General features: G+C 33.7%; 4 protein-coding genes, 1 long non-coding RNA gene and 2 pseudogenes across 5 annotated transcripts; 3 read left to right on the top strand and 4 right to left on the bottom strand.

Annotated features, from left to right (window-relative positions):
- Positions 1–16,124: 16,124 nt before the first annotated feature.
- Positions 16,125–18,443, bottom strand: LOC120195619 (annotated as a pseudogene).
- A 4,971-nt stretch (positions 18,444–23,414) lies between these two features.
- On the bottom strand, positions 23,415–25,048 carry LOC120195492 (OPA3-like protein). Its single transcript, XM_039197499.1, has 3 exons — positions 24,736–25,048; positions 23,808–23,894; positions 23,415–23,549 (listed from the first exon to the last, which is right to left on the bottom strand). The coding sequence occupies exons 1-3, from the start codon at positions 24,817–24,819 to the stop codon at positions 23,487–23,489; spliced, it is 234 nt and encodes a 77-aa protein (XP_039053430.1). The 5' UTR covers positions 24,820–25,048; the 3' UTR covers positions 23,415–23,486.
- A 10,221-nt stretch (positions 25,049–35,269) lies between these two features.
- On the bottom strand, positions 35,270–35,670 carry LOC120195618 (histone H3.2-like). Its single transcript, XM_039197587.1, has 2 exons — positions 35,341–35,670; positions 35,270–35,281 (listed from the first exon to the last, which is right to left on the bottom strand). Exons 1-2 carry the CDS (start codon positions 35,668–35,670, stop codon positions 35,270–35,272), a joined length of 342 nt encoding a protein of 113 aa, XP_039053518.1.
- A 32,511-nt stretch (positions 35,671–68,181) lies between these two features.
- On the top strand, positions 68,182–69,685 carry LOC120195473 (phloretin 4'-O-glucosyltransferase-like). Its single transcript, XM_039197490.1, has one exon. It carries the CDS (start codon positions 68,219–68,221, stop codon positions 69,542–69,544), a length of 1,326 nt encoding a protein of 441 aa, XP_039053421.1. The 5' UTR covers positions 68,182–68,218; the 3' UTR covers positions 69,545–69,685.
- Positions 69,686–74,673: 4,988 nt separating this feature from the next.
- Positions 74,674–75,781, top strand: LOC120195474. The gene is made up of 3 exons (XR_005523058.1): positions 74,674–74,897; positions 75,524–75,698; positions 75,750–75,781. It is a non-coding gene; the product is annotated as an uncharacterized LOC120195474 (long non-coding RNA).
- Positions 75,782–104,191: 28,410 nt separating this feature from the next.
- On the top strand, positions 104,192–104,649 carry LOC120195617. The gene is made up of 2 exons (XM_039197586.1): positions 104,192–104,329; positions 104,413–104,649. The coding sequence occupies exons 1-2, from the start codon at positions 104,192–104,194 to the stop codon at positions 104,647–104,649; spliced, it is 375 nt and encodes a 124-aa protein (XP_039053517.1).
- A 1,554-nt stretch (positions 104,650–106,203) lies between these two features.
- Positions 106,204–134,465, bottom strand: LOC120195616 (annotated as a pseudogene).
- Between the last annotated feature and the right edge of the window lie 9,714 nt (positions 134,466–144,179).

The raw sequence follows: 144,179 nt of genomic DNA, 5'->3' as shown, positions 1-144,179 counted from the left end.
TGTTGGATCAACCTGACAGACCTTACTTTACCAGGATCAACCTAAGCCTTAAATCAGTCAATAATTTTGACACTTTCCATAGGACTATGTTTTTTTTATTTCAAAGTGTAGTTGATTTATTTGATATTCATTAAACTCATGTTTATGATTTAATTCTATTGTGAACCTATGATAGGCAACATTTTACAAAATTCTGTCATTCTTTAATAAAGAAAGAAGAAAAACATTTTCAAACAGGACAGTCTCAAATAAGGAAGATACTTGAAGCAAGTGGTTGTTTATTCTACCTCTATTGTAGAAAAAAAAACAATGCCAGAATGATGAAACATTTCACTTTCTTGAAAGCAAGTGGTCCAAGAAGCCAGAAAGTCTGGAGAATTGAACTTGTAATGCCCTCTCTTGTGACACTATCAGCAACTCATCAAGAGTGTTACCTTGTTCTAAAGGGGCATACTGAAAGCCCATTTCAACTAAACCTTTTCATGGTTCAAGAATAGTGGGATATGGAGGTGTCTATCTTGAAGCAACAGAAGAGCCAGTCACTGTAGTAGTCATTGTAAGAAAATGCACCAACAAAAATCTTCTAGTTCATCCCGATGATGTTAATTTCTTCTGGTAAGGTTGTTACACTGGATGCCACCAACAACAAGGTCGAATTTGCAAAATCTACTCATTAATTGCTCCAACCGATTACCATTTAGTTCTTACGCATCTGTTTTCAAAGGTATGCCAAGACAGTAGAAGGCAACCCCTGCATCACTGATCCCAGAAAAAAAAAAGATAGGACATTGATACCATCGGGGAACATGTCTCTAACAGATCCTCCTCCTCGTGTATGGTTTTTGGGGAAACCTAGAAGCATTTCCACCTCATCAGGTTTAAATGGAATAACTTTATTCCTTCAAACCCATACCAGATTCCATTTTCGGCACTCATCAAGAACATACTTCTGGATACTCGAAGGTGGCTCATCGTCATAAGCTTCAAGAGCCTTACGGATCCTTTCTGTTAATTTGGCACTTCCTGTACATATTTGTAAATAGTTCAATTTTGTTTCTTAGATCCCAAGAAGGCCACAATTTTTTGTCAATGGAAGAGCATCATGTATGGTGCGTAGAGGAAGCGGAATAAGAGGAAATATGTTCTCAATTGGCAGATTATGAACATAGCCCCTTTTTCGTAAAGCAGCACAAAAATACTTGGAATCTATAAATTCTGGCTCTACATCGTATAAGTACAGTGACATTTTAGTCCAAACACCAACTGGAGCGAATACCATATTCTTATAGTAGAAATAAGAAGGCCCAATAACATCTTCTGGAAGTGTTTTTTAAGTTATCTGATATGGTTCGGTAGGAACCCCAAAACCAATCATTAGATTTGGAAGATGAACTGCATGATTGTCTTCATTAAGAAGCTTCTTTTCAAGCTTCCTCTGCTTCTTCCTTTTTCCAAAAATCATAGCCTGAGTTTTGTCTTTTCTTGTAATTGGGGTCATTGCATAATGGCTTACTATCTTCTACTCGAAGAAGTGCGTCAGCAGCCTTAGCCATTTGAGCAGCACATATAAAATCTGTCAACTCTATAATTGATGAATCCGGACCACGTCTCTCCATGGCTATTGAAGCCTCAGCCTCTGAGTACCCCATTTTCGTCAAGTATAACAGCTTATTCTCCTCATCAGAATCAGAATTCAGAATTTCCTCGGTATCAAAAGAACTATCAATATCTGTGAAATTATCCTGAAGGATTGCTTCATAATCAGATGAGTAGTTATCACAATCAACATGTTGCATGGGTGCGGATTTTTCAAGAGCCTGTACCACTGTATATGTAGTATTGTTATTGCATCAGATTACTGTTCACATAAATTGGTTTCTCTCCCACAGAAAAGTATATTCCAAAAATAGCCTTCACTGAAAACAAGGTTCACTTTGTCAGCCTGGAATGAATTACCAAGCGATTTATACCACTCTGTCTTACTAGATCCCTCTAGACCTAAAAAAATGGGCACCTCATTCAGAAAAGGCACATATCTCAGACATTTCTGTCAGAATGATTGATTACTTCTTAAGTCTGTGACAACATGAAGAGAATTTCTCAAAATTACTTGACAACATTGTTGTTTTGTAACACCAGAATGAGAGTATTCAATATAAATAGATTTGAGGCATGAATAAAGCCACAAGTACCCACAATAGTGCATTGTCAAAATTGGACCTCGTGGGGATCATGATATTCAAGTTAAACAGACGTTGAGAGTGAACCGGAAATAGAATATTAGGGCATCTCAAAAGCCCATTTCAGACAGAAATGATCTATGTGGGGCATTTTGAAGGCCCACGTCAGTATGAATATTTGGGCATTAAGAAAACTCGCATCAACAAGAAGCAAATGCTGGAGCATGTTGAAAACCCATTTCAATCAGAAGTTGGAATATTAATGCATTTTGAACGTTTGTATCAGCAAATACTGGGGCATGCTGAAAGCCCATTTCAATCAGAATCAAGAATATTGACTCATTTTGAACATTTGTATCAGCAAATAATGGGGCATGCTGAAAGCCCTTTTAATCAGAATCAGGAATGTCGGTGCATTTTGAACGTCTGTATCAGCAAATGTTAGGGCATGTTGAAGACCCATATCATCTTAGGGAAAGATCATTGACTTGAGCAAATATTTCCAATGAGACAGAAAGATATGAAGAATGAAAATGGTGAAAAAGTGACAGTCAAGCTGACTATACATAATTGCTTTGTTAATCAGGCAGTTACATTATGATCATGTTGTTGAACAAATATCTACTCAGTAAGTATGATTTTAAATACCCAATCTTCTTAACCATGTGTCACATGATAGCGTGTTCTTTGTTAAGCTACATCACGGTTGCATGGATAAAGATGGTCCCCAGGCAGACTAGATCCAGGGTTCAGTTCCTCAAAATCTCAGCCTTGAATTTTGTGTTCTGTGTGTCGGTGATGATTGGAAATATTTCTTTGAGATTCCTGGCAATTAGTTTAAATCATGCTGTTGAGGCTACAAAATCATTTTTCACAACAGTTTTGCTTACTTGATGACATTGAAGAGGGAGGCTTGACTTATATATATTACCCTTATTCCCGTTGTTACTGGGGTTATCATTTTCCAGTCAGGGTGAACTGAGTTTTCATCTGTTTGGTTTATCAGCAAGAATTCCATGAACTCCCTTCTATACATGGCTCCTATAGCTGATGTGTTTCTACTTCCTACAACACTCATTATGGAATAAAACGTGATCGATATCACACTTGTCCTTACCAGAGATGATATCAAAAGCAGTTGGTATCTCTTATTCAATTTGGCACTAGCATATCTCGTGAATTTGACCAACTTTTTGGTCATACCAACATCTCATTTGTATTCCCACTGAGTTTTGTTCTCAAGTGGTCTTGTGACATCATACAAAAGCTTTGAACAAATATGCAAAGAGCTTTATTGATGAGAAATCTGTGCAGAAGTCATAGGAAAGGATGAATGTTTGTCAAATACTTTACAAACATCTTAGCAGAAACCACATGAAATGATGAATGTGTTGTCAGATGTTTTATGAACCAGTGATTATGGTGTTGTACCAATGTTGCAATCATATGGTATTTCCATTTATGGATGCAAGATATAGCTTGTCTTCTTCAACCCCAAGGTCAGAAGTGAGATATGATGAAGATTTCTTTCCACAGAAGGGAAGCTGAAATTTTAACAACAAGAAACTAGTGGAGCCAACTAAGATTGAACAATAAGTTGTTATTAAACATCTTGACATGATATGGTCCAAGTTGCCTTGTTCGAGATCTGATTAGATGTGGAGACATGAAAGGAATTAGGATAAATATTCCTTGTGATGTGTTTCAAGAGTTAAATCAGAACAGACGCTACTCTCTTAATTAATCTCTGCTGAGTTTAGCATATCTACATTCCTCAAAGATGAAGGATTCTCTTTTCAAAGATGAAAACTTTATTGGATTTCTATACAAGTTCGAACGAAGAAAGTCAATGTTATCAAAGACAAAAATGGGGCATCAAGGTCATAGTTCTAACTACGACAAGTGTTCCATAAATGAAACATTTTTTCTGAGACTTTCATGAAACAAAGAAGACATAAAGATTGCTCTTCCAAATCAGAAATGCCAGCTTGAAATGACATTTTGACCAACTGAAGGAAAACCAAGTTTTCCATTTTGAAGTAAAAAATACACTCAACATTCATGCATTCATAAGAACATCATTTGCACAATAGACAATGCATTGCCTTAATACATTTGATTGCATTCAAACATAAGGTTTTTTCAGATCTCAATATGAAAAAGAATATTCATGATGAAAAATACCTTACAAGAAGAAGGTAGAATTCAAAACCTCAAATGCAGGAATCACACAAACATATGAAGAATAGATGGACGCAATCCACAGAGAAGCATTATTTTAAAATGGGGCATGTTACCCAATCAAAAAGTTATTTTGAAAAATGAGAAAACGATTTCCAAAGTTTCTCATTCAATCTTTTCTGAAAATGAAATTGTTGAATAGTAAGAAAACGATTTCCAAAGTTTCTTACTTAGTAAACTATTTCCCAAATTTATAAGTCCTACGGGCCATCCATATGACCTTCAGTGCAGGATGTTTTCAAATAGTAATTTATCTCACTTGAGATTGTTTTTCTTAAAACAAACTGTGTCTCACTCGATACAGTTTCACTCGAAACAACAATTTATCTCACTTGAGATTGTTTTTCTTAAAACAAGATTCGTCTCACTTGAGACGGTTTCACTAGAAACAAAAATTTCCATCACTCGATGGATCAACATTTCCAGAGAAAGTTCATAATGAGAAGAACTCATCTTAAGAGGAAGAAGAAGTTCATAATGAAAAGAACTTGTTCAACCTTTTGCATGACTCTATCGCAGAAGGAGATAGATCAGCACCAATATTTCCAGAGAAAGTTCATAATGAGAAGAACTCATCTGAAAAGGAAGAAGAAGTTCATAATGAGAAGAACTTGTTCAACCTTTTGCATGACTCTATCGTAGAAGGAGATAGATCAGCACCAACATTTCCAAAGAAAGTTCATAATAAGAAGAACCCATCTGAAGAGGAAGAAAAAGTTCATAATGAGAATAACTTGTTCAACCTTTTGCATGAGTCTATCCCAGAAGGAGATAGATCAGCACTAACATTTCCAGAGAAAGTTCATAATGAGAAGAACTCATCTGAAGAGGAAGAAGAAGTTCATAATGAGAAGAAATTGTTCAACCTTTTGCTTGACACTATCGCAGAAAGAGATAGATCAACATCAACATTTCCAGTTAGAGTTCATAATGAGAAGAACTCATCTGATGAGGAAAAAGAATTTCATAATGAGAAGAACTTATTCAACCTTGCCTTAATTCATCACATATGAAGTTGACTCAACAACACCTCTTTTGAGGATCAGCATTTCCATGAAGAGTTTATAATGAGAAAAAATCATTTGAAGATGAAGAAGAAGTTCATAATGAGAAGAACTTGTTTAACTTGTTGATATATTACACCACAGAAAGAAAGGGATTGTCATTCCCAGTGGAAGAATTCATATTACAGGCCTAAACCCAGAAGTCCAAACCAAAAATCGGCCTAAATATGTAACCCTAAACCAAATTAAGGTTTCATCATATCAGCCCCAGCTGCCAATGATCTTAGCCGTTGGATCTGAGAGATCCAACGGTCCACAGAAGGTCCAGCATGAAACCCTAGGGTTTCATAACCCTAGGTTATCATCCCAGCCGCCGCCTCCAAGCTTCCAGCCGCCTCTGTCGATGCTCCTTTTCCAGATGCCTTGTTCAGCCGCTGTCAACATTCCATACTGCCACGATGCCTCAACTAAAGTCTCCAGAAGGTCTACGTCGGCCGACCACGTCGCTACTACATTGTGAGTCACCACTATAGTTTGGTGAGTCACCGAAGCCTCCTCCATTGCCTAGTCCGAGAGCATTATCATGGTGGCCTATAAAGGACACCGATCCTGCAGAGAAGAAAAAAACAGAGTAAGAACGGGTGCAAAAAGAAACAACCACAGTAACCCACAAAGCAAAGAAGAACGACACAGACATCAAACCATAGCAAAGAACGAGAGACACCTACAGCAACCAACAACCGAGGGAGAATGGAGAGCAACCAATAAACAAAAGGAAAAGAAGAGATCGAGAATACTTACCCTCATCGGAGCCTCCATACACCGCCGTAGAATCGAAAGTTCGAAGGTAAAAAAAATTAGATCTACGTCGATCTAAAGAGATTTAGGGAAAAAGGAGACTGGAACAGTCAATAAGGCGTTCAGATCTCTCTTTGGGGGGTTTTCTAATTTTCCGGTCACCATCAACGATGGCTAGCGGAGGCGATCGATGCCAGAAACGGTGGCCGATTTTCTCCTCCGGCGAGAGAAAACGAGCTTCTCTCTCTTTAGAGAGAGAAGCAAAACCAGAAAAATGAAACAATGGCCCCTTAGGATGGTTTAAAAGGATTTATATACCATCTCCCAAACGACGCCGTTTTGGAGATGGTGTTTCTGTAATTTCTCTTATGGGCAAACCCTTTCCGTAGCCCCTCTAATTTTGTATCTTTGCAATTTAGTGACTGGATATCAATTTATGCCATTTTAATTTTGTCTTCACATTTTACATATTTTTATTTTAGTCCTTTATAGTATATTTAATAAATATTTAGGGTAAATATCTAATTTAGCCCCTATAATTTTAATAGTTTATATTTTAATCACCGTTTAATAATTATGGTTAAAATACACTATTAGTATTTATATTTTATGATAAATTTCAATTATGTCCCTAAATTTTGATATTTTGCATTTTGTTTCTGTTATTTTTAATTTTATTTATTTTAGTCACTATTTAATTGCAATTTAATTTTTTATTATCTTTTTGCTTTCGATATATTTAAATTATTACTTTAATTATTATTTTATATAAATATATATATAAATATATTTGTTTAAATAATAATATTTATTTATTTATTAATATTAAAGAAATGGGCTGTCTTAAAGCACCTAGAAGTCCTTTTATGATATTCTTAAATAAATAAATATCCTATTTTTATAAATTATATATTAATTTATTTTAATTATTTTTAGAGAAATGATTATTAATATTTATTTATTTATATTAAAGAAAGGGGCAGTCTTAAAGCACCTAGAAGTCTTTTTCTGATATTTCTAAGTAAATAAATATCTTATTTATAAAAATTAAAAAAATATATATAGATATTAATATATTTTCTTAAAATTATATTAATAAATTTGAAATAACATGATTATGAATTAAATATATTTTTGAATTTTTAAATTTCCAATAATAGAGACAATTTATAATTAATGAGTACCAATTTTGGGCGTTATAAGGGTGTTAATCCTTCCCTAAACGTAATAGACCACGAATCCCTTTTTTACTAAAATTTTTTGTTATACGCAGATCAGTTTATCTTTAAAATTATATTTTCTTAAAAACTATTTTAAAATATTGTTTTTAGGTATTTGACCTACCTAACCCAAAAAGGTCAATGGCGACTCCCAAAACACTTCAATAAAAACCATTCATTTATTCACATTATTTTTCCCACCAAGAAAATTTCGTGCCCGGGCAAAAATCGGTTACAACAGACATAAATTTAAAAATGGTGGTCATTTCATGACCCGACCCTCAGTTATGTGGTCATTTATGTAGTTTATCCTAAATTATTTTGGGTAAACTACTTCAAATACCACTCATCTTTAAGGTCTGGATCGAAAATGTCACTAACGTTTCAATTTTGCCAATTTTAGCACAGACGTTTATGTTTCACTGCAATTTTGCCACTCCGCCATAATCCATTAACGACACGATGACATGGCGTGCCAATGCTGTGACGGCGATGACATGGATGACTTTTTTAAAGTTATTTAGTCCACGTAGCATCTGTATTACCTCAGAAAAGTTGGAGATTCTGAAGACACTAAATTTTGTCCAATATTATTTTATATAATATAGTTACATTATTATATTACATAATATATATTTTCATTTTCTTTGTACTACATGTTACAGGCCCATATTTTCTACAAGAGCTACCACCCAAAATTAAACAATATCCAGCAGCCCAGGTGGCCCAACAATGATCAACTACGTAGCAACGCCGTTCTCCTCTTCAGCCGCACGTCTCTCATCTCCATTCCCGGATTTCTCGAAAACGTTCATCACCAACAACAAACTTAGTGTTTTATTAGGATTTAAACACCCAAAAATAGGGTTATGTAAACCCTATAAATTACATATAATCGAACACATAAACACACACGATATCAAACGATTACTAGACAAAAAAAGCTCAAAAGAAATCACACGAAAATCTCAGAGAAAATAGCAATAAACATTTGTATTTTTTGGAGAAGGGGGATTATCAGCAATTAGTAATAAAAAGATCCGAAAATTGTTTCAAAAAGGAGGTACTTTCTTATTTTTTATATCTCGGTTTAGTCGATTAAATCTTTGGAATGCAAATAAGAAATATGATATATTTTATGTTTTAGTTCTTCGTTGTTCATTGTATGCTAATTCGATGTTTTAAAAAATAATAATAATAAACAAAATAGAAACTTAGGGATTTAAAGTTTACCTTTGCCTACTGTTGTTGGGTGTCGAGTAGGCCGGTTAAGAAGAAGGAGAGATTGAAAGAAAATAGAGAGAAAATGAAGAGGGGAGACATTTTTTCAGCTTTGCACGTGTACTGGAGTGATAAGGTTGGGTTTGTTTATTTTAGTTTTTGGGTAAACCACATGTTAACTCCTTATTTCACAGCTTTTTGTGTTTTGGTCGGTAATTTTGGTCTAATCCTATTTAGATCCCATTTCTTTCCCATGTGTTATGTTTAAGCCATTAAATTTAGGGTCAAATCACCCCTAAGTCCTCCTAGTCTAACTGAGTTTTCACCTTATGGTCACTAGTTGCACTTGTTTTTATTTCGGCCCTCTATTTTACTTTTATTTTAATTTAGTTATTTATGTTTTATTTTTTTTCTTTCACGGTTTTAGTTTGAATATTTTTTTATTTTATTTATTATTTTATTCTTATTTTATTTTTTTAAAACTAACCATTTTGTTTTTTTATTTTATTCATTTGACTTCTTTTATTATTTTAATTTTTTAATTTTTTTATTGTTTTTGTTTATTTTCTTTTTTTTCTAACATTTAATTTTCTCTCTTACCTATTTTATCTTAGAATTTTTTCCCTCGTATTTATTTTTATTTTATCATCTACATTTTTGGCATTTTCAATGATATTTTCAATCGATCAAAGGTAAGTAATCCGAATCGATTTTTAAATTTTAATTTAAACTTCTAATATTTTCGCAATTAAAGATAACCGACAAATTAATTAGTACCGAAAGGGCGGTTCAAGGGTGCTAATCCTTCCTTGACCGTAACCGACTCCCGAACCCGACACGTTTCTAGTAAAATGTAGATTAGGTAAGATGGTGTCCGACCCACCTAAATTCGTTTTAAAATGGTAGGTGGTGACTCTAACCCAATTATTCAAGTGAAAGCCCAATTCCGGGCCCAACCGAAATACGGTTCCGATAGCTTGGCGACTACGCTGGGGATAGGTAAATAAGTCAGGCCAGAATTAATTTTCGGTTGTCTTTTTATGCGAAAATAGTAAATTTAAATTCTAATTTATTTATTTGATTTCAATTATTTACCTTTGATTATTTTTCAAATAAATACTTGTACTGACATTTTTTCAATGATTTCAGATTTTTGAAAAGTTTCTATCTCTGGCTCTATACCTGAGCTCCGAACCCTTTTAAGTGAGGGTGAAAGCGACGCCTTCGTGAGAATTTATTCTCTGCACAAGCCTAGCAAGTAACCTTCGGGATTCATATACCTTATGTCTTCGTGTGAATTTATTCACCGTGCGGGCAGAAGGGAATGTTTCCTCTCGAGTTTAACTTAGTCCACATAAGCTTGTAATGGGCTTAGGACTAAGGGTCTGGCAAGACCAAGGGGGAAACAACAAGGAGAACTCGGGTACCTTTTTTTAGAACCTAAATTGGTAGATTACAGGGAATTAGAGCCCACCGCAAAACCTCATTCCAAACCCTATGTTGCTTTATTTCTTGTTTTAATTTCTGTTCAAAGCATGCGAACTAGACAAATATGCGGTTACGATTTGTTTGAAATTAGCATGCGGGATAGAGATCATGTCCGGGTAAGAATAATAAGCATGTGGGATAGAGATCATGTCCGGGTAAGAATAATAAGCATGTGGGGTAGATATCATGTGCGTTAGGACTTTTATCTTCATGATTGTTTTTCTCAGCTTACTATCTTTTTTCCATTTTTTCTCTTTTATTTTATTTTCATTTTTTGCATCATTAATTCAAAAGAGGTGTTGATCCACCAAAAACGTGTTTGTTAAATGTATATAATCTATATTAATGGACAAAGGGGTTATAATACAAAGAGATGAAAAGCTCAGAAGTCCAGCTATGGTTAAAGAATACTCAGGGGGAAAGGTTGCAGGGGAAAGACAGGAAAAATGTTACTGACCATAGAGTCATTTTGAAGATTACGAGAACAAGATGGCAAAACCCTAGCTATGTTGGAGACCATTATTGACGAATTCAAGAAACAAGCAGATAAACCTCGGATAGAGGGCTCCAATGGCGCTTTCGTTAAGAACAAGCTCAGCAGAGAATGAAAGCCGGAGATACAGTCCTTCGAGATTTTTTGGGGCAAGTAGCTCGTCACTTGCACAGCTTAGCCAGAGGAGCCGAAACAGCCCGACAGGGTATTCAACTGGTGTCAGAAAAAATGGAATAACCTGTCAGAAGCTGTTCAGGGGTCTATAGTTTTAAAATGTTTTTGTCTCCTAAGACGTAACACTTTTGTCCCCAATCAAGATTATTTATAATAACAGACACATTTTTTGGATCAATCCCTTTGACATTTCATACATCATGCATTTAGACATATTTTGCATTTTTGTTACTTTTATTCCTTTGTATTCGTATGAACTAACGAAATAATGTCTCATCAAAAGGAACAAATACTGGACACACCCCATCCGCATAACACCCGCTTGAAAAAGAAGAAAATGGAGGCCAGAATCATTTAAATCGAAGAGAATATGGCAAAATTACAGAAAGAGCTGGAGGATAAGATGGCTCAGAACAGTCAAAGTACCCTAGAGTCTATCAAGAAGAACCAGGAGTCCTTGGTTGATCAAAGTATGGCCAAGTTTTAGTGTCTCCAACAAGCCAATATACCAGGGACAGGTTCATCTGAAAGGGTTACTATAACACCAACCCCACAAGTGTTTGTCTCACCCGGGATCTTACCCGGATTATAAGAGGACTCATCTGCCATCAAGGGGAAAGCCATATCTGGTGCAAATATACAAGCTTCTGCAACCAACACTGACAATCATATCCTGAATTTTGACGAGGAGAATAAGGCAAAGAAAATGGAAGAAAATATCAGGATGTTAGAAGACCAGATGAAGATGGTCAAAGGGGACCAAGACTATTATGGAGTAAATGCAATGGAGCTGAGTCTGTTTCCATATTTGGTACTTCCACGAAAGTTCAAGGTCCCTGAGTTCGAGAAGTTCGACGAGAACAGTTGCCCCTCATCCCACATCATTATGTTCTGTCGGAAAATGACAGGGTATGTGGGAAATGACCAACTCCTGATCCACTGCTTCAAGGAGAGCCTGTCTGATTCAGCTATCCAGTGGTACAACCAGCTAAGCCGATCATATATCAAGACCTGGAAAGACCTGGCCAAGTCATTTATGGAATAATACAAACACGTCAACGATATGAGACCAAACCGGGTTATACTACAAAGCCTGTAGAAAAAACACGATGAAAGTTTTTGACACGCACAACGATGGAGGGATCTGGTTGTACAAGTTCATCCACCCTTGGATGAAAAGGAAATTAGGAAGTTGTATGTACAAACCCTGAAGGCACCTTACTTCGGGCACCTGGTGGAAATCACATCGGGAAGTTTCTCAGATCTAGTTATGATTGGTGAGATGATAGAGTTGGCCATAAACCAAGGAAATATTAAGGGAGATGACTCCAGTAAGAAGCCTTCCATGAAGCACAAAGAGATAGAGATCAACAATGTCAACACCTACAATGCCAACAAGGATGTTACAATCTCAAGTTCAAAAACCACTGCGTTGTACCATCTGGTACTTCTAAACGAACTCAGAGAGAACCAAGGAATGAAAGGGAATCTTACCTGACTAATCTGGGGACTAGACCTCATAATGTCTTCCGTGAAAAGGTTCGCATCAGTCCAATCTCAATGACATATGAGGAGTTGCTCCCAATGCTAGTTAAGAAGAATCTTGTGACTCTGGTTCAATCCAAACCTAGAGAGGCCCCATATCCTGAAGGCCATGATATTAATGCCATATGCATCTATCATATTGGGAGCTCAGGGAACACCTCTAAGAACTATGGGGCTTTGAAACGTAAGGTCCAAGATATGATCGATTCAGGGGGATTGACTTTCATTGTGTAATGGGGCATTCTGATCGAGAGTCGGATGGGGCATCCATCAGGAATTTTGTTGCATTCTCAAGCATATCATCTTTCTTTAACTTGTTTTTTCTTTCGTACTTCTTATGTGTGAATGTTTTTAAGTCACTTGACGTTCAAAAATTTTAGATAAAATGTTTCTTTCTAAGGAAATGAGTAAATTTTAATCTTGAATTCCTTGAATATAACCTTAATTAAAAACTTTTTAATAATTGAGGTTGTAAATCTTTGACAAATGAAAAGATTGAACCCTACAAAACAAGGACCATTTTTGATCCAGAACATACATTGGAATACATACCCTTCTCTTACAGGAACCAAGCTAGCCCTCTCCTCGCATGTATAGCCAATCAAAGGTTTGGTATTCAGGTATGTATTAGGAGCGAACAAAATGGGGCAACTAGCACATGAGATTCCAAAACTAATTGGTTTATACTTTTGTTTAATACGTTCAGTGATGATAATGATCTTCACCGATGGAATAGTTGAGTAAGCAAATCTAGTTTAGGTCAGTTGTTTGGAAATTGAACTCTAAAGATGAGATTCATTGACCTTCAAAAACACCTAGCCTGTAACATGTTCTTCTTAACAAACTTAAGAAATTGAATCCGTATCCCCACATTATAATTATATATATATACAATAAAGCTTGAGTTGTCTCTCTATAGCAATTGGTTAAACGCCCCGGCTTTATGGATAAGTTTCAGCTAGCCTGATAAAGGTGATTATAATATACAATAAAGTTTGAGTTGTCTCTCTAAAGCAATTGGTTAAACGCCCCGGCTTTATGGATAAGTTTCAGCTAGCCTGATAAAGGTGATTATAATATACAATAAAGCTTGAGTTGTCTCTCTAAAGCAATTGGTTAAACGCCCTGGCTTTATGGATAATATTCAGCTAACCTTATAAAGTTGATTATAATATTTATACAATGATATTAAGCTATCCCTCTAGAGAAATTGGTTAAACGCCCGGCTTTATGGATTCAGCTAGCCAGATAATGGAAAATTTAAATAAGGAGTTTCGATAAAAATGGACTAAGAGAGTTAAGGAACACCTGTTATAGTCAAATTCACACGAGCACTCAAGAATTTCATTTTTAGACCGATATTTCTGCACTGCCTTTGTTAGAGGAGCCTACAAAGCTTGAACAAACGGAAGATTTCAGAGAACTGAAACAGAAGTGTTCTTAAGAGTCTAGCCATTGACTATGCTAGTTGTGTCATTTTTTCGCCTCTGATTAAAATATCAAACCAAGAAAGAGGGGCGAGCCATGACCGAATTGAGGAAACAAACCTTAGGATTATGGTAGCCCACCTCTAAACCAACTTTTTGATCTTGATATTTGTCAAAGATTTTCACCTATCAAAGCTTAAAAGAGAATTTGATTCTTTCGATATCCAATGAACTCTTGTTTTATGATTTGCTTCAATTATGAAACCTAGAATGAGGTAATATTTTTCAAAATTCATTTTGATATTTTTTTCAAAATTTTGAAAATTCAAAGGAAGAAAAGCATTTTTCAAAAAAGATAAATTCTTTGGAAGCATATCTTGGAATTCAAAAAATATCTCTCTGAATCTCAAGATTGAAGCTGAGGCAAAGGAAGCCATTTTTTGGACATATTTAATAAGGGAAGGAAAACAAATTGTCTTAGGTTGAGGTTTGCAAGAGTACACCCTGGTGGAAATGAAGACAAACTGAGTCAGGGATAGATTGAAGACTGCTCACGCCGCAATTATTCCCTTCACATATCAACATTTTGTACATCATATTTAAGCATGTTGAAGAATCCAAGATCGAGAATCAGAAATTCAAGATTCCATAATCAAGAGTCATCGAGACTAATAACCAGAAATTGAGATTTCTCTCTAAACCCTAAAATAACATATTTTGCATATACATTTTAGGCATATATAAGAGCATGGCATCGCATATGTGCATAATTTTGCAGATTCATGCTAGAGTCAATTTCAACTTCACAGCAAAAGATATTGAGCTCGAAAGAGATGCAATTTACAAGTGTAGATTTTAACTTCACAACGAAGGACATCTAATTAAAAGCTCAATTTCACAACGAATGAGCCATCCACGATTTCAACTTCACAAAGAATGATACCGTGCCCGATTAAGTGATTTAATGTCACAACAAACATTTCATCCACAGATTTGACTTCCTTAAGTTAACGGTTAGAGCTTCTGAAAGGATTTCTTTAACATGCAGGAACAAGCAGATTATCGATTGCCTTTGAGATTGTTTCTCTCGAAACAAATTTTATCCCCTTGAGACGGTTTCTTTTTTGAAACAAATTTTGTCTCCCTTGAGATAGTTTCTCTTGAAACAAATTTTGTCTATCTTGAGACAGTTTCCCTTGAAATAAATTTTGTCTCTCTTGATACAATTTCCCTTGAAACAAATTTTGTCTCTCTTGAGACAGTTTCCCTTGAAACAAAATCTTTGAATATGTTTTCCTTGAAACAAATTTTGTCTCCCTTGAGACAGTTTCTTTTAGAACTAAGTTTTGTCTCTCTTGAGATAGTTTCTCTTGAAACAAATTTTGTCTCCCTTGAAATGAAATTTTGTCTCTCTTGAGACAGTTTCTCTTGAAACAAAATTCTGCCTCCCTGGAGACAATTTTCTCTTGAAACACAAAAAAAAAACCTTTGAAATTGTTTCTCTTGAAACACAAAAAAAAACCTTTGAAAATGTTTCTCTTGAAACACACAGATCCTCGAGTTCGATTACACTCAGCTTTGAGGGCAAATCATTTACAGAATAGCTCAAGGAAAGAAGGGTTATATGTCAACAAAATTGTCGAGTTCGATTTCGTTCAGCTCAATGACACATCAATCACACAACTGTCCGGTTGCAGTCGAGGTTTTGCAAGTTGAGAAGAAGACCAGGGTTCGCCGTGCCTTAGTGATAATAAATCATTTTTCCAACAACATAGTTTAAGTCGAGAAAAGCTATCTGTCAACGAAGACCTTCCGAGTTCGATTTCATTCAGCTCGAGGGCCTATCACCACATGGTGGAGTCAAAAAACTACTTTCCATTCAAATTTTTAACCAAGGTCTTTAAATCGAGAAGAAGACCGAAGTGGACTATAATTTGGCAATAAGAATCCACATTCTGATTCAAGCTCCAAACTGAGGCTTTAATTCTATATCATTTCAAGATAGACTCAACTTCGCGATGGAAGAGTCATATACAACTCAATTCGATAGGGAGTTATTTTTAATTGAAATCAATTGTCAACTCCACCAAACGAAAATTTGTGTCTTTTTGTCTTTGTCCTATTTTTCGTTCCAAGAAAAAGGACAAAGAGGGGCAGCTGAAGACACTAAATTTTGTCCAATATTATTTCATATAATATAATTACATTATTATATTACATAATATATATTTTCATTTATTTTGTACTACGTGTTACAGGCTCAGATTTGCTACAAGAGCTACTACCCAAAAATAAACAATATCCAGCAGCCCTGGTGGCCCAACAGTGATCAACTACTCAACAACGTCGTTCTCCCCTTCAGTCGCACATCTCTCATCTCCATTCCTGGATTTCTCGGCAACGTTCATCAGCAACAACAAACTTAGTGTTTTATTAGGATTTATACACCCAAAAATAGGGTTTTGTAAACCCAATAAATTACATGTAATCGAACACATAAACACACATGATATCAGAGGATTACCAAAAAAAAAAACTCAAAAGAAATCATACGAAAATCTCAAAGAAAATAGAAAGAAACATTTGTATTTTTTTGAGAAGGGGGATTATCAGCAATTAGCAATAAAAAGATCTGAAAATTATTTCAAAAATGAGGTACTTTCTCATTTTTATTTATCGGTTTAGTCGATTAAATCTTTGGAATGCAAATAAGAAATATAATATATTTTATGTTTTAGTTCTTAATTGTTCATTGTATGCTAATTCAATATTTAAAAAATAATAATAAATAAAACAAAAACTTAGGGATTTAGAGTTTACCTTTGTCTACTGCTGTTGGGTGTGGAGTCGGTCGGTTAAGAAGGAGAGATTGAAATAAAAATAGAGAGAAAAGGAAGAGGGGAGACCTTTTTTTCAGCTTTGCACCTGTACTGGAGTGATAAGTTTGGGTTTGTTTATTTTAGGTTTTGGGTAAACCACATGTTAACTCCTTATTTCACAGCTTTTTGTGTTTTGGTTGCTAATTTTGATTTAATCCTATTTAGATCCCCTTTCTTTACCATGTGTTACGTTTAAGCCATTAAATTTAGGGTCAAATCACCCCTAAGTCCTCCTAGTCTAGCTGAGTTTTCACCTTATAGTCACTAGTTGCACTTGTTTTTATTTCGGCCCTCTATTTTACTTTTATTTTAATTTAGTCATTTCTGTTTTTTTTTCTTTCACGGTTTTAGCTTGAATATTTTTTTATTTATTATTTTATTCTTATTTTTATTTTTTTTGAAACTAACCATTTTGTTTTTTTCATTTTATTCATTTGACTTTCTTTTATTTTTTTATTTTTTTTTAATTTTTTTATTGTTTTTGTTTATTTTTTTTTACTAACTTTTAATTTTCTCTGTTACCTATTTTATCTTAAAATTTTTCCCTCGTATTTATTTTTATTTTATCATCTAACATTTTTGGCATTTTCAGTGATATTTTCAATCGATCAAAGGTAAGTAATCTGAATCGGTTTTTAAATTTTAATTTTAATTTCTGATTTTTTTCGTAATTAAAGATAACCGACAAATTAATTGGTACCGAAAGGGCGGTTCAGGGGTACTAATCCTTCCTTAACCGTAATCGACTCCCGAACCCGACACGTTTCTGGTAAAACGCAGATCATGTAAGATGGTGTCCAACCCACCTAAATTCATTTTAAAATGGTCGGTGGTGACTCTAACCCAATTATTCAAGTCGAAGCCCAATTTCGGGCCCAACCGAAATTCAGTTCCGACATATTCGCCACCACAAAACTCTAATTTCTTCACCACCACAAAACCCTCCCTCACTCTGTCGTCCACCATGTACGGTGTCATCCGTTGCAAGAAGCTCGACAACCTCGCTGGCGATTTGCTCTCCGATGACAAAAGTCTTATAGCGTACCTTCTTGTCTTCTTAATTTTCTTTGGTTTCTTCTTGCTTTGCCTCGTAGGCTTTGTTTCCAGTATAATTTTTAAGTTGGTGTTGACATCTCTTAGGGGGAATCAATGGAGAAGCTCCTCGAAGATGAAACAAGGGTTTTCGTTTCTCTGTCATTAATACCATAGTCTTCAAAGCTTTCGCTGGTAAAGAATACGCTCTCGGCCGACGAGGTGCTCATATGGTTTTTCGGCGTCGCTTTCCTTTTTCTGCATCGTCATTTTTCTTTACCGTGTTGGGAGGAACTGGAGGTGGAGTTAAATCGTCATCGTTTTCAAAGGTATTGTAGAATTTGCGACGAGGGCATTTGTTATCGTCGTAAACTTTCGCTATAACGTGACATATGTCTTCTTTTTCCTAGTGGAACTCCAATGTCGACGGCGGTGATGATTCAATACAGCCAGCTTTAGACAAGTACTTTGCAGAGGATCTTGACCCGAGGCCGCAGTCGATCAACGAAAACACGGAGGAAACGTATCGTTTGAGGGAAGAGTAATGAGATAACTTTGACGATTTTGGTTGCGGCTGTGGTGGTGGCGGTCATAAATATCGAGCGATAGGGTTTCGTCTGACTGAAGAAAGTCTGCATAATGAAGGGACAGGATTTAATGGGAGATTAGAAGGGTCTTTTGAATGGCAAGATTGGAACCAAGTGGAGACTTGGATATCTCAAGCTTGAAACGTTTCGCCATTTTCATGTTTGTGTATTATGTTCAGTGAACTCTATGTATTACCTGAGAAAAGTTAGGCGTATATATAGAGGAACAATGAAGACGTGATTTCTCTTTCATTAAAAAAAGCCAACAACGATCCTACGTAGACTAAATAACTTTAAAAAGGCCGTCCATGTTATCGTCGTCACGGCATTGACACACCTTGTCATCGTGTCGTTAACGCCAGAGTGGCAAAATTGCATTGAAACATAAACGCCCGTGCTAAAATTGGCAAAATTGAAACGTAAGTGGCATTTTCGAGCCTGAGCTTAAAGATTAGTGGTATTTGACGTAGTTTACCCATTATTTTATACAAAACCCTCGTAGTTCGCTCCCCCTCCCAGAAATTAAACACGTCTACACGGCTAAGTAAAATTATTATAAATAAATTATTTTATACAACCTACATTAAGATTTGTATCATTTTCGACATGTAATATGATCACATGTATGGATATGACAAAAAAAACCATAATATAAAATATGATATAATAATAAAATATATAAATCTCAAATAGTGGCGGATCCGTAAATTTATAAATGGGGTCCAAAATTTTAATTTTCTTTTCTTAAAAATAATGGGGTGCAAAATTTTTTATTTTTTTTCATTTTTCTTTAACATATTATACTAAATTTCACTTTTTTTCTTAAATAATGGGGATACACTTGACTCCTAGGGGTATTAGTGTATCCGCCCCTGATCTCAAATATAATATATTAGGTATAATTCAATTATATAATATAATACTTTTCTAGTGTTATATAAATTCGAACCATCAACAGAGACATAATTATAATTCTAGTTTAAGAAGACAAAACATAATTAAGAATATAAATAAGTGACAGAATCAAAATAAAATAATATTTGAATGTTTAAATAAATATTTATTCTTATATATTTTTTTAATAATAAAAAATGAACCCCTAATTTTATATATAGCTTTGTATCTGATCATCAAATTAATATAATTCGATGATTAAGGTTAAAAATTGAAAATGAAAAAAAATTACACCACATTATAAATAATCTCACTATTACTTAACCTTCATTCAATTATTTTATTATAAAATATAAATTTCTTTTAATTTTACGGTGTAAATAAATTCTACTCTAATGTTCGCTCTCCTCCACGTGAACGTTGTCCTGTGTTTTCTTTCATAAGTCTGATAATTTATTATATTTATATAATAACTATAGTGTTTATTTATATACATGATCAATTAGGGACATTTATGGTTTAGTTCTATTCAAATTTTTAATCTTTTTATAACTCATTATTTTCTAGTCGGATTATTTTCTTTACTGTTTTCATATTAACTTCGAGTGCTTAGATTTATTTTACTGTTGATAAAATAGTTTTATTTTATAGATTATAAATATTATGTGATAGAGTTTTAGAGTCTTGTTTCATGAATATTTCTTTAAAAAAATCAAATAAATAACAAATAATTAATATTTTTACACAGTATTTATTGTGTTATTTCACTCATTTTTTAACATATAATACTTATTTTTATATTATAAAATAATTAAAATTAATTATAAATTAAATAAAAATCAAATCTGGTTCAATTTAAATCATAATAGTTTTTTAAATTTATAGATCATAAACCGTCCAAATATTATTGACTCTACCCAATTTCCAAATTAATCGATTTTTGTTACTCTCAGTGCTTACTCCCTATTAATTAATCAAGTTCTTAAGAAACAAATACGGCTAAAGTTTAATTGCACAAAAGTAGTTGAAGAATATAATTAGATGTTTTAATTACACTTAATTTAATGGATCAACCAATGACAATGATTATAATTAAAAAAGAATATTACACTGAAAAATATTTACGGGTGATTTCTTAAAAACACCAAACATATTAAATGACTATTAATTTTATATAATATCCATTTATATCGTTTACATCTGATTGCTTTGTAATCTATTTGAATGATTTTTAATGAGTTAGAATGATTTAGTTCTCTTAATAATTCGAATTTAAATAATAATATTTTTAAAAGATTAGATGAAGTTTGGATAATTTTAAAAAAATAAATAAAGCATACAAATGATTTGTCGACTACATGATATAATTTTATTGAGACTCTTTTTGACGTGAATTTTTCAACGCGTTTTTAGTTATAAAAGACTATTTTAACAGTAAAATCAATGTAAAAAGTGTAAAAATTAAATAAAAATGAGGTGGAAACGGTGATTTCAAACTAACCGGTAAAGTTAAGATTTGTAACTTTTTCATTTTTAACTTTACGTTTAAGAGCAAATTATAATTTTACCATTATTAATGCATGAGCTCCACTCAATTATCATTTTATTTTAATAATTAATATTAACATCTTTAAAAAATAATTTATTAATTAATAATTTATTTTAATTATTTAAAAGGAAATAAAATTCATTGTTTATATATTGGAATATTAATAGTGAGTTATTATAAAATATATTTTTATTATAATTAATGAGTTATCTTAAAATATATTTTTATTATAGTTTAAGTGATATATTTTATATATCATAGTATTAATAAGTGTAAATATAATTTAAATTCTATATTTTTAATTTACAACATAATATCTATAATGAACATTTTATCTTTTCAAACTCACTTTTTAACAACAATGTCAAACATTTAAATTTTAAATTGTACTTCTAAACAACACTTTTAAAAGTTCTTTTCTAATGCACTTTTAAAAGTCACTTTCCAAAAGCCCAGTTAAACTGGCACTAAGTCTTTCAACTATTAAAAATTAAAAAATTATTTTCCGACTATAGGATGTTACTTTGTTGAGTCATTCGACTATTAAAAGTTATAAAATGATCGCCCGACTATTCATTATGTTACAAATTCGTCATTTTTCGTTTAAAATTGACGGCGGTTAGAGCTGGATGTTAATTTGTTGTGTGAGATATGATAGTTGTTTGAGATTTTAGATTAGATTTTATCATATCTTAGGCAACATATTAACATTTAGCCCATACCGTCGTTAAATTTTTAACGAAAAATAATAAATTTAGAATATAATGAATAGTTGGACAACAGTTTTGTAATTTTTAATATGACTCAACAAAACTACCTCATATAGTCGGGGGAGCATTTTGTAATTTTCAACAGTCAGATGACTCAACAAAACAACATCCTATGGTCGGGTGTACTTTACCCTAAAAAATTATGATTTCTTTGTTTGGGATTGGAAAAGAAATTGTGGAAGAAAAATGGTTTCCCAAATTATAGCCCATTGCACATTCTATTAATTTAACCCGGACCAAGTTTATCACTTCATTTCAGAAAAGACCCACCCAAGTTTTAGAATCTGATGTAAATAACTGGTTTCATAGATTTATAAAGTTTAGATCAACTTATGAGCTTAACTCACTATAATTTGGCCCGTCTACTATTATTAATATTACGTGTTAATCCAAAATCATTAAGAAGGTAAAAAAAAGAAATTCTATTAGTAGGTTGATGTGTATATTGTCTTTTGAACATAACGAAAAATATTCTTGTTAGTAATGTTTAAGAAAGAGTACAAGTATGTAATCCTACATTGAGAAGAAAAATGTTTTAGATGGGTTTATAAGAGGCACTTCATTGAACAACAATTATAGATTTGAAAATGTTTGAATTTACGACTTGTAAAATAATACAATATACAGAACTGAGCGACCAATGATTAAAAAGTATGAAAATGTGCAAAATGTCAGCATAAACAATAGTAATCCGTAAATTCTAAATCTTTAAACATGAAGAATTTCAAAGTCCATGGAAACAGACAAAAAATGAAGAACAAAAATTGCAAACAAACAAATTTATACCTATCAATAATGCAATGTGTTGTCAAAAAAAAGGGCCTGGGGTCCGACTCTGCCTGCTTTTCTTTGTAGTATACAGAGATAATAATGTTACATTTCTGTAATATTTTTCCTTATTGTTATCACTACAAGACATATATTTTTATATAATTGCAAAAATGAAAATCTGCATCGAATATTTTTGTACTTAATATTATGATTGCGTCGTTGTTTTTCATTATAATAGTGTTGCTTTTTAGCCACTTTGAAACTATCATCAAAAGGGTACTCGTTACAGAGTGAGTGCACTTACTAATGTCTTTTTTCGCTTTAGGGTACGTTTGTTTCATTGAAAACAGTTTCCGGAAAATGTAATCTAAAAAATAAATTACATTTTTGGAAAATATTTTCCGGTGTTTAAATAGTACATTGTAAAATATTTTACACTGTTTGGTTAATTTTTCTGAAAACAGTTTTCAGAATCTATTTTTAATAAAAAAGCCTACATGTTCAATATGTTTTTATTATTTACCTTAGTTTTAAAGGTTCATTTTATTTTTTATATAATTATATTTTATAAAAAATATGTATTTTTATTAGTACATCAAACTAAACTTTTAGATAATATTAATAATTTATGCTGATTGTGTTATAAATACATTATTTTAGGTTTAAAATCTTCGTGATGTTTATTCATTCGTATTTTTAGAAATGAATTTTATGTATAATTAATATTATGTAGGTTTATTTGAATTAATATTAATAATTGATTAAAAATATATTATAAAAGTTTATACATATTATGTAGGTTTAATTAATAGTACACCACATTAAAACAACAATAGTACATAACATTGTAGTAATAATAATAGTGTCAAAATATATAATTAAAGGGTTTATCACATTAAAACAACAATAATAACCAATCGTAATATAAAGTGATATATGCATCAAATTAAATCCCTAAATCATAAGATATTATAGTGTGCTCAAACTCACAACAGAGTATATTTTTTAATAGAGAAAAACTTGGAGGTTAAATAATGAACATTTGCACTGCATTTGCAATAAAAGCAGCATATTTAGAATTCCTTCTCACTAAAATTACACGATTTATTTATATTTGAACTATTTTAACATGAATTACTATATATCTAAATCAATGGTGAAAAAACATTTGAACTATCTATTAGAATTCCTTTGGTCGCTTGATTCCTGCTCTTCAATTTTTTTGTTTAAGCAGCTCAACTTCTCGTGCTAGATCTTCATCTTTTTGTTTCATTGCCTAAACAGTAGGCAATGGAAAAACGATGAGTTATAATAAACCAAGCAATGGTGACAACAAGCATCATTGCACAAACGCACCACGAATAAAAAATTAATCACTTCAAAGTGCATCATCGCAAGATTGAACCCATCGGTGTTCAGTACTAAAAGCTAATCACCTTGAAAGTCAACAAGATTATGGAGAGATTTACTCGATCAAACAATAAAACAGATGAGTGAATGAGAGAGAAGGATCCATTAGCGTAGTAACATCTACCTCCAATTCTTGTTTGCGCTGCTCCTCTTTTCTTGCTTCAGATCTGGAGCTTCTTTGTACCTCAAAAATAACAGCAGCTCCTGCAACCTATAGAGAGACAAAGTTTAAGTACGGAAAGTTTTGGATCAATAAGCCATGCAAGAATTAGAGGTGGGAAAGTGTATCAGTAAAAGATGCTTCACCCTTAAGCTAAGTATGAGAGTAAAATTCATCAACCAAAAACAGTGAAGTGATTCTCCGTGTCCCAGTGTTTCTATTCACCCTAAAAGCTATTAGCATCTTTCCAAGCTGTCTAATGTGAAAGGCAATTTTCTTAGAAGTTTGCTTGTGGTGGGAACTCACTGTTAACAATAAGAGGATTCAATGTGAGAGCATCCTCTCGTTCATATGCCCTTTTCGACTATACTCGATCTTATGGCCATAGTAGGGCTTGTGGATCATTAAGAGTAAAGAGAGTATTGTTTCCTACTAGAGCTGGATGATCATAGAACCTAAAAGTCATCGGTATGTGTTTATGTGTTCCTAGGTCAATTTGAAGCAAATAAATGCTTTAGTTTCGACACAACACCATGAAATACTTGGGAATAAATTTTCATCTTCGATCTTCATAAAGCCATGGCAACTAGACTAATGAAGCTGAATATTCAGACCATTCATCAATAGGGTTCATGTACCAAACCAACCAGCCTTTTCAATTTGTCCATTCATTTGCTACATCAGAACTTTAGGCAAACAGAACCTAAATCAGTGAAAAATAAAGAACAACAGCCTTTTTAAAAAAAATAGTAAAGATGCTCTGTTTTTTTAGCACTCGTTTTTTCAGTGAAAGAAATGACCCCAAACTCTAGATGGGAGGAGTTGTAATTACAGACCCTAGTGGTAAGTTTGAACAAGATGCCAGAATAGTAAAATTAAACAGTGAAAGTACCGTGAACACGAAGAGTTCCCCCAGAAGATCAGCAGCAGCCTTGACAGCTTTCTCCTCATCCAAAGAGGAGTAATTGATTACCATCCAACGGAACACTGCAACTAATGTATCTTGCTCCTACATCCCATTATCACATGAGGTTTGGATTTGGCCAGTGAAGTTAACCAAGAAGTGTATCGCAATCACAAATTTTATTACTAAACAAAAGACTCCAACAAGAGTGATCCACCTACTTGCAAATATCAAGATAATTTGCACAAATCAGAACCCAGCACATCAAGCAGTCAACAAATACTACTACGTAACTTTCATCGGCTAGCAAGATTTGTAAAACTTAAAACATCCACTAAATCTATTAATCTCCTTAGATATGTGCAATATCAGTCGAATTCATTAGAAATGATTAAATTTATTTGTGCAAGATTATACCCTTTGATGTTAGCACAATTCCAACACAAAAAATCATATCATATTATCATGGTTTTTACAGGAAACCTTAAAAAAAGTGTTGATTCATCTGTGAGCTACAGTTTTCACAGGAAATAAAGTTAAAAGGGAAATTTATCATACTATATTTCATTAACAGTTGAACAATACAGAAAAATAAGCATCATAAAACTTGATTAGAGCTGAAATAATAGACATTAATCTAATTCAAATACCGGATTAAGAATTAATCGATTTTTTTCCAGTTAATCAAACTTCCAACAATTCATTCCTATTCAAAACCACATAAAAATTATTTTTAAAAAAGAATACGTGAAGGACTCTCACATGTGTTTTATTACCGTTTAAAAAATCGAAGAGAAATCAATCAAATTTTAGGAAAAACATATCCGATTGGTAAAACGAACGCTTCGGTTGAACCTATTATGAGCAATCTGCAAACTGCAATGACAACAAAAAACGAAACACGGGGAGAATTTTAGCTCGCTCAATCCAGAGGAAAGAATGCGAACACGAAATCAACAGGGGGAGAACCCAGACATGATAAATTGATAATAATCAAAAAGGGAAAGAGATATAGAAAAGAGAGAGAACATGGCAATATTGATGATGAATTGGCGGATTCTGGGATGTAAACTAGCCTCTTTCTTGAGACGACTAGCAATGGGTTTGCAAGCGTTTTTAAAGCGAGAGTCCCGAGCTTTACTACAGGTAGTATCATCTCCGGTGAGAAGATGACCGTCCGCCTCGCCGGTGAGAAGGAGCCACTGGATCGCGAGAATTTTCGGTGTGGAGAGTGGAAAGGGTAAATGAAGGACCATTCTTCAAACGGTTAGTCATTTTACGGTAAAACTAAATCTATTGACTTTTTTATTTTAGGGAAATCAAATATGGAAAAATGAAGAAAATATTTTTTTGTAAAATATTATTCTCCAATCAAACCAACCCTTAGTTTATATATAAATTACTTTTAGGTGCACTTTTATTGATTTTTTTCACAAACAAGTTTAATGTGAAGTTGGAGTTGGAGTTATTTAATTTTAAATATATATTAAATTATTAAAAGATAAAAAACATTCTTGTAATAATTTTTCATTTCTAATATTTTGTCCCTCTAAATTAGTCTAGTGATACAGTTAAATATTATTATGCAGTTTTACCTAATAAACCCATATTTAGGCTGTAAAAGCTTAACGTCACTGATATAATAGTTGGGCTAAAAGTTTCCGAAATCCGAACGCTATTCTCCAAGTGGGCTATGAGTTATCATACAAGCCCAAATTGTAGATCAAACTTATCCATAGCAACTTGGATGAGTAAACGTTACAAAATTTCATTATAATTCTTTAGATGATTAGAAGATGGTATTTATTAAAAAAAATTAATTGTTAGTAATGGAAACACACTTCACAAACATAATAGCTCGAATTCAAAATTTTTAAGAAAAATAATATTCTTTTCTATCATTGAAATTGTCAAATAGATTTAATTTCATTAAATATTTTTATTTTCAATTTAGAGTAAGAAAATAATTATTATTTTTAAATTTATGTGGTAAGATAGTGCTCTGTTCAGTGTTTGAGTTTTTTAAATTATTACTACATTCGTCCCACGAAATATTGTCTTTTATTGAATTTTTTTAAAAGACAAAATTATTAAATTTTGACCATGATTATTTTAAATATTTTAAAAAATTAAATTTTATTAAATATATATTTCAAAACTATATTATTAAAATATTTAAAATATTTTTTTATATTTTTATCGAAATTAAATTTTAAATAATAAGAAGGAAAGTTGAAAAAAATAATTAAAAATCAATAAAAAAAACAATTCAAGTGAGAGGGAGTATAATGGAAAACAACACGATACTTTTGCTGCTGTATCAATAACATGATCCACACCATATATTATTTTTTAAAAGATCCACATTATATATTCTTAAAATCATAATAATATGTATGATAATGCGAATTGTTAAATTTACCAAAGAAAAATAATGCGAATTGTTAAATTTATCTATTAATTTTGAATTAAATTTATAATGTACTGATAAATAACATCACTTCAATCTTAATTAACATTAAATTTCGGTTTAATCTTAAACAACCCTTAATCCTTCTTTCTTATCTAAAAGAAAAAGATCTATGTGACCACATGGCCGGTTTAAAGGTCGGTCCAATCTTGGATTTTCCTCCAACTAGATAGTTATTGATTATTAATGCATAAGACAAACAAGTTTGCATTTTGTTTTCATCACAAACTTGAACTTCCTAATCAGAAAATGTTACGATAGACATTCATGAATCATGACAAGCTCTAAACAGCATTTTAATTATAAAGTATTTTTTTGTTAATATAAGATAATTATAAAGTAACATTTGTTTAAATATTCTCTTTCATTTGAAAATAAAATCTACAAACTGTATTTTTAAATAGACAATTTAACCATAAAATTTAATTAAACATTTAATGAAATAAATAGTTTATATATTTCCGTGATCATCTAGCAATATCAATATAAAAAAAAACAAAGAGAGAGAGGACTGCATCCACCTACAACCATTACCCCTTCTAAAACATTTTCGAAATAAATTTAAATGGGTTTTATGAATAATAAATAGAATTATATGAATGAAAGATATTAAAAGAAATTTATTAATTGATTAAACGATAAAAATGTTTATATTATCTCATCTTATATTAATTCGAGTTTGATATTTATCTTGACAATATAAACAGCTTTTTACTTGGCTAAAAAAAAAAGATACTAGAAGAAAATGTTAAGGTAAGAGTTGGAATCGTTTGAGTTGTTAGAGTCATGGAAATGATGAGGAGGCGAATGAGAGTACCTCCCTTCGTAGCTTGTAATCACCATTCTCGGATCCTCTGCTAATCTCTCCACTCGTTTCTTTACTCGACAATTATCTTGCATACATCGATAGTAGCTCCTGCGTTCAGTTCAATTCAATTTTTCATCATAGAAAGAGCTTGAAATGGAGAATATAAAATATAAAACTAAGAATTCTTGTTGTAAGAATATGAAGGCTTGAATGTGAACTAAATAATGATGAAGTTAATTGAAGTATGACAATAGTTGGTTAAGGTTATTACCAATTTGAAAAAGTAGGTTTCCTCTTTCACAGAGGTCAGGACTTAGGGGCCCTACTTTCTCCATCCTAATTATTTCGTTTGGAAAAAATCACTCTCTCATAAATATCATACTATTCATTATTCAACCCACACTTTGTTTCATTAATTCGTTTGAATAACTAGCAAATTTACTACCTAAATGGTCACTTCAAAGCCCATAATTTTTTTATAAAAAAATAAATGATACTCAACCCTAAAATTATACATATGTGTAGGTGCATAATGATGTAATCTGTATTCAGAGTTAAAATCATTGCCTTGCATTTTCTACTTTGAAAGCCAAATCTAGCTAGGTGATTTTCTACATAGTGACAAATCAAAACGTGAAATCCCTAGCTAACGTCCACAATATATATATATATATATATATATATAAACCACTCAAGAACAAAACTCCTACTGCCTTTACTTTACAGTGCATATAAATCTATGCATACTATTAGTTAGCTAGGCAGGTCCTTAGCATGATATGATCACTGCGCACTATATGGAAATCTATTCACTCTATCAATAACCTGATATATCACAAAGAATGTCTTTTTCTATTGATTCGTTCGGATTAGTTCTTGAATGAATATCTAACTCAAGGATGAAAAAAAATCTATATGCATGGGTTCTACCTCCTATTTTTATGAAAACATGTAAACTTTTTATCGAAAGATCAGAAAAAAAAAATGGGTCCAACCTCTTGTGGGAATAATTTGGAAGATTCATACCGATCAAGTAATTTCAGTGGTTAAAGGGTTAGTTATTATTCTTAGAAGTCCGAGGTTCAAGCACGCCACCCACAAGAGTCTTTGAACATTTATTGTCAAATAATTAAAAAAAATTTAAACAAATATTACCATATAATCACCTCATTCTAATAAAATATAATTCTAAAGATTGAAAACCAGAAATAATAGTATTTGCTAACAGCAACATAATCGAGGCAGTCAATTAAGAGAGTGATTCAAAATCTGTATAGTATAACACCTATGAAATAACTGACATTTATAGAATTTAAAAGAGTAGTCGAAAGAAATGATTTGATATTATTTTAATTTCTCAGATCCAAAGATATGTGTATATGAATCGTAATATATATATATAAACGATCCAATGGGAATAAGAATTTTTCAAGAATATTTAGAACATTCCGTTTTTCAGCGAAAGAAATGTTTTCAAATAATGTCCAATCGATTACGTATTAGATAATATTCCATGATTGATCTAAGGTTATGGACAAAAAAATGTGTAAGTAACTAATGTATAATATTTGAAACGTTTTTCTAGTTGTTTCACCAATATTTTAGATAAATCTTTTAAAGAATTAAAAGATAAAGTATTCTATAATATATGATTAATTGAAATTCTTATTCTGCATATTACAATAAGAAATTATCATCCATTCAATCGAATCGGGATGCACTAAACCTGACATTGTGTGCCTTGAAAAGAGTAACATGAAGCTCAAAACTATGGGCGTTTTCAGTACTCCCCAATAGAAAAAAGAAAAGAAAAGAAAAAAGAGAGGCATTTGATCTATGATCGAGTGGTCATTGTTCAATGATGAAGCAGTAGACTCACTGTTAACTTTCACTATTGCAATATAGAATATAGATCTTCTTAATTGATTATAAGATTTTCCTACATATTATGTTTAACTTTTGTTACCGTTATGATGGTAGCTACTTAATTTTCAAATGATTTATGCATGGAACAGTGAACATCTATTTAATTCAATATAATATTTCAATATAGTTTCATTATGGCATTGCCAATTCGCTACGTATATCTCTAACTTTTAGAATTGTTAAAGATCTTCCAGGCCTTATAATTTATCAATTATTCTATAATTTTCCCCTTTTTATTGTGATTTCGTGTAGTTCTTTTAGGCTTTAAAATTTATCTATCTGTGATTTCATGATTAAAATCTCCATCAATTTCACATCTCATGCAATACGAGTACCGTAAAGCCTAGTAGTCATGATAACCAAAGTATACTAACATGACAGGGAAACATGGCATGTCTATGAGGTATTACCAAAGCCATAGCAAAAACTTGATGGAATGTGTGCATGATTATACCTCGAGAGAAATTTAATATCTAAAATAAATTAGAATTTAAAATTATTAGGATGCGGCCGGTCGGCACTCCTACACCCTCCGTTAGTAATTGAGATTTAAATGTTAAAAAGAAAAAAGAAAAAAATATTTGAGTGTGAACCTGGGATGGTGGGTGTTCTTGATCACTTTCTGGCGGTATTTTCTCCACTTGTATCCATCATCAAGGACGTCCACATTGCTCATGGTCTTGAAGCAAAACCTAGGTTCCCTTACCTTTCTTCTTGCTTTTATCCTCTTCATTTTTATTGCTGAAACCCCTAGGTGATCTTCTACGCCAATTTTCTTGCTTCCCAAACAATCGCTTCCCCATTCCCTACGATCACGTCAAACAACCCCCCCCCCAAAAAAAAAATATCATTTACGCTTAGAAGAGATATCTGCATGAAAACCAATGATTGTAATATTTTTAATGGACTACTGAAAACCATTTCATTTCCATGCAGGGAAGAAAAGCAAGGAAGAATGTTTGGACCTGAAATTTGCAGTAGATGTGTGCAAAGAAAGGAGTTGGGCTTGAGAATGAGTTAGATGAGGCAGTGCATGAATATCAAAGGGTTTGAGATATGGAAATGGAGGATAAGATGAAGTCAGGTTTAGTGGAAAAGTAAAGAAACCCATTTGAGAAATAGCAGCAAGCTTCTCTTTTTCATCGAACAAGCCCCGGGCTTGATGGGAGCTCCATGACATCTTCTATCTTTCTCTATACCTATGCACGAGTCTTGTGGAGGATAAAGGATTTAATGTAGGTTTTGCTTTTGAAGATATCATGAAAGAGACCCTATTTGACTTTTGCTCCCCAAAAAGCTTCTTCACTTTTTGTATATACCTCTCCTTAAAAACCAAAATGAAACCCCACCATTTCTCAATTTTCAAACCCACCTCCATTATATTGTTATCATCTTCTCTTCAATATTCAACATAATAATTACACTTTTTTTTAAAAAAAGAATGTCTTCTTTTTCTTTCCCTGCTTAATTGCCCTCCCAAGCCGAGAATCACTTCATATCTAATAGGGCTAATTCCTTTACTACCTAAACATACTTCCAATTATCTGAATCCCAAGGCTTTTCCCCAGTCCCAGAGTTTTCATCGCTTCACCATTCGATGCCAACCATCTATGTCTAAGGTCTGAATCTGACAATGATCTTCCTGATAACTTCGAAAGTTCCAAGTCTTGTATCTTTAATTTGTGTTTTTTGAGTGCTCTATCCCTTGTTCTTCTATTTGCTAACGATAGAACTTGATCCTGTAAATCCAAGAGCGACCCGTATCTTTTGGTTTTCTTGTTTTTTCTCTTCTGAACTAGTTCTGGAAATAGACCTAATACTCACTCCACCTTTTCATCCTTAGTTAACCCTGCTTTCTTTGTGTTTAAAGCATTCTCCAAATTAGCTTCCATATTTAACATAACGTCAAGTTCGAGGCCCACTCTTCATTATCTTGATACAGCCCATTAGACAGAGCTAATACATCGATCATCCAAGGCCCATATCCTTAATGTCCTGACGAGCCCTCAAGCTAAGCTTATTAAGATTTTCAATTTCCTTCAATCTAATATTCATAATATTTTCCTTAAGCCCATACAAATTATTTAATCCAACAAATTATCCAGGGGCCTAATTTAATGACTCTCATCCACTCTCCTTATTTGAATCTTGCACGTGATTAATTCCATCAAGTGTTGTAAACTTGACTGTTCCCATTTCAACCATAATCCTGCCGCCACTACCTGCAAGTTTTGAACACTTATGTTCCTTGTACTTTCCCGACAAACTTTTCATTGAATGATTCATCCCCCGAGGAGAGGATCCTGGATCTCCACCTTTCTCCGACGACATCTTCGCTGGAGTCTTCTCGGATGACTCTCCAGATACTTCTTGATCGGATTTATCTTCTTCCATTTTCTCCTCCACGACCAATTTCTTATTCGACCTTTCATCACCTTTCTTCTGAGCTTTTGAGTCATCGCACAGGCCTTTTCCACCACCTTGATTCCATATTTCATATTTCTGACCACTAAGTTTACCACTTCCTCAATACGTGATTTTTGCTTTGTCGTCACCACTATTGTGACTTTTTTCACAGCCCATCTGGTGCCTTAAGTGTTCACCACATGCTTTAAGATTCCCTCATAATCCTGCTATTCTCGACAATGTCGTGCCATTCCAACAATGTATGGGTACCACATATAGCTCCAACCAGATCGCTCACTCCACTACCTTTATCTCTTCTGATCATAATTTGACTTCGACAAAAATTTCTTTAAGATACGACTATTGAAGATCCTCCAATAAGATGAATATGTCTTCGTCCTCATATTGGTAAGTAGGAACAACTTTCCTCCTAGCCTTTGCACTTTAATTTCCCCCAGCCCCCACTCGTTGCGTCTTCCTTCAATACTACTTACGCTACATATTATGGACATTTCACCGATTAAGCATCTTCTAACCTTCCACAAGTCTGCATCTTCTACATAACCTATCACCTTCTTTCTCTTATCTAACGTGATGTTCTCAACTTTCTCCTCCTCGGATTGAAATTTCTCCTCCGTAGATTTAAAATTTTTCGTTTCCTCCTTCTTAGGTCTCCACTCCTGCTTTCGAGGCTACGATTTTCTCAGCATCGATGTTCTATTAGTATTAGCAAACGTTACCGACACTACAGCAAAATAGGTTTTTAGCGGCGTTTTTAGCCATATAGCGGCATTTTTAAGCGTCACTAAAAACCTTTGTGGTTCAAAAACAAACATTGATGAGCTGCTGAACAAACGCCGCAAAAGATAGCGTCGTTTTTTTTACAAAAGCTGTTAAAGGTTATGTTTTTAGCGGTTTTTTTACAAAAGGCGCTAAAGGTAATGATATGTGACGGTATTTTTTTTTACAAATGCCGCTAAATGTTATGTCATATAGTGGCATTTGTGAATGTAAAACGCCACTATAGACTACACTATTGTGGTGTTTTCCTTATAAACGCCGCAAAAGATCTAAAACTTTAGTGGCGTTTTTCAAAAATATCGGTATTGTATTTAGTGGCGTTTTTTATACAAACGCCGTTAATTAAAACTAATTTTTAAAAGTTATTTTCTACTATTTTGTTACCCTAAATTAAAATTTTAACCTATAACAGTATCCAATAAACTTGACATCCATAACAAGAAATTTGAAATCCATAACAAGAAACTTGAAATCCATAATAATAAATCAAAGTTTACATTAACGTAAAATATAATGTAGTTCAACACTATTAACTAGAATAACAATAATAACACCTAAGATGGTGGACTCTGGGGTTGATTTTGTCGTATCATTTGCATCATAGCTTGAAGTTGATTTTGAAAGTCTTCACATTTTTTCTGATGTGTTGCTTTTCTCTCAGCTTCCCTTGCTTCAGTTTTGACTCCATTTCTATATTCGTCACTCCATTTCTATATTCGTCGCTTACCCTTGACAAATCCATCCAACTCTTATCCATTTCGTATTTCTGGATTATTAATTTCAAATGTTAATTTCTAATATTATAGAGAAAGTAAGCAACTAAACATAAGCATTACCTTTAATTTCAAAATTGAGAACATATCACAACAAACTAAAACTGACAACCAATATATCAAATAATTATCAAATAAATTATGACAAAAAGTAATTCTTTGTCTTTGCTTAAAACTAAAAAAGCTCCAAAATCACAACGTTTTGGTGCTGGAGTTAGACACTTAACGATAAAGTGATCAAAATGAGAGAAATTTGAAAGTTTAGTGATGAAATTATTGTTTTTAAATTGAATGACCAAAACAGAAACACATACAACATTGAATTATCAAAATAGAAACATATGTAAAGTTGAGTGACTTAAAAAGTAGTTCACCGTTACTTTATTTGTCATGCATCCAACACCGGAGTATTAAACCATAAACTAGCAAAGGAATAGGAACAAATGGAAATGAGTTAGAATATACAGGACTACAGCATGCAACATTTAGAAAATTAAAAAACTCACCCCAGGCAAGTAGAAGGACTTTCTCGTAGAAAACTGTCGATAATTCAGAGTGTGCCAAACTGTAATATATTAGAACCAGACATTAACTTGACATTTATTTATGAAACAGTGGAAAACATTCAAACTGAGAAAACCATAGGGTATACCATAAAGCCCAAAGCCGAAGATATGATGTAGTGTTCGAGACAGCACCAAGAACAAACTCAATGGAATTAATGTATCATTTGGTGCACAAAAACCTCAGTAAAGTTGAACTCCTCATGATGTTCTCATGCAGAATCAGGTTCGGCATCAGGACTAAACTCAGAGGAGATAAGCATGCCATAGTTGCGACCTTGAAATCTCTAAAACATATTTAAGGAAATATATCACATAATTAACAAGATATTCATGTGATCTCCTCTAAATTTATTCTAGGGTAAACTACGTATTTAGTCACCCACCTATTCCCGCGGTTCCGTTTTGGTCACCATATTGTTTTTTTTTCTTTCAAAATCATACCTAATTTTACAATTTGATAATTTCATTCGCGAAAAGATCCAACAAAATTTAATAACTATTGGTTATGTAAAAATTAAAAAAAAATAACTATGGAGATATTTTCACAAAGAAGGAATATTACAGAATTATAGGATAAATATTAGGGTTGATATACATTGTATTTAATGTAAGAGATTGCATATTGTATATATACCAATTTTGATGATAAAATACAAGAAAATATTCTCTTCATACTATTTATATAGAAAGAAAGGAAAATCAGCAACATGGTACCTCAGAATGAAGCTTCTTCAAAATAAAAGGTTTATGAAAAGCATCCACGGAACTGTAACTAATGCCAAAACTAGCAGCGCAATCTACACAAGTTAGGCAACAATATGCCACTGTGAATAGTTGAAAAACATCAACATGGAAAATAACAGTATCAACCAGATAGGCCTCCACAACTTCTTGAAGAGCCGCTACGATGCTGCTTTGGAACCTCAGATCCGTCTTGAAATCTTGAGCGATCTCCCTCACCAGTCTCTGGAACGGAAGCTTACGAATCAACAACTTTGTACTCTTCTGGTACTTCCTGATCTCCCTTAACGCTATCGTCCCGGGCCTGAAACGGTGTGGCTTCTTTACTCCTCCAGTGGCCGGAGCAGACTTCGTGGCAGCTTTGGTTGCCAGCTGCTTACGTGGCACCTTCCCTCCTGGTGATTTCCTGGCTGTTTGCTTTGTACGAGCCATCGGATAACTGAAAATGATCGGAAGACTATATTTGGTTGCAATAAAAACCAACGGAATTTGGTGATTGGATTTATGATCGATGCTAAGGGAAAATGGTTTTGGTAGTATATATTAATAAATTTCAACATATTTAAAAAAATTCAAAGCGCGCGGGGGAAAATTTTCAATGGCAAAATGTTATTAAAGTACGAGTCTTTAGCCGTTTGTAAATACAAGAGCCACTAATGTACTAATAAATTGTGGCGTTTGTATAAAAATACCACTAAAGTACTAGTATTTAGCGGCGATTGTGCTTAAAACGACACTAAAATACAATATTTAGTCATGTTTATACAAAAACGCCACTAAAGTACGAGTCATTAGTGGTGTTTGTACAAAAACACCACTAAAGTACAGTATTTAGCGGCGTTTATATAAAAACACTGTTAAAGTATGAGTATTTACCAGCATTTATTCAAAAATACCGCTAAAACCCATTATTTAGCGATGTTCTACTACCATAAACCTCCAATCCCTTTAATCTCTTTATCATTCTCCACACCTCGAGCCTACTCTTCACCCTTATGAAAGCAAATCTAGTTCCTCCTCTATTCTTCTAGTTAGCGATGTACACGTTCCTCACTTCACCTTGTCTACCAATGATCTACCATTGACCCTTCTAGTGCAATTCTAATGGTAGGTTGTCCACAAACAAAGTAACCAAATCTTCCATGATTGAACCTTTGGAGAAGCTTATCCAGACACGAGCTTTTCAAAGCTCAACTGAATGGGTTCGAGAGGTTATTTTTGTGAGCCATTTCTAAATTACTTTCATGAAGTTTTGTATTATTATCCTTGACCAAATCTCAAGAGAGATAGTCCCACCTTCTATCCCTTAAGAAATTCAATGTATATTCCCAATATTCGATAATCATGTAACCACATAGATGAACTTCAATGTATATTCCAAATATTTGATAATCATGTAACCACATAGAAGAGGGGGAGGATGATATACTTAATAGGTTGAGACCAAATTGTTATATAACCATTTTACTAATAATTATATCTTTCAAGTAAGGCTTAATAGATTATCTAAATCATTAAATTATTAAAACACTAGAAAATAATTTTAAGATATAATTTTGGAACTATTTGTCATTAAATGCTCTATGAGAGAAACTATTTCAAATCAGTTGAGGGCACGACAATATTCATTATCTTCGAATCACATTTTCTTTTCTTTCACCATATTTAAGTTTTATTGATTTATTTTCTCTAACATTGTCCCATTTTAATTTTTTTAATAGTTGGGGTGCTTAAAAGATAATATTCGTTCAAAATCTTTCTTTATCATTGATAGCGCACAAATTTTACAGACGCAGTTACTCGAATCCGAGACTTAAAGGGAGAACAACAATCTCTTTGACCACTAAAATCAATTGATGAATTCACCTTATTTTAACTCTTAAACAGATAAACCGATTAGTTAACATACTTGTATATAGTATAATTTTGCAGCTGAAGCTGGCGTGGAACAACGTAGCCATGACGTCAAAATCGTACGTTTAATGGGAATAATTGTGATGCATAATTTGCACTTTGCAGTGACCAATTCTGGGTTCTTTTCAAAAGAGAGATTTAAAACCTGAAGTTCAAATAGTAATATTAGTTTATGATATGGGCCCTAATTGGGGAAGATAAGGGGATTGGCACTGGCAACCGCCAATCTCTATTTCATTTTGTCTCTGTTTATAACTTACAACCGATTATTATGTCACTTACATTTCTTCTATTGCCTTACTAGTTTTAGCCTATAGTATTTGGCAAACCGGGATTCCAGGTTTATGATGAATCATCTCTGGACTATTATTCCATGGAGTCATTACACCACGCTCTCAGATATTGTTTTCTATCTCAGCTACTTTCAAACGATAAATAGGACCATATATGACTAAATAATAAACAAAATTATAAATATCGGAACGGTCTTTACGTTTAACAAATTTTTAAAAATGATGTAAAGATAAGAGTCACTGTCAATATTTTTTTATGTGAAACTGGACTACTTAAATTCATATTATTTTAATAAAACATTTAATTTTACTAAAAAATAATAAGATTTTAGCGTGCGGAATGAAAAATTGAATTCAAAAAGCGATTATATGTAAAAAAAAAGATTTACATCCTCATGACGCTTAAAATTAGTACATAGACGAGTAATTATTATTTTAATTTAAAATTTATGAGTTCGTGTTTTTATTTAACTTATAACCTATTACGATATAATTTTTTTTAGAAAATATTGATTTATTTCGAAAATTAACAATGGTTATCTCTGACAAAAAAGAAAATTATATCCGTACCCAATAATAAATAAATATTACCTTAATAATTTTAGGGTAAAGTATAATAATGGTCATTGAACTTTTCTGAAGCTTGCATTTAGGTCTCCCAACTTTTAAAACTTTCAATACAGTCCTCCAACATTTAGTCCGTTTGCAATATGATCCCGAGGTAACCGGCCGTTTGACGTCGTTACAATGCCGTTAGAAGTTAGTCCGTTTGCAATATGGTCATTGAACTTTTTAGGCGCTTGCATTTAGGTCCCCCAACTTTTAAAACTTGCAACACAGTCTTCAATTTCATTCTAAATCCCAAATTCCAAAATAATTCAATTACATTTTAAACCCCAAATTCTAAAATATTTCAATTTAGGGTTTAGAATATAATTGAAGTATTTTTGAATTTGGGGTTTAGAATGTAATTGAAGTATTTTGGAATTTTGAACATGAATTTGCTATTTGACAGTGTTTACTTTAATAAAATTTTGAGGTTTGTTGCATGCAAATCCAACGACTGCCGCACTTTAAACATGAAAAGTGCACCTATCACGTTTATTGCATAAACCGTTGAAGTAAAAGTAACAAGACCAATTTGTCTTGTTCGTAGCAGCCGCACTTTGGTATGACAATCCAATAGGTTTGGATGGAACTTGAGCATGCACATCCAACGGTTGCGAAAATAGTAAATAATTTTAGTTCATAGGATTACAACATACAATTAAGCAATAACTAAAATAAACCAAGAATATCAATTAATAACTCATTCAAAAGGATGACTTAATAAATAAAGGGAAAGAGGTTCGGTCATAGTCACTCCAAAAGCTAAGGCATCAAATGGGTTGTTTAAAATATACATTAGATGCCAAATACAACATTACCAGTTGCAAATGCATTAATGACCTACCCTTTTAACATATAATTGCTTCTAATGCTCCATGTTTAATATTCCTCAATAGCCAAACATGATGAGAATCTAAAGTAGATAGCGGAACTAAAATCATAGGACCCTATAATTCTTGTAAATTCATGGCATGTCAGCAATAAAAGACATTGTAAAACATAAAGGACACTGCAACAAACATATATATGCCAGAAAGGAAGGTGCAAATGTGCAATGACCGGGCAACATATCAAGTAATTGCTCCAAATATACTACCCTGTCATGATGTCTTTCGAGTTGCGTGCATGCAGAATTATCTTCTAAAGCTATAATTCAATACAGATTTAACCGTAAAATTTCCAAAACATGTAAAAAATCCAATTTGTTCAGGATATATCAGTCCCATAATCAACTTGAACTTATTAAAAAGAATACGAGCTCACAGGACGTCGAAAACCACATGTCAGATCAATACAATTCCAGTAAACTAGTACCATCAGTCTCTCGGATTAAGCCTAGCGATTTCACTATGTCGATACTCACAACCAATTCCCCGATTTAAAGAAAAACCAAACACGAAGATAAAAAAATTTAGCCTAGGATCCTGATGTAAGGCTATCTAAGCTTCTTCAATGATGGAGAAGTTGGCAGCCTTGTTGTTTCCCGATCTAGGAGAGACACCAAATGCTACACTTTGAATTGATAAGTAATCTGCACAATATAAGAAATAAAATTATTAACTGGAAATAATAAATGAAAGAAATGGAAATTAATCAGAAATGAAATGGAAAGAAATGATATCAAGGTAGGTTGCGGAAGTGTTGTATAAGTATCCTTCAAGTGATGATGAATTCGGCCTCCAAATGATGTTGCTAGACGTATGCCTTGTTGATGAATGAAGGATAATTCAATGATGAAGATATGGGAATGGAATGGTGTTGATTTAGGCGTGAATGGTGATGGAAGATGGTGATGGCTAGATAGTATCTCAAAGAATACTCAAAGAAGAACCAATGTTAAAGAACAAATACTCAAACTTTATATTGCTTCTTTAAGGGGTGGTAAACAAGGTCTTGAACCCACTAGTTATAAGAACTAGGAACTCGAAGTATCTATGGAAGGAGTGACGCCATAAACTTAGAAATAAGCTTGCTTAATCGATATAGTTATAAAAAGAACTTGAAGAGAGAATAATCTCACAAGAGTTTAATTTATCAAAAGGGTTGAGTACAAATGAAATGCCAAAGCCCTATTTATAGGCTTGCAAAGGTTTGGCCAAATAATTATGTGTCCATTCGGCTAGATACATGACTTTTAAATGGAAATACATGTTGTTTTAATGAAGGGAGATGTCCTTGACCGAATGGTCTTCTTGTTGTTCATCTTGGCACCAACTTTGATGCAACACTATGCTTTGGCCGAATAGGGAGAAACCTCTTCACTTTGGCGCCCATTTCATCAACATGCATGGCACATGTGTGGGCTGGTCATGAGGTACTCACATGGGTGGCATAGGATGCTTATGGCATAGCTCCTCCATGGTGTGTAGATAAGCAACAAGATAAGCGTGACTTGGCATCCAACATGTGTCTAAATTACATGTCATCAATGGGGCAACAACTTGTTATGAAAGGTCACATTTGTAGAAGACAACCTTTCATAATTTGAGTTATTTTCCATGTGTTTGAGCTGAAGATGAGCTGGCCTCATATGAAGGACATGTAGGTGAGCCTTAGGACAACTCCTTGTAAAAAAGACACCTCTTGGAATGGCAACTCTTTACGAAAAGGTACGAATCAAAAAAAATTAACTTAGACCATATTTGAAGTGCTCTGTGTGGTGGTGGTGATGGTGCAACTCTCCAGCTGAAATGAGGTCTCTAGCAAGCTCAAAAGTCTAGCTCAAGTCAGCTATGAGCTCGAGGGTCAGCTGACAACTTTGTCCCAAAATGTTCTTGAGCAGACCCGAAGTTGTCCTAGTCAAGTTTCCATAGCTCATGAACTCCAATGCTAGCTTTAACTTAGCTCCCATCATATGGTCGACTATGCATCTACAAAGAAAACATATTATAAGCTAAATAATATAAGATATAAATGTATAAATATGTGGTTCATAATAGTAACTTCATACATCATCATAACTATAAATGTAATGTATGTAAACTATTATTGTAACTATGGTATAAAGAAAGAATAAGTTAGAGAAAATCCCCCTTTGATTATTGTGAAAGGTTGGAGATGCAAGTCCATTTATGTTATTGATTTGGATCACATCAGACCCTCTTTCACTTCTATTCTGATGGACTGAATATCTTTCATAAGGAGTACTAAAAGTTTTGATTAAGAAGAAAGAAAAAAAAATTAGATGGTTTTGGTTCAAAACTAACACTGAATATCCAGATCCTTGACATGTAGTTCCAGAAACATAAAAATTTCAACAAAAGACACACAATGCGAGCTGAAAATGGGAAAGTGCGAAAGACGAAAAACTTACTCCCGGATAGCCCAAAAGAGAAAATAAATACCTTATTGCAAGCGAGGTGAGAGGCTAAGAAATAAACGCAACTGGTGTTGCGTTTCAACAATTCTTCCTCCATTTTTTCTTTGTAAATAAAAAGCTGAAATATAAAGCACTGCTTGGGTTTACAATTTTACGTGGCGAAAAACCGAAGAACAAAAACCAAACGAGAGTGCATGTGAGCGAGAGAGACTAAGAGGTGAAGGCGTTGTTTGGGATTCCATTATATTTGATCATCTGATTGAAAATCTTTAACCACTAGGATTAAACGAAGAAATTATTATATGCCATTTATACAAAATAATTCCAGCTTTGTTGGTGACTTTCAACAATGATACTTAGTTCATCTTATTAGTATTTGTCAACTCTGCATTTCTGACCCCATTTTTTCTCACAAGTATTTCATCGAACATCTTGCTTCACCTGAGATGACATGTATCTAACATTACACCTTGAATCGTTGATGGTCCCGATAGTCCCTTGGTTAGGTCTTCTCTCAATGGACCCTTATTCAAATTAACACCTCCATAGAATTCAAAGTTAGATTAGAATTTTCCATGCATCTTCGATTGAAAAATTACGCTGGAAATGAGAAGAGAGAAGAGAAAAAGGAAATTCGAGATCGAAAAGGAATTTGGGGTTTATAATCAAATTGAGGATTGCGTTTCAAGTTTTAAAAGTTGGGGGACCTAAATGCAAGCGCCTGAAAAGTTCAGTGACCATATTGCAAACATACTAACGGCAGTGTAACGACGTCAAACGGCCGGTTACGTCGGGGATCATATTACAAAAGGACTAAATGTTAGAGGATTGTATTGTAAGTTTTAAAAGTTGGGAGACTTAAATGCAAGTATCAGAAAAGTTCAGTGACCATTAATATACTTTACCCACAATTTTATTGCAATCAAATTAAATAAGTTTCTTAAAATAACAAATAATATAATAAAATAAATCTATTAAATAATTTGATAAACTGAACCCTGACAAAAGCGAAGACGATTCGATCTCACACTATTTATTTTAATATATTTTTTATATTCCAAAATGAATTATTAAATTCTTATATTTTCCTATTATCCTTATAATTAATATAAAATTTTATTCGAACAATAAAGAAATAATATTCCGACAAAAAGCATAACTTACCCCTTAAATTATTCCCGATAAAATTGGTGCTGACACTAATTTATTCTCTCCTGAATAATTCTTAGATCTCCCCAAACCTCATCAGCTTTAAAAACAAACCCAATACTATTCCAAGCAATAAAACACTGCTTTCACTCTGATGCTCTGTTCGTCTTAAGAAAATTTGAACATTTCAAAGCAAAGACATACATCTCCTCTAAGGAGTTGACCACAATTATGCAACTTTATATGTTGATCAGATTTTGCTCAAAATTTACTTTTCAGTCTTAACATGATATATAATATGTATTTGGCATTTATAGGTAACAATACTCGGTTCATCGAAGCTACAAAGTGATAACTTTGTTTGTTGCTTCATTAATAGATTTAGTGTTTTTAATGGTTGCGATTTATTTTATGTTAATAAGGTAATATGATGCATTTTATTCTATAAATATTTAATTTTTTTTATTGATTATGTTAACTAAATTTTTTTTTCATGTTTAATAAATTTTATGCTAAATGTTGAACCAAAATATAATTAATTGATAGGTTGAAATCTTTCAAATTTTTTTTACTTGTGATCTTTCAAGAAGATAAGTTTTCTCTTGCCCTAAAAACTCTAATTGGATAAGAGTATTATAAATTAACCTATTTACTGAACTACTATCTCTTTATATAAAATGAATATTAGGTCAATATATTAAATATTTATAATTCTCTCTCATTAACTTATAAATACAACTTATAGTGTTTACATTTTAATTCCAACACTTTAATATCTATAATACATATAACATAATTAGTCACTTAATTTTAGATCTTACTTTACAATAACATTATATATTATATATATGTGCTCACAATTATAATTTAGTTCCAGTATTGAATGCTGCAACTTTAGGTGACCTGAGCCAAACTAAGACTTTGATGAATAAGGGTTTATGTACGGGTCTAGGTGAACCAACCCATGCTAGTGCTCCAATGGTTGAGGTTTTGCAAACTATCGATTTAGGTGCAGGTTTAGATGACCAGACTAGGGGTTTGCTTGGACCGTCACCGATCCATGGTAGGGTTTCTAGTTCGAGTTTGATTGTAAAGTCGAAGTGCAGTAGACCGACTGGCTAACCAGATTACTCTAATTGACATTGGGAATCACAAAGCTTCATCGATGGCCGCATCATAGACATGGAGGTGCAGGTATGGTGATGATTTATAATGATAGTTTTCTATTAATTACTAGTGTTTTGGTTTAGATTACTGCTAATGGCTGAGAATAATGTTCTTATAAGCATCTCACTACATAAAGAAAGAGCTCGAGTTGTTTCAATGGATATGGCTCCAAATATTTTGGGGAGAATCGCAGTATGCAATTGTATTGAAACTGTTTGATTTAATTCACATAGAGGAATACTCGCTTGATGTTCGAGCTTATATGGCTATTCTTCATGCATATTCGCGACTACGTATAAATATAAGATAAACTATACCATTGATCACTTAACTATTTAATCATTTTACTTTTATCATCAATTTTTTAATTTTGTCAACCAGACCACTAAATTATTTAATTGTTCTCAATCAAGTCAGTTGTCGTTAATAGTTAACGGAATATGTGACGTGACATTTAAATATTTTAGTATAATCACACATTTGGTCCCTATTATTTACATATTCTCTCGATTTAGTCATATTTTTAATAAATTAATTTTTTTTCCTATGGATAAGTGGTTGACTAGTTGAAAGAAAATAAAGCAAAGAAAATTGGAGCCAAAGAGATTCAAACTTGGGAAACCAAGCATATACCCAATGATATGATCTCGATTATATGTTTCGAGTCATATATGTGAATGCCCGATCGTGATTCTAGTAAGAAACCCCATAATGATAGCTTGAACTTTGAAATTGCAAAAATATAAACATAAAAAGGAAATGATATGATATAATAATCGAAATGATGGAATGAAAAAAAATGAGGAAGTTGTTTGAAGGTGATGAAAGAGTGATGGTTGTTGTGGTTTATTGATAATGAAAATAGATGGTGAAATGTGAATGGCGTTGTCGTGGCAAATGGTGTTGTCGTGGTAAATGGTGTTGTCGTGGTAAGTGTTGTAAGGTTAAAGTGGATTGTGACCCGTTAGCTATTTGGAGCTAAGAACCAACAATATAAAAAGATGGAATCGAAATGGTAGGGTATGGAACGTGACCCACTAGCTATAGATGAGCTAGGAAGCAACACTATAACAAAAAGAAATGGATGAAGACTACAATACTATCTTGAAGCCGATAAAGTTCTACAAGAGAACAAGAATGAAAGCAACCTCTAAAAGATGTTTTATATATCAAATGTGTGTCTACAAATAATCCCAAAGGTACCTATTTATAGTATTTCTAAGCAACATATGAAAAGACTCAAAAGATGAAAACATTCTCATCAATTTAGTAATAAAATGCACTTGAATGCTTTATCTTATTATCTTCATGGTTGGCTGAATATTCTAGATCAGTTTGGGGATGAATATAGACAATTTGAAGTTGAATTTGGCCTTAATTACGTCCAAGGGGGGGAAGACTTTTGCTATTCCATTCTGAAAATTATCTTCATAAGTGAATTAAATCACCCTTCATTGAATGCTCCCTTGAAGAATATGAACATCCCTTGAATTTAGATGATAACAATCAGCTTTGAATGCCTTGAATGGGTGAGTAAAGAGTCCTTCAATGGCTTGTAACTTGGCTGAAGTTGAAAAGACTCTCCCTTGGCTCAAACTCATCCAAATCATCCATGCATAAAATTCCCGTAACAAAATTCCAGCCTGCACTGTCTTCAATAAATCGATCATATCTCAAGCTCCCGATATCGGATTAAGGTGATTCAAAAGGCGTTGGAAAGATAAGAGATAGAGAAATAATTTCCAATTGATTTCTAGAACCAAACACATCTTTATGACCAGAATTGGAAGACATTCTGACTGACATTCTTGCATATGATGAAACCATTCAACTTCTCTCATGCACCTAGACACAAAGGTGAAATTTATTCAATATTTAATTGAAAACATGCATGAAACAATTAAGAGATAATTTAATAAAAGAACTAGTTTGATGAATGAACTAGATGATTTAAATGCAATGCATGCTTGAATGAACAACACACTTATTATATGCAATGAATGTTATGCAAACTTTAAATTCTCATGCAAATTCATGCATAAACAATGTAAAGTGTTCCTCCCTTTTTATTCCTTCTTCATCACGTTCCAAACTTGATGTAAACATAGTCTCCATGGCTGCTTGAAACTCCTTAGCCCTTTCTCGTGTGATGGGGCCACTTGGGTACTTCTTCGGGTCTTTGCTATTGACTATCATATCAGTCCCTCCCTCTTTAAGGCGATTTGTCTCCAAATCGTCACCTATATCATAAGGAGACACGTCAGCAATATTAAAGGTTTCACTGACATTAAACTCACCTTGAAGATCTAATTGATAGGCGTTGTCATTGATCTTCTTGACTATTTGGAATGGTCGATCTCCCCGAGGCATTAATTTGGACTTTCGTTGAGCCGGAAACCTTTCTTTCCTCATGTGCAGCCACACCCAATCCCCTGGCTCAAAAGTAATTCTCTTACGACCCTTATTTTCTTGATGCTCATATTGCTTAGTTCTCTTTTCAATGTTCTCCCTCACTTGTTGATGAAGCCTCTTAACAAACTCAGCTTTGTTAAGTCTATCTGTATTCACAATTTGATCAGCGGGTAATGGTAACATGTCTATCGGTATTAATGGATTGAACCCATATACCACTTCAAAGGGAGTATGCCCCGTAGTAGTATGGATTGAAAGGTTGTATGCAAACTCCACATGTGGTAAATTATCCTCCCATGTTCTCAAATTCTTTTGAATGATGGATCGAACTAACATGGAAAGTACTCGATTCACCACTTCTGTTTGACCATCCGTTTGAGGGTGGCAAGTGGTGGAGAATAGTAGCTTAGTACCAATCTTACTCTATAGGGCTCTCTAAAAGTGGCTTAAGAACTTCACATCACGATCAGATACAATAGTTCTGGGTATGCCATGTAACCTTAAAATTTCCCTGAAAAACAAAGTAGCGATATGTGAGGCATCAGTAGTTTTGTCATAGGGAATGAAATGAGCCATTTTGGAAAATGTATCAACAACTATGAAGATGGAGTCTTTGTTGTTCTTTTTGTGTGGAAGTATTAGCACAAAATCCATTGAAATATCCATCCATGGTGCTTCCTGTATGGGTAGTGGTGTGTAATGTCCATGCGACATGACTTTAGATTTGGCCTTCTTGTAAGTAATGCAACGCTCACATAACCTTTCCACATCTCGTTTCATTTTGGGCCAATATAGATGTTCTTGAAGTATATCCAAGGTCTTTGCTATCCCAAAATGTTCCATTAATCCTCCTCCATGGGCTTCCTTAGTGAGCAATTCTCGCATGGAACCTTGAGGGACACATAGTCTCCCTTCCTTGAATAGAAAACTATCATGCTTAAAGTATTTATTAATCGTCCCTTTCTCACAAGCTTTGTAAATTTCTCCAAAATCAGAGTAAAAAACATATAAGTCTTTAATAAAAGTAAAACCCAACAACTTAGATTCCAAAGTGTTTAAAAGAACATACCTTTGTGACAATGCATCGGTAACTATATTCTCCTTACCTTTCTTGTACTTGATAACATATGGAAAAGTTTCAAGAAACTCTACCCATTTAGCATGCCTTTTGTTGAGTTTATGCTGCCCCCGAATATATTTCAACACCTCATAATCGGTGTGAATGATGAACTCCTTAGGCCAAAGGTAGTGTTGCCATGTTTCCATTGCTCCACTTAATTTCTCACTAAAATAGGCTATAGGATGTCCACCTTGAGACAAGACTGCTCCAATTCTTACACCTGATGCATCTCATTCAATTTCAAAAGTTAAATTGAAATCAGGTAGAGCAAGTAAAGGGCATGTATTAAACAATATTTAATGCTATTAAAGGACTTCTCTTGATCTTCCCCCTAAAAGAATTTAGAATTCTTCTTAATAGCACTTGTTAGTGGGTCGACTATGGTGCTGAAATTTGGGATGAATCTCCTATAAAAACTTGCAAGTCTATGGAAGCTCCTAACTTGAGAAATGCTTGCTGGTCGTGGTCACACTTCAATGGCTTTAACCTTCTCTTTGTTAACCTCCAAACCTTCAGAACTCACAACGAAACCCAAGAAAACAACTCTGTCAGTACAAAGCGTACATTTTTGTAAATTAGCAAACAATTTTTCCTTCCTCAAAATAAGTAAAAATGTTGAACATGTTCTTCCATGATTTTACTATATATTAGAATGTCATCAAAATAAACCACACAAAACTTACCCAAGAATGGCCTAAGAGCATGATTCATTAACCTCATAAATGTGCTTGGTGCATTAGTTAAGCCAAAAGGCATAATCAACCACTCATAAAGACCTTGCTTCATTTTGAATGTTGTTTTCCACTCATCACCTTCATGCATTCGTATTTGGTGGTAACCACTCTTAAGATCAATCTTGTAAAAGAGGTTAGAGCCGCTAAGCTCATCTAACATGTAATCTAAGCGAGGAATAGGAATATGATATTTTACCGCAATTTTGCTTACCGCTCGATAATCTACACACATGCACCAAGTTCTATCATTCTTTGGCACAAGTAGAACCAGCACGGCAGATGGACTAAGGATTTCCCTCACGTAGCCGTTTTACATCAACTCAGACACTTGCCTTTGCAATTCCTTTGTTTCTTCGAGGTTGCTTCGGTAAGCTGGTCGATTTGGAATGACAGCTCCAGGAACAAAGTCTATTTGATGTTCTATACCACGAATAAGTGGCAACCCACTTGGTATTTCTTCTGGAAATAGGTCATCAAACTCATGCAATAAAGACACAACAAAAGCATGCAAATTTTGATCAAGGTAGTTAGTGTTCAAAATATTTTCCTTGTACATGAGCACAAGTGCTTCCTTTGTCATCATTAAACACTTTTTATACTCTCTCTCTCTCTTTAGAAAGAATGATGATTTTTCTTCCCTCATTTTGATCACACTCTTTTGCTTTTACCTCCATTTTGGTCTCTCTCTCTTTTTCTCTTTCAAATTTTCCTCTCAATTAAATTTGGTCTTCATGTATTTGTTTTGGTGAAAGTGAGATAAAGTGATCTTCCTTGCCCCATGGTTGAATGTATACCGGTTGGTATAACCATCATGGATCACTCGCCTATCAAATTGCCAAGGCCTTCCAAGTAGTAAATGGCTTGCATGCATTGGAACGACATCACATAACACTTCGTCTTTGTACTTCCCAATGAAGAAAGCAATTCGAACTTGCTTGGTCACCTTGAGTTCTCCTCCATTGTTGAGCCCTTACAGTTTATAAGGTTGTGGATGCTTTTATTTGCCAAGCCAAGTGTATCTACCATTAAGGTACTAGCAACATTAGTGCAACTACCTCCATTAATTATAACAAAGCATACCTTTCCTCCAACGTGGCAGCGAGTATGGAAGATATTTTCACGTTGTTTATCTCCTCCATTGGATTGCACGTTTAGGCTCCTTTTGACAACAAGAACCTCTCATTCCATAACATACTCTAATTCTTCCTTATCAATGATAGCATCTTCATTCTCATCATCTTCTTGTTCTGGTTCAACTTCTCCATCATGTCGAAGAAGCATGGTGTTGCGATTTGGACATTGGCTTGCAATGTGTCCATGCCCCAAACACTTAAAATATTGTATGTCACGGGAATGATTTGGAGTGACGGTAGTCTTACCCTTGCTAGTTTCGGTAATAGGCTTACTTCCTTTGGGTGGTCCTCCTCTTTCGTGGGATGACAATGGAGGAGTCTTCTTGTATGAACTTTGCCCCCATTTTAAAGTTGCACTCCCATAAGATCGTGTGGTGGCACCCTTCCTTTTGAGTTACTTTTCCACCTTTATGGCTATATGCACTATGTCTTCCATCTCCACATAATGTTGCAACTCAACCACGTCCGCAATGTTCGGATTAAGTCCCGCTAGGAACCTTGCCATTGTGGCTTCTCGATCCTCATCGATGTTGGCTCGAATCATGGGTACCTCCATCTATTTGTGATAATCTTCAACACTTCGGTTACCTTGTGAAAGGTTTTGAAGACGGTTAAATAACTCCCGATGGTAGTGGGTTGCAATGAATCGTCTTCGCATCACTGCTTTCATTTCATCCCATGTAGTGATAGGATGTTCTCCAATGCGTCTCCAACTTGATGTCAATCGATCCCACCATATTAGTGCATAATCCATAAACTCAAGGGCAGCGAGTTTTACCTTCTTGAGTTCGGAGTAATCATGGCACCCGAAGATGTGCTCTACCTTGTTTTCCCTTGCTAGGTAAGCCTCAGGATCCGTCTTGCCTTGGAATGGTAGAATGTAAATCTTGATATTAATAAGATTATCATCCATTAATGGACAAAACCTTTGGGGCCTTATACCTCGATTTCCCATTTTTTGTTGTGATGCACGATCTTCTTCTGGTCTTTCCAATTCTTCATTTCCTCATTGATTGGCATTTTCTTGCTCTCGAAATCCTTGAGTACACTCCTCTTCAATATGGTTAATACGTTCATGGAGTGGTTCCAACTCTTCCCTTAAAATCCTAGTCAATTCACGCACCATGGCTTGCATTTGTAGGTTTGGTTCAACGTTACCTGTAACTTGAGAATTGTCTCCCGAATGTTGAGACATAATTAGTAAAAAAAATAACCTCACAAAAAAAACCTCACCAAACACTCCAAGAAAAGTCACTCCCACTCGTGTTTCACTCGGGATCTCTTTTACCCTTAATGATTGCTCTTGCCTTTTACCACTCGTGCTTTGATTTCAAGTCCTTTTGGGAACTTCCTCAAGGCTTACAAGGTCTAGTTGACTTCGGCTGAAATAATTGTGGCTCGGTAGTAAGGATAGTGAAAAGAAATTGGCTACAAGGAAAAAAGATGGTAAGAAAAGGTAAAAAAAAATTGAACAATTGAATATAAAGACGAAGTAAATATTCTTTTTCTTTAAAGATGAAAAGAATTACTCCCTCCCACTTTAAACTTTTTCTTTCTTTCTTTTTTTTCTTTTTTTATTTGTTTTTTTTATTTTGTACTAACCCAGGAGAGAAAAATGAAATGATACGCTTACTGAATCGGCAAGCTCTCATACCAAATGATATGATATTGATTATATGTTTCGAGTTATATATGTGAATGCCCGATCGTGATTCTAGTAAGAAACCCCGTAATGATAACTTGAACTCTGAAATTGCATAAATATAAACATAAAAAGGAAATGATATGATATAATAATCGAAATGATGGAATGAAAAAAATGAGGAAGTTGTTTGAAGGTGATGGAAGAGTGATGGTTGTTGTGGTTTATTGATAATGAAAATAGATGGTGAAATGTGAATGATATTATCGTGGCAAATGGTGTTGTTGTGGTAAGTGTTGTAAGGTTAAAGTGGATTGTGACCCATTAGCTATTTGGAGCTAAGAACCAACAATATAAAAAGATGGAATCAAAATGGTAGGGTATGGAATGTGATCCACTAGCAATAGATGAGCTAGGAACCAACGCTATAACAAAAGGAAATGGATAAAGACTACAAGACTATCTTGAAGCCGATAAAGTTCTACAAGAGAAAAAGAATGAAAGCAACCTCTCAAAGATGTTTTATATATCAAATGTGTGTCTACAAATGATCTCAAAGGTGCCTATTTATTGTATTTTTAAGCAGCATATGAAAAGACTCAAAAGATATAAACATTCTCATCAATTTAGCAATAAAATGCACTTGAATATTTTATCTTCTTATCTTCAAGGTTGGATGAATATTCTAGATCATTTTGGGGATGAATCTAGACAATTTAAAGCAAATTTGGCCTTAATTTTGTCCAATGGGTGGAAGACTCTTGCTATTCCATGCTAAAAATTGTCTTCATAAGTGAATTAAATCACCCTTCATTGCATGCTCCCTTGAAGAATATGAACAACCCTTGAATTTAGATGATAACAATCAGCTTTGAATGCCTTGAATGGGTGAATAAAGAGTCCTTCAATGGCTTGTAACTTGGCTGAAGTTGAAAAGACTCTCCATTGGCTCAAATTCATCCAAATCATCCATGCATAAAATTCCCGTAACAAAATTCCAGCCTGCACTGTCTTCAATAAATCGATCATATCTCAAGCTCCCGATATCAGGTTAAGGTGATTCAAAAGGCATTGGAAATATAAGAGATAGAGGAATAATTTCCAATTGATTTCTAGTACCAAACACATCTGTATCGCATCCAGAATTGGTAGACATTCTGACTGTCATTATTGCATATGATGAAACCATTCAACTTCTCTCATGCACCTAGACACAAAGGTGAACTTTATTCAATATTTAATTGAAAACATGCATGAAACAATTAAGAGCTAATTTAATAATAGTTTGATGAATGAACTAGATGATTTAAATGCAATGCATGCTTGACTGAACAACACACTTATTATATGCAATGAATGTTATGCAAACTTTAAATTCTCTTGCAAATTCATGCATAAGCAACGTAAAGTGTTCCTCCCTTTTTATTCCTTCTTCATCACGTTCCAAGCTTGATGTAAACATAGTCTCCATGGCTGCTTGAACTCCTTAGCCCTTGCTCGTGTGATGGGGCCACTTGGGTACTTCTCCGGGTCTTTGCTATTGGCTATCATATCACCCAACCATTGAGCCAAGATTAATGTTTTGTCTAAACTAAACAACATGATGTATATATTTTATACCTTAGTGTATAAATATTTAACTTAAATTCATAATATTAATAATACAATATATTTTTAATAGTCTAAAATATATACATAATGTTGTCTATTTATACACTAAGATACAAAATGTATACATCATATTGTCTGTTTTAGAACAAAGATTGGTCTTGACTAAATGGGTGGATACATGCTTAGTTTCCTAAGAGGCCTAGGTTTGAATCCTTTAGCCCAAATTTGTTTTACTTTATTTTTTTTACCAATCACCCTCTGATTAGTGAAAAATATATTATATTAAAATAAAATAAAGTTATTCCTCCAACCGAATGGTGACACGTGGCACGAAACATGACACTAGTGACACGTGACATCATTTGATTGGAAGATTAAATTTATTTTAATTTATTAAAGTATGACTAAATTGAGAGAATATGTAAATAACATGGGCCAAATGCGTGATTATACCAAAATATTTAACTTCCATACCACCTAATCTGTTAATCGTTAACGGTAAATGGCTTGATTGAGAGTAATTAAATAATTTAATGGTCTGACTAACAAAATTAAAAGATTGGTGGTAAATATAAAAGAGCTAAATAGTTAAGTAGTCAATGGTATAATTTACCCTAAATGCAAAAAAGACAATATCTACGTTACAGAAAAATGAAGGAGATAATTTCTCCTGCTTTAGTCGCCTTATAATGTCATGCTCGATGTTTATGACAGGATGGGTCGGTCTTGGAATAAGATTTTAGGACTTTTGGATGAAATAAGAAACGAAGGACTTAAGTTCGATGAGTTTACCTGTAATATTCTGTTATCATCCTGTAGGAGAGGAGAAGTATTGTTGAATGAAGAAAAAGAAGCTATTTTCTGGATTGAAGTTGCAGGGCGGTGTGCCCGGGACAGGCACCTACAATGTTTTACTTCATCTGTTTGTAGTCAGAGGCCTTGAGCATTTTAAAAGAAATGGAGGGTAATGACTGCCCGCTTTAGTCTGTGACATACAATTATTGAAACAATGACAAAGAATGCTATTGCATACACCACTGTCACAATGATAAAAGCCTTCACTTGTTACTTATATATCATTGTTTGATGGGCTCTGTAAGAGCGGACTGCATTTGATTCATTCAATTCGTTTTGTAACCTTGTTACTTCTACATATGAACCCGTTGGCTTACAGCGTTTTGCTCAAATGCTTTTGTCTTTGAGGTGAGTCAGAGATTTTTCACAGTAAACTTAAATTTGATTTGACTTCACCCTTCATAACATTTGATTCAAATCCGGTTTTTCTTTTTTAAAAAATGATTGTATTAATTTGAATCGGATTGAAATATGTCGAATCCAGATCAAATTATCATCCTTATATAACAAGATTAAATAATCCATATAGTTAAAAGTTTATCCTAACAATAAATCAGTAATAGAAGTGTGAAAAATTAATAAGAATGAAGGGATTAAATCAAATTACCAAATAGTCAAGTCCAACGCCGCACTGGGGAAGCAAGTAGCAACATGTCCTCATGTTTATGAAGCTACTTGTAGAGATGCTTTGAACTCTGGTCTTTTACATGAAGCACAGAATGTAAACTCGAACCCTCTAGAATTCGTAATGGAGGATCTTTGGCATGAACAATTTCCAACAAACAGAGCCTTATATCATCACAGCAGTTTCCACAACTTCCTTCGTTTTCTTGAGCAGACAAGTTCCTATTAGATTGATGGAAATTGTCGGTGAATACAACCCTTTCATTCCTTTTGCCCCATCAGTGACTGGATGCTTGATTTTATGAACTTGTTATTTTAAATAATTGATTTATTAACCTTATGAATTTTTATTAAAATATTTAATTTCTTTAGATAAATACTTGATCTCCAAGGAATATAAATAAACAATACACATCAGCTAAAACTAGGCTACTACTTAAAAATGATGAGAGAAGATGCATCGCCCAACTTACAAATTACAAAATGAGCAGTCACCGCAAACGTCACAGTTTCAACTCTAATGATTATGCTTTTGGTTTTCAAGGTATAAAAATATCCTTAGCAGACTCATCCCTTGCAAAATCTTTTTCATCTGTCGCTAAAGCTTTCCCTCAATTATTATATTTAAATTCATTCTTCTTCCTTTGTATTATAACCCTTTCCCCGCGCGCGCATGCACACACAAAACAAAAATCCTTACCAGCCTCTCAAACATTCCCATCCCTTAGCTAATAAACTATACAAATAATCTCTTTTACTTTTGTATTATCGAATTTGGTTATCGATTTAAAAATTAAGTATGTTTGGTCCATTTCATTATCGATTCATTCGATTTTAATCCCTCATTTATTAACCCTTTAACTAAAATATTATGCGGCAATTAAAAAAATCTACGTGTCTTTCTTCTTCTTCTTTTTCAAATAGAAACATCCCATATCACGTACTAATATATTTCAACAAAACAAGTCTTTTTTTCTCATAAATCTAATTAGTCCATCCACATATCTACTAATTAGAAATCTTAAAAACTACTATTTCGCCACCCAAAATCTTCTTTTTTGACCTGCCTAGCTCTCCTCAAATATGAAAATTCTATCCATTCTAAATTATTAGCCGACAATCTCTTCCAATCTTCCTTGTTTGTTAAATTATTCTACTTTTTTTTTCTTGGGTACCATTTTTCATTGAATTTTATTATCTCTCCTATTTCACTTACTATATTTTTAATTTTTTTAATTTACTCATTGAACTTTTGAATTACTCCCATTTTGGTCACTTTAAATTATTTTATTATATTATTCTATAATGTGGCTTTTTATTATTATTTTATATAAAAATAATTTAAAATAAATAATAAAATAATATCTCTAATCTTAACCCTTTTATCTTCTTCATCCCAAACCTCACTGACGACCACCGCCCCTTCTCGTCATCATTGACCACCGTCCCTTCTCGTCACCATCGACCATCGTCGATCTTTAGAATCATTAGTTGTTTGATCTTAAATTGTACCGAGAGACTCGTTTTGACACATTGATTCTGAATTTGGCGGTTGTTTCACCGAAAAAATGTTCCTATGAATCTCAACTGAAATATTTCAGCTTCCTAACTTTTGATCTCCTATTCATGAATTTCAAAGTATATTCCGATAAAATAGAGGTTAGATTCAGACTCAAGGGGTCGAGGCGAAGCAACCCATGAAATTTAGGATCGAACGACCACCATCTATGGAGGTCGACGCTTTTGATCGGATTCGGAGCATACTACAACAAAATGGAGGTCAGATTCAGACTCAGGGGGTCGAGACAAAGTAGTTGATAAAATCTGGGACCAAACGACCACTATCTACGGCCATCAACGGCGGTGTCCAATGACGGCAAAAAGTGGACAACCACTATTATTTTAATTTTTTATATTAAATAATGATTAAAATGCCATATTATACCAAAATAATAATAAAATAATTTAGAGTGTACAAAATAAGAGCAATTCAAAAATTCTGTGAGTAAATTGGAAAAATTGAAAGTATAGTGAGTGAAGCATGAGAGAATAAAGTTCAGTGAGAAATGATGTATTTTACCCTTTTTTTTCTTTGGTTTTCTTCTTCACTGTGTTGTTTCATACCAACAGTGTCATCTTCCAGAAAAAATAGACTATATATATATAACGAAAAGCCTTTAGTTTACATTTTATTTAACTTTAGTAGGTTTTAATGTTATGCCACTGAAAAAAGTTGTTTTATAAAAGAAAGGTGAAAACTTAACTTGTACTTGGTCGAGATAAAAAAGATCAAACCTATTAGAATATCATGTTTGGTCTATGGATTCAATTCAAGAAACTCATTATAAATCTAATTATAGAAACCTTAGTCTCATCAATGTTACCAATAACGGTGCATCCTCGTCTTCAAGCTGCTACGAGAATTAAAAGCACCATGATGAGAACATCTTTAGTCAATAGCTCAAGAATCATAAGCACCCACTCTCTCTCCAAGTGAAGTGGATCTCATGTCCTCGAGTTCCTTTGCTACTTTGATCAATTCTGTAAGACCAAAGTTCACACTCAAATCCACCAACCTTTGCTATTGCCCACTCCATTAAGGATAGGGCAACCTCGACACTCTCATTGGCTGGCTCTAAGGAAATCAAAAGATGGTATTGTAATGGGGTGCACATTCAACCATGTAAAGCCTATCATACAATAAGTTAATACGAAATGAAGGGATGTGTTTTAAGTTAATTAATCTTCACAGAGCATCATAATTAACATGTCCAAGCCTAACATGCCATAAATTAAATGAATAAAACATATAAATGGAAAAATAAGTGATATTCTTATTCATGCTTTTGGCTTTTACAAATAAAGGATTGAGTTTTCACATATCATTCAATATATATCATCTACTCACAAACATACCCCTTAGACAAAATCAACTTTTGGGATTCAAATACTATTCTAAAGTTATGAACACTTAAGAATGTTCAAGAAACTAGGTTTTTGTGTATGTTAGGCTCATACAACATATTCCACAACGTGAGTTCTTTGTCAGAATTCATCTTCAAGACCATACCCTTCTCCTTAATTTTGGAAGTCACGGCATTACACATGTAGAGCTTCTCCCCGTCATTGTCGTAAGGTGTTAATTCAGAAAAAGATTCATTGTCGCAATAAATATGATGTGTGGTACTAGTATCAAGCCACCATCCACTTAGATTAGAGCTAACCAAGTTGACTTCAGAGATCACAACACATAAATTTATGTCCTCCATGTTCTTAGCCATTCTTTCCACAACATTAGCCTCGTGAGCTTTGGCTTTCTTTGGATGTCTAAACTTAGAGGACTTGTGATCCATCTTTCAACAATTAAAGAACTTTCCTTAGATTTTTTGTTCTTGAAAATTTCACCTTTAGGTCCCAACTTCAACATACTTTTGATTTGTTTTCCCTTCTTGAAGTCCTTGACTTCTAGTACATTGGCCTTATCCTCTTTTAAGGTTTTTTGTTGAGCTTTTTGACATTGAATCTATTTTCCTCTTCTATTCGAAGTATGAAAATCAGTTCTTCCACTGTCATTTCCTTCATTTTGTGATTTAGATAATTCTTGAAGTCGTTCTATCTTAAAGGCACTTTTTCAATAATCGTGGTTACCTAGAAGAATTCACCTATGATCATTCTTTTAGCAAGAATTTTATTGACAATTAGTTAGAGTTCCTCAACTTGTTTTTGTAACGCCCCAGATCCCAGGTTTGTATTTCGGGTCAACATGAAGCCCAAAGTCGAGCCATTGGACCTTATATTATAGTTGAACCAAGTTGTTGTTTGTGGACTTGAGTTAGGGCTCAAGAGAAATATTGTTCGGGGATGAGTAATTTATGAAATAAGAGTAAAGGGACTAAAAGTCTAGTTTACCTATATATAGTCATTTTGGAAGATGAAAATCCCCCCATATTTTATGTTCTCAACGTGAACCAAATCCCCTTACACAACTCACCAAACACTTTTCCTATCTTCTTATCTTTGTCTCTTCTTCATTATTTCCTAAAGTGAGGAACTTGGAGAAATTCAAGCTTATTTGATTGAAGCTAAGGTAATATTTCACCTCCTAATTCTTCAAGCTTCAATATAAGCTCAATTTCATTAGTTTTTATGCATATAAACAAACATGGGTTTTGAGAGGGTTATGATAATCTATGGATTCTAGCTATTTTTGTATTTTAAGGAGTTATTTAGAATGTATCTAACCTCTATATGGATTACTAATTCATTTTCTTACATTGTTTGGTGAAGGAAGTAGCAGAGAATTCCTAATAAAAAGGCAAAGAAAAGTTGAGCATTGGTTGAGTTGAGTAGAGTTCTAGCCACTAAATAAGAAAGGTAACACCTTTACAACTCTTTTAGAATCTTAGTGAGTTATTAGAAGTTCAAAATAGTTTAAATGGTTGACTTGAGCATTATAAACATTTCCATGGTGAAATTCTTGTGTTAGAGTTATAAATGTGTTTAAAGCCTCTATTATGACCCTTGTTAATCAAATAAAACTTTAACATGATTGGGGACCTCACTAAGGTCTTTGGAATTGAGAATATAGCATTTTAGTATGTGTTTTATGACTTATGCAGGTAGAGTATCAATATTATAAGGATAATATCAATACTTGTTCTTCCTTTTAGGCAAATTCGTAAGTTTCTGGGCAAGAGCATCGATACTCTTTCAAGAGTATTGAAACTTTGGGTCACAGTTTCAAAACTCTTATAAAGTTTCAAAACTGGGCATAATAGAATGTTTAAAAGTATCAATACTTATATAAAGTATTGAAACTATTGCATGAGTATCTATACTCTTGGGCTAATATCGATACTTTCAGTCTGTTTTGGGAAAAATGTCAGTTTTAAGGGAATTAGACTCGAGGTTCCCCAACACTTCATTATATCATCAAACAAGACTACAAGTGAGAATATGAATGATATTAATTACATTTACAAACAAGATTCAATTAGGATGACATAAAAATAGCCTTTGATGATGCTCAGGAAACGATTAGGACAACTGAGTTCTTTTAGAAAATGCTAGCATTATCGAAAGTATAGTTTCAGTCCGGATATATCCTTAGGTAGTACCTGAGGCATTTAAAGCTATCTAGCTTGGCCGTAAGGTCCAACACTCAAGGAGCGGGGCCGATGTAGAGATTTCTGGGAACCAACGTCGATAGACTAGAGGGGTGTGTGAGCTCTGAGTTGTAGAACCCTTAGTCGCACCATGATGTCTACCCAGGACATCAGTAGCCCCACCTACTCAGCCATCCCCTCCAGCCCCACCTGCAGTAGCTTTACAAGAGTCTCCTATTAAGAGACTCCAGAGGTATCAGACCACAGACCTTTTCGGGTCAAGAGATGATAACCCAGTAACGGCTGATCAGTGGTTGAGGGAGACTTAGAGGACCCTTCGTCAACTACACCTCACTCCTAAGGGTATGGTATAGTATGTCACCAACTTGTTGAAGGGTGACACAATTGAATGGTGGGATACAGTCGAGATATCTATGGAGCTAGAGAGGCCTACTTGGGATCAGTTTTTGGAGGAGTTTCGCCAGAAGTATATAGGTCAGGCTTACATGGATGAGTTGAGGGAACAATTTTTGCAGTTAAAGCAGGGAGATCATTTTGTATTTGAGTATGAGGTGGAGTTCCTTTGACTCATTTGGTACGTACTAGAGTTAGTATCGTTGGAGCATTTCCATTGCAGAAGGTTAAGGGAGGGCTTCTGCTATGATATCATCACCTATGTATCTGCCAATCCTCCTAGAGTTTTTACTGAGTTGGTCTGCCAGGCCAAGGCCTTAGAGAGGGTGATAGAAAGAGGAGCTACAGTTTCGAGTACTACTCCCAATTAGGAGTTGCAGAGTCATCTGGACCATCGCAGCATCGAAGAGAGCGTGAGACTCTCAGGGTTCTTAGAGAGGCTCGTTAGGCCAGTCTAGCAAACCCACCTATCAGGCGAGCAGAGGAGGTGGTAGGTCTGATTAGCACATGAGGTTGTTGTTCACTACCTCAGTAGCGAGCTCTAGAGGTTTATCGAGGGCATAATCTCAGCCTATCTACTCAGTTTGCGGTTGGAAGCATGTAGGGGCATGCCGTCAGGGTCCAGAGGTTGTTTTAGATGTGGGTTTTTTGACCATTTTATCAGAGAGTGCCTAGAGGCTCGAGATGTAGCACTAGCTTCGCCACAGATGTCAGCTCTTATAGTTCATATGGGTAGATGATCTCATAGGAGTGGTAGCTCATCGTTTGGTCAGACTAGTAGAGGTGCGGGCTGATCAAGGGCCAGTGCAGAGCCAGAGTTGATGCTTGTTAGTATGCAATACGAGCCTAGGAGGATTGTGACACAACATATGTCGTTTTAGGTATTTTTACAGTATTTTCTCTTCTAGTTACTACATTATTTGATCCAGGATCCATCCATTCCAATATCTGTTATGATCTAGTTCAAGAGCAGAGTATCCTAACTGAGACACTTAAGATAGGGTTTAAATTATCTAGCCCTTTAGGATTAGATGTCCTAGTGGACAAGGTCCACCGTATATGCCCTGTTGAAATTCAAGGTGAAACCTTCCCTGCTGACCTTGTGGAGCTACCTTTCAGAGAGTTTGATCTAATTTTAGGCATAGACTGGTTGTCAAAGCACGATGCGAGCTTGATGTGCAAGCTTTAACGACTTAAACTCAGAAAAGATGATGGGATACGGATTATGATGTTTGGAAAAAAACCCAAGTACGTAAGGATTGTGTCGGCTCTTAAAGTTTAAAGGATGTTAGATCAGGGTTGTGAAACCTTCTTGGCCCATGTGTTCGATACCATAGTAGCAGTTCCACGGATTGAGGATATCCAAACAGTCAGAGACTTTTACAAAATTTTTTCAAAAGAGCTACCGAGGTTACCACCAGATTGAGAGTTAGAGTTTGGCATTGAGGTAATGTCGGGATCCGCTCTGGTGTCCATTGCTCCCTATCGCATGGCACCAACAAAACTAAAAGTGATGAAAGTTAAATCCATGAGTTGCTGGAGAAAGGTTTCATCCGGCTAAGTATCTCATAGTGGCGAGCATCGGTTCTCTTTGTTAAGAAGAAAGATTGGTTGATGCGGTTGTGTATTGATTATCGACAGTTAAACAAGTTAAACATCAATAACTGTTATCCCTTACCTAGAATCTATGATCTCTTTGACCCGCTCAAGGGGGCATACGTCTTTTCAAGAACTTGAGATCCAAATATTATCATTTAAAGGTTAAGAAAGTGGATATAGAGAAGACGGAGTTCAGGAAAAGATACGGTCACTATAAGTTACTGGTAATACCGTTTTGACTCACCAACGCCCTAGCGATATTCATGATCTCATAAATTGAATTTTCCACCCGTATTTGGACCAGTTCGTGGTGGTTTTCATAGACAATATTCTTGTGTATTCGTGATCAGAGGATGAGCACTGCCGACACATTCGCATAATTCTTCAGACCCTTTGAGACTATCAGTTGTTCGCTAAGTTTGGAAAGTGCAAGTTTTGGTTGTCTGAGATTTCGTTTTTGTGACATGTAGTAGCAGCGGATGGTATCCGTTTTGACCCTCAAAAAGTTCAAGCAGTTCTTGAGTGGGAGGCACCCAAGAGCGTAACTAAAGTACGCATTTTCTTATATCTCATGGCCTATTATCGTCGCTTTGTAAAGTGGTTTTTTTATGATAGTTGCTCCGATGACAAAGTTACTTCAAAAAGTTGTATCGTTTGTGTGGGGTGAGAAACAAAATTATAGTTTTGAGCAATTGAAGACCCTGATGACCCAATCCCCAATCTTAACCCATCCTGAGTCGGGTAAAGAATTTATCGTGTATAGTGATGCTTCGTTAAACGACCTAGGATACATACTGATGCAATATAGAAAGGTAGTAGCATATGCGTCTCATTAGCTCAAGCCTTACGAATGAAATTACCCCACCCATGATTTAGAGATTGTTGCGGTTGTTTTCGCACTCATGATTTGAAGACATTACTTTTTTAGGGAAAAATGCCACATCTTTACAAATCATAAAAGCTTAAAGTATTTGTTTACCTAGAAGGAGCTAAACATAAGGCAACGTAGGTGGGCAGAATTGCTTAAGAATTATGATTGTGTTACCAATTATCACCTTGGGAAAGCGAATATTTTAACAGATGCGCTGAGCCGAAAGTCGATGTCAGAGCTGAGAGCTTTTTTGACGCGCCTGAGTATATCTAGTGATGGAGGTTTGTTAGTCGAGCTTTGAGTAAAACCCAAGTTAGTAAGTGAGGTCAAGAGACTTCAAAGTTCATACAGTCGCCTAAGAGCTCGGAGGGAACAAGTCCGCCAAGGTGAGGCCCCAAGGTTCGAAATGTAAGATGGTGATGTATTGTACTTTAGGGGTTATTTATGTGTGCCTGATGTTGAGAAGTTACGTAGCAATATCCTTCATGAAGCTCATTGTAGTCCACTTTCTATCAATCCTAGTAGTAATAAGATGTGTCAAGCCTGATGGTGATGTATTGTACTTTAGGGATTATTTAAATAAGATGTTGAGAGGTTTCTGAGTTTGTAGCAAAGTGTCTAGTGTGCCAACAGGTTAAGGTGGAGTATCAGGTTTCCTCAGGGTTAATCTAGCCTATTCAGATACCACAATGAAAATGAGATAGAATAACAATAGATTTCATGAATGGGTTACCGATGACCAGGCGCAAGCATGATACTGTGTGGGTAATAGTAGATCGGTTGACCAAGTCTGCTCACATTTTACCGGTTCGAATGGACTTTACCTTAGAGAGACTAGCACATCTCTATATTTATGAGATAGTGAGGTTGCATGGAGTCCTGACTTCGATCATCTCAGTAGAGACTCTAGATTCACTTCTCGATTTTGGGAAGCTCTTCACAGTTCCCTAGGTACCAAGCTTTATTTTAACACCATATTTCACCCTCAGACAGACGGTCAGTCAGAGCACGTTATTCAAATTATTGAGGATATGCTTAGGTGTGTTATTATGGATTTTGAGAGTATTTGTGAAGATCACCTACCATTGGTGGAGTTCGCGTATAATAACAGTTATCAGTCGAGCATTCAGATGGCTCCATACGAAGCTCGATATGGACGTAAGTGTAGAACTCTTCTTTACTAGACTGAGCTTAGATAAGGGAAAATAGTGGGACCAGATCTGATCCGAGAAATCGAAGAAAAGGTCAGCATGATTCAGAGTAGACTTAAGAAGGCTTAAGATAGGCAGAGATCATATGCAAATTTGAAACGTAAGGAAATCGAGTTTGAAGTGGGATATAAGGTATTTTTAAGGTGTCCCCGTAGAAAAAAGGTACTTCGGTTTGAACGCAAAGGAAAGTTAACTCCGTGTATCATTAGTCCCTATGAGGTGCTCCAGATAATAGGACCAGTACCTTATCGTTTAGCCTTACCACTAGAGTTGGAGCGCATTCATAATGTGTTTCATGTATCCATGATCTGAAGATATCATTTTGACCTATAGCATGTCTTATTTTTAGAACAAGTTGAGTTGAGCCCTGACATGTCTTATGAGGAGGAACCAATTAGAATTCTAGCCAATGAAGTAAAAGAGCCGAGAAACAAAAATATCCCTTTGGTAAAAGTACTTTGGAGGAATCATGGGGTCGAAAACGCTACTTAGGAAACCGAAGAAGATATGAATCTTCAGTATCTGCATCTTTTCTATCTAAGTAAATTTCGAGGACGAAATTTCTTTTTAGGAGGGAAGAAATATAATGCCCCCGAATCACGGGTTAGTAGTTCGGGTTAACCCAAAACCCAAAGTTGAGCCATTGGACCTTATATTATAGTTGGACCAAGTTGTTGTTTGTGGACTTGAGTTAGGGACCAAGAGAGTTGTTGTTTGAAGATGAGTAAATTATGAAATAGGAGTAAAGGGACTAAAAGTGTAGTTTACCCATAGTCATTTTGGAAGCTGAAAATCCTTCCATATTTTATGTTTTCAACGTGAACCAAAACCCTTACACAACTCACAAAACACTCTTCCTATTTTCATCTTTCTCTTTTCTTTATTCTTTCTTAAAGTGAGAAACTTGGATAAATTTAAGCTTAGTTGAGTGAAGCCAATGTAAGATTTCAACTCCTTATTCTTCAAGCTTCAATATAAGCTCAATTTCATTAGTTTTTATGCATTGAACCAAAAATGGGTTTTGAGATGGTTGTGAGAATCTATGATTTTAAGGAGTTATTTAGAATGTATCCAACCTCTAGGTGGATTAGTAATCCATTTTCTTTCCTTGTTTAGTGAAGGAATTGAGAAAGAATTCCAAATCAAAAGGCAAAGAAAAGTTGAGCATTGGTTGAGTTGGGGAGAGTTCTAGCCACAAAATAAGCAAGGTAACACCTTTACAACTATTCTATACTCTTAGTGAGTCGTTAGAAGTTCAAAATAGTTTAAATGGTTGAGTTGAGCATGATAAACATTTCCATGGTGAAATTCTTGTGTTTTATAAATGTGTTTAAAGCCTCTATTATGACCCTTGTTGATCAAATAAAACTTTAAGCATGTTTGGGGACCTCACTAGGGTCTTTGGGAGTTAGAATATAGCATTTTACTATATGTTTTATGACTTCTATAGGTAGAGTATCGATACTATAAGGATAATATCGATACTTGTTCTTCGTTTTGGGAAAATTTGTGAGTTTCTGGGCAAGAGTATCGATACTCTTTTAAGAGTATCGAAACATTGAGTCATAGTTTCAAAACTCCTATAAAGTTTCAAAAGTGAATAAAACAGAATGTTTAAAAGTATCGATACTTATATAAAGTATTGAAACTATTGCATGAGTATCGATGCTCTTGGGCTAGTATCGATATTTTTAGTCTGTTTTGGAAAAATATGTTAGTTTTTAAGGGAATTAGACTCGAGGTACCCCAACACTTCATTATATTATCAGATAAGACTACAAGTGAGAATATTAATGATATTAGTTACACTTAGAAACAATATTCAATTAGAATGACATAAAAATAGCCTTGGATGATGCTCTGGAAACGATCAGGACACTCGATTTCTTTTAGTAAATACTATCATTATCGAAAGTGTAGTTTCAGTCAGGATATATCCTTAGGTAGTGCGCGAAGCACTTAAAGCTAACTAGCTTGGGCGCAAGGTCCAACACTCAAGGAGTGGGCTAATCGAGGGGGTTGACCGATTAGAGATTTCGGGCAACCAACCTCGGTAGACTAGAGGGGTGTGTGAGCTCCGAGATGCAGAACCCTCAGCTGCACCATGATGTCTACCATAGAGTAGAGAATGTTGTATACGAGTATACTCACTATTTCAGTTTATCAGTTTGCTAGAGCATGTCATGAACACTTTTAGTATGGCTTAGTTGTTAGTGTGGCACTGAGCTAGTTAACTCATCGTTTGGAATTTGTTCTCTTACGCAAGTTAGTCGAGGAGCAGTCCGAGGACTTTTTGACAGCAATGATCCAGACCCATATAGTGCAGTGTACGTCGCGAGTTCATCTTTAGTGAGCATGTATAATTGTAAACCTCGATTTGTATATTTTTATATGAGTCGTAACTCATTTTAAACTATGATATGTATGATTTAAATATTATTTTGGGAGCTCCTAATGTAAATTATTTTATTTAAATTGTAGTTGATTTATTTTAGTTTGAGTGGTTACAAATGGTCAATTTTATAAAATGAAAAAATTTAAAAGAAAAGTTTGGTTAGCCACTCTGGTGGTTCTGTGTGGCATTTTGATCAGTCGACGGTGTGCCGTACTGGTTTAGGGTGTTACAATTTTCTATCGGTTTAGAGTCAACCATATTAAAATTCAAGAACTTGGCAACTAAATTTTTTTTGCTCCACCATCTTCAGCTTTGTATTTGTGGTTCAATATCTCCCACAATTTTTAGTTGTTTAATAACCAATATGTGCTAGATACAGTGAATCTTGTACACTATTAAGAATTTTATGTTGGCATATATAATTAGTGTGCTTCGAAGCATCAACTTATTGAAGGCGGTAATATTGTCTACTTCTCCTTCTCTTTCTCCCTCTTTAAATACAAAAAGATCTTCCTTCAAGAACATAGAAAGGTTCATTGTTGTCATATAGAAAAACACCTTTTGTTGCCACATCTTGAAATTCTCTTCATAGAATTTCGTAAACTTCTCGTTGTGGTTAAATTTCATTGTAGGTTGACTTGTATTCATATTTGAATTCTGAATTAGTACCATCATTTTAGCATGTAAAACAATGTTTTTTGTCTCCATTTTCAATAAAAGAAACATGATCAAAATTAGTAATAATTCCAATAAACATAAAATTAATTCTCCTTTATTTTCGAGTTTTTATTGAACAAAATCAATATTCTGAAACAAAATCAGTAATCAATCTTACTTTCACGACAATTTCTGTTAAATAGATTTGTCCACTTTAAGATTCAAGCAAACCCATTAAGACGGCAAGATAAATTCTGAAACAAAATTGTTTACTATCTCAATTTTACCATAATTTCATAATCATATTGGATTAAAGAAAGATAGAAGAATGAGTTTAAAATTGTGTTAAGATTGTTATACAAAAAAATAATCTCAGATGAAATCGAATATGAGAAAATAAAGCAAAAGAAGTTAAAGTCCTTAAACGCTAAAATAAAGTATATAGAAAGGAAAATACTTTTTATTGATCCATTGATCGGTAACGAGTTAAGGCCTGTCACTACACATTTTCCTTAAGACATATTTTCAGTCACTCCTTAGTGGTTAAGATCCTTTGGTCATTTATCTCTCAAGAGATAGCAACTAAATGATCAACATACAATAACACAATTGTCAAGATCACGAACTATCCCCTTGCCTTTGTCTATCATCGAAAAACTAGAGGAGAGAAAATAATTTTCAAGATTTTTGATGTTCTTGAATTCTGAGATGTGTTTAACCTAACATATTAGCATAGTATTTGTAGGGTATTCTCAGAAGAGATTTACTCAAAATAAATATCTTTTAATATTTAAATTTAAATAGATAATAATATCTTTTAATTTGAAATATAGATAACTTTTAATATTCAAACTTAAATATATATTATTTTAATTTAAAATATTCAAAATGATATAATTATCGTTTAATATTCAAAGTTAAATGAATAATAAATACCTTTTAATTTAAAATATTTAAAAGAATAATTATACTAGTAATATTTAAATTAAAGAGATAAATATCTTTTAATTTAGAACATTCAAAAGTGATATGGATTTAATTATTAAATCCATCAATGAATTATAGCATTTTTCAGTTTAAAGACGATGGCGTCAACTGTGTGGCGGTCGAAAGCTCTCGCAGTTTAAAGTTTACGAGGTGGATTTTGGGTGGAGAAAGTCAGAAGGGGTGAGGAGTGGATCCAACAACCGATTCGATGGGATGGTGTATTTGTATCAATGGAAGATCGGTGGTCGAAGCATTGACGTAGAGGTTACCTTGGAGGCTCAAGCTATGGAGAATTTGGAGAAAGATAAAATGTTTCTCAAGGAAATGTAGTATTTTGGGTGATCAATGATCAAGGTTCTGAACTAGGTTCTGACTCTTAAGGTTTAACAAGGGGACAATAGTAAAAAAATGGGTGAGTTGACAAAAAGAAGAAGAATAAGTAGATATGTAAATTTTTTTATTATATGTTAATTGTCACGTAACATAAATCGAAATGATTGAAAACGTAAGAGATCAAATGTATTTCCTTTTGAACTTATGACCAAATTTGATTAGACAAAAAATTAAAATGAAACTATTGGTATGTTGCTATAGCTTTCCTTCCATGGCTATTGGCTAATAAATTCCAACTCCTCTTAGACTAAAAGTCAACATTTTTAATAGTCCGAACTTTAAAATGATTATAAAATAGTATATATTAAGATTTTTTTAGTAATTTACAACGTATATACTTTGCAGACGTAATTGCTTAAATCCAAAACGAATAACACTACCTTTAACCACTGAAACCATTCAATAGATTTAAAATTTAACATTTTTATTATATTGAAAAATTAGTTTTAAAATATATTTGAAGTTTATGAGTAAAATATTTATTCCGAAAAGAGAACATTAAAACGGGCGAGTATCACTAAAACCCAAAGCCTCGCATTTCACCAATACGAGGGGATGGATGAGATGCATAATCCAACTTACAAAAGGTTGCTTTCATAATTTATTTCCATTTTAATATTAATTGAACGGGGCGTCACCGCAAACGTCACATTTATTAATCCAAAGTTTGTGTGAATACAAAATTCTAGGCAGCCTCTCAAATATATATGTATCCTCGTCCCATTACCGTCTACTAACCAGAAAATCTACTCATCTCTTTCCTTCAATGATTAACGCACAACCCCAAGTGCTCTTAGTAACATTCGCTTCCCAAGGCCACATTAACCCTTCCCTTCAATTCGCCAAAACACTCATCAACAACGGCGTCCACGTCACCTTCATGACGGCCTCCTCCACCATGCACCAATTCACCAAAACCTCCGGCCCCCAAGGCTTGTCCTACGCCTATTTCTCAGATGGTAACCAAAGTGTCTTTCAACTCACCGGTAATATCAACCATTACTTGTCAGAGACTAAGCGTCACGGCACTCAATCCTTAAGAGAATTTCTTGCTGATCAGGGCTCCCGCTTTACTTCCATCGTTTACTGTACTCTTCTTCCTTGGGTGGCAACGGTGGCGCGTGAATTTAACATCCCGGCCACGCTCCTTTGGTTCCAACCCGCTAGTCTTTTGAACATCTTTTACCATTACTTCAAGGGATACGAAGAGATGATTACAAAGAACATCGACGACCCCACGTTTTCGGTGAAAATGCCCGGGTTGCCACCGCTTTCTCGCCGCGATTTGCCTTCGTTTTTCACTCCACCGAATCCACATGTTGTGCCACTCCAAACATTTAAAGAACATGTACAAGTTCTCGATCAACAAACCAACCCAAGAGTTCTAGTCAACACATTCGATCTATTAGAACCCGAGGCTATAAAAGCAGCTGAAAATTGCTACAATTTGATCGGCGTCGGACCACTAATGCCATCTGCTTTTTCAAAGGAGTGTAGGGAAATGGAATGGCTGAGCACAAAGCCTGAAAGATCAGTCATATACGTGTCATTTGGAAGCCTTTCCACGTTGGAGAAATCACAGATGGAAGAAGTAGCCAAGGGGTTGCTTGAAGCTGGCCGTCCATTTTTATGGGTGATAAGGGAAAATAGTGGAGAAGAAAATGAAGCATTGAGTACTAGCCAAAATGAATTGGAAAAGCAAGGGATGATAGTGGCATGGTGCTCACAAGTGGAAGTTCTTTCCCATCCATCTGTTGGGTGTTTTTTGACTCACTGTGGATGGAACTCAACGTTTGAAAGCTTGGTTTCAGGGGTTCCAATGGTGACATTTCCACAGTGGGTGGATCAAGGGACAAACTCCAAGCTTGTCCAAGATGTATGGAAGACAGGTGTACGGCTGAGAGAGAATGGAGAAGGAATAGTTGAAGGTTGCGAGATAAAAAGATGCTTGGAAATGGTGATGGGAGGTGAAGAAATTAGAGAGAATGCCATGAAATGGAAGGATTTGGCAAAAGAAGCCGTCCAAGAAGGTGGGTCTTCGTATAAAAATATCGAAGCCTTTGTACAAGAGCTTACAAATAATCCTAGTTGAAACGTTCGACTTATTGGTGGTAATTACTAAGTACTAAACAAGGAACAAAAATCTTATGTCCCTTTATCAGCAGCCCTTGATTTGCTGCTTTCCTTGTTGCTTTGAAGTGAATTTTGTGTTTCTTCATCTTTCTTTCTTCCTCTACATATATGCCATGTTTTATTTGGAAAGTATATATTGTGCTTTAACATAAAATTAAATTACTTGAAATTTCCTTTTGAAAATTTTAATAATATGCATCATCTTATCCTGAATTCGTTGATTAAAATCAAACCCACCAGTCCTATACTCCAATTAATATATTCTAAATATAGTTGATTCACTAAAAAGTTAATTTTTTTATTCTATTAATATATCAAATTTATTTTTTACTTAAAACCATATGTCTAAGTAATAAATAGAATTAATATCAAAACAAGTGTCCAAATTATATCAAAAATATCGAATAGGTGCCTAAACTATTTTTTGACTCATCCAAGTGTCTAACGTTACAAACGTTACTATTTTCGGTGTCTAATGTTACCACTTTAGGTGCCTAGACTATAACGGCCATTATAAAACCCTGTTAAGAGACAAGTGTCACAATATTATAATTTTAAAATTTTTAGGTACCTATTTGAGAATAAAGATATAATTTAGATACTTATTTTGATATTAAGAAAAAAACACACACACCCCATCCTTCTTCTTCTTAGCGTCCCACAACACCCTCTCCCTCCCCTTCTTCCATGGCTTTGCCATGGCCAAATGGACAAAGAACAAATGGTCGATTAAACGGCTGATCAAATCGTCGGTTTTCACAGACTAAACGACATATTACTACGAAAAATCAAATGAATTTAAGAGATTAGGTATTTGAGATTTTAGGGATTTGAGAATTTTAGGTTTTGAAATGATATTAAGAGTTGTAACCGGTCAGTGGGTGGTCGGCGACGTGTGAGTGATCAGTCGTAGGCGAATGGGTGGCCAGAGATTACTGACAGTTGGAGTAAATGAGATTAGAATATGATATTTTAAGAGTTTGGGGTTTTTTGGTATTTTAGAAAAAGTTGGATGTTTTTTCGAAAATAAAATATTTTAAAGTTTTTTAAAAATATAAAATTTTAAACCGAATTTCAATCAATATTAGAATTGAGTATCAATTTTATCATTAAAATTTTAAAAGATTTTAATTTAAATCATAAATTTTAATTATAAAAAAATCATAGTTTATAATTTTTTATTGCCTTTCTAGTTTTTAAGACTTTGTTATAGGTAATTCTGATCACCCGTGTTATATATTTGATTTTGGTGGATTATATTCACAAAAATTTAAACTCTAGATGTACTTAAGTGATATGAAATTGCTTACACTTAAATCAATTAAATCGGTAAATTTTAAATTTTTGTTATTATATAAATTTTAATTCTGAGTTCAATTAAGCGTAAGATTATTAAATTATTAATAGTCAAATAATATAATATTTTGGTGTTAACATGAAAATTTAAAAAATATATTTTATTTTTTATTGAAACTATTTTTTTTATTTCTCTTTCAAAATCATCATTGTTCAACGTTTTATACGCTTATTTTAAACATTGATAATTTTATTTTATGGCTGTCTGTCACTTTATCAATTTAATTTTTTTTTAAAAAATCTCTTTAAAATTTGTAAAAATAAATATAAAAATTATTATTTCAAATTTAGTGTTTGTTCAAAATTCAAATGTAAGAAGCATTATTTTAAAGAAAACTAATATCTCGAAATTAATTTTACCAAACAGTTGTCTCCAAAAGATCATAGCTTTAGAATAACAAATTTTTATATAATTTTTTTTGGGTAAATTATACATTTAGTACCTAAATTATCATTTTTGATATGTTTTAGTATCTAAACTTTTAAAATTTTCAAAATCATACCTATTTTAGTTTTTATTTCATTTTAGTGCTCATTATTAACAATTTAATGCGTTTAGTACATAAACTATCAGTTTTTGTTCGTTTTAGTATCTAACTTTCAATATTTTCAAAACTTAACGTTAAATTTTGAATGGGGCACTAAAATGAAACAAAAACTAAAGTTTTTAGCAGTGAGGTACTAAAATGAAACAAAAACTAAACTTTAGGTATTATTTTAAAAAAATTGAATGTTTTGGTATTAAAACATATCAAAATTGATAGTTTAGATATTAAACATGTAATTTACCCTAAATTTGTTTTATCAATTTTATGTGAGTATCTTGAAATTTTATCGTGAATAATGATCGGTGTAAGCAACAATTGACCGACAACGATAACTAGAAGAGTTGAAGCTTTTTTAAAGGAGCCAAATTAATATGCAAACTAAATTCATGAAAAGGAATAATAATTTAATGATCTAAGATTAAAATTAATATTTAATATACCTACAATCAGTTTGTTTAAAATATATATATATCAACACACTAAGTTAATCTAGTATGATAAGGTATTAGATCTTTTAAATAAAATCAAAGGTTTGAATCTTGACGTTTACAAATGGAGTAAATTATATTAGAAGGTTTGATATGTAGTCTCCACACCTAAAGTTAAAATTTGGAATGCCCCTCAAATTGTCAAAAAAAATCAATGTCAAAATCTTGGGTTATTATGCTTATTTATGTTGATGATCTGCTCATAACATGGAATGATCTTGGGTTAGTAAATTAATTGAAAGGAATCTTGAATCAAAACTTAGGTGATTTAAAATATTTTCTAGGGTTGAAAATCTTAAGGATTGGGGAGAAAATTTTACTTAATCATAGGAAATATGTATTGGAGCTAATCAAAAGCACTAATTTAGGGGGATCAAAATCAGTTGTTACTCCCTTGAAACAAAATATAAAGCATGTGAATTGTTAGCAGCAAGGGGATGGTTTGTTTGATGATAAAACTATATTTCAGATATAATTGGGAAGCTTATTTATCTGATTCACACATGGTTAAACATCACTTATGTAGTGTAACACCTCAGTCAGTTCATGTAATAACCAAAATCTTTTCTGGAATCAACACTCAAACTAATAAGATATCTAAAGAAGGATTTAAGAAAAGAGATCTTATTGAAGGCATAAAGCAAATGCCAACTTGAGGTTTTATGTGATTCAGATTAGGCATCTTGCCTTATGTCAATAAAACCAATGATAGGATTCTATGTAAAATTAGGAAACTCTTTTTGATTTCTTGAAAATCCTAGAAGAAAAATACTATTGTCAGTTCCTCTGCTGAGGCATAATAAAAACAGCTTGGTCATTACTGCAGTAGGAATGGTTTGGTTAAAAGAAATGTTAGAAGAGATAGGAGTAACATTGAAGCAATCAATTATTTTATACAGTGATAACAAAGCAACACTTCAAATAGTAGCAAACCCTATAATTTATAAGAGAGCAAAACATGTTGAGATAAATTGTTAACCTTATAATTTTGTAGATTGTCACTTTATAAGAGAGAAAATTCAAGAAAAATCAATTCCAACGAAGCATGTGAGCATAACTAAGCAATTGGCAGATGTGTTAACAAAGGCCCTTGAAATTCGACAACATGAATATCTTATTTCAAGGCTGGGGATGAAAAGTATCTTTCAAGCACTAACTTGAGGGGGTGTAGAGAGTTAGTTTATTGTATTCAGTTACTTTCTATTGGTTAGTTAAATTGACAATTAGCGATTTATTTTTCTGTTATTCAATTGTGTGCATAAATATACTATTATAAAGTGAATATTCAATTGGAATAAAAGTAATGCTTTTCCACATTAATTTTTTAACAATCCTCGACCACATGGTATGTTGATTGTAGGATAAATGCATGTTACTTTCCATTAGAATCCAGAATTGTTTTTAATAGTATGGAATGTTGTTATCTCTAAAGATTATGAATTCAAACACTTATATATGTAAGACATGTTGTCAATTGTTAAAAAATATTCTGAACATATACTACCTCATAATCACCCCCATACTATTCATCTCATTTTCATTTTAAAAAACTCAACCACCATCCAAATCAATTTTCAGTTTTTTTTTTATATAAAATCTATATCTAAACTCAATCCATAACTAAATACATTTCAATAAAATTCTAACACATAATTCAAAATTAACCATTATTCTTTAATAAAAATTTAACAATTATCCCACCATTGATTTGGTCCCCAAAAAATTTAAGGTAAACTATATAAAACTCCCTGTAAAACATATCATAAGCATGAACTTGGAGTAGTGGTCTAGCACACCTTTATCCTTCCTAAATGACCTAGGTTTGAGTCCTCCTATTCTCTTTGATATTCTTCCTTTATTTGCAGTTTAATTTTTTTTCACTAGATGGTGTCACCATCTGGTTGGAAGATAAATATATAAATTAATTAAATATAAATTATAAAAAAACATTTAATCTAATGGTGACATAAGTCACCATCTAATTGGTGGATTAAATTTATTAAATTAAATTAAATTAAATTTAAGACCAAATTGATAGGATGTATAAGTATTAAGGATAAAATATAGAATTACACCAATTTTGTTAACTGTCATGTCAGCATGTCCGTCCAAAGTTAACGGATAGTGGTTTGATTGACATCATTTAAATAGTTAGATGATCTGATTGATAAAATTGAAATATAGGTGATAAAAGTAAAAGGAGTGCATAGTTTGGTGATCAATGACATAGTTTACCCAAAATTCGATCTATTCTTTTTATTGTTTAATTTTGCCTCAGTTATTCAGTTGAGTACAGTAAGTAGTAGAATCTGTAATTATTTTTGTATGATATCTAACATGTCTAATCACCCTTTTAGCTCGTGTATCCCCTCCAAATCTCAACGAATAATGAGAATTAAAGTAATAGGAGCATGCATGAAATGAAGTAAAAAGAGCCATCCCCTTTAAAATCCCCAAAAACCGTGTTGCGGATAAACATTGGACGATGCCTTTGTTGAGACAGCTAACATAGCAACCCCAAAACACCCATCCACCCAAACCTAAAAGAAACCACGTAGGTGAAGCGTGTCCAAGAGGGTGGCATTTCATGTTATTTCAACAAAAAGGCAAGACTAGTATCGAGAACCCATACGTATATACATATTATATTATAGGTTAATGAACAAATATAAATAATGTTTTATATAAAGGGAGACTGATTGATATCATTGCGTGCTGATTAGTGTTGCAATCAAAGACCCCCAAATTGGTGCTGTCATTCTGCCGTATTTATATTCCTAAGACCTCAATCAATCCCCACCACAACTCCTCCCTTCTCTTTCATTTTAGTAGTTGACCATTTAGCTTTCTAAATTTACTCTTGGGAAGATCGTTTTTGTTCCGTTGGTATCAACTATCAAGCATGGAAGATCGCAAAGAGGTAGGTTGTTTGTTTTTCGGCTGGATTTTTAACTCTTGGTGATGAAATTCAGTGATTTTAAACATAATAATCGTTTTAAGTTGGAGTCTTGGTGATTTAGAGTGTTCAGTTTAGGAGTTTATTTTCAGCAAAAACCAATTCTTATCTTCTTGCAGAGGTCGATATTTACTACTCCATAGGTTGATGAAAAGAATTTTTATTTTACTATTGCGAAGTGTATGGAGTTGTAAATTTGTAAGGCCTTTCATTTTCTGTTAACTTTTCCGATCTCAAAAGGCGAAACTCCCCTTTACAGAAGAAAAAAATTGATAATCTTAAAGTGGGAAAAAAAGAAAGAAAACAGTGGAACACTAAAAGCTGGTCTCCGGCCAAAATTTATGATTTGCTTACAGTTTGACAGCTCACAAGGTCATGGACTTTTCTAAATAAAAACTCAAATGGCATCTTTTTATTCCCCGTCTTGAAAAAAGATCAAAACAAAGAATTTCATATTCTGTTTGAGCATTGTTCCTACCCAATTCCAGAGAGGAGAGTTCATATTCTACTCTATTTTTGAATGCTTTGTGTTAATGAGAGCAAGGCTTTGCTGATATTGGGTTTTCCTTGGGGTGTTGAAATTGATGTAGAAAAACGCTCCATGGCTATCGGTACCTCAGTTTGGGGACTGGGACCAAAAGGGACAGCTCCCAGATTACTCTTTAGACTTTTCAAAAATCAGGGAAATGAGGAAGCAAAACAAGAGGGATGTTTCAAGAGCCAGTCTTGGAAATGAAAATGACTTCATTAACCCAACCGCCACCAGTGTCAGCAGCAGCACTGCTGCCACTGATGATCACCACAATTTCCCTCAAGACAATCACTCCCCATCTGTAAGATTCCCCCTCCCTCCCGCTAAATACGCAATTATCTTATTCAACCAATTGTTGCTAAAGATATAAACTTTGGTGTCATGCATGCATGTGCTTAGTTGGATCAATTAGTCATTTTTCTTTGATGTTTTATTGACAGACAAGGAGGAGAATCCTCAACTACTTCACCTGTTGCGTCAAGGCCTAAGGTTTGGGGTTTAAAGCTCTATTTTTTTTTTTTTTGTTAAAAGTTACAAAATAGTCAACAGACTAATCACATGTTTCAAATTCCTCATTTTCATTAAAAAATTGATGTTCGTCTGAATTGGATGTTAATATTTGAGATTCTGGGATCAAATTTTATCATATTAGATTCAGCAGGTTAACGCTTAACTTAGATTGTTATCAATATTTAAACGGAAAACGACGAGGTTAGAAATATGAATAATCGAGTGGATATTTTACAACTTTTAATAGTCGGAGACCATTTATGTACTTTACCCTCATTTATATGTAATATAACTTTATAAATGATATACGTTAGACAATGCATGAGACTTGAGATGAAGGAATAACTGGTTTATCATTTAGATAATAGAATTATGTTCATATTTTATTTTAAATCTATGTATGGATGAATCAATGAATTCACTAAGGTGATGTTTGATAAATTAAAAGATTAAAGGTTGAATGCATTAACGACTTAAGGTGATGTTTGATAAATTAAAAGATTAAAGGTTGAATTGCATTAATGACTTGGGGTGATTTAATATCATTATTAACTATGGTAGTTGTGGTCTTCATTTCAGGAGGTGCAGAACTATTGCATATTATACGCAAGTCTTAACATGGTACAGATTTATTTTTAGTTTGAAGGGATGGTTAGTGTTCAGACATATTGAATTGCATTAAATCTGATTTTATCAGTGAAACAAAATAACATAGGGCACATCGAAGGTTGAAATTTAGCACTGGTTTGGACCACAAATGTTAACCCATTTTCGATTGATTAAAGCTGCCAATCCTCTCACCATTAAGATGGAACTGGCCCCCCTCATGATTTTAGCCTCAATTCTCCACCCAAATTTTGTCTCAGGTCACATCCTTGGATATCAGCCCCATCACTTGTAATCTCTCAGTATTTCCAAATTTCGCATTTCTTTATTTCTCCTTTACCATTCATTCAAATTATACATTAGAAAAGAGTAAGCCCATTAAGATACAAGAAAAGAAAAGAGTAACCTCAGGTTCATCAGATCATCGTCAGATTTCCCTAATCTTACAAAATCAAGTAGTGATGAAGCAGAAGAATAAAACAAAGACGAGACAAAATGGACTTAATAAAGTAATACTTTATAATCGGGAGATCATTTGTGTACTTTATTCTATAAATTATAGGGTAAATTATACGGGTGGTCCTTTATGCTTTTAGTCCGTCCAATTTTGGTCATTGGTTAAGAAAAGTGATTTTGATCCCTTATCCTATCAACCCGTTCAACTTTAGTCTCTCGACAATTAACAGGTTAACAAAGTTTTTTTTTTCAACTCAAACTTTCGTTAATGGGTTAACAAGAGTTAGCAGTTGAGGGATTAAAGTCGAACAGACCGATAATATAAGGGACCAAAATTCTTTTTCTTAACTGGTGATCAAAATCGGACAGACTAAAATCATAAAGGACCACTCGTATAATTTACCTTAAATAATATAATAACGTTCTATATATTGATATAAGTTTAAAGTTTGAACTTTATTTTCCCTAGCATGATTTCAGGATAAATCGATGGGTGGATATGGCGAAGTCCACTGAAAATTTAAAATTATTATATATTTAAATAGAATTATATTTTTTATTGAGAATATATTTTTATCTTTTTGAAATTTTATAAATTCATATTTGCTGTTGGTACGGGAAATAGAAAGAAATAATTCGCCTTTGCAGCAGCAAACAACAACGACCACTTCAGAACGTCTATTAATTACATTTAATGCAATAAAAAATCCAAAAATGATTGATGGTTGTTATGGGAAGAAAATGGGGTTTTAAAGAAGGATCCAATGTCTATAATATTCTACAAATGGGGGTTGTGCAGATCCCTTGTTCACCCAGCAAACCGTGTTCACCAAAATCACACTCATTCTCATGATTGGATTGTCTCAGGAAAGGCGGACTAATATATAGCGTTACCGGATACATTAAAAGATATTTAATAAATTCGGTTTAGCGCTACCGGAAATGTTGAGTAATAATAATGTAGTAGGTCTAAATCATGAAGAAATATTAAAACATTTGGCAACCGACAAACTTAGCTTGTCGGTTTATGTCGATATTTTATAAAACTATAACGATCCACATCAATATAACAGGAAAAATATGACAAAACCGGTAAAGCGCTACCGGATATATTGCACGTGTCGATACTTTAATATAAGTATCGACACATAGTGAATTTAAAGGAGAAGTAGTTGTAGAGCCTATAAAGTGTCGATTCTTTATAAATATGTATCGATCCACAACGATATAACAGGTAAAAATATGACAAAACCGATAAAGAGATATTGGATATATTTCAAGTGTCAATACTTTAATATAAGTATCGACACATTGTGAATTTAAAAGAGAAGCAGTTTTAGCGCCTATAAAGTGTTGATTCTTTATAAATATGTATCGATCCACAATGATATAATAAGTAAAAATATGAAAAAACCGGTCAGGAAATGACAAAACTGGTAAAGAGATACCAAATATATTGCAAGTGTCGATATTTTACTATAAGTATCGACACATTGTGAATTTAAAGGAGAAGTCGTTTTAGCGCCTATAAAGTGTCGATTCTTTATAAATATGTATCAATCCACAACGATATAACATGTAAAAATATGATAAAACCGGTCTCGAAAAGACAAAACCGGTAAAGAACTACCGGATATATTGAAAGTGTCGATAATTTAATATAAGTATCGACACTTTGTGAATTTAAACAAGAATCAGTTTTAGCGCCTATAAAGTGTCGATACTTTATAAAAATGCATCGATCCATAACGATATAACAGGTAAAAATATGATAAAACCTGGTCTCTAAATGACAAAACCGGTAAAGCGCTACCGGATATATTGAAAGTGTCGATACTTTAATAAGTACGCGTAATAAATTATCGATACTTTCAAAGAAATAGGTAATTATACTATCGAAAGTATCGACACATGACATAAAAGTATCGACACTTTTGTAGTTGTATCTATTAAATAGAAATAACATATGGCATAGTTAAATATCCTCTGAAAAATAGATAGAACGGACGAGTTTTTGAAATCGAAGCGTAATTGTTGTTGCATTTCAGAAGGCGTTTCTAAAGCGAAGTTTGTTTGTTTGTTGCTGCTGTCGAATCAAAAAGTACGTTGTCGAAACCTTAGTTTTTTATTATTACAGTAATCGAAATAGAGTTTTTATGTGTTGTTTGTGGTTTTGGAGTAATGAAGCATTTGGGACCGATTACATGTAGAAAGTGATATTCTAGGTAAAATATAAATATCGATACTTTTATTAAATATTATAGGTAGAAAATGATATTATAGGTTGTATAAATGTGTCGATACTTAGAGTTTTGAGTGTTCCCATTCGTTTGAAGGAAATAGGGATTAGGATTTTTGGGTTTAGTTTGGGGATTTCGAATTGAGGCCAAGAAGGATTTGAGACCGATTATATATAATATTCTAGGTAGAAAATAAATATGGATACCTGTATATAATATTATAGGTAGAAAATGATATTTTAGGTTGTATAAATGTGCCGACACATTTTGTAGTGACCATTCAAATTCTTTTGAAGAAAACTGTTTTACCACAAGAGTAGTTATCTATATTTGTATATTAAATAAAGTGTATGTAACAAGTATTTGATTTGATTTGCGTAAACTGATATATGAAGGAAAAATGGAGTCAATGGGTGGAAATATTGTTGGTGGCGCAGATGACTTTGAAATTGAGGCCGAGACTCGAAAACAACCAAATGGTGGATATATGTATTTCTAGTAAGTATCAATGTCTTTTTGTTATTATTGTTGAAATGGTAATTGTATTAAAGTATTTAAGAACTTTAAATTGATGACAAATTTTAAATGTTGACAGTATGACCGAATGCAAAAGGATGAAGGAAGGTGGCGAACACATCGGTTTGGTATGTAAATTGAAATTGACATTGAGTATTATTTAGCGTTAATGTATTGATTAAAAAAACGTTTATGCTTAATATTAGGTGAGAAATGATGTGTTGGAGAAATGAAATTCAATGAGTGATGCTGAGAAGGAACCTTACATTGTACAGTCAAAGATGGATAGTGAAGAATACAAAGAATGGAGGAAAGCACGTGAAAAGAAGGTATTCATTAAACTTGTAAATACGTTGATACAAAATATATAAGAACTATAACATTATATATTGTTAAAAAATGTAGGAAGTGTCGACAAGGTGCAGCATTAAAAGGGTGAATTCATTAGTTATACACCTAAAGGAGAAGGGTCAGTTGAATGTGTTGGGAGAAATGGGGTTTGGATTATTGGTAGGAGTAAGGGATTGACCAATTCGGAGGGAATTGTGTCGATCCTTGATGGTGCAATTTGATGTCAAACAATGTATTGCTAAATATGGTGATTTTTTATTTCCTCTCGGGATCCCATGTGATGCAGCCGTATTGGGGGTAGGAAATGAAGGCAAAAGTGTTGTAGAAGTCTCTAAGAGTAAGGACTGGAAAGCACTTGCCTCCAAATATGGTTTGAAGCAGAAGGTGACATATGCTGAACTTGAAGAGGAAATCAAAAGTGGATCTTACGGGGGGATGAGCTGAAGGCCCGAGTTCTATTGTACCTTGTCGAGATCTTTCTTTGTCCAACGGGTGATACGTCAACGAACAAGGACTATATGAAGCTCATTTGCGATGAAGGCTTGAAGGATGAATTCAATTGGGCTGAATATGTCCATTCGAGATTGATTAAATCAATAATCACCTTTAAAAATGGCAGCCAGAGATACCTCAAAGGGTGCATAGCAATCTTAGAGGTAAATGAGTTGAAGAACGTTTTTGTTTTTTATATAAAATTAAATTATATAAAATTATAAATTCTATTATAAATTCATATTGCACTGTTCGATTTTTGGCCGGGCTGTGAGGCAGTGCCGGCTTATGAAAGAACCGGAGTGGCACGCATCCGTGCATGGGGGAAGGAAGAGGTGGTTAGATTGATGGCGAAATTGAAGTTGGATAGACCGAGGAAGCAAGAAAGGGTAATAAATGTAATTAAATAATATTAAGAATATAATCAATGTCTTAATATTGTAATTTAATTTTGAAGGTTATTGGCAAGGATGTAGTGGAGACAGAGGAGAAGGAAGAAGAGATGGTTGTATTGGGGGATGACGGTGAGGGGGATGATGGTGAGGGAAAACAGAGTGAATTCAACATTTTGATGTCTGAATTCGCTAATATAAAAAAAAATCCAATTTGATATCATGCAAAGACAATCAAGAGTCGAAGAGAAACTTGAGAGAGTCGAAGAGAAACTTGAGAGAGTCGAAGAGACACTTTAGAGGCATAATGGGGAAGTGGAAGGAAAAATAGATGGAGTGGTGAAAGAAATTGAGGTGTTGAGGGATGAAGTGGTGAAAGAAGTTGAGGGCTGAACTTAAGATGGTGAGGGGTGAAAAAATTGATGGAGTGGTGAAGGAGGTTGTGGAATTGAGGAGTGAACTTACGGGGTAAAGGGGGTGGTTGATGAATACTTGGATGAAGGGGAAAAATTGAAGGGTGAAATAAAAGAGATGAAGAGCTATGTAGAGCAAAAATACGATGAACTGAAAAAATATGAAGAAGAAAAGAGGGAGGGAGAAAAAAAGAGGGAGGAAGAAAAAAAGAGGGAGGAAGAAGAAAAGGGGGAGGAAATGAGGAGGAAGGATGTCGATGTGATCTATACATCAGAGAGTGTTATAGATGTAGATTTGGATTCGGAATGTCCTGCACCCCAGAAGAAGAAGTAGAAGGTAAGTTGAATAAAAGAAAACTTAATTTGATCTTTATCATGTTGTTGTGACAAAAATTTGTATGCAAAATTGTAGGTTGAAAAAGCGGATATTCCAAGCGGAATTGATGACATCGAAGCTGCAATTTGTGATTATTTATGGAATAGTGGGTTAAAATCGGGGTAAGTGAAATATATTGCATTGTGAGTGATATTTAAATATTTCATGACAAGATATTAATCCTAATGATTCATATAGATATTATGTAATCTCAATGGGAAATCAATTCACTAATATATTCGACGTTGCATCGTTGAAGCCTACGGAATGGGTTGGCGGTGTGGAGAGTAGAAAGTACAAAATGTTAAAACCTATTGAATATGTTCTGATTATATAATTAATTTTGTTAGGTTATTGATTTGCTCGCAATATGCTACGATTCAAAAAAATCACTCCGGAGGATTGACTACCTTCCATACCACTTAGCGGTGAGTTAAATTAATAAATGTTGAAAAGTAGTGTTATACACGGTAAATTAATAATTATTGTCGCGTAAATGCAACAACAGGCATTGGATGCCAACAACAAAGTAAGTGTTGAGAGTATTGCTACCTTTTGGGGTCCCATATTGGGTAACTATGTGAAATTCACCGACTGTGAGAAGGTAAGACACCATACGAATTGCAAATGATGTTTTCGGATATAGAATGTTGAATTTTGTCAAATTGGGTGTGAAATTCGTTGTAGATCATGATCACAATAAACTACCATAATTCACATTGGTATTTGTTGGTGTTGGATATGGTAGATCATATTACAACAATATATGATAGTCTTTTTACATCTGAAGCAGCTAAACAAAGAGTGAATGATGCTAAGAGATTGGTATGTATGAAAGGACATTATGTAAATTATAATGCATATTTTGTTTGGATCATAACTTCATATTTTTTAATGCAGATGAAAATATTAGAAAGTTATAATAAGAAAAACAATTGGGTAGAAGTATGTGGATCTCTAGGAAAGTTCCCCTTGAAAAATTTCAAATTTGTGGAGCATAAGAAGAATGAGCAATTGAATGGGTATGAGATATTATCATAAATAAAAAGCTTAATTTATGCAGGTTTCATAATTGACATGTGTGGTTTTCAAATTTTGTTACAGATATGATTGTGGTATGTATGTGATGATGTGGATGGAATCGATCGGTTCTACAGGGGCAACTAGTGATTTTGTAAGTGGAATTAAAAATTCATTTGCGGTTAACTTGTTAAAAGTCGTAGATTGAAAGTTGTGGTTTACAATACTTAACGTAATGAAACTTTGAATATAGGTTGTTGGAGAGTGGGATCGATCGCGAATATTAAACAATCTCGTAAGCCACAATCAAAATCAATGAAGACAGGAGATAACAAAAGCTGCCATGAGACACAAGAATAACAAAAGTAAGCGATGATGTAAATGTAGAGTTAATTTTGTATAAGATTTATAATTTTGTATACGATTTATAATTTTGTATGTGGATGTAATTATGTATGAGATGAGAAAAGTTAGTAGAAGGTTGGTAAAAATGTAAATGTAGGGACTGAATGGCCATTCCATATTGAGGGTATGTACAATAACTATAAAATTTAATAACTTTAAAGTAAAAGGTAAATTTACAATGTAGATGCAAAAAATAGACTTTTTTAATGAAAAATTAATAAACACAAAGATTTGTTTTCAACATTTTGTCCAATATGGTTCCCAAACGTTAAGTTTCCAAAAAATAGGTAAGCATATGTGTCGATACATTTATAATACGTGTCGATCCCAAAAACATCGAAACAGATAATTATAATGTAATAGGTAATTTTGTAATATAATCGGTATAAATATACCGGTTTTATGTCAGAATAGGTCTACATAATGTATCGACACTTTTTTATTTTGTGTCGATGCTTTTTGTCTAGAATGAATGCCAAAAATGATGAACGAATAAAGTGTCGATACATATATAAAAAGTGTCGATCCCAAACCATCGAAACAAATAATTATAATGTAATAGGTAATTTTGTATTATAACAGGTATAAATATACTGGTTTTATGTGAGAATAGGTCTACATAATGTATCGACACTTTTTTATTTTGTGTCGATACTTTTTGTCCATAATGAATGCAAAAAATGATGAATGAATAAAGTGTCGATACAATTTTAAAAAGTGTCGATCCCAGAAACATCGAAATCCATAAATATAATGTAATAGGTAATTTTTTAATATAACTGGTATCAATATACCGGTTTTATGTGAGAATAGGTATACATAATGTATCGACACTTTTTAATGTTATGTTGATTCTTTTTGTCCATAATGAATGCAAAAAATGATGAACGAATAAAGTGTTGATACATTTATAAAAAGCGTCGATCCAAAAAACATCGAAATAGATAATTATAATGTAATAGGTAATTTTGTAATATAACCGGTATAAATATACCAATTTTATGTAAGAATAGGTCTACATAATGTATCGACACTTTTTTATTTTGTGTCGATACTTTTTCTCCAGAATGAATGTCAAAAATGATGAACGAATAAAGTGTCGATACATTTATAAAAAGTGTCGATACATTTATAAAAAGTGTCAATCCCAAAAATATCGAAACGGATAATTATAATGTAATAGGTAATTTTGTAATATAACAGGTATAAATATACCGGTTTTATGTAAGAATAGGACTACATAATATATCGACACTTTTTTATTTTGTGTCGATACTTTTTGTCCAAAATGAATGCCAAAAAGGATGAACGAATAAATTGTCGATACATTTATAAAAACATCGAAACAAATAATTATAATGTAATAGGTAATTTTGTCATATAATTGGTATAAATATACCGATTTTATGTAAAAATAGGTCTACATAATATATCAACACTTTTTATTTTGTGTCGATACTTTTTGTCCATAATGAATGCAAAAAATGATAAACGAATAAAGTGTTGATACATTTATAAAATGTGTCGATACCAGAAACATCGAAACCCATAAATATAATGTAATAGGTAAATTTACAATGTAACCGGTATAACAATACCAGTTTTATGAGAGAATAGGTCTACAACATGTATCGACACTTGTGGAATTTGTTTCGATACTTTTTTTTCCATAAGGAAACCCAAAAGTTGCACGCATAAAGTGTCGATCCCAATAACATCGAAACTGATAATTATAATATAATAGGTAAATTTTCAATATAACCGGTATAAATATACCGGTTTTATTAGAAAAATAGGTCATCATAAAGTATCGACAATTGTTAAATTTGTGTCGATACCATTTTAAATATCACGTATTTTCCCCCTGCATTATTTATAGATTATTTATAATGGATATAAATTCCAAATCAACACACTCTAAACATAAAAGCAGAAGAGAACTCTTCCTCTCCGACGAATACTAGCGTAATCATAACAGTGACGATCAGATATTCAGGTAACTTTATCGATATTTTATGGGTTTGATTGATTTCCACGTTGGAGTTTTTTTTTCTGAATGTGTTTGTGTTCCAATGTAATAGCATCCACACCAAAAATAGCTCCAAAACGTCAGAGTCAGAAGCGCGGTCTTTCTCAACCAACGTCTTCTCAACCAACGTCTTCTCAACCACAACCTCCTTCTCAAACAATCGCTTCTCAACTTTAGATTTGATACAGAGAAAGAAATATGGCATACGATTTTTAAAGTAAGGAAGATTCGTCCCGAACGTGTCATTGACCTGAGTTTCTTTGTAACACCCTCAACCCGTACCTGACCCGGATACGAGTCTGAGGTGTCAAATTGACTTTTCAAACTTTGACTCTTGACGAAAAATCAAAGAAATTTAAAACTTTCATTAAAATAACATTGTTACTTTAAACAAGTTAACCAAAATAAGACAAAACTGATCAGAGCATTTGTAACAGACACTTTTCTTACATGCCAACACAATACACAACAAAAGACATACTTTATCCGTTACTTCTGATCTGATCTTCTAGCAGTGCTGCAGTTCTTGCCACCCTATTTCCGCTCTTCCTGATTCTTGGTACCTACGTGTAAATCACTTACACGCTAAGTCATAGACTTAGTGAGACATATAAATATAATAATATTGCATTCCGTATGAATATGAACATACAATCTATCCATTCAATCATGTCATATACAATTCAATGTAAATAATAATAATATGGTAACATATAACTATAACAATGCAATTACCTTTGATAACCTTTTATAGACCCATGTATATTTTTGAGAACTCAAGGTATTCGAGTACATTGAGGTTGTACACTATTGCTGTCACCACAGCTTGTATGGGGTCCCACTAGGGGCTATGAAATTTTGTCCCAAATGATCTATGTATTGTATTTGTCCTGAAGGACCACTCCTTAAGAACCATATACATATTCCAGTGGATCAAATTTGTCTCAAAAAACCACTTTACATGTTCCAAAGGATATATATATGTCCCGAAAGACCACGTAGAACCCTCGACTCTTGACATGCCAACTATACCTATAGCTCTCATATCGTATACCATGTGCATTATTCTTATGTTTCATATGTTCATGTATTCATGTCATTTCTCTTGTGATCACATAACTCATATCACTTACCATGTCACATGTCCATTTGAATCTATTCACATATATCAGTAATACATTGATACATATCAGTATACTAATTGATATATTCTAAACTAGCATTCCTTACGCTAAAAAGAAAGCTATTTTTATCTTTTAATGAAGGTATACATCGATGCACTACACCATATATCGATGCATCCCTTGACGGGTGCATTGATGCACTATCTATGCATCGATCCATAAATCCTATTCGATGTTTGCATTTAAGGGGGTGCATCTATGCACTACTTGTCCATCGATACACTGATGGCATTCGATGTTTTTATTTTAAAGGAGCGCATCGATGCACTTCATGTGCATCGATACACCTTAAACAATTTCTGGGATTTATCCTTGATGCATTGGTACACATTGAATGTGCATCGATCCACATAGCCCAGAAATTGTATTTTAAGCCCGAAAATCATCAATTCTTCACTCAAATCTTTATTTTAAACCCCTATCATGTCATTAAACCCAATTCATAAAAATCATCTTTAATCTCAAAATCCTATCCCTCATATGTAATTCAAGAATCATACTCAAATTTCAATATGTTATAAATACAATTCTAACACTTCATATTCCTTAATTAGCATGATGACAAGTCAAATTTAACTTCAAATTCAACTTATCAACTCTTTTCCATAAATTCATTTAAAAACCCATTTCTTTAATCTTTTATAACTTCTTCATCTTTGATTATAAAGACAAAAGCTTTCCTTAAGCTTAGTTATCATCTAATGATCAAAACCTAACCTTTAATTTATCAAATAACCAACTAATCAGAAAACTCACCTTTGCTCTAGTTTGGTTTCACGATGGAGAGAAAAGAGAAGGATGAAGAGAATTCTGCAAACTTTGTTTCCTCTCCCCCTCATTTTAAAATTCATCCTCGAATTTTCATTGCACAAGGAGATAAGATACTGTCTACTCATCTACTATTCATTTTCACATATCACCTCTACAATAAATCTTTTGTGCTATCATAACCTTTACTTCATTACTTTAATTCTTCCATTACCTTTTTCCTTGATGCTCTCACATTCCTTTCATATTACTCCTTATCATTTTAAACTTTTCTGTCAATTCTTACTTTAGCCAAACATACAAATCCATTATCTTTATTACACTCACTATCATACTACTTTATTATTCAACTCATTTCTTCCAATAAAACATACCCCACCATCAAACCATTCATATATTATACATTCTTCCTAATCAAAAATTGTTCGTCCTCCATTTCCTTAACTTATCAAACCTTCATTCTCACTTATCCATAATACAATTTCCTTGGTTCGCATTCAAACATTTCATTTACCTTTGTCTTATAAACTGATCACTGATGTACATATTTTCCAATTCCTCCAAAATAATAGTATCCATCACTTGTTCTTTTAATATTCCCCCTAATAACACCAATTCCTTCTACCTTATCTTGTCACTGAAGTAAAGAAACTACTTTATTTCAGAACGATAAAGATCCTCTAATTCTGTAGTTTCCAATCTTACTTCAAATCATTTGAATAGTAATTCCATCAATTTAACAGAGAATTCAATTCTCTGAATTCTAATGGAATATTCTCAACATATCTTATTTATCCCAACACTGTACGCTAATATATTTTTCACTTCCATATCACTATAAATAACTTCTAATTGAATTCTCAATTCTCACATCAATTTACTACTAATATATGAATATGCAAGTTCAAATCAATCAATATCATAACATTTCTATTACATAATAAAAAGGTTCCTGTTATCATCTCTAGATCATCAAAATCTTCATTAGTATTAATATTATACACTCGAGCAGTGGAGCGTATTTCCTGTTGAGTAGAGGATTCAGGTTAACTTCTACCTCTTCCTCTACCTTTTCTCCTTTGAGATATCGAAGCAGATTACTCCGACTATACTGGTTCTCCTGTCCCCAATGGAAAGTCTCTCATGAAATGCCCCACTTCACCACATCGAAAACAAGATCCAGTAACTACCCTACACATTCCGCTATGGCTTCTTCCACAAATTTCACAATGTCTAATTTGACTATGTTGTGCTCGTCCATCACCAGACCCTACAGATTGAGTCTGTCTAGCTCTCATCTGATTTGAATCTCTTGCAACGGATGTCATCGACTCTGATTCTGCTTGAGGTCGAAACCCAAAATCTCTACTTCTCTTAGCTGGTGTAAAACTTGATGAAGCCCCAGTTCTTTTAGATGGTTGGGTTCTTTGATTCCCAAATCTTTCATTTTGAGCTCTCTTTAAGGCTTTAGCACGATTTACTACCTCTTGAAACGAGGACAAGTTCAATACTATCAGCATCTCCTTTAACCTTGGGTGCAAACCCTCAACAAACCACTCACACGAATCTTTTTCTATTGGAATTAACTCGGCCGCAAAACAATTTAACTTGTTTAATTCACACTCATATTCATATACAGTGCGGTCCAATTGCTTCAGGTTCAAGAATTCTTTCTTCATTTACCTAATAAACTGGTCTCCTATATACTTGTGTTTAAACTCTTCTAAGAACAACGACCAAGTCACTTGGTCACTTGTCATTCTCAGAGTAACGTTTGTCCACCAGATTCTCGCTTGCCCACGAAGCAAGGAGACCACTCCATCTAACTTCTCTACATTAGAAAAGTGGAGACCATCTAACATAATTTTTACATCATTAAGCCAAAGGTCCGCAACAACAGGTCCTTCTTCGGCTTCACCTTTAAACTCTGGTGCTCTTAAACACTTCAACTCCTTTACAACATTCATTCTTGGAGTTGAAGTAATAAAAGGTTGAAAACGCGTCAATACTGCGTCCAGTGTTTTGAAGAACACATCTTAATCAGTTACAGGCACTCCAGAAGGTGCCTATTCTTCGCCTTGCCTGGCCAGGACAGGTGAATTACTACTTTCAGTGGGCCTATCATCTCCCACTTCACTTCTAGAGCTACCATGTCCGGACATCTATAAGAACATAACAATATCGTTCTATTAGCAAAACAACATACTTATTATTATATCATATCAGATGTTTTCACTATTTTGTTGGCATGAATACTTTATAGGACACTCTAGACTCCGGTTTATACCAAGAATCGACTAAACCATAGCTCTGATACCATTTAAAGTAACACCCTTAACACGTACCCGACCCGGATACGAGTCCGATGTGTCACATTGACTTTTCAAACTTTGACTCTTGACGAAAAATCAAGGAAATTTAAAACTTTCATTAAAATAACATTGTAACTTTACACAAGTTAACCAAAACAAGACAAAACTGATCAGAGCATTTGTAACAGTCACTTTTCTTACATGCCAACACTATACACAACAAAAGACATACTTTATCCGTTACTTCTGATCTGATCTTCTAACAATGCTGTTGTTCTTGCCACCCTATTTTCGCTCTTCCTGATTCTTGGTACCTACGTGTAAATCACTTACACGCTAAGTCATAGACTTAGTGAGACATATAAATATAATAATAATGCATTCTATATGAATATGCACATGCAATCTATCCATTCAATCATGTTATACACAATTCAATGTAAACAATAATAATATGGTAACATATAACTATAACAATGCAATTACCTTTGATAACATTTTATAGACCCATGTATATTTTTGAGAACTCAAAGTATTCGAGTACATTGAGGTTGTGTACTATTGCTGTTACCACAGCTCGTATGGGGTCCCACTAGGGGCTATGAAATTTTGTCCTGAAGGACCTATGTACTGTATTTATCCCGAATGACCACTCCTTAAGAACCATATACATATTTCGGTGGATCAAATATGTCTCAAAAGACCCTGTAAATATTTCAAAGGATACATATATATCCCGAAGGACCACGTAGAACCCTCTACTCTTGGCATGCCAACTATACCTATAGCTCTCATATCGTGTACCATGGACATTATTCTTATGTTTCATATGTTCATGTATTCATGTCATTTCTCTTGTGATCACATAACTCATATCACTTACCATGTCACATTTCCATTTGAATCTATTCACATATATCACTTATCAAATCATATGAACATATATACTTTATGCATGTATCATAATAATTATCATGTATGTATGTTCATAACTATTGTGCTATGAAAATCAACATAGGAATTAGACTTATCACAAGTCTTATTCCATTGTACCATACTTCTAATATGTACTCACCTTAGCCTTGCTTTGACTCGATTCTAATCCTTCAATTGTTCCAGAACGAGATTACGTTCTAAATCTACATAGTAATACATTGATTTATATTGATATATTCTAAACTATCATTCCTTAGGCTAAAAAGAAAGCTATTTTTATCTTTTAATGAAGATATGCATCGATGCACTACACCATATATTGATGCATCCCTTGACGGGTGCATCGATGCACTATCTATGCATCGATACTTAAATCCTATTCGATGTTTGCATTTAAGGGGGTGCATCTATGAACTATTTGTCCATCAATACACTGATGGCATTCGATGTTTTTATTTTAAAGGAGTTCATCGATGCACTTCATGTGCTTCGATACACCTTGAACAATTTCTTGGATTTATCCTTGATGCATCGGTACACATTGAATGTGCATCGATGCACATAGCCCAGAAATTGTATTTTAAGCCCGAAAATCATCAATTCTTCACTCAATTCTTCTTTTTTAAACCCCTATCATGTCATTAAACCCAATCATCATTACTTAAACCAACTTATATTCATGAAAATCATCTTTAATCTCAAAATCCTATCCCTCATATGTAATTCAAAAATCATACTCAAATTATAATATGTTATAAATACAATTCTAACACTTCATATCCTTAATTAGCATGATGACAAGTCAAATTTAACTTCAAATTCAACTTATCAACTCTTTTCCATAAATTCATTTAAAAACCCATTTTCTTTAATATTTTATAACTTCTTCATCTTTTAATTATAATATAACTTAAGCTTTCCTTAAGCTTAGTTATCATCTAATGATCAAAACCTAACTTTTAATTTATCAAATAACCAACTAATCATAAAACTCGCCTTTGTTCTAGCTTGGTTCACGATGGAGAGAAAAGGGAAGGATGAAGAGAATTCTGGAAACTTTGTTTCCTCTCCCCCTCATTTCTCACGTGTATATATCTCATCCTTATCACCTTTTAATTTATTTATTGGTCAAATGACCATTTTTCCCTTCAATTGACTTAATAATTACTAACAATCCTTCTAGATAAATCATTAAACTATTCAATCATCCTACTTTAATCACCAAATTTTGAAGTTTTACAATTTAGTCACTAACCCGTATTTTTGGGATGTTACAAATCTCCCCCCATTTTAGAAAATTCATCCTCGAATTTTCATTGCACAAGGAGATAAGATATTGTCTACTCATCTACTATTCATTTTCATATATCACCTCTACAATAAATCTTTTGTGCTATCATAACCTTTACTTCATTACTTTAATTCTTCCATTACCTTTTTCCTTGATGATCTCACATTCCTTTCATATCCCTTATACTTATCCCTCCTTATCATTTTAAACTTTTCTGTCAATTCTTACTTCCGCCAAACATACAAATCCTTTATCTTTATTACACTCACTATCATACTACTTTATTATTCAACTCATTTCTTCCAATAAAACATACCCCACCATCAAACCATTCATATACTATACAATCTTCCCAATCAAAAATAGTTCGTCCTCCATTTTCTTAACTTATCAAACCTTCATTCTCACTTATCCATAATACAGTTTCCTTGGTTCGCATTCAAACATTCCATTTACCTTTGTCTTATAAACTGATTACTGATGTACATATTTTCCAATTCCTCCAAAATAATAGTATCCATCACTTTTTCTTTTAATAATCCCCTTAATAACACCCATTCCTTCTACCTTATCTTGTCACTGAAGTAAAGAAACTACTTTATTTCAGAACGATAAAGATCCACTAATTCCACAGTTTCCAATCTTACTTCAAATTATTTGAATAGTAATTCCATCAATTTAACAGGGAATTCAATTCTCTGAATTCTAATGGAACATTCTCAACATATCTTATTTATCCCAACACTGTACCCTAATATATTTGTCACTTCCATATCACTATAAATAACTTCTAATTGAATTTTCAATTCTCACATCAATTTACTACTAATATATGAATATGCAAGTTCAAATCAATCAATATCATAACATATCTATTACATAATAAAAACGTATCTGTTATCATCTCTGGATCATCAAAATCTTCATTAGTATTAATATTATACACTCGAGCAGTGGAGCGTATTTCCTGTTGAGTAGAGGATTCAGGTTAACTTTTACCTCTTATTCTACCTCTTCTCCTTTGAGACATTGAAGCAGATCGCTCCGACTGTACTGGTTCTCCTGTCCCCAATAGACATTCTCTCATGAAATGCCCCACTTCACCACATCGAAAACAAGATCCAATAACTACCCTACACATTCCGCTATAGCTTCTTCCACAAATTTTACATTGTCTAATTTGACTCTATTGTGCTCGTCCATCACCAGACCCTACAGATTGAGTCTGTCTAGCTCTCATCTGATTTGAATCTCTTGCAACGGATGCCATCGACTCTGATCGTGCTTGAGGTCGGAACCCAAAATCTTTACTTCTCTTAGCTGGTGCAAAACTTGATGAAGCCCAGTTCTTTTAGATGGTAGGATTTCTTTGATTCCCAAATCTTTCATTTTGAGCTCTCTCTAAGGCTTTAGCACGATTTACTACCTCTTGAAAAAAGGACAAGTTCAATACTATCAGTATCTCCTTTAACCTTGGGTGCAAACCCTCAACAAACCACTCACACGAATCTTTTTCTGTCAGAATTAACTCGGCCGCAAAACAACTTAACTTGTTGAATTCACACTCATATTCATATACAGTGTGGTCCAATTGCTTCAGGTTCAAGAATTCTTGCTTCATTTGCCTGATAAATTGGTCTCCTATATACTTGTGTTTAAACTCTTCTAAGAACAATGACCAAGTAACTTGGTCACTTGTCATTCTCAGAGTAACGTTTGTCCACCAGATTCTCGCTTGCCCATGAAGCAAGGAGACCACTCCATCTAACTTCTCTACATTAGAACAGTGGAGACCATCTAACATAATTTTTACATCATTAAGCCAAAGATCCTAAACCCTTCAACTCCTTTACAACATTCATTCTCAGAGTTGAAGTATCAGAAGGTTGAAAACGCGACAATACTGCGTCCAGTGTTTTGAAGAACACATCTTAATCATTTACAAGCACTCCAGAAGGTGCCTGTTCTTCACCTTGCCTGGCCAAGACAGGTGAATTACTACTTTCAGCGGGCCTATCATCTCCCACTTCACTTCTAGAGCTACCATGTCCGGACATCTATAAGAATATAACAATATCGTTTTATTAGCAAAACAACATACTTATTATTATATCATATCAGAAGTTTTCACTATTTTGTTGGCATGAATACTTTAAAGGACACTCTAGACTCCGGTTTATGCTGAGAATCGACTAAACCGTAGCTCTGATACCATTGAAAGTAACACCCTCAACCCGTACCCGACCCGGATACGAGCCCAAGGTGTCACATCGACTTTTCAAACTTTGACTCTTGATGAAAAATCAAGGAAATTTAAAACTTTCATTAAAATAACATTGTTACTTTACACAAGTTAACCAAAACAAGGCAAAACTGATCAGAGCATTTGTAACAGACACTTTTCTTACATGCCAACACTATACACAACAAAAGACATACTTTATCCGTTACTTCTGATCTGATCTTCTAACAGTGTTGCTGTTCTTGCCACCATATTTCTGCTCTTCCTGATTCTGGTACCTACGTGTAAATCACTTACACGCTAAGTCATAGACTTAGTGAGACATATAATATAATAATAATGCATTCCATATGAATATGAACATGTAATCTATCCATTCAATCATGTCATATATAATTCAATGTAAACAATAATAATATGGTAACATATAACTATAACAATGCAATTACCTTTGATAACCTTTTATAGACCCATGTACATTTTTGAGAACTCAAGGTATTCGAGTACATTGAGGTTGTGCACTATTGCTGTCACCACAGCTCGTATGGGGTCCTACTAGGGGCTATAAAATTTTGTCCCGAAGGACCTATGTAATGTATTTATACCGAATGACCACTCCTTAAGAACTATATACATATTCAAGTGGATCAAATATGTCTCAAAAGACCCTTTAAATGTTCCAAAGGATACATATATGTCCCGAAGGACCACGTAGAACCCTCGACTCTTGGCATACCAACTATACCTATAGCTCTCATATCGTATACCATGGGCATTATTCTTATGTTTTATATGTTCATGTATTCATGTCATTTCTCTTGTGATCACATAACTCATATCACTTACCATGTAACATGTGCATTTCAATCTATTCACATATATCATTTATCAAATCATATGAACATATATACTTTATGCATGTATCATAATAATTATCATGTATGCATGTTCATAACTATTTTGCTATGAAAATCAACATAGGAATTAGACTTATCACAAGTCTTATTCCATTGTACCATACTTATAATATGTACTTACCTTAGCCTTGCTTTGACTCGATTCTAATCCTTCAATTATTCCAGAACGAGATTACGTTCTAAATCTACATAGTAATACATTGATACATATCAGTATACTAATTGATATATTCTAAACTATCATTCCTTAGGCTAAAAAGAAAGTTATTTTTATCTTTTAATGAAGGTATGCATCAATGCACTACACATGTATCGATGCATCCCTTGACGGGTGCATCGATACACTATCTATGCATCGATACACTATCTATGCATCGATACATAAATCATATTCGATGTTTGCATTTAAGGGGGGGTGTATCGATGCACTATTTATGCATCGATGCACTGATGGCATTCGATGGTTTTTTTTAAATTAGTGAATCGGTGCACTTCATGTGCATCGATACACCTTGAACAATTTCTGGGATTTATCCTTGATGCATCGGTACACATTGAATGTGCATCGATGCACATAGCCCATAAATTGTATTTTAAGCCAGAAAATCATCAATTCTTCACTCAATTCTTCTCTTTTAAACCCCTATCATGTCATTAAACTCAATCATCATTAGGTAAACCAACTTATATTCATGAAAATCATCTTTAATCTCAAAATCCTATCCCTCATATGTAATTCAAGAATCATACTCAAATTCCAATATGTTATAAATACAATTCTAACACTTCATATTCCTTAATTAGCATGATGACAAGTCAAATTTAACTTATCAACTCTTTTCCATAAATTCATTTTAAAACCTATTTTCTTTAATCTCTTATAATTTCTTCATGTTTTGATTATAAGACAACTTAAGCTTAGTTTTCATCTAATGATCAAAACCTAACCTTTAATTTATCAAATAACCAACTAATCAGAAAACTCGCCTTTGCTCTATTTTTCCATAATTCATTTTAAAACCTATTTTCTTTAATCTCTTATAATTTCTTCATGTTTTGATTATAAGACAACTTAAGCTTAGTTTTCATCTAATGATCAAAACCTAACCTTTAATTTATCAAATAACCAACTAATCAGAAAACTCGCCTTTGCTCTAGCTTGGTTCATGATGGAGAGAAAAGAGAATGATGAAGAGAATTCTGGAAACTTTGTTTCCTCTCCCCTCATTTCTCATGTGTATATATCTCATCCTTATCACATTTTAATTTATTTATTGGTCAAATGACCATTTTGCCCTTCAATTCACTTAATAATTACTAACAATCCTTCTAGATAAATCATTAAAACTATTCAATCATCCTACTTTAATCACCAAATTTTGAAGTTTTACAATTTAGTCACTAACCCGTATTTTTGGGATGTTACATTCTTGTTTGATGATAAATATGCGTTTAGTTTTAAATCCACATTTACATCTTGGGTTGGCTTGAATTCCTTGGTATAGAACCAAAATATTACCCCAACCTAGTTAGAGTCTTCTACAACAATGCTTCCTTACAGCGCAAGCCTAATAAGACTAATATAATAGGAATTAATACCCATGTCATGGGGAAGGATATATAAATATATCTCCGGAAACTATTACGGAGGGTCTAGGTGTCGAGAATAAAGGGGATTTAGATGAAAATAATGTAGATACTACAATACAACGGGCTGCTAAAAATAGCCCAATTTACCTAGATTTAGAGTTGAGAGTGTTTCACAAAATGCTCAGTTGGTATATCCGGCCTACTGGGGGGAAACATTCAACGCTTCGAGACAACGATTTTTGGTGGATAGCAAAGTATAAATCCAATAATGCTCTAAACATTGCTAAATTGATATTTAATACAATTGTATATATGGTCACAAAGGGGGCAATAATTTCAACTTCACTACCATATGGATGTGTCATCACCCATCTGTTGAATAAGAAAGAAGTTGATTTTTTGCATGACGCCCCTGTTCGATTAACTTGCAAGATTGACATGTTATTTATTAAAAAAGTGGGATATGATTTTGTTAAAAAAGTTGGTTGGAAGTGTGTGAAGGAGGTCGGATTAGATCAAGAGAGGGAGGAAATAGACCCCATTAGCCATGAAGACGACCAACCAATTGGAGACGCAATGATGGAAGAAGATCCGGAAGTTTCAGAAGCTCCAGTTGGAGAGGATGTCACAATTAAGACGGTGATGAATACATGGTCAATTTTCGGGAGCATATTGATTCCGTTGTGAGTGGAATGCGAGCCGATATTTCATCATTGCGCGATGAAGTCTCCATGTTGCGTGACGAATTACGTCAACAAAATCAAACGAGTTAGGTAATTAATTATTTATGTTTCTAAACATTTACACATTCTGAAAAGTATTTGATTTTCTTTTAACAGATGTGGACAACCATGAGGTTAATGAAGATGAAGATGACGATGATAATGAAGATGATGACGACGATGATGATGATTATGATGATCCAAACAAGTATATCGTGTCTGCAACACCGCCTGCAAGAGAACTTATAATTTTTTATGTCAATGGTGTCCTTGCCTACATCCCAAGACAGCCAAAAGGTTTTAATTTTGTTCTTTTGTATCCATTATTTTAACATATAAGCGTAGAACATTAATCTCATTTTCTTCATGTTGTAGATGTTGTCCTCAGAACAAGATTATATGAATTTATGCATTTTTGTGTAGACAATTTTGTTGTTGCCATTTGGTCTTCCAAGATAAGGTTAGAACTATTGAGTAATTGAATTAATGTAGCCAATAGCGTTAATATACAATTAAATGTTAACATTCAAACTTGATTACAATCTCAGACATAACATTGACCCTATACTTGAGAAACTACCTTTGCTGTTTGACCATTTTCTATTCACTTGGGTAAGATGAATCTCATTACAGTTTACTGACTTTTATTTGTCTATGATTCCTACATATTTATGTTCGACTGTTTGTGAATAGGATCAACCAAATTGCAAAACATACGATAATGTCACCTACTGTAAAGATCTCAATGATGTTTGGAACGTGTTTCCTTATTTTACGACCTAAATACACTATTGGTTGATGATTCACCGGAAAACATGATTTATAATCTGGTAAGTTGCATTTATGCAATATGTTTTTATAGTTAAACAGGTGTTCATACATTGATTGATTAACAATTTATGTGTTTATATAGAAATACAATTACATATGTCCACATTCCTTTGACGATTATTCCCATTCGGGCGATAATGCTCTAGGTATGACACAAATTCATTCCTGATTATGCGAATTTTGTAGTAAAATTGCACCTCATTAGTTTGATAATTGAAATTATTTATATATGTCCTCAGAAAAAGGAGGTAACATACGAGAGTATTTGAAAAATTTGTTGAAGGCGCCTAATGTTCTGGACTTCGTTAGAAATAACCCTTTTTAATCGGATTATTTTCATTGTGGGTACATTATTTGAACATTGTGATGTATAAATTATTTGAACATTATTTGAACATTGTTATCTATAAATTTCTTGTGTACGCATGTTACTTGAACAATATGAATCAATTATGCAATTTAATTTATAAGGTAACAACTTACCTTTTTCAAAATTTATTAACTTAGCTAATATGCATGTTATCATTGATTATTCCATATTTGCTTCTCTGTATACAGATACATTTGAGGATTGTTGAAATATCAATAATAGTTATTAATGTATTTTACATCTGCGTATAAATGTATCGAAACACATTATTAAAGAATCGTTTTCTATAATCTCCACAACAAAGTTTTCATACATAGAGTTTCCAAACTTAAAGTTTCCCATAAAGTGTCGATACAGTTTTAAAAAGTATCGATCCCAGAAACATTGAAATCAATAAATATAATGTAATAGGTAATTTTGTAATATAACCGGTATAAATATACCGGTTTTATGTGAGAATAGGTCTACATAATGTGTCGACACTTGTTAATGTTGTGTCGATACTTTTTATCATAATGAATGCCCAAAAGGGTGAACGCATAAAGTGTCGATACAATTATAAAAAGTATCGATCCCAAAAACATCGAAACTGATAATTATAATATAATAGGTAAATTTACAATGTAACCGGTATAAATAAACCAGCTTTTTGATAAAATAGATATACATAATGTATCGACACTTGTAGAATTTGTATCGATACTTTTGGTCCACAAGGAAAATCCAAAAAGGGTGCACCCATAAAGTGTCGATACATTTTTAAACAATATCGATCCCAGAAACATCGAAATCCATAAATATAATGTAATAGGTAATTTTGTAATATAACCGGTATAAATATACCGGTTTTATGTTAGAATAGTTCTACATAATGTTTCGACACTTTTGAATGTTGTGTCGATACTTTTTGCCAGAATGAATGCCCAAATGGGTGAACACATAAAGTGTCGATACATTTATAAAAAGTATGATCCCAAAAACATCAAAACCGATAATTATAATGTAATAGGTAAATTTACAATGTAACCGGTATAAATGTACCGGTTTTTTGAGAAAATAGGTGAACATAATGTATCGACACGTTTTAGATTTGTGTCGATAATTTTGGTCCACAAGGAAAATCCAAAAAGGTTGCACACATAAAGTGTCGATACATTTTTAAACAGTATCGATCCCTAAAACATCAAAATCCATAATTATAATGTAATAGGTAATTTTGTAATATAAACGGTATAAATATATCGATTTTATGTCAGAATAGGTCTACATAATTTGTCGACACTTTTAAATGATGTGTCGATACTTTTTTCCAGAATGAATGCCCAAAAGGGTGAACGCAGAAAGTGTCGATACATTTATAAAAAGTATCGATCCCAAAAATATCGAAACTGATAATTATAATGTAATAGGTAAATTTATAATGTAACCGATATAAATGTACCTGTTTTATGAGAAAATAGGTGAACATAATGTATCGACACGTTTTAGATTTGTGTCGATACTTGTAAATAACGCATTTTTTCTTCCTTCATTATTTATAATGTAACGCTAAAAACCCTAAATTGATAAACCCTCTATTAGGAATGCCAGCATTCATAACAGTTACGATCAGTTATTCATGTGACAAACACTTTTTCCCTTCGTCTGTTCGATATGTATATTGTCGAAACCCTAATTTTTTAGAAAATCTTTAAAAAGAGGGGTTAGGTTTTAAATTTTGTTGTTTATGAATGGTTATAGGTTGCAAGTTCAATTTTTGTTCACGAAGATGATGACCTTCAAATAGAGCCCTAGCGTATCAATATTGAAGAAAATCGAAAGCGACCAGTAAGTATCAATGTATTCATGTAATTGTTCTCGAAATGGTAATTGGATTAAAGTATTTAATCCAATTTAATTGATTCAAATCTCTATAGTCTTATTGAATGTGAAAAGGATAAAGGAAGCTCATAATCATGTTGACAGCATAGCCAATAAAACCCCTTGCAGGGTCCAAATGGTAAGCTAGGAATTGGTAAGGTAAGCTTTCTTTGATGGTTTAGGGTTTAGAGCCCTCCAACGTAAGGAGTGCATGATTGAACATTACTTTTAATAGTTGTATTCAGTTGTTGAAGAATTGTTCTTAATTTTATATAAGGATAGTTTTATTGGCTATGCAGTCAATATGAGTAACCTGGATAATCCCAGTTACAGAACTGATTCCGGCCATGATTGTGGGAGACTATACTCTACATATTGTTTAGCATTTATATGATGATGCGGATGAAATATTAAACAGTCTCGTAAGCCACAATCAAAATAGACTAAGAGAGGAAATTTTGTTAATGTAGGGTTAATTTTATATAAGTTATATATGATTTATAGTTTTGTATGTGAATGTAATTATCTATGAGATGAGAAAAGTTAGCAATAGGTTGTTGTACATGTTTCTTATACACAATAGAAGTCATTTTGATACTTACGATATATAAAGATCGTTGTCATCATGTGCGGGAATGAATGGCCATTCCATTCTGTCTTCGAAAAAATCAGTTGATGTAGGTTGTGTGCTTGTATTCAAACTGAACTTGACTTGAGGACATGTTAGTTTGTTATGTCCCTCACCGTTGCAGTGCCCACATCACCTAATTTTCTTCTCGACCTTGTTCTTCGGTACTTCTTTTCGCTTGAGTTGTTTTCGTTGAGGGTTGCGAACGATGTTTACTACACTGCTCTGGTTGACTGAATCATTCAAACCAAACGAGTTTTCAAATTCTTCTATTAGTCTTTTCATATCATCTCTTGCGGTTTTGAAAGACGCGTCTTCTTTAATGCAATGTAGCATAACCTACTTGACGTTGAACGTAGAGCAGCGAACCTTGCCATTTGCATCACTTCTTGAGGCACATTCAAGTCAACATAACTGGGTGCAGAAGCCTTCGCATCCTTAGTCCACCTACTTTGAATCAAAGTCTCGGGCAAATATGTGTAATCCAAGTGCTTCAAAATATGAAGTTGATGGTGACACAGAAGTCCAACGGTCTCGAATTTTTTGCATGAGCAAATTAGGGTTTCCGTACGATAATCAAAACTAATTTCAAATGTTCTATTTTTTTCTTTGTATTTTGTCATAATATAATGTTGACATTCATCTGATAAGGACTGAATCTCTTCCTCAATCTGGTACAATGTCTCCCGTTGAAGTTCATCTTGGAACGCACGAAAAGATTCGCGGGTAAAAATCTCAGCAGCATGGTTTTCAAGTTCAACCAGTTTTGTGATCTGGAAGGGCTTCGTCTGGGAACTTAAGTAATCCGCTTTCAACTCGTTCATACGCATTCTACTAATTCCATATTCAACTCGTTCATACGCATTCTACTAATTCCATATTCAATTGCATGAACAACATCTAAATATGTCTTTTTGTGTTTCAGTGCAATCGCTAGTGAAGCATTCATAGACTCGCACCTTTGTGTTGAGCAAATATTGACAAAAAAATGACCGGTTAGATATGCTTGTGCCCATACGTGCCGAGTATTTCCCATCTCAATCACCCATGGATGCTTTTCGACATTGAATTCTGAAACAACCGAACACCATTGAATATTGAATTCCTCAGTTGTCCACCAGGAAGCCATGCATTTTGAGAATGTTGCTGTAAATTTTGTGTCACCAATGTTAGCTTGTGCATTGCGAGAAAGATGCCAAGAACATAATATGTGCTTAGCATAAGGGATAACAGATTTGATAGCCCTCTGCATTGCCCTATCCCCATCGATGACAACTGAAATAGGCGATTTATTCATCATGGCTTCTAAAAAATTCTGTAGCACCCACTCGAAAGATTGGGACGTCTCGTCAGCGATTATGGCAGTGGCAAACACAATTATGTTATGTTGATGTTTGACACCGACAATAGGCATAATTGGTCGACCATACAAATTATCTTTGTACGTTGTGTCGAACGCAATTATATCATCGAAGCATGTGTAATCTGATCTCGATGTAGAATCCGACCAAATAAGATTATGCAATGCCCCTGATTCGTCTACCGAGTATGTCATAAAAAACCCTGGATCATCATGTTTCTTATAATCAAAGTAAGCAATAAGCATATTCACATCCCCATCGACGATTTCCTTTGCTTTACCTCTTTGAAGTGCATTGTAGAGGTCTTTATGTGTAAATCCAATATTATGATAGCCCCCTGCCTGCTGCGTTAAATAGTTCATTACTTGTGACGTGCCAACACCGACCTCTTTCAATGATGTTGCCTCATCGATATCAGCCTTACTTACAAATCTATTAGAACGCATAAATGGTTTCATATCAGGTGTGCACAATGCATGATCATGTTTCTGATAAGACTTACTTATAACCCAGTGATCGTTTATATTTGTTGCTGTAACTACGACTCTAGCCTTGCATTCTATTCTTGTGACTAGCATATGAGCACGTTGACGATCAACAGTATTGGCTTTTGATACTCGAAACCCTCCTTTGAAACAACAAAATTCTTGTGTTTTCAGATTCCCTACCACGTCAAGCCGTGTTGTTCCCTTACGTGCACTAAACCCATGTTCATGCTAATCCCTTGTAAAAGTACCAAGCTTGATCACGTGAAGAGAAGAGCTGACCAACCAATCTGTCAGATTCATCAACATTATGTACTTCATGGCATTCCTCGGTTGGCTTAACATTGTCTGCATCAGTATGATCCATGGCAAAAATTTTGTTGTGCAAGTTCAGTGGTCCCGGAGTTGATGGAGATGTAAGTAAAGGTTCATTCAACATGTTTCAATCATGCTTTCAATAGGATGTGGTATTGGTAGTGGTAGTTGAAGGGTGTGTACAACATTAAATTCGCGTGACATATTTAGGTGTGTACAATAACTACCTAAATATGTGTCAATACATTTTCTAAAAGTATCGACCCAAAAAACATCGAAATCAATAATTATAATGTAATAGGTAAATTAACAATGTAACCAATATAAATATACCGGTTAATTAGAAAAAATGTCAACATAAATAGGACATGATTTGCTCACACAAATTCTGTAAAAAGAAGGAAAATGACATTGAAATGATGAATGCAAGACTTCAAACAGAATTTACTCGCAACTTAAATACGAACCTGTACAATACAACAAGCCAGTTGCATTGTCAACCGACCCATCAAATTGTATGTAGGTCGACAAAACAAGTCTCGACTCTCAAACTCTAAAGGAACAAAAGATATGGCCCTACAACATGCTCTTAGATCCTCTGGTTACTAAGTTTGACTGTCCTTTCGACAAAAAAGACGGCAGTATCTAGCTAGCTAGACACCAGTTGAGACCAGTGAAGTGTAAAGGGCTCATTCAATTGAGCAGCAAGTAGTGCATTTTCTAGAGATTGGGAGACTGAATTCTAAGCCATGCCTTGTTTCCTTAGAGATGTTTTAGGATAAAGGAAGTGAGGCTATGATTTCGGTGTATCTTGGATTAGATATCTGGGTGTGGGCTATTATTATCTCTTTGCTTCTGCTACTCTTTTATCTCTTTCTTCCTACTGGATAACATCATAACATCGCTTCATGATTCTTGTGGGGACTAGCCAGATTGGCCAACTGCCATTTATGACCCCACTATCCCACATGCACTTCTTAATCTTCCCCTATTTTCCTTTTCACTTTGATTCCTTTATAACCCCTCCATATCATCCCCATGGCATGGAAAATAGGTTTCAATATTTAGAAACTAAAGGTGATCTTGTTTCTTGTCCAAAAAAAAAAACATGGAAGTGGCTGTTGAGCTTGAAGATGATCTGTTTTTTGCAGACTTAAGCAAGAGGATCTCTCTGCTAATCATGGATGATGATGGTGGTGTTGGTGATGAAGAGCCGGTTTCAGGATGTCCTTCAGTTTCTTTCCAAGTTTTTTAAGCTTTGAGTTTGAAATAACATGTTATCTCCTACAATTTTTGGTATTGAGTTTGTATTTGTCAAAAAAAATTCAGACATTCTGTGGAGCAAATTATCCCATAACACAATCTCAGTATCTCCAAGAGCAAATATGCAGGAGAGAAAGCAAAGGCACTGGATTTTTTATCCCAAAGGCACCACATCCAAGAAGGAAGCATAGGCAAGGCAAATACAGTTCATTCAACAGAAAGTCTAACAGGCAGGATGATAACACTACAAAAATGGCTTCTCAAACATGTTTTAACCATTCTTTTTACCCAGGCAAAAGCTAAGGATAAACTTCATCTTCGTCAACTGTAACTTAATAAAGGAAGAACACTACTAATCCCCTTGTCAACAACTGCTGATGGCAAGTTAGGTTTAAGGATCTTAAAATTACATATACATATATAAATATGTGCATGTATGCATTTATAGATTTGTCATGGAAATGTATGGTGATTGTTGAGTGTATTTGCTCTGATTTTTGTTCAAGGTGATTTAATAGAGTTGCTAATGTTTTGAAATGTAGTGCACACCCTTGACAACTTGGATAAGATGTATAAACAGATAACAGAGCCCACCCAAACATTCTAATGAATTATTGAAGGCAAATAATGGAATTTGAAGTGTGGGTTCCCACACAATACACATAAGTTCCCCAACACAACTGTTTTTGCTTGAAAAATGGAAAGACCAGTGGACTCACTTCAGTTGTCTCTAGGCTGTAACCTGAAGATTTCCAGCTCTAAAAATTCTTTCAAACTAGCATTTGATGCCTTTTGGACATTTTAGCTATGCAAGTGTGGCATGTGGAGGAACAAAGTGTTTTAAACAAGTGATACCACGTTATTAGAACCATGGCTAATTAGAATGAATTCATAAAACTTTAAATATGTCATCTGGACTTGACAGATTTTTAGTTTATTTACTGTTTATAATCATTTATAACTTTTTATAATTAGTAAGACTGCAACATTTTAGTTTTATTTTTTCAGTAATTTATAATTAAATTAAGTTTAAAGGATAAAAAAATCCTCATGATTTTTTTTTCAAAAAAAATATATTATTTGGTTTTACCCATTTCAGTGATAAATTTAACTTAGCTCAGGAGATAGAGCTGATCAATTTAAAATCCTCAGTTAATCACTTAAGGTAAAATTGATGGATGAATTTTTTTTAAAGGAGTTGAAACATCTTGAAATCAGTCCATAATTTTTTTCAACATTCGATGATTTGAAAATAATTTATAGGGGTTATTTGATTGTGGGTCTAATGGAGATAGTTTAGTTCGGTTAAATTATGATTTGATTCAGTTTCCAATTAAGGACTAGTTTGTAAAGTTTAAAAGTTTGGGGTTAAAGTGCGAATATAACAAGTTAAACAAGATGACCTCTGTAGCTAACCTATGATGCAACTATGGTTTGTATTTTCTGCAGAGATTCATGAACAGAAGCCAGCCAAAACTCGGCAATGATTGTAAAAAGGATAACAATTAAGATCAACTTCAATTATGTTTATTGTGCATTAATATCAAAGATACAAGGAGTAAATTACACAGTTCTTCAGTGCATAGACTAAATAACACTTTTATGAACGATTTCCCAAACTCAGATTTTCACAAGAAGAATGAAGCTCATAATATCCTGAAAGGGATTTGAGTTTCAGGTCCTCCCCATGAAGCTAGTGACTGATTCCTCCATTATAAGTAGCATCTACTTAGAAAGTATGTTATGAACGAGACATGGAAATGAAAGGGCAATCAAGCCTTTTATTAGTTTATAAATAATATTTTACTCATAAGCCTCGATCATCAGGAAAAAGAAAAACTTATTCAAAGCTAGAGAGATTGTTTCTAGATACATGAGGGGTCGTCAAATCTGGAATCATGTGTGATGACCGAGGAAAAAGAAAAATATGAAGCTTTCCGGAACTACATTCTCCCATACATGGAAACCATATCCCTTAACCGTAATGCTTCTGTTTCCAAGGTATCAAAACTCATGGAATTTGGTATCCTCCAACTCCAGTTTCCATGCTGCACAACAAAAGATCCGTAGCTCTATAATTCATCATGGTTTTTGTCGAAGTCAATTTACAATTGCATGCAAAACAATGCAACATGCCCAGAAAGAGAAGCAAAATGAACTTTGGATCAAGTTAAAACAATGGAGATCCTGAAATGTGTCATCAGAGTTCAAATTAACCAGCCACGAGGGGAAAGATGTTGCACATCATCCACGTAATCCTCGGTAGGGCCTTGAAAATTCAAACCACGACTAATTCTCTATTACTTAATTAACAATGTTCAAGATGCATGAACCTTAATTGCCTCATGCTACTGCATATTTTCATATGCGCACTTTTGAAGAAATTATATTTACCTGTGTTGCAGGAATGTTCATCCTGGCAGAACCGTCTAGCCCAAGAACATCCAGCGTGGTTATGACAGCAGTTTGAGCTATTGGAGCAGCAGCAGCTTGGATCAGTGCCCACGCGATCTCATCTTTTTCAGTGATACGAAGATATTTCAATACCTGGGACGAATTTCTGATGTAAGACAGATACAAGAGGATATATCTGATCAGAAAGCCTTAGAATAACAAAGGAAACTCACATTAGACCTCTCTTGTTCCATCAAATTGCTCCACCAACCTTGAATCTATGAGACAATCAAAAGAACTATTAGTATGCAACATCTAAGGATTTGGTGAAACAATTTTCCGTCAAACCAAACAACAATATGCACATTTATCTCAAGTATATGACTAGTGTCGTACCAAATTTCATACCTCATCCCTCTCTTCCATTCTTTATCCCGACTCTTCTTCCCCCATATTATTATATTCTAAGATTGAGAAAATTTCCTAGATTTGGATGGTTTGTTTCAGATATTAGCATTTTAGACATGGGTGATTCCCTTACATTGTTTTTTGTAATATTTTTCAATATTCTTGCTGAAAGTTGAAATGAACCGGTACTTGCATATACTTTTCAGTTTTGCCTTGAGCGGTTTTTTTAATGCTTCTTGTGAGTTCCATCATTCCATATCTTAATGCTGTCCATGTTCTTGTTTCAAATTGAACTTGATTAATGAAGTTTGTTCAGATGGAATAAAGTACCCAAAAGTACCTATCATTCCCAGCATGCAGCATTCCAACTTTCATGCATCCATGATGATTATACCGAAAATAAAGTAAGACAAAAAAGATGAACCTTGAAGGAGCTTTACCGTGTCATTGTCATGAGTTCCAGTGTACACAACTTGATTTGACTCGTGATTGTGTGGCATATGAGGGTTTCTATAGTCGCTACCAAAACCTAAAGCAAGAGAAAACGGGACAAAACTACAATATCACATAATGCCAAATTAAAGGCCATCAATCAAAAATGAAAGTTTAAAAAGATGGTATCACAGTTGATTAGTGGCAACATATTACCAAACTGGAGAACAGTCATTCCAGGTGCTCCGATATATTTCTTAAACTGAACCACATCCTTGATTATTGTTGCGGAATACAGCTATCGTATAGAGTAAAATCGCAACTGATAATTTGATAAAATAAATATGAAGGTAAAGAAGACACAAATTTTATATGGAAACCCCCTTAATAATATAGGGTAAAAACCACGGGCAAAGATACAAGAATTTCACCATGAGAAAATAGTAATTACAACTTCTCTCGATCTAACAAGGAGAAAACAATGACAATTCTCTCTTGATAAAAATGAGAAAACAACTCTCAAGAAACTCTCTAAATTCTCTAGTAGTAGGAGAAAGCTAGAATGATTTGGGATGGTTTTGAAGCTAAATGAGTTAGGGTATTTATAGTTGAAGCTTAAGGACTAATATTGTAAATACCCTAAAGTATAGGGACTAAATTTGTAATTTTTCTATTACCAAATTGTCAACAAAACCTACACCGAAATTGACTTCACCATTCGGTGCCTACCATTGTTGAAAATTTCATTCTTTTTTTTCAATAATTCATGCACTTTCGGTGTATGCTTTCAACAATCTCCCACTTGAAGATTTAATTGGAACAATCATATATTCACAACATTTTTTCTACCTTGTATCATCATGTTGATTACGTCTCTGATAGGCCACAAGAGGATCGACACCAAGTAAATTTATCAGTATTGATCGTCTTCGTCATGAAATTTGCTATGTTGTTTTTTGTATGGATCTTCTGCATATCTATTGTCCCTTCTTCCACCTTTTCACTAATGAAATGGTAATGAACTCGTATGTGCTTTGTCCTTGAATAAAATGTTGGATTCCATGCTATATGCAAGGTGCTTTGACTGTCACAAAACAGAGAGACATACTCTTGATTGTGCCCAAGCTCCTCCAATAGCATCTTCAACCAAATTGCTTCTTTACTGACATGTGTAGCTGCTACATATTCTGCCTCTGTTGTGGATGTAGCCATAACTGACTGCAATTTTGAAACCCAGTTTACAGCTCCACCAGCAAATTTGAACACATATCCTGTAGTAGACTTGTTTTTATCCAAATCCCCTACATAGTCAGAATCAACATACCCATTGATAAGTAAATTTGATCCTCCGTAATATAATGCAACATTTGAGGTCCATTTGATATATCTCAAAATCCTCTTTATTGTATTCCAATGCTCTTTGCATGCATTCTCCATGTACCGACTAACCACTCCCACTGCTTGTGCAATGTCTGGTCTTGTGCATATCACAACGAACATTAAACTTCCCACTGCCGATGCGTACGACACTCAAGACATCTCCATCCTCTCTTCTTCACTCCTAGGACTCATACTGGAGGATAATTTGAAGTTAATAGGAAGAGGGGTAGAAATTGGCTTACAATCTTGCATGTTGAATTGTGACAAGATCTTCTTCAAGTAATTCTTTTGTGAAAGCCAAATCTTCATATTACTTCTGTCTCGGTGAATTTGTATCCCCAAAATCTTGTTTGCTGATCCCAAGTCCTTCATTTCAAATTCCCTAGCCAGATGTGCCTTCAATTCTTCAATATATGATCATTGTTGGGTCCTACAACCAACATGTCATCCACATACAACATTAATATAACAAAATCTATATTACCAAACCTCTTGAAATAAGCACAAGGGTATGCATTAAGTCTGTTGTATCCAAGGCACATAATGAAGGAATCAAATCTCTTATACCAACACCTCGGTGCCTTCTTTAGACCGTACAGAGATTTGTTCAACCTACAAACCAAGTTCTTTTTTTTCTTTTTCTTCAAAACCTTCAGGCTAGAGCATATAAATCTCTTCTTCAAGATTTCCATGAAGAAAATATGTTTTAACATCTAGCTGCTCTAGATGTAAGTTCAATGTAGCACACATTGCCAAGACTACTCGAACTGTTGTTAGTCAAACCACAAGAGAAAAGATTTCATTGAAATCAATACATTCTTTTTGAGCATATCCTTTGACCACCAGTCTTGCACGATACCTCTCAACTTGATCGTTATCATTTCGCTTGATTTTGAAGACCCATTTGTTACCAATTGGCTTCCATCTTTGTGGTAGTGGCACAAGGTCTCATGTATTATTTTTATGAAGGGCTTCAATTTCTTCTTGCATCGCCATCATCCACAGTGAAGCATCTCTAAGTTGTTTATTACCTCTTGGTATGTTGATGGCTCACCGTCCTCTGTTAAAAGGCAGTATGCAATATTTCCTTCTATAACATAATCTAAGTGCCAATTGGGACATCTTCTCACTCGATCTAATTGATGAGTTGTTGGAGTTTCAGAACTCTCTGGTTCTTATTCATCATGTGCTGGCTCTGCTTCAGAAGAATCTCCTTGTTCAAACTCCTTTTCCACATGTATTTATGTAGTCTCTGACTTTTCTGTGCTACTATCTTCTTATTTTCTTTGGAGTTTATCTTTTAAAAAGATAACATCCCTGCTGATTATCACTTTGCGGGCAGTGGGATCCCACAAGCGATACCCCTTTACTCCATCAGTACAGTTTGGGTAAGATGATCCCATATCATTCTAGCTGTCTTCTTTTTCTCGATGCTTGACAATACTTCATCTGCTAATGCTAGATGAAAGTTTGCCATAACATTCTCGTTAGGCCTGTAAATGAACCGAACGCATACGAACGGAGGTATGTTCATGTTCGTTCATTTAATAAATAAACGAACATAAACGAACACGAACATAAACGAACAAATTTTTTTTTTGTTCTTGTTCGTTCATTAAGGAATATAGCTTGTTCATGTTCGTTCATTTTCATTCATTTAAATGATAAACGAACATAAACGAATACAAACGAACGAAAATAAATGAACACAATAAACGAACAACGCAAACACAAAAAAAACAAACTTATTTGAACACAACAAATGAATATAAAAAAAGTAAACAACAAGAATAACAACTTAAAATTCATTAATATAACCTGCAACTTTAGAGTTAATTTGTTCGAATACGAAAAAAACATACATAAATCATAAATAAGCTATATAAACATAATAAAGCCTTAAAGTTAATTTGTTCAACAAAACAATCTTATTGAAATCCAAACAACTTCAATAATCTTTGTAACATATTCAACTTGTACTATGTTCGAACATAAACGAACGAATATAAATGAACATAAATGAACGAACATATAATCGAACGTTCATGAACGTAAATGAACGAACGAACCCTTTGTTCGTGTTCGTTCATTTAATTAAACGAACACAAAATCTTGTTCATGTTCACTCATTTAATAAATAAACGAACTTCTCGCCGCACGGTTCGCTGAACGTTCAGTTCATTTACAAGTCTAATTCCCGTCCATTTTGATCCATTTGTTGTCATCTTTGAAATCTACCTGCCTTTTACTGGTAGTTGCTAGACAACCGTCTTTCCTCAAGATGACATTTATTTTCAATTTCCACAATGAGAAATTTCTCCAATTGAACGTTTCAATATCAAATTTCGTTGTCATAGCTTCTATTACGGATAGCTCCCACTATTTCACTATCGTGAATAGTTCTCTGGAACCTTCAAAGAATGGGTAATACCTTCTTACTTTCTTATGTTGGAGGATCTACCTTTTGGTGGTAACCACAAAGACAATAAGTAGATATATTACACACTCTAATCTGGCTCTTGATACCAATTGTTGCGGAATACGACTATCGGATAGAGTAAAATTGTAACTGATAATTTGGGAAAATAAAGTTGAAGGTAAAGAAGACACAAATTTTATGTGGAAAACCCCTAAATAATATATGGTAAAAACCACGGGCAAAGATAGAAGAATTTCACTATGAGAAAATAGGAATTACAACTTCTCTCGATCTAACAAAGAGAAAACAATGACAATTCTCTCTTGATAAAAAGGAAAAAACAACTCTCAAGAAACTCTTTAAATTCTCTAGTATTGGGAGAAAGCTAGAATGATTTGGGATGGTTTTGAAGCTAAATGGGTTAGGATATTTACAGTTGAAACTTAAGGACTAATCTTGTAAATACCCTAAAGTACATAGACTAAATTTATAATTTTTCCATTACCAAATTATCAACAAAACCTGCACCAAAATTAACTTCACCATTCGGTACCTATCATTGTTGAAAATTTCATTTTTTTCTCCAACAATTCATGCACTTTCAGTGCATGTTTTCAACAGTTATAACTCCCTGCCAATGCACACCCAATAAGGTGAAAAAAACTAGAGTTAAACAATACGTTCTTCTGGACCCCAAAAATCTTCAGCATCCTTGCTAAATATCTTATTTATTCAAGAAACAAATGTTGAGAAAAACAAACAAGCAGCACAATGACACCAATGATTTATTTAGTGGTGCATGCAATGCAGGATTTAAAAGAAACAGAAGTTCAGTTTTATTATTAATTACTTGACCTATAACGGTGCTCAGCTATTACGACTATGCTTTATCCAGGTTAGTATTGATTCTCGTTCATATTTTAGTTTCATATAACACCTAGGCATACAGACATGAAAACAATGCCAAAATAGAATTACAATCACAAAAATGTACAACTTGTGTACCATTCACAATCAACTAAATTATCAGGGCAACACATACTGGACACTGAACTAACTTGGGGATTACTTCACATGATCTTCATCTATAATAAGCAAGAATACTGAACTACACCAAAGTAGCTGAAATATCCCCAGAAGAAAACTTCTATAATAGGCAGCTCAAGATTATTGAAAAATCAAGTATCTATTTTCCACTTTCCTTGGAGAAGAGATTAGCAAATAAAGCTACATCAAGAAACGGAATGAAAAATGATAAAAATAAGTTCTTCATATTCTATCAAGCAGAACGTACCAGATCTTCAGCTATGATGTTGATCATTCCAGCTGCTCTGAAGATTGTATCAAATAAGGATTTTTGAGGACCAACCTACTATCATAGGAATTACATCATTAGTGGAAAATGGAACAGTTAAAGAAAATTTGACATGGCCAGAATCAGAAAATCCGACCTTCCATCGTCCAAGCATAGCAACTTTTGCTTCTGCATAGATTTATTGTGGTTTCGGTGATTCACATTTCTAGTAAGCACCATTCGTTCAGTATACTTTACAACTCACCAGAAGGGACAGCCCAAAAGCCAGAAAATCCTCTAAAATGATCAATCCTGAATTCATCATATAGATTCTGCGTCTAATGCGACGTATCCACCATAAAAATCCATCTTTCTCCATGGCCTTCCAATCATATAGAGGGCTGAAATAAAGGATACCTTAATTAAAGATGATTAGTGCAGCAAAAACCTAGCATAAAATATTGAATTGTAAACTCACCCTACAAGAAAATAAGAGCTGAATATCAGGATAAGAAAAACATCATATTTAGGTTCACATGCTATGAATTAAACAATTTGTTTGAGTTTAGCCATTAAGAAGTATTGAATAAAGGACCCATAACCTTCTTAGAAAATAAAAAATACATGCATAGCAATAAAAGAACAGGGGAGGAAATCTAAAGAAAAAAGATACAGAACACACTTCAGGTGCATAAATTGCATTTGTAATGTATCTCCAAAATGAATGAACATGAAACAATACCTTGCTTTTACTAACACAGGTAATAATATTTGTTAAAAACAGATTGTTTATATAACAGGCATGTGAACTACTTTTTAGTCAGTACAAACCTCCCCCACAGATGACCGGTATTACTGAAGGCATCAGGTGGAACACCGTTGACTAGCATAGGATAACCATGCCTATTCTGTCAGAGAACAGAAAACTTGTAGCCAACACCAACAATAGAATAATTTGGAGCTTAGTTAAATTATTCTTACTCCTCACCAGAAGAAAATGTTTCTTATTTGCCCAGACATCAGCACTGTGATACCTACGTAAATAGGCATGTCTCCCATTATGCTGATTCCCTTTGCCTGCGCATAGTTACGAATTTTTTGCCACTGCCTTTGGAACAGGAATTGTTTAGCAATAAACGAGTCTATCTGCCAAGTGAAAGAAACAGAAGGTAGCAATATTAGCATAAAAATTAGGTAGATAATGTACATTAAGCCAATATTTTTAATAAGAGTGATCCAGATCATATGAAATCCTTCTCCTCATATATCTTTTATAAGGCTGCAAGATGGCGATTTTTCAAAAGTTTGGGCCAATCATACCAACTGAGTGCTTTTAAACTGTCACCAATAGCAGCAAAATAAGCTGCATCTTCAAGCCAGCCTAAAAATTAAAATTTAAAAAAAAAACATGAAGAAAGGCCTCCAGTTTCGCACATTAAATTTAAAGGTAACGGAGAGGAACATGATAAATCCCAAATAGAAAAAAAGAAAAAACCAATACTTTTACTTTTTGTTTTTTATTTTTATTTTTATTTCTCTCAAGTATTACTTAAATAATTAGGGTAAGGTAAAAACTTGTTATAAGGCCACACATGCACACAAGTGAATGTTTTCTGAAAAATTAATTACTGCTGTAGACAACTCCTTATGAAATCTCTTAACTGTAGACTACTACATATATAAATTATGTCTCTAACACGTAGAGAGATGCAGTAATATAGAGAGATTCAAAGAGACATGGAAGGATCAGGACATCAATGTAAAACCTTCATAAAAAGAATCATGAGGAATTTGCAAAGCAAATTCAGAGAATTTTGGGTGAAAAACGTACTGAACATTATTTGTTTGCTAACTTTCAACGATACTGGCAAAAGATTTGTAAAGAAGTCGTCGAATTACAGTAATTTCATTCCAATAATGAAGAAAACATAGGGAAACAATTTGAAGCTGCACCAAATAAATGAGTAGCACACACGAGCTAAGAATGAGAAAGTAAATGTCAAAAATGTGTATTTCTATAATCTTTGTCAACCCCAAATCTTTAAAGCAGAGTTAGTCAACCCCTTCCAATAACAGAAAAAAAAACTTTTCCACAAAAAACCTTTCACTCTCAAGCTCCTCAAACTGATGAGATTCATACAGTAATAAAACAATCAGATGCAGATTTAAGCTTAGCAGATATTTAAACTAGAAGTACCGAGGAATGCGATTGTAGTTAGAGCAATTATATGGAAAATATATAGTTCTCACATGTGTCGACACCGTTTTTCGCTCGGGCGGGGAAAGACCGATACCGACTCGGGGGTTTTCTTTGAAAATATTTATCTAAATGTGAGAAGTTACTGCCAATCATTTAAGGTGCGATTGGAACACCATAAAAACCGGGTGATTTTAATAAAATATTTTATTTTTATCAAAATACGAAGTTTTAAGGTCTGCGAAAATTCAGAAATCATGTTTGGGAGTCAGTTACACATGGGAAATGATTAACACCCTCACAAGCGCAAAAAATTTGCTACCTAGTTGATTACCCTATATTTAAAATTGGAAATTTTGAGTTCGATCTTTATTTAATTTGAAAATCATTTTGGATGCAAAAATTGAAAAGGGTATTCGTTTATTGAGACCAATAGCATTCACCCCTAGCATAAACGCGAGAGATCAACTATTGTGCCTAATAACCGGACATTGCCTTAATTTTAAAAATCATGATGTTGTCTTGAAAAAGATGTCGACTTATTTCGGGAATTATCATTGGTCACCCATGAGCGTGATTGTGGGAGATACACTATTAATTCCTTAATAAGTGAATAGTGCCTTAGAGTTAAAAATAAAATGCAATCAAACAAAATTTTATTTAATCCTATTTAAGCTAAAAGTAAATTAAAGGATTTTTCTAGCTCAAGGTGTCAAATTATGAAATTAAACGAACCTAGAAGCTCAAACCTAAAAATGTAGGCTCTAATATTAATCCTATTTGATTTTAATAAATTATCGAATCATCGAGATGGTTCCTCGAGCATTTAGGCGAGGGTCAACTCGTATTATTCCTAAATTTAAAGACTAATTTGGAATCTAACCTAAAGTAGAGGCTCTATTTAACCTATTCAATCATGTCAAAATTAAAACATTAATCGAAGTTCGGGGACTAAAAAGTCAAAATCTAAAAATACCGACTTCTAAAAGATCTAAAGCTTAAGGAACTTATTTGATAATTTCTAAAGTTGAGGACCAATTAAAAACCTAATTATTACCTAAATTATTACACTTAATTTTTTTAGAAAATATTAATTATTGATAAATTTTATAAGTCGAGCAATCGATTCGAGTAATCATGCATCTTATGCGAAAACTTGACTCGAATTTCTCCCTAATTAAACTAGTGTGAAATTCTAATTTCTAAGCTTGATTCGAATATTAATCTAATTTAAAACTAAATATAAGAAAATAAATCATGAAACAAAACAATTAATAATAAACTTAATTAACATGATTAAAACAACAAATAAATATATAAAAAATAAAAACATTAAAAAAACATAAAATAAAAAATAAAATAACTACAAGGACCTAATTGCAATAAAATCTAATTACATTGACTAAAATGCAAGAAAATAAAAGCTAGTAGTTAAATCATAAATTAAAAAGTGACTAAAATGAATAAATTGCAAATATCACATCCAAATCATAATAAAATAAGAAGCAGAATCCAAATAGTGACTAAAATGAATAAACATAAAAAATAGTGACTAAATTCGAACAAATCATAATAATAATAGTGACTAAATTAAAATAAAATAAACAGAATGATAAAAGTGGAATAAATTAGAAACAAAAGGTTAAGTGACCAAAATGCAACAAATAATAAAACAGCAGCTAAATTATAACGAATAAAATAACAAAAATAATGACCAAATCGAAAGTTAATAAAATCAATATGCATATTTGAAACACATAACAAAGTACATGACCAGACTGCAAAAGAATCTAAAATATAGGAAGCTTAAAGATGATTTTACCCTGATAGTGACCAAAACGTAAAACACACTGAAATTGAGAGGACTTGGACTGCGATTTGACCCTAAAACTAGTAACCAAAACATGAAACACACTAAACATGAAGGACCTGATGCGTGGTTTACACCCACCAGGGACCTCGATCGAGACCGAATGAGGATTGATCGAACTCTTTTTCCCCGTTCAAACTCTCTCTCGCCTTCTTTCTCTCCCCCCACGCCGAGAGGCCTGAAACCGACACTCAACGCTAGCCACCACCTTGGTGACCAACCTCTGCTCCAACCGACAATCGAGCCAGTCGAGGGAGGCTAAAGCAAAGTTCAAAAAGACCAAGCCCTTCCCTCTTTTTTTTGTTTTGACTAAAGCCCCCACCAAAGACCCTCACGTGCTCACCTCCGGTCACCCACAGTCGGTGATTCCTGGCCGTGAGATGGCCTCTCTCGCACGCCGACCACCACTCAACGGTGGCCACCACTATACTAGCCATGAACCCCCACAAAAAACCAAAGAAAAAAAGCAAATGAAAAAGGAAAAAGATAGCTAAAATTGGAGAGCCAAAAAGTCAAAAACTTATCTTTCATTTCATATTTTCGGGGAAAAGAGAAGTGATTTATACATGGGTGGTTGGGGTAGTAATAACCCCAACTGCTACATATTATATTATTTATTTTTTAATAAAATAGTGATAAACAAAAAACAAAACAAATAATAAAAATAAAAATAAGGATAAAATATAGTAATGGTCACTGAACTTTTTTAAAGCTTTCATTTAGGTCCCCCAACTTTTACAACTTGCAATACAGTCCCCCAACATTTAGTATGTTTGCAATATGGTCCTCCAACATTTAGTCCATTTTCAATATGGTCCCCGATGTAACTATTGGGGACCATATTGCAAACGGAATAAATGTTAGAGGACTGTATTGCAAGTTTTAAAAGTTGGGGACCTAAATGAAAGCTTTAGAAAAGTTCAGTGACCATTACTATACTTTACTCTAAAATTAATTTTATTTTTCTAATTAATTCTTTTTATTTTAAGTTGAACAATGCAATGCATGTTTATAAATATCAATTTATTTCATTTTACGTAAATGACGATTTTCAATTTATATTCGATTCGCGTTTTATAGAAAAGAGAATATTTTTTATAGATAAGAAATAACCGAAATAGCTTTCTCTACGGATGATTGCTAATCTCGAGATTTCTTTTCAAGTTAAAAAGTTTTCCCTAATATTTAATTCGAAGCAAATTAATTAAACTCAATAAATAGATCATATTTTAACTTTATATTCGTTTCATGGTTTTCACCATTTATGACAACGTGTAAGCGACACAGTACCAATTTTGAGTGTTGTGGGGGTGCTAATTATTCCTCACGTGTAACCGACTCCCGAACCCATCAAATTGAATTTCTGGTAAATGCAGACCGTTTTTGTCCTAAAAACATTTTTTTCTTAAAATTGTTTTTAAAAGAAGTTTTTAGATATTCGACCTACCAAACCCAAAGATCGTGGCGACTCCTAATCTATTTAGTCCAAATTAATCCAAAATCACCAATTTTTCCAAAATAAAGTCATAATTGATTTTTAAAATAATATTTAATTATTTTTTAAAAAATGATTATTACAATATTACTTTATAATCATCATATACTACTAAAAATAATAATTATGTGCCGAGAAAAAACGAAAAATCATGAACTCCATACATAATAAAAAAATATGGTATATTTATTTTTCATTATATAGTGAGCGGAGGTCCCGAATATCCCATTTTTATTACTATATGAAACTGTTACATTGTTATAATTATTCAGTTTAGTTAAATATTTGAAGTATTTTTATTTTTGTTTTAAATATGCATTAAAAATTGATATGATTTAATTTTAAAAAAATTAAAAATGAGTTTTATATTGATATTTGATATGAATTAAATTAAAATTTCCAATTATTAAATTTAAAATATTGGAAAGATGTCTCTTTTGGTCTCATTATTATTTGCTTCCCAAACCTTCTAACGTGTGTGGCGAATCTCTTTATTCCACTCTTTCAAGCGATCATTTATTTGGAAGATAAATTATTTATTTTTATAATTTTTAGTAAAACAAAACATTAGATTCTTTAAGAAAAGTTAAGGGTTCGAATCTTGATATTTACGAATGAAACAAATTAAGTTGGGAGAAGGTCGCCTCTATAATATGTGTCTGTAGAACTCAATCTAAATTAATCAATCAATAAATCAGATACCAACTATTAATTAAAAAAATGCTCGTTCATATGATAAGCTATACAAAATTATTTTATATATAATTATTATACTTATTTAATAACGATGTACTCTAATTTTATAACTTAATTAGGGGAAATGGAATTAGAAAAAAAATAGAGATTTAAAAATGATATCAAATTAATCAGAGAATTAATAATGTTTTTATAATGTACATGAAATTGCTGACGGTTGAAATTAATCTTGATAAAGTTATCAACAGTTGTCAATGATTTTATTCTAATTTTCATTTTTTCTTTGTAATTTTAAGATTACACTGAAAAAAATTAAAGTACAAGGACTAAATACAAATTTTATAAAAAATATTATAATAAAATTAAGGGTAAAGTATAGTAATGGTCACTAAACTTTTCTAAAGCTTTCATTTAGGTCCCCCAACTTTTAAAACTTGCAATACAGTCCCCCAACATTTATTTCGTTTGTAATATGGTCCCTAATGTAATTGTTGGGGGCCATATTGCAAACGGAATAAATGTTGGGGACCATATTATAAGTTTTAAAAGTTGGGGGACCTAAATGAAAGCTTTAGAAAAGTTCAATGATCATTACTATACTTTACCCTCAAAATAATTGTGTTTACATTTGCCCCTCTTTGTACAATGTTGTGGAACATGAATAAAGCAAACATAGTATGCACCATTTTTTTATCTAGCCTAAACTGCTAAAATCTTGAGCTCGAATTTCTTCTAATGAGGATGTCAATCCACTTCCTTCTTCGGTGGAATCGCCAAGGTCGAACAAGTTATTCTCATTATAAATTTCTTCTCCCTCATCGGATGAGTTCTTCTCATTATGAACTCTTCACTGGAAATGTTGATCGGTTTATTCTGTAATGGAATCGAGCTAAGGTTGAACAAGTTCTTCTCATTATGAACTTCTTCTCCCTCGTTGGATGAGTTCTTCTCATTATGAACTCTCCACTGGAAATGCTAAGCCAAGGTTGAACAAGTTCTTCTCATTATGAACTTCTTTTCCCTCATTGGATGAGTTCTTCTCATTATGAACTTCTTTTCCCTCGTTGGATGAGTTCTTTTCATTATGAACTCTCCACTGGAAATGTTGATGAAAGGTTGGACAAGTTCTTCTAATTATGAACTTATTCTCCCTCGTCAGATGAGTTCTTCTCATTATGAACTCCCCGCTGGAAATGGTGATGCAAGGTTGAACAAGTTCTTCTCATTATGAACTTCTTCTCCCTCGTTGGATGGGTTATTTTCATTATGAACTCCCCGCTGGATATGGTGATGCAAGGTTAAACAAGTTCTTCTCATTATGAACTTCTTCTTCCTCGTTGGATGCGTTCTTCTCATTATGAACTCTCCGCTGGAACTGTTGAGCCAAGGTTAAACAAGTTCTTCTCATTATGAACTTCGTCTTCCTCTTCGGATAAGTTCTTCTCATTATGAACTTCCCACTGGAAATGTTGATTGGTTTATCTTCTCTTTGAATATTTTCAAACCTGCAAAATATTATCATGTGTCAATAATAATTGTGTTTGAAGTACCCAAAGGTATTGATCCAAAGGTCCTTGAATTTTACTGAGATCCATTTCTTTCAATGGTGAAAAATATGGACTTATTCTTTGCTGAAGTCATGAAATGAAATCTTTGTTGACTCTTTGAATTCCTTGACGTTGCAAATTGCTAAGTTTTTGTCTTTGTTGGGTCCATCCTGGAAACGACACTGCTCATTCTCATTGAAGTGACCTAGGAAAGTCAAGTTTGAAGAAAGACATTATTGAAAATGCTTCTAGGGAAAATCTTAAGAAATACTCATGAGACATTCCAGAAAAACGGTCCTAAGAAGGACTCAAACAATTCTCTAGAAAAAATGATCCTAAGAAGGACAAAATAGCTTTTCAAAATAAACTTTACAGACATCCTCATGAGAGGGAAATCAAAATTTATCATGTGTATGAAATGATGAAATGTGTGATGCAAAAATGTAAATTCATGTATGAATGCAGGTTTATTTGGTCTATTAGAAATGGTTGCAAGTGCAATCTTCATTGCTAGAGCAGTCTTCAGTATTTTCCCAGTTTGATTGTCTTCTTTATCTACCGCACCTGAGTGTATTCTTATGAATCTTGACTTATGAATGTGCACATCTTGCCCCAGTAAAAAAAAATTACCCTAGATAAATTTAGCTTCTTCAAAAAGATTCATTTATAGTTATCAAGAAATCCCTAAAATTAGGGTTAGCTTCTTTCAAAAATTCATTTAAAACAACAAGAATCCACTGAAAATCAGGCTTAGTTTCTAAAAATCTTTCATTTTCAGTTGTCATCAAGGAACCCCTAAAAATTAGGCTTAGCTTCCTTTAAAAATTCTTTGGAAATAATCATCAAGAAACCCTTGAAAATTAGGCTTAATTTCTAAAAACTCATTTGAAAACATCAAACAATCACTAAAAATTAGGCTTAGCTTCTTTTAAAAATATTATTTGGAAATCATCATCAATAAACCCCTGAAAATCAGGCTTAGTTTCTTTAAAACCTTTCTTTTGAAAATATTATGTTGTTTGGGTAACGTGCCCCCATATCAAAGTAATGATTATTATTGGATTAAGTTCCTCAATTCTTGAGGTTCTGCTATTCGGAATATAATTCCCTTCATTCAAGGCTTGAGTTCTGACTTTTCTTTTTCTTCTTTTCTTGAAAAATTTGTAAATATATGCCTTGATGCATAAAATGTGAATGCAATACATATCTACATGTAATTCATGACTCTCTTATGTGCAAAAATGTTTATTAGTAACCCTATTTTGACTTCCAAATGGAGATCTCGATCTTCCTTCACGTGATCACTCTTGTATGGAGTCTACCCCTAACTTCAGCATGGTCAGGCTAATTATCCGGAACAATCATGTCCCTCCCATCTTCTATATTTTTTCTTGCTTCTTCAACATGATTTTAGAAGAAGTGCGTCCTCTCTTGAATTCTCGTTGCGATCAGGTAGACGACTAGGCACCTTACACGTCTTTGACTCGATTTTGAATCAAAATTGTTTCTCAAGAGTCTTTGGCTAACTGCAGTGTGAATGGTTCAACTCAAGGTAAGCCATTTTTGTGTTCATCTTTCTACCTTGGCACTCCAATCGACAGGGTCATTCACAATGTATGTTTGGTTTGAATCTTGTGATCTTAATGACATCTGGTTTAGGTAATGCCCCAATGTGGGTACTCGTGGCTCTCTTTGTGCCAAAATCTTAATCTCGAATGGTCTCACTCTTGTATCACTAATCAGTAATGTTAACGAATAGTTTGAGGGCTTCTCTTCATGATGCCACAACCATATGGACATTTAAGAATTGATCATAACTTTTTTTCATTTTTTCATGAGTTAGGATATAAGTTTTCTTCAACTAAGGTGATTGTCTGCTTTTTGATAATGTCACAATGAAGTGTTAGAATTTCTTTCCTTTAGTCCTTATGATCTCTTGGACTATTTTTTTTCCAAGAAATGCTTCATCGTTCTGGCCTCGTTTTTCCTTTAATAGAGGCGGAATGAGCCTCACCAGCCTCAATGACCCTTTTCACTCGAGATTGTCTTATTTGAAAATGTGTTTCTCTTTTCTTTTATTTTAAAAATGTGAAAAAATGTTGAATAAAATTCAAATGTGTTCTGATTTTATTCCGACTGACAATCAAAACAAATTGTAAAACAAGAGTTCACTGAGTATCAAATATGTCAAATTTTCTTTTAATCATTCAAAAATTATATACATTTGAAAAGTGAAAAGATTAATGCTAATAAAAGGCTTAGGCTGACTTGGGAAGGTAATATATTTCAGGTTAATTTGGGGAAGTAATATGTTTCAGGTTTGCTTCTTGCGTTCTTGATTCTGGTGTTCATTGATATGATGAAACAGCCGTCCTGCTTCTCTTCTGGAAATGTTCACTGGTTCTCAGCCCTCGTGAGCACCTTTGGACTGTGCAATGCTTTATCAAGAGATGTATAAGATTGTCCTTCTGTGTAGTGGTTGGAAATCTTCATGTTTGAGTTGCCTTTTCAGGTTTTCAACTCGAATTCTCATTTGGTTTCAAGATGTTGTCTAAAATTTTATAACTTGAACCCTCATTTTATTATTTTTTTCTCTATTATGCATTAAAAACTTAGAAAACTAATTTTGCAAATAAAATTAACCCTAAGGGGCGGAATGAAATCTGAAAATAGTATCTCCACTTAGAAATTCATATATGATTAGAAGGGACTTTTCAGGCACATAACGTAGGCTAAGGCTCATGGTTATGAAAGAAATTGATAAATGGGCCCAAATAATTGTTTAAGGGTTATTGAACCAATAATCGATTCATTCTGTTGTCTTCAATCTTGTCTTGTTAGTCTTGAATCTGCTCGTTTTTCTTTTATTTTATTTTCTTTTGGTGTTATCTAATCTTTTGGAGAATTGATTTGAGTAACTCGTCTTGAAGTATTTGATCGGTTTTCTTTCTTCTTTCTTTATTTTCCTTTCTCTCTTTTTTCTTTCTTTTTTTCTTTCTTTTTTTTTTCTTTTTTCTCTTTTTTTCCTTTTTTCCTTTTTTCCTTTTTTTCTTTTTCCTCTTTTTTTCTTTTTTTATTTTCTTCTCTTTCTTTTATATCTTTTTTTATGTATTTTTTTGCTATGTCTTTCCTTTTTCTCTCTGTGTTATCAACTCGATTTGATCACCGAGTGTTTGTATTTGGTCCATCTTGCGGTATCTCGTTATTTCTCACTTTATTTTATCATGACTTGCTTCTGTAGCGAAATCTGAATTGATGATCTTCACTCATGTGAGCAGATGTCCTTCACCTTTGGCCCCTAGTGTGGAGGGTGATCCTTGGAACAATGTAATTAATGCATGATAGAATTATTTCAATGATTCCCTTTATTTCTTCTTGTTCTATTTGCTCCTAGTATGCCCCAATTATTTGAATTCTCAAAAACTTGATCCACAACACTCCATCTTGTCTTTCTTGCAAGAAAGGTCCTCTTTATACCCCCAGGATTTATTGAGGTTGGAAAATTAATATTGGTTCTATGTCTAGGAAGGGAAATGTGTGACTTTAAAGTCGTAATTCTGAAAAAATGTAATATTATGGAAAGGATATTTTTGTCTTGAAAGGTAAAAATATAGGTTTTGATGTCTCGAGGGGAAATAAGGGCATGACTTTATTATTTCATATGGAAGTGATGTCAAGATTTGATCATGTGTTATTTCGGGTAAGGAATCAAACAATGGTTATTTCAGCTTTGAATGGGGTGAATGTATACACAACGTATGAGCAAGGTTTGATCATGTCAATAGCTCTCAATCCTCTTCTAGGTACGAATGGGGTGACTTCATTTTACCTCAAAGCTTTTATCACGAGACTCTGTGCAAGTTATTCCCTCGGATCCGTGATTAATGCACGTTGATACACAACGTATACCATATAATGTACAATGTATATATACTAATGCAAAAATGCAAAAATACATATGCAAATGCAAAAATGAGAGTGCAAAATGCGAGATGAAAATAAGTAACTATTCCTTGAACAATTCTTGAAAAACCGACAATGTCTTGATACACTAGGGAAGTGAAGATCTGGTCCATCTGTAAGTTGTATAGCTCCTGCGAGCATCTGGGTACTGCCTCGTCTTCAAAGCTTCTACTTCATCTCCTACTTTCAGAAATCTTTCGAGCTGATTTGTGATCTTCAACTCTTGGCTTTGGCATCGAATCTTCTTGAGTCCACCTTTTTATCTCAGTAGGTAGGTGTCTGGTTTGTCTCCTTAAGTAGAATCTCCCTTGATGCTACTCGATCTACGTAGAGCATCTTCAAATTTCTACCGATCCCAGCGAAATGCATTGCTTTTCATGAACCCTCTAAGCAATCAGTTATTTAAGGGATCAATACCTTTGAATGATATGTTATGTTCATGCAAAAATGCAATAAGACCAGAGAAAATGAAGTCAATGTTAATAGAAACAAGACAAAAAAGAATCAAGTTAGTTGAAATGATTAGTCAAAGAAATGTAATCTTAGCAACAATAAATAAATTCGACTCAAAGTTGAGACTAAAAAAACATACAAAGAAAATTAATAGTCATAACCGCATGCGTTCTAGTTCTCATAGGTTATCCACATGGCTCTAGCAATGTAGGCTTACTAAATTTTCTATATGAGGATGGGTTCTAGCAAAGGTTCCCGAGCCATCTTTACTACTAAGGTTGACTCTAATTCTAGTCCATTACAGACTTGTGAATCAGATTCAGCTCAGGGGATCACACCACTAAAAGTGTACCTTAGATCTAATATCTGGATAGGCAAGTTAGGATGCTTTCCAGAGACACTTTGTTAGACCCACACAAGGAAGACCAATGCTCCTCATGAGGTGTGACGTTTCTCCATACTTAGGTAAATCAGGTTTGAGCTCGGGTTTAGAACTATGATATGCAACAATCTTAAATATTCTCAAAAAATGAAAGCATTAATCAAAGAGAAAATATTTTTTTCTTTTGAAATATCATAATGAACCGTAAATTAAACAAGATCAAACTCGTAATTTCTAGAATTATAAATATAGGGTAACCAACTCGTGGCTCGACTCTCAATTTGTTTTTAAAAAAAACATCCCCAACAGAGTCGCCAAGCCGTCGACATTGTTTTTCGCCCAGGCGGTGAAAGACCGATACCGACTCGGGGGTTTTCTTTGAAAATATTTTTCGAACACCAATCATTTAAGGTGCGATTGGAACACCATAAAAACGGGTGATTTTAATAAAACATTTTATTTTTATCAAAATACCAAGTTTTAAGGTCTGCGAAAATCCATAAATTAGGTTCAGGTGTTAGTTACGCGTGGGGAAGGAATAGCACCCCCACAAGCGCCCAAAAATTGGTACATAGTTGATTACCCTATATTTAAAATTGAAAATTTTGAGTTCGATCTTTATTTAATTTTGAAAATCATTATGGATGCAAAATTTGAAAAATGTATTCATTTATTGAGACCGATAACAGTCGCCCCTAGAACAAACGCGGGAGATCAACTATTGTGCCTAATAACCGGATATTGCTTTAATTTTAAAAATCATGATGCAACCTTGAAAATGATGTTGACTTATTTCGGGAATTACCAGTGGTCACCCCCGAAGCATGATTGTGGGAGATACACTATTAATTCCTTAATAAGTGAACATTGTCTTAGAGTTAAAAATAAAATGCAATCAAACAAAATTTTATTTAATCCTAATTAAGCTAAAAGTAAATTAAAGGCTTTTTCTAGCTTTAGGTGTCAAATTATGAAATTAAAGGAACCTAGAAGCTCAAACCTAAAAATGTATGCTCTAATATTAATCTTATTTGATTTTAATAAATTATCGAATCGAATAATCGAGATGGTTCCTCGAACATTTAGGCGAGGGCCAACTCGTAATATTCCCTAAATTTAAAGACTAATATGGAATCTAACCTAAGGTAGAGACTATATTTAACCTATTTAATTAAGTTAAAATTAAAACACTAATCGAAATTCGGGGACTAAAAGTCAAAATATAAAAATACCGACTTTTAAATTACATAAAAGCTTAATGACCTTATTTGATAATTTCTAAAGTTGATGACTAATTAAAACCCTAATTATTACCTAAATTATTACACTTAAAGTTTTTTAGAAAATATTAATTATTGATAAATTTTAGTAGTCAAGCAATCGATTCGAGTAATTGGACATCTTATGCGAAAACTTGACTCGAATTGCTCCCTAATTAAACTAGTGTGAAATTTTAATTTCTAAGCATGATTCGAATATTAATCTAATTTAAAACTAAATCTAAGAAAATAAATCATGAAACAAAACAATTAATAATAAACTTAATTAACATGATTAAAAAAACAAATAAATATAAAAAAATAAAATAGTAAAAAAAACATAAAATAAAAAACAAAATAAGTACAACGACCTAATTGCAATAAAATCTAATTATATTGACTAAAATGCAAGAAAATATAATCTAGTAGTTAAATCAGAAATTAAAAAGTGACTAAAATGAATAAATTGCAAATATCAAATCCAAAACATAATAAAATAAGAAGCAGAATCCAAACAGTGAATAAAATGAATAAACATAAAAAGTGATTAAATTCGAACAAATTAAAATAATAATAGTGACTAAATTAAAGAAAAATAAAACAGAATGATAAAAGTGCAATAAATTAGAAACAAAAGGTTAAGTGATAAAAATGCAATAAATAATAAAACAACAACTAAATTATAACGAATAAAATAAAAAAATAATGACCAAATCGAAAGTTAATAAAATCAATATGCATATTCGAAACACATAACAAAATACATGACCAGACTGCAAAAGAATCTAAAATATGGGAAGCTTAAAGATGATTTTACCCTGATAGTGACCACAACGTAAAACACGCTAAAATTGGGAGGTGTTGGACTGCGATTTGACTCTAAAACTAATAACTAAAACGTGAAACACACAAAACAGGAAGGACCTGTTGCGTGGTTTACCCATTTCTCATACAACCAAAATATCCCCCTTTTCACGTAAATTGCCCAGAAGCTTGCAAGCTTCACAAACTCAACGCGGCCGCCACTCACGGGCCCTCCCACGCCGGCCATCGGGCTGTTATCGACCTACACGCATCGCGACCTCGACCGAGACCGGAGGAGGACTGGCCGAACTCGTTTTCCCCCGATTCAAACTCTCTCTCTCGTTCTTTCTCTCCCCACGCCGAGAGGTCTGAAACCGACCCTCAGCGCCGGCCACCACCTTGGTAACCAACCCCTGCTCCGACCGGCAACCGAGCCAATCGAGGGAGGCTAAAGCAAAGGTCGAAAAGGCCAAGCTCCTTTCTCTCTCTTTTCTTTTGACTAAAGCTCCCACTAAGGACCCCCACGCGTTCACCTCTGGCCACCCACAGTCGGTGCTTCCTGGCCGTGAGATGACCTCTCTCGCACGCAGGTCACCCCTCAACCACCCATGAACCCCCACGAAAAACCAAAGAAAAAAAAAGCAAATGAAAAAGGAAAAAGAGAGCTAAAAATGGAGAGCCAAAAAGTCAAAAAACCTGTCTTCCATTTCATATTTTCGGGGAAAGGAGAAGTGATTGATATATGGGTGGTTGGGGTATTAATAACCCAACTGATACATATTATATTATTTTTTTAATAAAGTAATGATAAACAAAAAAACAAAACAAATAATAAAAAAATGGTGTTTACAACATGATATGGTAGGATCTCTACGGAAAGCTTGAAGCTGAGTTTTAAGTTCTCCATCAGACTAGAGTAGCCTCTCTGCAGCCTAAGAGATGATGATATGAGTTAAACTGGGCATGGCTAACCAGAAAAAGAACTGACATTCAGACGACGCTTTACCTTAGTTATTAGAGGATTCTTTAGCTTAGCAAAAACAGTATAGTTCACACGGTCACAATCACTGAACAAATTATATAGCAGCAACTTAAAATATAAGTGTAAACATTATGTTATAATACAATTTTGGCAGAATATAACAGTATAAAAAAATATAGAAATGAAAAAGATCTCCTCACATTGGTTGTGGAAGCTCTTTCTTTGTTAGCAAACCATCTTTAACGAGCTCTTCAAGTGAAATCAAGAAAGTGCTTCTGCAATTTGCATCCTGAAACAACAATCAAGGAAAACTACACAATTTCCTAAACAATAAAGAGGAAACACATATCAATTTACTGTCAAAGGAAAACCATCTAAACTGAAAAATTCCGAATAGCAATTATTGTTGGAAATAAAACGCTCACACAAACAACTTTTATTGAAACTCAAACAAATATTACAAGAGTACTCTCACTCGAAAACAAGAACTACAACTCACTCTTATAAGACTTTGCTTCTTCACTCACTTAGAAGCTCTTAATTTTTCTTTATGCTTAAAACTAAAATGGGAAGGGGTATTTATACTACTCAAGAACAATCCTACACCACACAAATAAACTAATTTAAACCATTACAAATTCAACAAATATCTAACTCTCACCTAACTAAATTGATGTAAGCAATGACATCATTAATTAAATGATGTAAGCAATGACATCTTTAATTAAATGATGTAAGTAATGACATCAATTTAGTTTGGGTTTGGGTTTAGGATCCCATAATGGATCAAGTTTATGATCCAACACCCTCCCTTAAACTTGATCTCGTGACCCCTAGTAGGTTCCTTAATCTTAAGAAGTCTTCGCTGGTCAGTGGCTTGGTAAAAATATCAGCAACTTGATCTTGTGACTTCACATATTCAACTTCCACATCTTTTCTTGCAACACACTCCCTTATATAGTGGTAGCGAATATCAATGTGCTTGCTTCGATCATGGAATACTGGATTCTTCGATCATGGAATACTGGATTCTTCGCTAAGGCAATGGATGACTTGTTGTCGACACAAACCTTGAGGCTCTTCTTGTATCAAACCAATCTCCTTCAATAGATTTCTAAGCCAAATTGCATGACAAACATGAGGTAGCAACATATTCCGCTTCACAAGTGGATAATGTGACAATCGGTTGTTTCTTTGACATCCATGTGAATGCAATATCTCCCATGAAAAATACGAATCCAGTAGTGCTCCTTCGATTATCATGTCTCCACCCCAATCACTGTCGCTATATCCCACAAGCTTGTAATCATTAGAAACTGAATAGAACAAGCCAAAGTCATTGTACCTTTCAGTAGTGAAGAATTCTCTTTGCGGCTTTAAAATGGGTGGTTGTTGGGGATTCCATTTAGCGACTAACCAATCCAACTGCGTGAAGAATATCGGGTCTCGTGCAAGTTAGATAGCGTAGACTTCCTACCAAACTTTTGAAGAATGTTGGATTACACTTTCGCCTTCTTCATGTTGGTCATCTTGATCCCGTATTCTGCCGGTGTGCTTATTGGCTTACAGTTCTCCATCTTGAACTTCTTCAGTATCCCTTGCATAGCTTTCCTGTGAAATGAAAATTCATCATTTTGTTGCTTAACTTCAATGCCAAGGTAGTACGCATGAGCCCCATGTCTGTCATCTCGAATTCTTTCATCCACATCCTTGAATTCATTAAACATGCTTGGGTTGCTTCCAGTGAAGATCAAATCGTCCACGTAGAGGCACACGATCAAAATATCTTCATCTTTGATCTGATATATAGAGCATGCTCGTAGGGACATTTGTTGAAGCCATTCTCTTGGAAGTACTTGTCGATTCGGCTATTCCATGCCCTTGGTGTTGTTTAGCCGTAAAGAGCCTTCTTCAACTTCAACACCTTGTCTTCATGCCCTTTGACTTCATAGCCTGATGGTTGCTGAATGTAAAGTTCCTCTCAAGAACTCCATTTAGGAAGGCAGACTTTACATCCATCTGTTTTCTTCCACTTGTTTGAGCTGCCAAAGAAATGATTAGTCTGATAGTCTCCAATCGCAACAGGAGCAAATACCTCATCATAGTCAATTCCAGCCTTTTGACTATAGCCTTTAGCAACTAGCCTCGCTTGTGCCTTTCAATCTCTCCTTTGGCGTTTTGCTTGTTTTGTACACCCATTTGACACCTATCGCCTTATGTCCCTTGGGAAGTGAGGTAAGTTCCCATGTGTCATTCTTCTCGATGGCCTTGATTTCTTCGTCCATCGCATCTCTCCATTTCTTTTCTTGTACCGCTTCTTGAAAGCTCACTGGTTCACAATCGGCAAACAGACAAAATAATGTAAGATTATCTTGTCGTTCAGTTACCTCATAGAGATCTCTAAGGCTTCTTGTGCGTTGCACAACTCTTTCACTTTGACTCCCACTTGACGATGATGAAGGTGATGAGTCTCCTTGAGTGGTTGATGTTGGTGAAGTGGGTGGAGTTGCAAGCTCTTGTTGAGATTCATCTAGTTGCTCCCTCATTGTCTGCTCATCTTCTTCAAACTGAGGAAAGAAATTGAAGTCATCTGTATGGGAGTTAAAATCCATTCTCCTTCTTCGTTGAAGACCACATCTCGACTAATCACAAACTTCTTATTGTCTGGATTGTACAACTTGTAGCCCTTCGAATTAGCATCATAGCCGATGAAGATAAAACTCTCGCTTTTATCATCAAGCTTCGTTCTCTCTCGTCTGGTACGTGAACATGGGCTATACTTCCAAAGGTTCTCAAGTGGGAAATGCCAGGCTTCTTCCACTCCATGCCTCTTGCGGTGTCTTTCCCCATACACTTCTTGTTGGAGATCGATTTGACAAGTAGACTGCACACGATACTGCTTCCGCCCAAAATTCTTTGGGTAGTTTCTTGCTTTTGAGCATGCTTCGTGCCATGTCGAGGATTGTTCTATTCTTTCTTTCTGCCACACCATTTTGCTGGGGGGATCTAGGAACTGTCATTGGTCGACGAATTCCATTTGCTTCACAGAACTCTTGAAACTCCCTGGAAGTAAATTCTCCACCTCGATCGGATCTCATGGCTTTGATCTTTCTACGCTTTCTCTCTCCACTGCTGCTTTGAACTTCTTGAATACTTCAAAAACTTCTGACTTCTGTTTCAAGAAATATACCCAGGTTTTTCTTGAAAAATCATCAATGAAGAGAAGAAAATTTATTGTTACCGAGAGAACTTGGCTTGATCGGTCCACACATCGGTATGGATGAGCTCAAGTGGCTTCTTAGCTCTTGTCTCTGACTCCTTTGGAAAGCTTTTCCTGAATTGTTTCCCGACTAGACACCCTTCACAGAGTTGGTCAGGATGGTTGATGTGAGGTAGTCCTTTCACCATCTCCTTCTTAATAGCTCTAGACCCCAAAATTGAGATGCCCAAATCGAATGCCAAAGCCATGATGCATCTTGTAGCAAGCTTTCAGGCACTTTGCAACATCATTTTGTATGTTGATCAAGAACATTCTATTCTTTGACATCGGCACTTTAGCAATGAAGTTATTCTTATCATCTTTTATAGAAAGATTATAATTATTCATATGAATATCATAACCTTTCTCTACCAGTTGCCCTAAACTTAAAATGTTACTTTTCATATTGGGCACATAGTAGACATTTGAAATAAATTGATGTCTCCCATCTTTCAAACGGATAAGAATGTTACCTCTCCCTTTCACTGCTATTGTGGAATCATCTCCAAATGAAACATTTCCACTTACTGACTCGTCTAGCTCCACAAACATGTCTTTCCTTCCACACATGTGATTGCTTGCACCACTGTCAAGATACCAGGAATTTGCTTGGCCACCATCAGTTTCCTTTCGTGCTAGAAGAAGAGTTTCTTTCCCTCTGTCTTTTCCTCCACGTAATTGGCCTTCTCCTCAATTTGTTGTTGGGAGCTACATTCTGAAGCATATGCCCAAATTTTTGACAATTATAACATCGAATTTGAGATTTGTCATACTTTGAGTTGGATTAATTCTTCCACGGCATCGTGTTGAGCTTTCTCCTTTCTCATAGTTTTGTTGGAATTGTTATTGTTGTAATTCCAGCTCGTCCACGACCTCGACTTCCACCTCGTCCATGGCCTCTACCTCTGCCTTGGCCACGTTGGTTTCTATCATTGCGTTGGCTCTCATGCATATCCTTGAGTTGCAGCTTGAGGAGTGTTCAGTAAACTCATGCTTCTTTTTATGCTTCTCTTCGTATGCTTGCAATGATCCTTGGAGCTGTTCGATCTTCATTTCTTCCAAGTCTTTAGTTTCTTCAATCGTCACGACGATGTGCTCAAATTTGGGATCCAACGAACGGAGTATCTTCTCTATTATCCTCACATCGTCTAACTTTTCACCATTTCTTTTTAATTGATTAGAAACAGCTACTACTCTTGAGAAATAATCTGAAATAGACTCAGATGCTTTCATGTTTAAGGATTCGAATTCACCTCTTAATGTTTGGAGACGAACCTTCTTCACTTGCTCGGATCCTTTGTAAGAGGTTTGCAGCTTCTCCACGCTTCCTTGCTAGAGCTTGCACTTGAAATCTTTTCAAAACCATCATCATCTAATGCTGATAGATGAGGTAGAGAGCCTTCTTGTCTCTCTTTCTTGAATCTTCAAAGTTGTCTTTGATCTGGTGTAAGAGTAGCAAAACATCATCATCCGCAGGCTCATTATACATTTCTCTATGATATCCCACATCTTGTGATCCAAGAAGTGCCTTCATTTTGATACTCCAATTGTCGTAGTTGTTGTTGTTGAGTGTCGGAACTTGGAATGGTGCCATACCATTTGCCATATCTCTCAATATAATGAGATTTTGTAAAATCCGATTGCACGGATGAATCCGGAACGATGAAAAAAAAAACTTTGGAGGGACTTGGACACCTCGGTCAAGGGCTCCAACTCGGCTGAATCGGCTCAACTCGGTGAGTCAACTCGATTTTCTGGCAGCAGTCTTCCGGCGGTGCGTGGCGGTGTCAGAACTCAGATTGAGAAAATTCTGGCGGCGGCGTATTCCTCTCGTCGAGACCTTCGATCTTTCCAACTCGCTCTGATACCACTTTGTTGGAAATAAAACGCTCACACAAACAACTTTTATTGAAACTCAAACAAATATTACAAGAGTACTCTCACTCGAAAACAAGAACTACAACTCACTCTTATAAGACTTTGCTTCTTCACTCACTTAGAAGCTCTTAATTTTTCTTTATGCTTAAAACTAAAATGGGAAGGGGTATTTATACTACTCAAGAACAATCCTACACCACACAAATAAACTAATTTAAACCATTACAAATTCAACAAATATCTAACTCTCACCTAACTAAATTGATGTAAGCAATGACATCATTAATTAAATGATGTAAGCAATGACATCTTTAATTAAATGATGTAAGTAATGACATCAATTTAGTTTGGGTTTGGGTTTAGGATCCCATAATGGATCAAGTTTATGATCCAACAATTATTAGTACTTATTGAAACAGGAAAACAATAATTAAGAAGATATTAATGAAGCAGCACCTGGCCTGCATATGGTGATCCTTCATCATCAGGAGTAACAAGGGGAAGCACCTGCAGTGACAATCAATTTTCATTCATTAATACAAAAAGGGATTATCCCATAACATCTCTTATTCATTTTAGCTTAGTTTAACAACATTAACTGAACTCCGAAAATAAATGGCGCCACCTTATAAAAAAAACGGAGACTTGTATACCTGCCAAACGGAGCAACCAGCTAAATGTAGCCAATCGATGAAATGAAAAGCTTGTTCGCCAAGATCGCCGATGCCGTAAGGTCCACGAAATGATGTGGGGTGGAGCAAAATGCCGGCTCTTCGACGCTGGTTTGGATCGGGTTTGGGAAGCCAATCTCCATAATCAATTGGTAAATCTTCACCGACTTGCACAGCAGTGAGAGTGGGAGAGAGGACATCAGCACGAAAGCGAAGATTGAGAGATTTGCGGTACGGCTTGAGGGAGAATGGGAACGAAGAAGGGGATGAGGAGAGATATAATTCTGGAGTGGAAAGGGTGGAGGAAGGAAGCGAGGGATGGGTAGGAATCGTCATGAGAATTTACAAACATGAGTGAATTGGGGATTGGGATAAAGAAGACAGTGATTATAAAAACAAGGATCAATAATTAGGCAAAAAACAAGAACCAAATGAATCCATAAACATTAGCGGAAGCACTGCTCTGCACTTGGTAGGCAGAACTGAAAAGCCGAGCGCAATGGGTGTGATTATTACTACAGATGAAAAAAACAAAGTTAATGATCACATGGAAAATGATACTTCAAATTGGTTGGTTTCAGGTTGAACATCTGGAAACATGTTTACAGGAATCCACACAATGGCCGGTAAAAGTGATGGTTCCTATTTTTTTCGTTTTTTTGGAGGAGTTTCCTACGGAGCACTAAAGCACGCTCATCTGTTTATTATTTAAATTCCCGGCGAATCTTGCCTCGGGATTAGATAATTGAATTTGACTTTTACTTCATTGAACTCTTTTATCTTTTTATTAAATTTTAACCATTAAAACATTGAATGAGGTGATTTATTTTAATTTTTAAAATTATAGATAAAATTTTAATTATAAATTTTTTATAAATCTAAAATAATTTAAGGATAAATTTTTAATTAAAATTTAGCGATTATGATTTAGTAGTCATGATTTAGATAAGAGAAAATCGCCTCAGTGACCAAAAATACCTTATAATATACGATTTTAACCAATTTTTTTTGGATTTGCCAAAATGACCAATAAAATCGCAACGCGATATCAAAATCGCAACGCGATTAAAATCGCAACGTTAAAAAGAAAATCGCAACGGTCAAAAGAAAATCGCAACGCGAGCTTCCAAGTTCGCAACGCGATTTAGAAGAAAATCGCAATGCGATTGATAGAATCGCAATGCGATTTATAGAATCGCAATGCGATTTATATAATCGCAATGCGATTGAGAGAGTCGCAACGCGATTTAGAAGAAAATCGCAATGCGACTGAGAGAATCGCAATGCGATTTATAGAATCGCAACGTTGAAAATCGCAACGGTCAAAAGAATAGTTAAAAAAATTTTGTTTCTTAAGAATTTTCTCTAAAAAGATAGTATCCGCGCGGACGTGTCGAAGACACGTATTACCACGACCACGACCACGACCACGACCAGACCCGACCCGACCCGACCCGACCCGACCCGACCCGAGACGAGACGGCGGCGGCGGCGCGCGAGAGTCCCCCTTGTCCTCTTTCACTCAACAAGGAAGTGCAAAATACAAGCCTTAAATATAATCTCAATAGTGTTTCCAATACTATGGGATTGAGCATTACCAACACTTGTTCCCAATATCATTATTCTTCATAAGTTATCATCCATTACAATATGAATTATCGATAATAAATTAATTCATTTAATAAGTATTTAAAATTATAACTTGATAAATACATGAAATAATTCTATTATTAAATAAAAAATATATTTTTATATTAAAATTATTGAGATAGATATTTACTATAAAAGTAAAAGATTTTTTTTTCACGTACAACCTCTATGTGAATTAGTTTCACAATAAGGTATCGGTTATGCATTGGATTCTTTCGTATTAGATGGTCTTTAATAAGATCATCATCATCATTCTTTTGTTCAACAATACCATATATTAATGAGGTATATTGGTTGATTAACACGACTAATTCATATTGTAATGGATGATAACTTATGAAGAATAATGATATTTGGAACAAGTGTTGGTAATGCTCAATCCCACATAGTATTGGAAATACTATTGGGAATGGTATTTAAGGCTTGTATTTTGCACTTCCTTGTTGAGTGAAAGAGGACAAGGGGGACTCTCGCGCGCCGCCGCCGCCGCCGTCTCGGGTCGGGTCGTGGTCGTGGTCGTGGTCGTGGTCGTGGTCGTGGTCGTGGTAATACGTGTCTTCGACACGTCCGCGCGGATACTATCTTTTTAGAGAAAATTCTTAAGAAACAAAATTTTTTTAACTATTCTTTTGACCGTTGCGATTTTCTTTTTAACGTTGCGATTTTCTAAATCGCGTTGCGATTCTCTCAATCGCATTGCGATTCTCTCAGTCGCATTGCGATTCTCTCAGTCGCATTGCGATTTTCTTCTAAATCGCGTTGCGACTCTCTCAATCGCATTGCGATTCTATAAATCGCATTGCGATTCTATCAATCGCATTGCGATTTTCTTCTAAATCGCGTTGCGAACTTGGAAACTCGCGTTGCGATTTTCTTTTGTCCGTTGCGATTTTCTTTTTAACGTTGCGATTTTCTAAATCGCGTTGCGATTTTGATATCGCGTTGCGATTTTATTGGTCATTTTGGCAAATCCAAAAAAAATTGGTTAAAATCGTATATTATAAGGTATTTTTGGTCACTGAGGCGATTTTCTCTTTAGATAATAAGATTTAGGGATCATAAGTTAGAGTTAGGGTTTAGAATTTTTTCGATTTATGGTTTATAGAGTATGTATTGTCTATTAGAATATAGCATTTACGAATTCAGATTTATGGTTTACGGTTAAGATTTATGGTTTATGATTTAGTATTTAAAGATTATGAATTATGAGTTAAGGTTTATAGTTTAGGATTTGGGGTTTATAATTTAGGGTTTTATAGTTTATGGATTAGGATTTAGGGTTCATAATTTATGATTTAGGGTTTATAAATTAAGATTTAGGGTTTAGAATATGAGTGTAATTGCTTCTTTTCAATTTGGATTTTCAATAAAATATGAATCAAATCGTATTTTACGGGTTTTAAAAATTGAAATTGAAATCGAATGACATGAAAAATGTGGATTTCAATTTTTTTTAGTTTTGTGGTTTTTGGCTATTACTATTTTCAAACTCAATATCCATAGAAAATAAATTTACAATTTAAATCGAGTGCAAACAAACAAATTTAAATCATACAAATATTATTAGTTTTAAAATTTTATTTATTTAAATTTGTTTTATAATAAATTCGTAACAATTTTTTTTTTGGATAATGTTGAACCTATTTTGATATAACACTTTTAACCGAAAATATTTTTTGGAATCGATTGAACTTATTCAAAGTTTTCAAAAATAATTCAAAGTCCATAAAACTAAAATTTGAACTCAAAACAGATTTTTCGGGTAAACAATATTGATAATGTTCTTACAATATCAATACTAATGAATAATACTGATAATGTTCTTGTGGTATCAATGTCAATGGTAAGAGAAGTATCGATATTCCCTTGGTAGTATCAATACTACATGTTGTTTTCCAAAGTGATCAAATTCTAGTAAGCAAAATTGGTATTGATACTCAAGGAGAACCAATACTACTATACATAATAGTATTGATGTAATACCCCAAAATTTAGATAATGACCAAAATGTAACTTTTGAAAGTTAGATGGTCAAAGTAGAAAATTGGGAAAAGTTTAAGGAATTAAGTGGTAATTTTCCCAAAAAGAGTTTTATTTCATAAATAGATTTAGTTAGGGACCAAAATACAAAATTTTTAAAGTTAAGTGACCAAGGTATAAACTTTGAAAAAGTTAAATGACCAAAGTATAAACTTTGGAAAAGTTTAGAGACTAAAATTATAATTTTAGAAAGTTACAGTTGGCCCCTTAAATAAATAGTTTATCTCAAGAATAATGTTCTATGGGAGTCAGAATCTTAATACATGTTTTGTATTAAAAGTTATAAAGTAATGAAGTTGAGAAAAAATTCGGTAAATCGGATTGAATAGAAAATTCAGGAAAATCTGAAGGATGATAAATTAGACCTAAATAAAAATATGTATTATTTTTACATTTTTAAATGTTGGAAAATAATATAAATCTTTGGATTTTGGGATTTAATTTCATGTTTAATTTGAACAATTGATTAAAGTGACTGAATTGTAATTTTTGGAAATTGCAAGGGCAAAACGGTAAAGTGGAAAAATATTTTGTTCATCTTTGACTTTGGAAGACGATAAGGTTTTGGCTTGGTATTAAGGTAAATATCAAGTTCATTATGGGTAAATTAGGAAAGATATTTTAATTTTAAGGGTAAAATTGGTAAAAATATTTTGTTCATCTTTGACTTTGGAAGACGATAAGGTTTTGGCTTGGTATTAAGGTAAATATCAAGTTCATTATGGGTAAATTAGGAAAGATATTTTAATTTTAAGGGTAAATTGGTAATTTAACATTTAATGAATTTTTAATTCATTATTTTATAAAGACATACGAAGAATTGTCAAAGGAAATTCTTCATCTTCATCAACACTTGTCGTGAGCTATCTCAAAGGTAAGAAAATAATTTCTTTGCCATTTTTGAGCAATTTGCTTTGGATTTCGAGTTATGTCGTAAAATAGAAAATTGTTCTACGCAAAAAACGCTATCATTTGGTACCAATATTGTTTGCTAATCTTGCTGGAATTCAATGATCCCAAATCTAAGGGTTTATGTTCATGATAAGGTTCATGAAATTGATGACGAGTCTTGATGTTTTTAAGGTTGTAGATTCATTTTCAAGCTTGATTTATGGTTAAAACATGTTCAATCTTTCTAGAAATTATTCTTTAAAATTCAGCCATATTACAAGTTGGAGAAACTTTGTGTTCTGATGAGAGTTGATTAGGAACTTGATTGTAGAGATGTTATAAGGTTGATTGAAAGTTGATTTCATGCTCAAATCGAATCAAAATCGAGCAAAATCATGAAAACATAGTTTTAAAGGATAAATAATTTGTCCATGATGTATTTGAGTGAGAACAATTATGAAAAAATTATATAAGGTCTGGAAATGATGTAAGAAGTATATTACAAGACTTATAAAAATTTGGGGATCATTTTGTAAATTTTGAAAAGTTAGGGGACCAATTTGATAGTTTTGGAAAAGTTATGAATGGTTGTATAATTGTTTAATAGTTGATGTACTATACTAGAAATTATTGTTTTGGAATTGAAATGAGTGTTTAGATGTGAAATATGACTATTTTGGAAGTTTGAAAAGATTTGTGATTTAATTACAACATTCACATAGTTGGGGTACTTAAATGTAATTATGCATTTGTAAAAGCATTTGAATGGTAATAATTTCACTGTTGGAATTTTGGTATTAAGAATATAAGTGATAAAATGATGAATGACCATTTTGAGTAAATTGGAAAAATTAGAGCCAATGTTAAAAAGGATTATTAAGTGTTAAGTATTTTGGTAGAAACTGAGTTTCAAGTATATTATGGAGTTGTGTTGGGATATGTTTATGTTAGTACAATAATAACATATGTATCATTATGAATTTGTGATTTATACAGATCGAGATTGATTTGTGATCGAAGTAAGTCAAGTATAAAAGGGTTTATTGTGGATCATAGTGAGGCATATATTTTGGAATATATAAAGTGTCAAGGTGAGTGCAATACATGCATGACACGGTACATAGATGTTTTATACATCGTGTACATAAATATTTTATACATCCTCAGGAAGACTTGCGATAAATTGACCTTGTTTATATCAGCATGATATTATATTATTTTTATAACTTCGATGTGACATTAATATGTCATAGTGTGAAATTATAATGCATTGATCATGAATAATGTGGTATTTTACCATGGATGTTATTTTGGCTATGAACTACCCCATTGTTAAATTATGATAATATACTTTTCCATGGATGGATCAAATAAAATAGATTATATGCTCAAGTATGTTATTGAGGATCAGTGGTATTAATGGCATGTCATAGGGTCTAGCAGTTTCATATTAGGTAGCACTAGAGGTCTAGAGAAGGCAAATAGTGTAGGCTTCAAAGTGTCTAGTGAAGACACGATACAAAACACTACGCTGTACAAGGTGGGTAAAGCCGACCTCAGCACTACAGTGCATTATTAGGTGAGCAAAGCTCGACCTCAGCACTACGGTGTAATATTTGACTCCTATACTGGGGTTCTCATACAATTATACTTTGAGTTATGGTTTATTGGTTAATAAATGATAAATTGACAAATTAGCTTACGAGCTTATGGGATAATAGACAAATATATTAGTAAGAAATTTTATATTCAGTTATATTATTTTGATCATGGTAAAATATTGGATATACAAGTAACATGATCTTATGGCATTTATTTATGACATTAAATTTCATGCATGAGTTGTATTATGTTGTTTATTGTTTTTAATTGCCTCGCTAAGTATATACTTAGCGTGTGATGATTTTCACGCGTAGGTAAAAAGCCAAGAGTAGAGTAAAGAGTACAGAGCACTCCAAGCATCAAGGAATATACTACAGTATCAGTAAGACATCCTATGATGTGATTTTGACTTAGTTAGTGGCATGTACTTATCAATGTCCTAGTTGTTCGGTTGAACTATTTTGGAAACGGTTTGTAATAACTAAACTAAACTAAATTATTTTACTCTGTTTCAATATGGATAATATAAATCCATATTAATATATGTTTTAAATAGTATGTGATAATTTGATATGATATGATATTTTTATAATATCATTTACCATTTTAAGAAAAGAAATTTTAAATCACTTTAAATTGAAAATATTTTACGAAATTTCAGGTGACATCTATAATCTGTATAGGTATAATTATATGGGTTATGGGTGTTACATTTATTGGTATTAGAGCTACAGGTTTAACCGTTTCTGGACATGGAAAAAGTCTTAATTTAAGTCAAGAATGTGTACATGACACTAAGATGTCAAAAGTTTACTGATAGTTGTATATATACTATGATTATGCTTATTAGAGAGTAAAGTTACACTTTACTAATGTAAGATGATGTTGCTTGTGTTCAATTGTCAGAAACTAAAGACAAAAGTAAGAAAGTTGAAAATTTTGAAAATATGGTCGAGATTGAAATCGACCTAAAAGGATCTGACATGACTTCTGTAAACACCTTAGAATGGTGGATGCTGTTAGGGATTTTCCTCCATTCTGTGGAAGAAATGCCCCAACATTTAAACAAGTTTATGAATTTGAAGAATCCATTAAAAATTTAAATGGATTACAAGAGAAGTCAAATCGGATGAGGATCCAGAGGAGATTTATGAATCTAGTGATGATTCTGAGGTTCCTCCAGATAAGCTTAAATAAGTGAGAAATATTTAAGTTAAGCATTAAATTGTTTAAAGAATTATTGATTGAGTAAGCGGTAAATATGATTTTCGCTAAAAGTTTACAGAAAGATGAGTTATTAGTGAATCAAATGATTATGAGTTTGATTGAGAATAGATATCAAGTCCATAAAACTTGATAGAGTTACCTTGCGAAGGTAAATTTGTGAAATAGATTGTCTAACCATTCCATGCTACAATGAATTATTGTTTAGATTGAGATTGATTCTCAAGAACCTGAAAAGTTTCAAGTTCGTAGTGAGACGAAAAATAGTAAATTTGCTTGATAGTGTGATTTTAGCATTAATTGCTATGAAGTTATTACTACAAATTTATCAAGTTTTCTTATTGAACAACGTGGACATTTATACTTTCATTTAAGATAGAAAATGTTTCAACTGCTCGAGAATAAATTCTGTAGATATGGAAAAATTATACAGATTTTCTTAAGAATGAATTAAGGAATTCTAAAGTAGATAAATTCAATCCAACTTAATAAAAAGTGTTATTATGGTGGAAGACCTATAGGTCATGATACAAGTGTTAGACGAACAAATAATAAATGCCCGATAAAGATTCAATAGCTTATATTACCAGTGAATCTTATGGGAATATCATTAATAAGTTTTAGATCATTTTGATCATGAGTTGGTTGCCTCTGCATTAAGGTTGGGTTAATTGTCGCAAGAAGCGATTAATTTAAAAAAATATAGAGAAATTAAAATTTTTAATGATTGATGAAAAAGTGAAATCATCACTAACGTGATATCAACAATGGTTATGATTAAGATGTTATAAAAGGATGCATAGCTTTTCTAGCTAAGGTGATAGATACTCAAGTATCTGAAGTAAAATCATATGATATTTCCATAACTCGAGAATTTCCAAATGTCTTTTTAGATTTATTATTTGGGTTACCTACAGATTGAGAGGTGGAATTCAATATTTATGGTTATCAAGGCATTGATCATGTATCTATGAGTTCGTATCAAATGGATGCGATTGAGTTAAGAGAAAAAAGAACCAATTTCAAGAGCTACTAGATCAAGGATTCTTTAGAAAATGGATGCGATTGAGTTAAGAGAAAAAAGAACCAATTTCAAGAGCTACTAGATCAAGGATTCTTTAGACCGAGTATTTTACCTTGGGGTGCACTGGTGTTGTTTGTAAAAAAGAAATATGGATCTATGCGATTATGCATAGATTATCGACACTTAAACAAAGTAACTATCAAGAACAAATATTCTATTTTGAGGATTAATGACTTGTTAGATCAGCTTAAAGGGAGCAGTAATTTTCTCTAAAAAAATGATATTTGAATGGGATATTACCAGTATAGATTAAAGAAGAAGATGTTCCAAATATAGTTTTCAGAAAACGGTATAGACACTACAAGTTCATAGTAATGCTGTTTGGTTTGATAAATGCTCTGGCAACATTCATGGATTTGATGAATTGAGTATTTCAATTTTACTTGGATTAATTTGAGGTGGTATGTATTGATGACATTCTGGTATACTCGAAGACAAAGATAGAGCATGATGTTTATCTTCGTATTGTGCTCAAGATGCTTAAGGATAAAAAGTTATATACCAAACTGTCAAAGTATGAGTTTTGGCTATCAGAAGTTTTTTATTGGTCATATTGTCTCGGTAGAAGGCATAAGAGGTAAAGAAAAAAGAAGAAGAAAAAAAACAGAAAAAAATAAAAAAGATGAGAGATGCTTAAAAAATATTTCACTTGTGAAAAATGTGAGACTAAAGACTTTGAAGTCAAGTCTAATGAATGTTTGTATTACCGAGGAAGAATTTGTATTCCTCATGATGATGAGTTGAAGAAAGATATTCTTTCTGAGACACATTATAGTCTACTGACTATGCATCCAGGTGGGAACAAAATGTATCAGGATGTAAAGAGTCATTTTGGTGGCTGGGTATGAAAAGAAACATAACTGAGTTTGTTGCTACATGTTTGGCATGTCAACAAGTAAAAGCTGAGCATCAAGTGCTTTTGGAATTGTTACAACTGATTTCTATTCTAGAGTGGAAGTGGTAAGAGTCACTTTGGATTTTGTTATTGGACTACCTTTGACATCAAATAAAAAGGATTTCATTTGGGTGATAGTGACCGGTTAACTAAATCGGTACATTTCATTTCGGTACGAAATAAACTATGCATTGGATAAATATACAGAGTGTATATAAAGGAGATAATTCGGTTACATGGAGTGCCAGTATCCATTATATCCGATAGGGATCCAAGGTTCACTTTAAGATTTTGGAATCCTTTTCATAAAGCTTTGGGTACTCGATTGAATTTCAGTATGACCTTTCATCCATAGGCGGATGGTAAGCCAAAAAGTACTATTCAGATATTAGAAGATATGCTGAGAGCATGTGTGATTGAGTTCAAGGAATCATGGGAAAAGAAAATTATTTGTCTCTATAAGAATTTATCTACAATAAAAGTTATCAATTGAGCATCAAGATGGCTCCGTATGAAGCTTTATATGGGAGAAAATGCCGAACACCATTAAATTGGTTAGAGTTAAAAGATCAGAATCTTGTTGGCCCAGATTTATTGAAAGAGGTGAAGGATAAAGTAAAGATAATATCAAGATGACATCTGATAGATAGAAGTCTTATCCAGA

Source organism: Hibiscus syriacus, unplaced genomic scaffold (assembly GCF_006381635.1).
Source record: "Hibiscus syriacus cultivar Baekdansim isolate YM2019G1 unplaced genomic scaffold, ASM638163v2 tig00117016_pilon, whole genome shotgun sequence".
NCBI classification, from domain to species: Eukaryota; Viridiplantae; Streptophyta; class Magnoliopsida; order Malvales; family Malvaceae; genus Hibiscus; species Hibiscus syriacus.
The sequence above is the reverse complement of the archived record's forward strand: the minus strand, read 5'-3'. Positions and strand labels throughout refer to the sequence as shown.

Bases quoted from the DNA above. Each gene is read 5' to 3' on its own strand.
- LOC120195492 (XM_039197499.1), bottom strand. From the start codon at position 24,819: ATGGTAATCAATTACTCCTCTTTGGATGAGGAGAAAGCTGTCAAGGCT. The intron at 23,895-24,735 runs GTACTTTCACTG...GTCTCTCTATAG, and splicing joins GGGAACTCTTCGTGTTCACG to GTTGCAGGAGCTGCTGTTAT. The intron at 23,550-23,807 runs GTAGATGTTACT...CCTACTGTTTAG, and splicing joins AGCGCAAACAAGAATTGGAG to GCAATGAAACAAAAAGATGA.
- LOC120195618 (XM_039197587.1), bottom strand. From the start codon at position 35,670: ATGGCTCGTACAAAGCAAACAGCCAGGAAATCACCAGGAGGGAAGGTG.
- LOC120195473 (XM_039197490.1), top strand. From the start codon at position 68,219: ATGATTAACGCACAACCCCAAGTGCTCTTAGTAACATTCGCTTCCCAA.
- LOC120195617 (XM_039197586.1), top strand. From the start codon at position 104,192: ATGGAAGTGGCTGTTGAGCTTGAAGATGATCTGTTTTTTGCAGACTTA. The intron at 104,330-104,412 runs GTTTTTTAAGCT...AAAAAAATTCAG, and splicing joins GTCCTTCAGTTTCTTTCCAA to ACATTCTGTGGAGCAAATTA.